The sequence below is a fragment of the Schistocerca piceifrons genome, chromosome 7 (genome assembly GCF_021461385.2).
Source record: "Schistocerca piceifrons isolate TAMUIC-IGC-003096 chromosome 7, iqSchPice1.1, whole genome shotgun sequence".
In the NCBI taxonomy this organism is placed as follows: domain Eukaryota; kingdom Metazoa; phylum Arthropoda; class Insecta; order Orthoptera; family Acrididae; genus Schistocerca; species Schistocerca piceifrons.
The window spans coordinates 91442291-91586469 of record NC_060144.1 but is presented as its reverse complement, the minus strand read 5'-3'; the positions used below and the strand labels follow the sequence as shown (position 1 = coordinate 91586469).

General features: G+C 40.9%; 1 protein-coding gene across 1 annotated transcript; it reads left to right on the top strand.

Moving 5' to 3' along the window:
• The first annotated feature begins 25591 nt into the window (after nt 1-25591).
• LOC124805460 (myogenesis-regulating glycosidase-like) lies at nt 25592-126538 on the top strand. Its single transcript, XM_047266024.1, has 7 exons — nt 25592-25670; nt 89874-89993; nt 105281-105635; nt 105721-106222; nt 119630-120064; nt 123140-123296; nt 126339-126538. Exons 1-7 carry the CDS (start codon nt 25592-25594, stop codon nt 126536-126538), a joined length of 1848 nt encoding a protein of 615 aa, XP_047121980.1.
• Nucleotides 126539-144179: the final 17641 nt, after the last annotated feature.

Genomic DNA, 144179 nt, shown 5'->3' with positions numbered 1-144179 from the left:
TTAATGAATATTGTTGGTTGTTCATGAAAAAATGACACTTCTCCTTATCAATGTCAATTTCTGCTTGGTGCCTCCTAAAGGTGTCCATGACTATAAGGCAGTTTACTGCTAGCATTTCAATCACAAGAAAAAGGTACTGTGAAGAGAAGCTGTCAATTTGAATAGCAATCCATTACTGCAATTTTGCGGCTTTAGTCTTACATACTACAGCTGTTTCGATTTTACAGTCTTGGACTGGAAGCGTTGGTATGTGACCTCGCTTTTGTGACTGATCAAACAAACCCTGTAAAACCATATTTATGGTAGCTCTAGTGTCCAGTAATGTGGGGACCCTTAAACCAAGTATTTGTGCATTGATTACTGCCTGAGTAATATCTTCTTGATACAGGTCTTCTTGAGATACCACAGCTGCCGTATCTAATAAAACTGCTTTTAACTCGTTCCATGCCCTAATCTCTATTACTGGTCATTGAATGGGGACCTATTGAGACCAGTTCGAGTTTTCCGAATTACTCTGAGAACTAACTTCCTCGTTAGGAATCTGGTTTTGCCAGTTAGTATCCTGCGCGGCCCTTGATTCGAAATTTCGTGGGTCCTGCCTGCTATTCGAAATGTAGTTTTGATTCCACTGGTAACAGTCAGGCGATAGTAGATTATTGGGTCGCCTTTGCTAGTGGCAGTTCGGGTCATTGTCCCCAATCAGCAGTGCACTGTACGCTTGCTGACTATAACCTCTCTGGCCATTAATCCTGACGGATTGAAATTCTGTCCTTAGTGATTTTTATATCCTCACTTCAATTTTTGTCCCTTTCCGTTACCCAGTTGGTTCCCATTGGTATTGTTGCGAGGGGGGGATTTCGCTGCCAACTGTAATGGTTGATATTGCCATTCCCGCTGTGTTGTTGATTAGTTCTTATGAGGTCTGCCTGCACGCTGTCATTTTGTGGTTGTGCAGGTTTGTCTTCGTAGATAAGATCAATGGACTAGACTGAAAGGAAATTCTCTAAATCGCACTCAGGAGTGTTGATTAATTTCTCATGTATGTTAGCTGGTAGTCAGCTTTTCAAAATTTTTACGACATCTACGTGGATTCTCCAGTGACAGGTTTTATTTCGATACATTTCGAAGTATCTTCTGAGTCTGCAGTGTTCGCTGCAGAATGGCGCGGATTAAACATTTTGCGCCTCAGTCTCTCTTGTACTGCGATGGACCTGAATTTGTCAAGGAATGCCGTTTCCAACTGTTCGTAGGCGTGACATTTTTCTGTCATGTCTGTGACCCACAGAAAGCCGTCACCCTGGGTATAACCTACCACATAGCCTATCTGCTGCACTTCAGTCCAGTTCCTTGGCAAAACGTTCCGGAAGGCTCTTACGAACACGACTTGGTTTGTTCCCTAACCTTCGAAACAAAAAAAACCGGAAACTGACTGTGTTCATATCTTGTGACAAATCAGTGAGCAATTGTGTTTTTAGACCTTTTCCCATACTTACAAGCTTATCCGATAACTCAATTCAAAGATCAGCACGCAAATCTTTTGCCAAGTCATTGAACTGGTGTATTATGTCAGTTTTGAAAGCATCAGAAGTTTGGTTTTGTTGTTCCAGAAATTCCTTTTGTATATCAATGCTTTGTTTGACTTTTAAATCAGGTTTGCATTAGTCGTAAGTGTGGCAAGCAAAAAATGACTTAATAAGACCGCGCTGTCGTGTTACATTTTCACCAAGGAAAAAGTACTCCCTGAAAAAAATTGTGACCCTTTCATCATCGTATAATTACGAATGATAATGTTACCATCATTTTTGCCCATGTCAACTGAAAAATGTAACTGATCGTCGTCACTGCGTCCGACAGTTTCAGTTTCGATTTCATTTGTTGCCACGTTCATGTCGGCGAAATCTCGTGCCTGGCTATCCGCCAATGGACTGGCAACAATGTTCCCAGCTTTTAAACCAAGGAAACTTTATAGTTTATATTTTAAGACAAATAATCATTTATAATGATGTTACGATGTAATTTAATTATAACGCACTTTTTAATCTACTTCTTGTGTTTACCTAATAATAGACGTCTTTCTGATTAGCTAGCAATGATGTCACACTCAGGATGGTGGGCGTGAACAAGCCTATTTAATAATCGTCCCTCCTTGTCCGATTAGCAGTTATTCCAGCGTCGAGGGTCGGCTCAACTTGCTTCTCGGAGTCCACCCACCGATCTGCGTATATTTATTTATTACTACATTTTGCTATATGTACTTACTATTATAACGATCCCTCTATCTGGTAATATGTTTTCTCAGAGTCTGAAGATGGTTCTTAAATAGAATCGAAACCGGTCATAGTAAAAAGTTGTGATCAAGACTGTTTTTAATTTTTAAATTTTAATTTTAAGATCGCTGATAATGTTTTTAAAACAAAATTATAAAATTTTACAATTTAGGTGAGGTTTGAACTCACGACCTTCCATGCAACAGTCTAGCATCATAACCGCAACACCACACTGACAATACCAATAATGTGAAGTATCTATTACAAAAAAAGAGTTTGATAATTGAATGTGATATTTAACTAACTGCCGTGATGGTATTGGATATAAGCGTCTCCAATGCTTTACGTTTAGACCACAATCGGCAAACGCAATTACCTTTCTGTAAGTGGCGTGCGTTAAGGAAGTAAATGGATTCATAAATGTTGATGAGCCTTTCATTATTTAGATAGCAAACCGAGTTTGGCGAAATAATAAAACTTTGATGCGATCTTCAAATGATATTTTCTGTGCTGAAAATCACGTATCGTGAGGGAACGTTGCGTCATAATTACTTTTAAATATCACATTTGTCAGATACTTCAAAACCTGAAGTTCTCCTATCTTAGTTTACTTCGTGATTGAGAGTGTCGGGATCAGATTAGCAAAAGTGCTTTAGCAGTTGCGTAAATCGGCCGTGCGTGTCTTTCTAGAAACTGAAATGAAGAGACGCTGAAACGAAGAGGCGCTTCCAAGCGGAACTTCTGCGAACATCAGTTGGAAACATGTCTGTTTTCACAGCCTCTTGCGCTTAATTATCTAGCACTGTCGCTCTGCAAGCCAATACAGGCTTTAAGTTGAAAATCTAACTGTAGATGTGGATAAAGTATGTTTATGAATGATTTTCATCCTTTAGTAACGTATTTATTGGACTAGTGCCTCATTACAAACATTTATGAGGACAGTATAGACACAAAACGTCTTCACATCAATCCACAGGAAACTCCGGTTGTGGACAAATTTCGTATTTCCAGTAACTGAAAACTGGTGCGGACATACCTTACGACCGTGGTTATGATGTCATGGCGGTTTCAGACGATTGCCTCCATTGCTTCCTATTAGACCACCAAAATACACAAGAAGACTATGAAACGGTTCTCATTTTTGGGAAATTAGTTTTTGGGTGTTTATTGTTTAACAGTGTTGGTTGGACACAGTTATGTTGTAGGCACATACTAAGCCCCTAAGGTCGAAGAAGTATGTGGTATATGCATACTTAGAATGGCTCACATGAAGGCTTAGACATTCAGCTAAAAGTGTTAATGAATGGATAAAAATAGTAAAACTTCATTTTAATCCAGTATCATGAACTTTTATTCACTACACATACAAATAAGAACAGTTTCAAATTTTTAATGGTTGCACCATGTCAGTTATAATAAGGCATTGACAAAAAAAGAGAAAAAAGGAAAAGGAGAGAGAGAGAGAGAGAGAGAGAGAGAGAGAGGGGGGGGTTGAGCATTGAGAATACAAGATCGAATGACACTGTAAACTCCGTATATGTATAGGCCCTTGGTGGGTTTGGAAATCGTTAGAGCTGCAATTCCGTGTGCAGAGTAGAACAGTAGCGTTTCTCGTCATAGTATTCCTACCATACCTGGTAGGGAAAATAAATGTCACATATTGAATGATCACCACAAAAGACATGGAGATGCCACATACTTGCTTGAGACAGTGTTATCACTATCTCAACGATTTTAAAAGGAGCCTCATTGTGCGTCTCCATTGGGCTCACTAGTCAAATGGTGAGCAGTAAGGTACGGGCGGCATGAGTGCAATTTTGATATCCTATTTATATTAAATTAATATGCAAATTAATTAGATTCAACAACTAATTACCCCCTGACCATGCCTATACCCACCCCCACGCCTGGATGACGTCATGTGTTTTCCTCAGCCTGCACTTGGGTCCCCATAATCTCACTCCCACAGCCCCTTTTCCTCCACCCCATCCCACACTTAACCTATGGATGAGAATTTCGCTTTTCGCTGGCAGTTTCGAATTTCTGCGGTAATTTGGAATTTTGATGTGAATTTCTTTTTCCCAGGGCTATGCTGACGTCACATCCCCCCAACCCTGGAATCAGTGGGAAATTAAAAATTGTGATGCCCTTTCTAGCGACGATGCCACGTCCTTATGTATGAAAAACCCTTGTTCACCCCCCCCCCAAAAACGTGGAAACTACCCATATGCAGGAGAGGAATGCAGGTTACTTTACTTTAGCTAATTTAGTGGGGAAGCTGAAGTAAAGATCCATCATCATTACTTAATTAATCATAAAAATCGACCCTAATTACGCATCTACAAGCACAGTACTGCACGAGCATTGCCTAATATCACAATAAAGCTCAAAAATTGACAGTACCATTCAACTGGGTTTCCCTGCTGGGAAGAAGTTTACAACACTACACAGAACTAGTGGCAGATGCACTGAAACTCTACCCTTCATCTACAAGCTGATGGGAAAAAATTCTGAAGTGGGAACTACTATCTTTATTAATGTGTTCAACTGACAAGATTCTGGTGCTGGATAGAGAGGAGTTTAGTAAGTTTAATAACATACAGCTGAGGACTCTCCATATCACTGTTTGCCAGATTTCGCTACAGACATCTCCTTAACAATCACCCTGCACTCCAAGTAATCAAAGACAATACACATTACCGCAAGTGATGGAAAATACTTCATTGCTCTAATTACACACTGAAATTATTGTGAAATAAAACAGGACTCATAATCAACACATCATAATGCAACACATGTACTGGGTACTGGGAAAACTCTTCATAATAACATAGCTACCGCAAAAACTGAAACCAGAAGATTGCAGCAAGGGAGCAGCTGAAGCTGTTTCCTTCTCAATGGGCAGTCACGAACTAACCAACTTGAAGGCAATCTTACCCTCCCACTCAGCCAACCCAGATTCCTCCCTCTCCTCACCGTAGGTACAGATAGGGGCCTGTTCTGTCTTGCAGCTGATGGTCCACAAAGAGTGACTGATATAATGTCTCCAGTTTACAAAAATCTGTCTCATACAGACAAAAGTCAAGAACAAGACACTAAATTGAGAGAACTCTACAGATTGCATTTTCAAACGTCTGCCTAAACAGCCTACTTATTTTACAAACTGTTTTTGGCAGTGGCCAATAATGATTTGATAAAAATTTTTTTGGCGAGCATGGGGGCTATGTAAGTAGGCTGTTTAGTTTTTTATGTTGGTAACACCACGTAGCGCTCTATGAAAATCACTGACTGTGCTGTGTGCAGTCTGTGGCTGGTTGGCATTGTTGGAATATTTGCTATTGTAGTGTTGGGCAGTTGGATGTGAACAGCGCGTAGCGTTGTGCAGTTGGAGGTGAGCCGCCAGCAGTGGTGTATGTGGAGAGAAAGATGGCAGAATTTTGAGAGCGGACGATCTGGACGTGTGTCTGCCAGAAAAAGGAAATTTGTAAGACTGGATGTCATGAATTGATGTATATATATATTATGACTTTTGACCATTATTAAGGTAAATACGTTGTTTATTCTCTATCAAAAGTCTTTCATTTGCTGACTATACCTATCAGTAGTTAGTGCCTTGCATAGTAAGAATCTTGTCGTTAGCTGGCAGTATTCGCGCTCGCTGTATTGCAGTAGTTCGAGTAACGAAGATTTTTGTGAGCTAAGTGATTCATGAATGGTATAAGTTATTGGCAGTCAGGGCCATTCTTTTATAGGGATGATTGAAAGATTGCGTTACGCTAAAAATATTGTGTGGCAGTTTATTGATGATCAGAATAAGTAAGGAGAGAAATGTCTGAGCACATTCAGTTTTGCTCAACTGTTTGAAAATCAGATAACGTAATAGGTTTACTAGCATTGTCAATCACAATTTTCCAAAGGGGACACTTCAAGTTTTATAAACAAAATCAGTAAAGTTTTTCATTCGACCGCAGGATGTCATTCACATCTCATTATTTTGCGACGTCCAACTAAGTGCATCGCAGTCGATAACAGATGACCAGACTGCAGAGACATGTCCACCCTGCATGAAATTGGGAGAAAAACTTCCACCAATTTGCTGCAAAAACTACCGAGCAACGCAGAATGTCATCATTATTTTTAACCCATTAGCAGAGTAAAGATAAAGCGATAATTAAAGCTCTGAAGAAGAAAATCTATGTTAGGCAGTGTCTCTCGAATTGAAATCAGTGTCTTTAAATAAAATGACAAGCACATGTGGGTTACAGACCTTTCTGACACATTAAATAACATTACAGAATAAAACATTTCATGCAATTTGCTCATATGTCGGGAAAAAGACAATCATTTTATATTCAACAATAACATGCTGTAAATCAAGAGGATGCTACTGTTTTCTACACTACGGCAGATCCCATTTTACCAATGCAGTGCTAAATCACTCTGGAGTTTACGAAACAAATTGTGAGAGCCTGTTTTGTAATAGCACCTCCCACAAAATTTTACTCCATGTCTCCTTCATTACATGGAAAACAGTTACCACCTGTGTGCTTACATTTCACATTTTTTATGCATAGCTCACCTCTACCGATGTGTATGTTTCTAACATAAAGCAGACGCTTGCACTCTAGTTGTGTAAGCAGTTTGAACATCACACCTTGTTTCACACCATCAACTCACATGTGGGGAAAAAACTCTATCATTTCTGGGTTCCACAATAAGCTATAATTCAAACAGTATCTACTTTATAATTATAGTTTATGAAGTGTCAAATAACACAGAACTTGTAGTAACTCCCTTTTTTAAAACATGCTTTCGTGAGGATAATAATAAAAAGTCATGATTCCATGAGAATAGATACAGCCAATTTCTATTAGTTTTATGAGCAAAATCGGTGTAGTTTTGAGAAACATATCTCCATACAAACTGTAACCAGTTCTACTAGTCTTTGTAATAGATCCTCCTATGAAATTTTACCAACACTCTCTCTTTTGATATCTCGAAAAACATGTTGCGATTGAGCATATCACATGTACACGTATCGCTCCAGCGGAGCATGTGGCTAGTGCTTGCCCAGATCCGTGTAATATTTTGACAACTGCACTGGAGGATGACCATATCCAGAAAACTATCAATCACAGGAGAGGTTTTCTTCATAAGCAGTTTGTTTTTTTTTTCAGCTGTAACACATCCAAGCACTGTACAGCTACATCTTTGTACATCTCCATACAGTTAGTTTTTCTACTATGATATTGAGGTCTGTGTCAGCTGCTAAAAAGCTGAATATCGCTAGGTGTAAATTCTGCAGCTCCCTCAACTCACAGGTTGGTAGAAGAAAACGCAGAGGCGATGTTTATTGACAAAAGTGTGTAGAACATGGCCACATATGGAAACTGGAAGAGTTTGTGGCAGACATCTTCCACGGCAATGTGGTAGCGAATATCTGTGTGTTCCATTTCGAAGAGAGTAGTTTAATTTTACAGTCATGTACATGACTACTGTTCCAGTATAGACCATCGGCAGAAGGTACCGAGATATTACAAATGAAAAGATGCACTGTTATCTTATTGGTGAAAAAAATAAAAATAAAAATATGTGGCTATCATCGCAGCATAAGGAACAAGGACAATTCTGCAGCACTGAGGAACGCTTCCAAACAGCTGTCTGAAGGTGAGGACCTCTACATTTAATCCCTTGCACCACAGTGACAGGTAGCAGATATCTAGCTTCCTACAAGGATCCCACCATCTCAACCAGGTGACGTCACTAAATCATTATGTGGTATCAACAGCATGCCAGTGGACGGACGGGATAAGAAAGACAGTGTTGATACGGGACGATGTACAGTAGAACACACTGCAATTGATAGTGCGATCAATTTATTCAATTTTACCAGATGTTCCGTAATTTCAACACCAGCCAATGTCACAGTAGATTGCTTCCCAATTTCTGCATCGTCTCTAAATCACGCCTCCACTACTCTGTAAGTATCATATACTAGATTCTGAATGCATATAAATGACTGCGCAATACGTGCATTCAGCCATATGTATCAGTCTACCAGTTGTTCTCTAATTTCAACACCAGCCAGTGACATATCAGAATGCTTACGAGGGAGTAAGCACTACGATCAGTAGCCAAAAGAGATGTAACAGTTTTATTGCTGTTTACAGTAGCATCACCACAGCTCTTGTAGCATACGCTTTGCACAAATAAATCCTGTCTGGTGTTAGGCGCTTTTCCTCATGTGTAGGATAATACAGCAATTTCGTACTAATACCATATCTCTCGAGTACACTCGCATCACACTATCAAAAGTGATATATGTGACATTGGTCCACTCTCCTACCGAACACTCTAGGGAATGGCTTAAGTCTGATAAACGCTTTCATTCTTCTCCTTAGTACTTAAGGATTAACACTGTTTGTGAGAACCAGCCATAATTCGGTAGTATCTGTATTCAGCTGCATATGTGACAACACAGTTATGGATTGGGATACATACGTTATGCCTGCTTTAATATAGCACCTCTGTGTAATACCTGCGTCGACCTTGTTGGAGTATGTGTTACGAAAACCCGTTTAGTTTACGGTGTACGGGGGAGTGTTAAAAGCGATTGCAGCCAGAACATAATTTTTAACTTTTCTCGGTCTTGAGTGTCCGGGTACTTCCAACCCACATCAGTTCCCCGTCTTTCGTGGTACTTTTTCTCTAATTTTATGTATTCTTAGTCGGTTTCAGTAACTCTGCAAGTTTCTCCGCGTTTCTACATCTTTTGTCGTATTGTCCTTATCTGACGTAATTAAACCAGCTTTTCCTCGATTTTTAGCGATTTTATGCTGCTTTTCATGTTTTTTTTTACGTTGTTTCGTATGTATATGGCCATATTGCCAATATATCAACACATTATTTAAACTTTTATGAGGATATTTGTGTGTCCTATACACCAGCCTTCTAAAAAGTCATAAGAATTCCCCTCTTCCTGATGATCTACATGCATGAGTTATGGATAGGAAGATCGTGAAAAGTATAGTAACTCTCGCCTCATACGTAGATGTCCCAGCAAGTGGTGTAGATTGGAAACTGGTATTAGGGAAACAAATGTGTGTAGCGCTATGGCACATCAGAGATATTAAACTTCCTGGCATATTAAAACTGTGTGCCCGACCGAGACTCGAACTCGGGACCTTTGCCTTTCGTGGGCAAGTGCTCTACCATCTGAGCTACCGAAGCACGACTCACGCCCGGTCCTCACAGCTTTACTTCTGCCAGTATCTCGTCTCCTCCCTTCCAAACTTTACAGAAGCTCTCCTGCGAACCTTGCAGAACGAGCACTCCTGAAAGTGAGGACTGGGTGTGAGTCGTGCTTCGGTAGCTCAGATGGCTCTGGCTCTGAGCACTATGGGACTTAACATCTGTGGTCATCAGAACTACTTAAACCTAACTAACCTAAGGACATCACACACATCCATGCCCGAGGCAGGATTCGAAGCTGCGACCGTAGCAGTCCCGCGGTTTCGGACTGAGCGCCTGAACCGCTAGCCCAACGCGGCCGGCTAGCTCAGATGGTAGAGCACTTGCCCGCGAAAGGCAAAGGTCCCGAGTTCGAGTCTCGGTCGGGCACACAGTTTTAATCTGCCAAGAAGTTTCATATCAGCGTACACTCCGCTGCAGAGTGAAAATCTTATTCTGGATCAGAGATATTGTCTGCAGACACATGTAGCGATGCACTTGATAGAAACTCAGAGTCCACCACAGTTATACACGTTCATCTGACTTCCACTCTACCATGTAGGGATATACAACGGGGAGTTGACATGGGTACAGAGTTGATTTCAGCTGCTGCTCTGATATTTTTTCCCATAAATATGTGCTCTTATTGCTTACCAGATGAGCTTCGCTATTTTTGTTTACACCTTACAACTCTGATACGTCACCATAACCATGTCACGACATCTACAAACTGTAGATTTCGGGTATTTTTTTTTACCCTTGTAATAGGTTATTCGTTAGTTGACACTGTGTGACTGCACGTACCATCATGAACCGTGAGATACCCCTCCCCGTACCTATACAGTGTGCACCCCCAGCAATGTAATATATAAATGAACAGTTACCAAGTCATGCATTCGAACTGCAACCGACAACCACTGAAAGCTCTACATATAGAGATGACACATGCATATTACCAGTCACGAAGTCTCAATTTCAATCACTTGTACATTATTTTCGACAGTGCTACAGCCCCGCAAATAGCGAAAAACTCGTCGCAAAATGATTCGGTAGGTAATGTGAGCATATTTAAATTCATCCTGCTAAAGGGCCTAATATCTTCGATGCAACTTATATTACCAATATTTCGTAGCAATATTGTCTAGTTTCTCCAGTAACAATAAAAAACCATACCATTTTCTGCGCCTATCACCCTCCTTTTATAATCTTACAGATACACATTGATGGCACATAATCTTTCCATTCCACTATTTTGTGTGCTAGATGTCCGTCAGGTGGAGGGCAACAATCCTACGTGAGTATTGTTCTGGTGTACAGACGGTATACTACTGTACTTGAATGCAGCCAGTCACTCACAGACAAATATTCCACTGATGCAATGCATTTGCTCTATTTTTTGTATGTCTATGTCGATGCAAGTGTCATGGATGGCTGTCATAGACCTCAACCACTATTTCTGATGGGTCCACAGTCCATTATATCTGGAACAGTGTTTAGAAGATGACCCACAACGCTGTACATCCAGGATAGGCTTCAAAGGTGGATCTTAACTGTTTGTTATAGCACCATAACACTCTCATGTCTACTATACACCAAGAAGAGTTGCTACCTCCATGCCATGCACACATCTGGCGAAATCTTGTGCTTTTGAATTGGTGCTGTGCGTAAGACTAGTGTTGCAGGGAGGATTGGAGAAGGACAATGTGGGAGAGATCTATCAATCTCCGACTTTATCCTACAAATGTGAGAATAATCTGTGACGCCCATCCACACATCGATAGATAGCCAGTCGTAATCGTAAATTCGGCGCTATGATCAATGGGCTGGAAGTATGTAAATATCCTAATTCCATTTGAATAGGACGCTGTCTGGTATACTTTGGTGTATATGGCCAAATGGTCATGCTGCAAGGTCATCTATCAGCCTTCGCAATTTAGTATATTGTACATGCAGGGTAGTGGAGGGGTGATTTAGCGATGATGCAGAAATTGGGAAGCAATCTGCTGTGTCATTGGCTGGCACTGAAATTACGGAACAACTGGTAAAATTGCATAAATTGAGCGCACTATCAACTGCAGTGTGTTATACTGTACATTGTCCTATATCAACAATGTCTTTCCCTTCCCATCCGCCCATTGGTATGTTGTTCATTACCATATAATGATTGGAAGACATCACTTGGTTGGTTGAGACAGTGGGACTCTTGGAAGAGCACTTGATGTCTGCTAAGTGTCACTCTGCAGCATGGGATTTAATGTAGAGTTCATAACTTCAGACAGCTGTTTGGAAGGATTCCTGAAAACTGCAGACTCGTCCTGTTTCCATATGCTATGATGCTCTCCACATGTTTTTTTTAACCAATAAGATAACAGTACCTCTTTTTTATTTCTACTACCTCGCACGTGTTGTGAACAGCACCTTCTGGCGATGGTCAACTCCAAAACAGTTATCATGTACATGACTGCAAAATGAGGAAACAATGCCTTTTCAAACAGAATACTGAGACATCAGCTCTTGCTGTTGTGGAATATGAGATTAATTGTATAGGAATCACCTTTGGATAGCTGTTGGGAACGCTCAAAAATGTTGCAAACTCTTCCAGTTCCCACATGTTGCTATTCTTTCACATTTTTGTCAATGAGAAACATCGCCCTTACATTTTATTACTACCAACTTGTGGGCTGCGGAGCTGAAAACCCTACACCATATGACGCTCAGCTTTCTGTGATAGTCAAAGGATCAAAATGTGTTTTTGTCGGTTTGTGGTAGCAGCTGAAACAAAATGTATGGCCGTGACACTGCTTGGATGTGTTACAGCCAAAGAAACAATGTCCTAAAGTGCTTATGGAGGACCAATACAGGAACGCTCTCTTGAGGTTGATAGACTGCTGGATATGGTCTTACTCCAGTACAGTCGGCAAAATATTATGCAGATCTGTGCAAGTGACTTCGAACACTGAGCATGTGCTCCAATAGAGCAATGCATATACATGTAATATGTTTGACGTCAACATGCAGATGCATATTTTTTCGATACGTCAAAAAGATGTGATAAAATCTTATAGGAGGTTTTATTAAAAGGAGTGATATAACTCATTAAAAGTTTGGGTGTTGATAGTTCTCTCAAAACTAAACCAACTTTTCTCATAAAGCTAACAGAGATCGACTGTATCTTTTCTCATAGAACCATACTGTTTTTATTAATATTGTCATGAATATGTGTTTAAAAAATCGGTGATACCTCAAGTTCTGTGTTATTTCATACCTCATAACCTATAATTATAAAGTAGACACCACATGTATTATAGCTCACTGTGGAACATAGAAATGATAGTGTTTCTTTCCGACATGTGATTAGGTTGTGTGAAACATGCTGTGACGACCAAACTGCTTACAAACTAGAACGCAAGTATCTGCTGTATGAAAGAAACTTTACAGACCTTTTAGACAAAAATCCAAAGCCAGGATAGCCCTCATTTTTCTCCGTTTTGTTCTGAAGGATGCTGGCATGTAGCTTTAGTCAGCGTTGATAACTCTGACCTCCCAGCTATGTGCTCATTGAGGACACATTGTACTGAGGATTGGTGGGAGGCTGCTCTGGTACCCATGGCTGCTTTAGGTGGAGGACTTCCTGTTTTCCGAGCAGCAGACAATTGAAAAAGCAGTCTGGTGAGTTCTCCCGAATTTATTTGTTGTAGTTCCAAGAGGGAGGGGGGGAGGGGGATCCCATCTTCCTGAGAAGTCGTTTAACAGATTGCATGAAGCATCTTCTTCTTGTCGTTTGTGTGTGTGTCACTGATTCTTGTAGACTGGAGACAGTATACCAATGCCACCAGAAGGATCTCTTCGTGGACCGTCAGCAGCAAGACAGAACAGGCCTCTGTCCCTATCAATGGTGAGGTGAGGGAGGGATAAGCATTGGTGGAGTGGTACGGTAAGACTGCCTCAAGTTGGTTAGCTAGTGATCGGCCATTGAGGAGGTCACAGCAGCAGCTAAAGCCCATCAACAATCTTCTGGGTCAGTTTTTGCGGTAGTTTTTTCCCAATCCCCAGCGTATTTGTTGCATTATGACCAATTGATTATGAGTACTGAATTTTTTTTCAAGACGGTTTTGATGTTTAATTAGAGCAGTGAAGCATGGTAGCACCTATTGGCTTTGATTACCTGGACTGCATGTGATTGTCGAGCAGGGGTTTGCAGCAAACTTTGATGTCAGACAGTGATAGATAGAGTCCTGAGCTGTATGCATGTAGGTAATACACTTATTAAACTCTTCTCTACCCAACACCAGAATCTCGTCAGTTGAACACATTTCTCACCAAAAAATAAATGAAAATAGATAGTGCCTCCCACTCCAATCTTCTTACCTGCGAGCTTGTAGGTGAGTGGTATAGTTTGAGTGCATCTGCCATTAGTTTCAAGTCGTATTGTGAAATTTTTTCCCAACAGGATGTCATCAGTTGTATGGTATAATCAATTTTTGAGCTGTATCACGGTTTTAAGCAATTCCTTCATAGCGCAATGCAAATAGGTATGTCACTACAGCCGATCTTTATAATTGATTATGTAATTTCCATCGATCTTTACTTCAGATTACTAGCCAAAATAAATAAGGTACATTAACTTAACCTTCCTCTACGGCATCTGGGTATTTTCCATGTGTTGGTGGGTGCACTTCTACTTTCTGTCCATAAGGACCAGGGTTCGAGTCCTAGAAAGTGCATCACCAGTTTTAATTGCCCACTAATTTCTTAGTAGGTGTAGGTGGGGGCGGGGGGGGGGGGGGTGGTACGTCGGCACAGCCCTGGGACAAAGAAATTCCCACCAGAATTCCAAATTCTCTCCAAAATTCGTAACTGCAGTCGAAATTCGAAATTCCCACCATTAGGGTAGGTGGGGGCAGGGGAGTGGTGGGGAGGTGGGAAGGTTTTGTAACCTACATGCAGGCTAAGGAAAACACATGACGTCGTGTGTAATTAATTAGTCAGTTTAATTAATTCATATATCAATTTGATATCAAAATTGGGATTGTGCTCGTGCCACCCTCACCCTACTACTATCGTGTAACATTCAGTTTTTTGGTGCTTCTGATGTGAAAGTTCCCCAGTGTTTAACAGCATGGAAACGTGAGGATAGGTATGCTATTCTCAAGGTTCTGAGTGGCTACAGCTGACCGCCACAGGGGAGGATCACTATTCTGTACACCAAGCACTCCAGATCTTAGCCTGCCATCCAAGAAGAGGTATTGAGCTCCCTGCAGTATTCATCCCACACCATTGGTCGGGACCTGTCAGCTGTCGGTTATTTCCACCCCCTACCTACTTTGTTGCTTACATCACAAGCAGCTGCTTGTGGGGTGGATCTGTGACCAGGACGTGTGGACTGCTGATGAACAGAATCACACTGGGTTCAGTGATGAATCATAGTTCTGCACTAACCTGAATGACCATCATCGTCTAGTTTAGCAGTGACTTGGGAAGATATTCCATTCTTCTAATGTTTTATAGAGACGCTACTTGTTACTGCTGGCGTCATTATGTGCGTGCCATGACTCCAGGCTGCGGCTGGTAGTGATGGAGGGAAATCTGACGACTCAACGGTACAGCAGCGGCATCTTGCATTCTCATGTGCAAAATTCCATGTGATAGTATTGTGGTGCCATTTTTCAACAGGACACGTGGCATGTGTCTCTATCAACTGTCTGCATGATCTTGAGTACTCCTGTGACCATCAAAATACCGAGGTCTGTCTGCAATAGAACATTCGGCACCAGTTGCGATGCAACTCCATCTCACTTCCAGTGTCCGGGATGTCAGGACCAGTTACAAAAGTAGTGCGCCAAATTACCCCAGGACAGGATTCAACAGCTTTGTAATACCTTTTGCAGCTGAATCACTGCATGCATCCAGGTCAGATGGGTTTTTAGTCATACTGAGAAATTGGCTCATATTGCCAGCTCGCTGGCCGAAGTGGCCGTGCGGTTAAAGGCGCTGCAGTCTGGAACCGCAAGACCGCTACGGTCGCGGGTTCGAATCCTGCTTCGGGCATGGATGTTTGTGATGTCCTTAGGTTAGTTAGGCTTAACTAGTTCTAAGTTCTAGGGGACTAATGACCTCAGCAGTTGAGTCCCATAGTGCTCAGAGCCATTTGAACCATTTTTTTGCCAGCTTCCTTGTGTTTGACTTGGTTTTTTAATCATTGAAATAAAATCACATACCCTCTCAACACGTGAAGTTTCATTTCCTCTCCTTTTTCCCGTCTACGTGCACCACTTTTTTTGTCAGTCAGTGTTGTTCGATACCTATCTCCTTCATCACCAAGAAAAATTTAAGGAGATTTATGGAGAGATTCTTAGATAGATATTAAGAACTTAGAACGTTTCTTTAATATCTTACCCCCTGCAATACCAACGCATTTTCAGTTACATATATTACTAGCAGGGGATACTTTATGCCTATGCAAAAAATTTTAAATATTGTTGCATTATTTTAACAACTTTTTTGTAACGAGGTAGTGATGTCTAACTAGGGTACATACACTCAGCACACTCTTCGCTAGACAAATGCACTTTTCATAACATGTACTACCAATAGATACACTTTAGGCCCACCAAAAATTATTTGAAAAAACATAAATTTAGTTAATTGTTGGTGTCTTTTAGTCACAACATGCTTTTTAAACAGGTATTGATGTATAAATATGGTCCTCAACCAGATAATATTCAAAATGACATTCTTTGTGAAACATTACATCTACAACTAAGACTTGCCTGAGTAAATTAGAATACCTTGACAAGGTGGACACAGGGTACTCGTTGCCCTTCCCGACCCCTCTGGTATAATAATATAAATCGGCTGTGTATTTATTACTGTGAAGCCGGCTGTTATAAATGTTAGGTCTTACACTATACCTGTCAGACAATCTTAGGTGTTGTAAGTTACAGCTTATTAAAAAAAATCGGATGGGACGAAAAAGATTTTCATACTCTGAAAGAATAGTGTGTTTTAAATCGAAAATTAAAAACAGGCATTTTATTTTTTTTTATTTTTTTAATTTTTGTCATCAGTCTTTTGACTGGTTTGATGTGGCCCGACACGAATTCCTCTCCAGTACCAACCTTGCAAAGGCACTCTCGCGTTCTCGTTCACTTCAATACGGTACCAGGACGTTTAAGTACTACCACTGTAATGACGGAAGATCCGCGATTCGGAATGTCAGAACTGTGTAGTAAGTAGCGGCAGGAACACCACCACAAAATTACGCAGCACTAACACTCCAAACCCTCGACTCTCGGAGATAAATTTTAACTGTGTTCAACCTCATGGTAAAGTATCGAACTATTTTTCTCCGAATCATTCAGTTTGTGGGGAAAGCAGTGAGAACAATTACTTTTGGAAACCTTTTATCACCGGCCAGAGTGGCCGAGCGGTTCTAGGCGCTATAGTCTGGAACCGTGTGACCGCTACGGTCGCAGGTTCGAATCCTGCCTCGGGAATGGATGTGTGTGATGTCCTTAGGTTAATTAGGTTTAAGTAGTTTAAGTTTTAGGGGACTGATGACCACAGCAGCCTTTTGAACCATTTATGAACCAAACCTTTTATCAGACGAAGCCTGTTATAACAATAAACTATTTCTCTTCATAAAACGGTCGCCATCCCAAATCGGGCACAGTGTCTGCACAAAACGATGAAGTCAATTTTCGACACTGAATAAATAACTACTTTCACTTAGCACGTAATTTAAACACAACCACTTAATTTCCATTTAGAACGGTCACTTGGCAGTAAGTACTATTAATCCCACTTTCTGTTACTTACGGAATTTATCACCACTTCAGTAATTATTTAAAGAAGATACACATATGTTTCAACAAGGATACAAAAAAATACTAAAGTTATAGCTATCATTCATATGATTAAAACTATTATTTAATACGGCTTAATTTCATTTCTTTAGGACTATTACTTGTAAGCGTTTTACTAACACCAATATTTGTCTGGCTTTCTTTGACATTGAGAAGCAACACGAACAGTAACTGTTAAGATTGTTGCAGTTAAACCATTATGTTACTTTACTTTCAGCAATGCTATTGAAAACTTATCCTCATGGTCAAGCAAAGTGGTGGCCCTTAAACTGATACCTGCAAACTTTAGTATTTAATAATGATTTTCAGAATTTACTACCAAAACAGAACTATTACCAGTAATTCACTATTATTCAAGCTTCAATAAACATCAGGATACTCGGAATAAATTCTTTTAGGTAAGGACCCTACTGAGGTGAATGAAACAGGAAAATTACAGTTAAACAGAAAGGTATAGTCGTGGACAAAACGAGCGAGACACCTCGCCTTTTCGTTATGCTGATCCGCACAGCTCTAATGTCTGCTACACAGCATAACAGGCAAGGAGACGAAGTGCTACCAACATACTATACACAGGCGTGAAATTGAAAAACTATCCGAACTATGTCAGACTGTTTTCAATCTTGTGTAACGCTGTATTAATGCTGATTAGTGTATTAAACACAACACGTAAATATAAGATATAAATGAAAGAAGAAACGCTAATTAGTATGAACTGTACTAATAAAAATGAATTTCAGCTTATCGAGATAACATAACCGTTTTAGTAATACAAAGTACACCAGATCGTTACGAATTAGCAAAATAATATGTGCATTCGGCCGCGAAACGGTCTGTGTCAACGTTCAGACAAGTCATACTCGATTACCGTTGCTGACTTACCATGAAAGTGTGCATATTTAGCAATGCGTGAAGAAGATTCATAACGAAATTCAGTTAAAAATCGTTCAGTGCCACACTTAAATCAGTTCATATTGCCGTACTGCGCCAATCATGTAGAACACGTCTGAGGCCAAAACCCAGTCTTGCAGGTGGAATCGGGGCCTCTAGTGCTTCCCCAACGTAATACGTGTTCACCACTTGTAGGGCAGCTACCGACTCTTTCTGAGCCACTTGCGCGCCAATTCTCACTAGCTCGCCACACCACCTTTTCCATTCCACCACAGAAAGGAGTTCCGTTCTATGTATGACCCCTACGCCTTTTCAATTTACACTTCTGCTTACAAAAATCCTAAGTATGAACCACCTACAAATGCGTGACAGCATATACCTACAAAATTGACACAATTAATTGTAGTTGTACTTGAAATATTACATAATTATTTACAAAATATGTTTTAATATATTTCTTCCTCCTACGTCAAAGAGGTTATTTTAAACTGATAAACTACTTACTCTCGTTATAGTATTTACTTAATTTTTCAAAATTATTACGGAACAAAAAATTTTTAAATATACAGATTAACGGCAGTATTATATTTACAATAGCATTACAACCTCTTCATCTCAGAGTAGCACTTGCAACCTACGTGCTCAGTTATTTGCTGTATGTATTCCAATATCTGTATTCCTCTACAGTTTTTGCCCTCTACTGTTCCCTCTAGTACCATGGAAGTCATTCCATCATGTGTTAACAGGTGTCCTATCATCCTGTCCCTTCTCCTTCTCAGTGTTTTCCACACATTCCTATCCTCTTCGATTCTGCGCAGAACCTCTTCATTCCTTACCTTATCGGCCCACCTAAGTTTCAACATTCGTCCGTAGCACCACATCTCAAATGCTTCGATTCTCTTCTGTTCTGGTTTTCCCACAGTCCATGTTTCACTACCATAGAATGCTATACTCCAGACGTACGTTCTCAGAAATTTCTTTCTCAAATTAAGGCCTATGTTTGATACTAGTAGACTTCCCTTAGCCAGGAATACCCTGTTTGCCATTGCTAGTTTGCTTTTTATGTCCTCTTTGCTCCATCTGTCATTGGTTATCTTACTTCCTAGGTAGCTGAATTATTTAACTTCATCTACTTCGTGACCATCAATCCTGATGTTCAGTTTCTTACTTTTCTCATTTCTGCTGCTTCTCATTACTTTTGTCTTTCTTCGATTTACTCTCAATCCATATTCGGTACTCATTATAATATTCACTCTATTTATCAGATCATGTAATTCTCCTTCACTTTCACTCAGGATAGCAACGTCATCAGCGAATCGTATCATTGATATCCTTTTACCTTGAATTTTAATTCTACTCCTGAACCTTTCTTTTATTTCCATCAATGCTTCTTCGATGTACGGATTGAAAGAAAAAGACTACATTCCTGTCTTACACCCTTTTTAATCCGAGTACTTCGTTTTTGGCAGTCCACTCTTATTATTCCCTCTTGGCTCTTGTACATATTGTATATTACCCGTCTCTCCCTATAGCTTACTCCTATTTTTCTCAGAATTTCAAACATCCTGCACCACTTTACATTGTCGAATGCTTTTTCCAGTTCGACAAATCCTATGAACGTGTCTGGATTTTTTTTAGTCTTGCTTCCATTATCAACCACAACGTCAGATTTTTCTCTCTCATGCCTTTATATTTTCTAAAGCCAAAATGATCGTCATCTGGCACATCCACCATTTTCTTTTCCATTCTTCTTTATATTATTCTTGCGAGCAACTTGGATGCATGAGCTGTTAAGCTGACTGTACAATAATTCTCGCCTCGTCAACTCTTGTTCCCTTTGGAATTGTGTGGATAGTTTTCCGAAAGTCAGATTGTATGTCGCTACATTCTACACACCAACGTGAATAGTCGTTTTGTTGCCACTTCCTCCAGTGATTTTAAAAATTCTGATGGAATGTTATCTGTCCCTTCTGCTCTATTTGCTCTTAACTTCAAAGCTCGTTTAAATTCTGATTCTAACTCTGGATCCCCTATCTCTTCTAAATCGACTCCTGTTTCCTTTTCTATCACATCATGCAAGTCTTCCCCCCCACAGAGGCTTTCTGTGTATTCTTTCCATCTATCCCCTCTCTCCTCTGTATTTATCAGTGGAATTCCCGTTGCACTCTTAATGCTACCACCCTTGCTTTTAATGTCACGGAAGGTTGTTTCACTTTCGGGTATGCTGAGTCTGTCCTGACAATCATTTCTTTTTGTATCTCTTCGCATTTTTCATGCAGCCATTTCCTATCAGCTTCCTTGCACTTCCTACTTATTTAATACCTCAGCGACTTTTATTTCTGTATTCCTGTGTTTCTGAAACACTTTTGTACCTTCTCCTTTCATCAGTCAAATGAAGTATATTTTCTGTTACCCATGGTTTCTTCACATTTACCTTCTTTGTACCTATGTTTTGCATCCCAAGTTCTGTGATGGCCCTTTTTAGAGATGTCCATTCCTCTTCAACTGTACTGCCTACTGAGCTTTTCCTTATTGCTGTATCTATAGCCTAAGAGAACTTCAAGCGTATCTCGTCATTCCTTGGTACTTCAGTATCCCTCTTCTTTGCGTATTGATTCTTCCTGACTAATGTCTTAAACTTCAGCCTACTCTTTACCACTACTGTATTGTGATCTGAGTCTATATCTGTTCCTGGATAAGCTTACAATCCAGTATCTGATTTCAGAATCTCTGTCTGACCATAATGTAATCTAACTGAAATCTTCCCGTATCACCCAGCCTTTCCCAAGTATACCTCATCCTCTTGTGTTTCTTGAACAGAGTATTCGCTATTACTAGCTGAAACTTGTTACAGAATTCAGTCTTTCTCCTCTCTCATTCCTTGTCCCAAGCCCATATTCTCCTGTAACCTTTTCTTCTAATCCTTCCCATACAACTGCATTTGATATCTGCTGTTGGAGATAGATTTCCTCTAGACTTAAGTTACTCTTGCTTTTCTTCTAATCTCACTCTTTCAGCTTCCATGGTATCGCCGCCTTGGTCTCTTCTTGTTCCTTGGAATCTAACAGCGTGTTGTCGTGGTCCATCTGCATATGTATTCGCTTGGCTGACTTTCATTTCCTTCACAGTCATTATTGTACATCGCACTCCACTACGTTCCTTAAGCCCTTTGTTACTTTTCTTACTAATTACGCGTTGAGAAACACCAAATTTTTTAATAATTTTCGTATCGAAAGTCCACGCCTCGTTGAAGACACTGTCCTACGCTATTTTTTGAATCCGTTTAGCCCAACACGAGCTTTCAAACGATATTTACAGTTCTATCAATTTTTTTGGAGCCCTCCAAAACGTTGTCTTCAGTTTCCCTGTATAAACTTATCATTGATTGTCACGACCATTATCGCAACTAAAGTATCTCGTGACTGGATACGTGAACAAAAATATCTGAAAAATGGCTATGAGACAGTAAGTCATTGTCTTCCTGAGTTATTTCAGCCGCGAATCCCCGTAAGCATCGCCGGGCAGGGTAGCCGTCCGGTCTAGGGGCGCATTGTCACGGTTCGCGCGGCTACCCCCGTCGGAGGTTCGAGTCCTCCGTCGGGAATGGGTCTGTGTGTTGTCCTTAGCGTAAGTTAGTTTAAGTAGTGCGTAAGCCAAGGGATCGATGACCTCAGCAGTTTGGTCCCATAGGAACTCACCACACATTTCCACTTTCCTCATAAGCATAAGATGAAGACAATATTTTAGGTTACGATATACGTAAAGTCTAAAAAGAAACACTTTCAGTCGCAAATATTTTTGCTTCACACAGCGCAATTTAGTGTCTGCGGGTCAGTCATCAGATGTCATTTACTTTTCATATCTTTCTTGCTGTTGAGTGAGAAAATAGCATAGAAAAATGCATTTTATTTTCTGTTAAATTTTGAAAATCATTTATCAACGAAAATAAAACAATAGAAAGAGTATGAGCATGTGTGAGAAAGCAAGGAACAATTGGGTGGAAATAACTTTCCTTGATGTTACATTCGTGTCCAGTACCGAGAACTGTAGTCCACAATGACACATCACTACACCGGAAACTTTACATATTTATTTGTCGATCAAAGCACTTTACAGATATCGAAAAAATTGTTTCCGTCTATGCCACGGGGCGCACACGGGTTCTACCTCAGCAGTGATAAAATATTAAATGTCTAAATAAGGGCCACAACGTAGCTTCCACTCGTGAGACAAGAATATTGCCAGCCCTATATAAAACAATCCTTGCCGAAACTCTGTAACTTCCAGAAGACTTTCAGATCCGGCCACTAGACTAAAAAACGATCACCGTAGACATGTGAGTTCAGCGTCCGTATAAATACCGGAACAGTCTGGAGTCAGAAAAGAGAAGTACACATACGAAACCACCAGGCTTTAACTTTCCACTGGAAGATACGACATTTATTGCCTTTAACTAATCCTCGTGAAGACCGCCTCCTTCGTCACACAACGTCCCGAGCTAGCGGTCGCTTCCTGCAGAACAGGTATACACCCGCTAAATTACAGCATTTGCCATGGAAGCTGACAGACGACAAAGCCAAGACCCACAACCAAGATGAACATGCAGCCTGTGGGTCACAGTACAGCGCATGTTAAAGAAGAAGCATTAAGAAAATTATTGAGGGAAGCATACTGTTGGGCCAATGCATATTAAAAGTTATCCACAACAGGAAGAAGACCCGTCGCTAAAGTAACTGCCGCCGTATTACGCACGACAGCAGCTTCATCTGGAGTAAGACTGTACTATCACGGACAATTACAGCTGTAAATGACTTGCCAGTGCAGCAGACTCATTCTTTGGACAATGTATACCGCTCGGGTGAAACTTTAATTGTAAGCCGATGTTAATTATAAGGAGCAGTCAAATGAAATCATGACACATGCAAAAAAAGTATGTAAACTGTTTATTATTCCAAAAGTAATTCGCCACATCTATCCCACAGTCAGCCAAGACTGTCAATGCCTTTATGGAAAAACGTTTGCAGTTGCCTACAAAAGCATGATTTTACCCACAGCACAACGACGCCCACAAATTGGCGAGATAGTTTAGAGTTCGCTATTGTAGTTTCTCTGGGAAGCTGTTACACTTCCTCCATACAGTCTCGATCTCTCTCGAGGTGGTTTCCATGTTTTGGTGTCGTGGAGAAAAACATTTGTGGCCGTCGATTTGCATTGATCGAAGAGATGCACGCCTGGGTACAATTATGATTCCATGAAGGCATTGTCCGCCTTGTCTCACAGTCGGGTAAATGTATTAAAAGTTATGGCGATTCATTTCCAAATAATAAACAGAGTACTCATTTTTTTCATTTGTCTCTTTCTCATTTAACAGCCCCTTATAATACCAAGAAGCGAATGAAATGTGAAACAGTGGTAAAGTCAGCAAGATAGGTGCCTTATGATACTAAAGTGCTTGTTACGAGTATTCTGGCAAAATGCATAGACTCTGTACAGGAGAGCACGTGCAAGTTCCTAGTGAGATCAGTTCCTTATTAAGTAGACGTGACAGCAATCATACAAAATTCAGCACTCCATTAGATTGCTATTGTTCATCTGAAAATGTAGCAGGTATGCTCAGGGAACTAACATGGAAATCTTTGGGTTAACAGCCACGTGTTTCTCGTGTAAACTTCATGGGTACGTTTAAGCACCTAGTCTTTCAAAGATGACTTTTACAATTGTGTGATAGTCCGCCCCCGGTAGCTGAGTGGTTAACAGTTGGCCTTTGGCTGTGCTGCGGTGAGGACGCGCTGTTTGTGTTCCTGCCGCGGAGCGAGCGCTCGTGTTGTTTACATCGTACTCGGCCGTTTCGCGCGTGCCGTACTCAGCATATAGATCACTATGGCGCACCAATACAGAAAATCTACGCTCAAATTTACGTTCCGCAACGAATTTGCACGGCCCAAAGCACTCGAAGTCGAACGATTTCTACGAGAAGAAGTTAAAATCCCGGCGACCGACATTCTCGGCATTACTTGTCCATTGTGAGTAGCATTGTATATGTCAAGATCATCAACGACGCAACATGTGAACGGATCCTTCGGGACACGAATCAGGGCCTCCGTTTCTGCCATGCTGACGGCAATGTGGGGACTGTGCACGTCGATTATTCTGGCATGGGACTTCGCACGATCAGAATTTTCGAACTTCCTTTCGAACTACCGGCGGAGGCCGTCGTGACATTTTTATTTATTTATTGCCAAATTATAGACCTGTTACCTGATGTTTAAAACAGATCGTACATCTTACAATTTTCGTTTTCATCTTTTTACATTTTTCTTTCCTTTTGTTTTATCTACAACATTTACAAAGAATGATTCAAAATAACAATAATTTGAGGTTGAAATATAAATAAAATTTTGTTGTTTTTAAGAATAATATAAAAAGAAGATAGGATAGATGAGAGATTTGTTCGTGTGACAGCACTGCGCCCCTACGGCACGGTGCACGATCATACTGCGGAAAAATGGACGCAATTCCAGACATATCCTGTGCTGAACGGAGTCCGCCAGGTCCGAATAGAACTTAAAACACATGTACCTCCATATCTGAATATTGGTGGACGCCGTGCCATCGTCATTTACGATGGGCAACCGAAGACCTGCTCTGGTTGTGGGAAGGAAGGACACCTCAGATCCGAATGTATCCAACGTCGCATCACTCAACTGCCACCGGCTGACGCGGACCCGCCATCGCAGCCGACGCTGCTTCCCGTGACTTACGCAGCAGCCCTCACGACAGCTACCACTTCACCACGACAGCCGACATCCACTGTTGGATCGCGGCTCCATCCTCCAATGCAGGGCGATGACGACACACCCGTTCCACAAGCTACGGATTCAACTCCGATGCCGCCGCCCCCGTCGACGGATAACAACATACATGACGATAGCATGGCCGTAGACTCGCTTATTGTGCCTACGGCTGCCTTTGTGCCGGAACGTCGTGAATCTTTGCCATCGTCTGACACAGAAGGACACACCAGGAAGCAACGCTCTCCGAAACGGCGGAAGCGGAGGCGTAGAGCAAATTCCGAACGGGATGCGACACAGCCTCCAGAGGACGACGACTCCGCCTTCAATGACGACGCTACCACAGAGGCAGGCGCCATTTTCTGCAGTTTGGCACCACCGAACGGAACTGAGGACAAACCACACATATCTACAGTGGCAAAATCGGATGCCGATATGCAGGACAGATGCTGCCCACCACCTTCTGGAATGCAAGCACCCATGCCGTGTCCTGAGGAAGCTAGGGAAGCCGATCTTGCTTTGAGTTCCCCGACGTGGGCGGATGACCATGACGACGACGGCACCATGCAAGTTACGCCAAAACAGGGCCCACGCCATTGGCGCCGGCTCTCCAGAAAGGAGTGCAGGTGAGGTTTGGGGGGGATGTGGAGGTGTCAATACAGTCATAAGCGTCATAGGTAATTCCAGTCTTAATGGATAACTTAACACCTGCGGTTCGGCAACATGCTTATCGTATCGCCACGCTTAACCTCAACACGATACGAACGGCAGTGAAGCTCCAGTTGCTGCGTGAGATGCTTCGTGCTTCGGATGTTGACATTGCCCTGTTGCAGGAAGTGTATATAGCGGCCCTCCCCGTTTTCGACGGTTATGTGACATATATGTCACCGGAAGACCAAAATGGCAGCGGTACGACAATACTAGTGCGCGACGGAATTGCCATCGAAGAAGTGACTTACCTTCCGTCAGGAACGGGGCTGGCGATCACAGCACTGGGCACGCGCATCATTAACATTTACGCTCCATCAGGCACTGACCAACGCCGCGAACGATCGCTGTTCTACTCGGAGGATATCGCCCCCCTCTTTATCAGCCGCGTCGATCAATACATCTTCGGCGGCACTTTAACTGTGTGCTCCACCCCAAAGACCAAGTCCCACATTTCTCGAGTTGTCAAGAACTTCGGCTCCTGGTTCGAGATCTGCTTCTCACCGACACGTTGGAGACAGTGCACGGTGACCGTCCCGGGCCGACATACTTTACTAGTCACTCAGTCAGTCGCCTAGACCGCATTTATGTCTCTCGAGCTCTAGCGCCGGGAGTATTGGACGCCGAACGTTGGCCGCTTGCCTTCTCCGATCATAGTGCTTTCATATGCACACTCACTCTACAGCAGCAGCGGATATGGCGCAGCCGAGGACCCAGGAAGCTGAATGTGGCACATCTCCAAGCCCCGGAATGCCGTCAGATTATCGCCAACACATGGATGGATTGCGAACGTCGTCTTTCCCGATACCCTTCGACTCTAGCATGGTGGGTGGAATGTGCAAAACCAGCGTTTCGGCGTGTGCTAACACAATTCGGAAAAGATATCGCAGCTTGGCATCGTCACACATTGGACATTTATTACACGATGCTCCGCGAATTCGCCAGCCGACCACCATCTCCAAATCGACAAATTGAAAGCCGCCGAATTAAAGGTAAAATATTATCTCTTACGAGGGAAAGTTTGGAGGGGGTCGTCGTGCGATCGCGACGTCAAGACCGAGCGGAAGGAGAAAACTCGTCTATGCATCACATCGTGAACGACAGCCGCCAACGGCAGCTGATCACGGACCTCGTCTTGCCAGGTGGTAGGGTCGTAATGACCCAAGCGGCGGTTACGGAAGCCTTTGCAGATCCCTATCGCAGGTTTTACGACGAGGTGAATACAGAGGAAGCGGACGATCACGACATATTGCTGCACGTGTCGCACACCCTCGACAATGCAGCAGCGGCGACGCTGTTACCCGGACTTACACGGGACGACATCGAGGACGCCCTTAACAAGGGAGCACTCAACAAATCTCCCGGGCCAGACGGACTGCCGCTCGAGTTTTATCGGACTTTCCGCGATCTAATGATGCCCCGATGGATCATCATGTACCAAGAACTGATGACCCCCGGTTCCCACGTGCCACCTGCATTCGTGGAAGGACTCCTTATACCGATACACAAGCCTTCCAGAGGTCGGACGGTCGAGGACTACAGGTCAATTACAATGCTAAACTCGGACTATAAAATCTTCGCCCGACTACTCGCCAGCCGCACAAAGAAGGTTCTGCCCCTACTCATCTCCATGGAGCAAACGACACAGGGCGGAGTGACCAACATGCAAATGGCAACCAGCGAATGCAGGGATTTAATAGCCATCGCGACATCCTGTCGCCTTCGAGCTGCTCTGATCTCCGTTGATTTCGACCACGCCTTCGACAGAGTTCACCACAAGTTCCTTCTGTCCGTTATGGCCCACATGGGCTTCCCGCCTGACTTTCTCGACATATTTCAGCGACTTTTCCGTGGAGCTGTATCCCGTGTATTGGTGAATGGACGGATTGCTGGTCCCTTTCCGATCTGACGGTCAGTTCGCCAAGGATGCCCACTCTCCATGATGCTTTACGCGATCGCACTCGAAACACTTGTCGGAGGGTTGAAAAACAGGCTCTCGGGCATGTCATTGAGGGATTACACCTTTCACTGCAGGATCTATGCTGATGACCTTCTATTACTTGTCCGATCTGGTGACGAGATACGCTCGGTGATACAATGGATCAATCGCTATGGATTGGCAGCGGGCAGCCTCATGAATGTGGCCAAGTCGGCAGCGATGCCCATTGGGAGAGGTCTACAGGAGGACGCTTTAGCCCCACTCCCACTAGTCAACAAGATCCGGTTCTTGGGCATAACATTTACACAGGATGTGCGCCGCACGGCTGCCATGAACTATACACGATTACTACAGGCAATACGCACAGAAGTTCGCCGGAACCTACTTCGACGGATGGACCTCCTCCAGCGTGTGGAATACCTCGACCTTCACGTGGCGACTACATCTACATCTACATCTACATCTACAATTATACTCCGCAAGCCACCCAACGGTGTGTGGCGGAGGGCACTTTACGTGCCACTGTCATTACCTCCCTTTCCTGTTCCAGTCGCGTATGGTTCGCGGGAAGAACGACTGTCTCAAAGCCTCCGTGCGCGCTCGAATCTCTCTAATTTTACATCGGTGACCTCCTCGGGAGGTATAAGTAGGGGGAAGCAATATATTCGATACCTCATCCAGAAACGCACCCTCTCGAAACCTGGCGAGCAAGCTACACCGCGATGCAGAGCGTCTCTCTTGCAGAGTCTGCCACTTGAGTTTGCTAAACATCTCCGTAACGCTATCACGGTTTCCAAATAACCCTGTGACGAAACGCGCCGCTCTTCTTTGCATCTTCTCTATCTCCTCCGTCAACCCGATCTGGTACGGATTCCACACTGATGAGCAACACTCAAGTATAGATCGAACGAGTGTTTTGTAAGCCACCTCCTTTGTTGATGGACTACATTTTCTAAGGACTCTCCCAATGAATCTCAACCTGGTACCCGCCTTACCAACAATTAATTTTATCTGATCATTCCACTTCAAATCGTTCCGTACGCATACTCACAGATATTTTACAGAAGTAACTGCTACCAGTGTTTGTTCCGCTATCATATAATCATACAATAAAGGATCCACGTGGCCCAGGTCCTACCACTATCGACAGCGATGGCCTACAGACTGCAAGCAGCGTTTGGATATTCAAAGTCCGCTACGAAACACTCACTCTCCCTCCGCGTGAGGGCGGACTGGGACTTACAAACGTACGAGCGAGAGCTACAGCGTTATACTTGTGCACCATGATGAAATTGTGGACCCACAAAGATGCTTCCCTTACGGGACGTCTGTTAGAGGAATTGCTGCCGGCGTCTCTTCTGCCACCTGTCACGGTCGCGCACATTACACCTTCACTCTCGCACCTCTCGGCATTTATTCTTGAGTATACTTACGTGCACCCAGACCTTCCCAACACTCGCACCCCCATGGCGAGAGAGGTTTACAGGCTGCTGCAAAGGGCCATCCCTCGCAATGTGATTGAGAGGAAGAGCCCTAAGACCCTATGGCCTGCAGTGTGGAGAGCGGTCCAGAAGCCGTTCCTCCCCACGCGGGTAGGAACCGCGTGGTACCAGGTGGTGAACGGGAAGGTTGTAACACGACAAAGGCTGCACGCTATTGCGATGACGGATTCCCCCCTTTGTCCACGTTGCCACCTCATCGATACTGACGAACACCGTTTAACATGTGGATCGGCGTTAGAGGTATGGCTGCTAGTGCAGAAGATCCTCGCCTGCTACCTACGTATCGCGCCTCGCACAATTGAGCCACGGCTCCTCCTTGTCCAGAGAATACTTATTTCCCACCTGCGAAGACTCACGCTCTCACATGGTTTAAAGGCATGTCCATATACTACCTCTTTCAAGAAAATGAGAAGATGGTACAGGATTATTGGCAATTTCTCCAAGACAGTCATAGCACACTTGAGTGTACACCCCGATACCGACAACTATTTGGGAACTATTTGCGCAATGTCTTCGATAACCCCCCTCCCAGTTGGGGAGTACCGAGCAGAGGATGACCGCCGCCATGGAGCTCCAAACGCTGCGAAATGTTGTACCACTTTGGAACATGGCATCTGTATGCCGATGGGCCATGCACATGGAATGGCGTGCGGGATTTGGTTACATTTCCTTTCTTTATTCACTGTCATCACACTATTAGTTTCAATTCTATTTCATTGAATAGGAGGAACTCTTTTTCTGTTGTTGCTACGGATGTACATTCTAATGTTGTTTGCCGTAACTGAAAGACGCCTTTTCCATATAAAACAGTCGGCAGAGAAAATAATTTACAATTTAAAAAAATAAAAAAAACAAATAAAAAAACACAAAAAGAGAAAAAAACAAAAAAGTTTAGAAGACAGCACAATCTCGTGGTGCTCCGAGGTTCCTTAAAATAAAAAAAATAAAAAATAAAAAAAAGTTTTTAGAGCACTTGCCCAAAAAAAAGTGGTCAGTGCGACAGAACGTCAATCATAAGAGCCCGGGTTCGATTCCCGGAAGGGTTGGATACTTTCTCCTCTCAGGGACTGGGTGTTGTGTTGTCCTAATCATCATCATTTCATCCCCAACGAGGCGCAAGTCGCCGAAGTGGCGACAGCTTGGAAGACTTGCACTCGGCGAACGGTCTATCCGACGGGAGGCACCAGTCACACGACATTTTTACTAACCGTGTGATTACTATTTTATGCCCCGCGAGGAGACCATTTCAATACAATATATGGCAAGGTTTATAGACCTTTTCCACGACATTATCCTTCTTATACACAAAACGCTGCAGTGACATTCACTCCCAACAGAGAACATTCCTTTCTGTCCTATTGAGACTCATAGAACCTACTTCTAAAATTTTTTTATCTATGGCAGAAAGATAGCTTATGAGTTCCCTCAGAACATGAGAGAACGCAGTCACATTTATATCTTAAAATATACTGTCTCAGTCTCATAGATACTGTGCCTTGCATGTTTATTTACTTTCACTGGGTGACCGTCATGTGCAGCCGTTTTTGATCAAGTTGAAATTGAAATACTCTTGTTCAGTACCAGGTGTTTCGTTGCTGTCTTAGTGTCGTGGACCTTGAAAACTGCTTTAAAACTCTACCGTATTCGGTTGTTTACCGTATTCAGTATCTCTCTACTTAAAATAGACGTCCATAATCTACTGAATGGCTGTCTTCTTCTTTTTCCTCAACTTTATCCGGCGTGTTTAAGCAGCCTGCATGTTAATTACCTGACTTGACAATGTCAGCAGTAGAGAGTGCTCAAAAGCCATTTCTGGTGCGAACGATTGCTAATTGTTTGCAGTTTTTTAAAGTAACGACGAAGGTTGCTATAAGACCAGTATTCACGCAGTCGATGTGGGAAACAGTCTAAGTACAACGTCAAAATGGTATTTTATAAACCTGTTACTCCACTGTGAAGTACTTCGACCTCTGCTATTAAGCGGTTGTGGTGAGGAGGAGCGAGTGACAAACAAATGGTACGTGCGAAAGTTTAAGAGCTGTACTTTCAGATGGTCATACTTGTATATTATCATAATTTTGGCCCCTATTTTCGACAGGATCGGCTTAAGGGGCTGATATCGAAATAGTATGCTTTTTTCTCCTTGAAACATGAGGTCAGGTCCAAATGAACTGAACACCGCATGCTGCACACTAGCTGCATAACAATTTACCAACCATACATAACCAACTACGAACAGCGCAAGATCAATAAAGCTACTTTGGTTCCTCGACTTTTGTTGTGTGAACAACCGTATCCAAAAACCTCCACCATCGTCAAAATCTTCTTAAGAATATACTTGCAGTTTTCCTGCTGAGCTGGCCGGAGTGGCCGATGTTCTAGGCGCTACAGTATGGAACCGCGCGACCGCTACAGTCGCAGGTTCGAATCCTCTCTGGGGTTTGGATGTGTGTGATGTTCTTAGGTTAGGTAGGTTTAAGTAGTTCTAAGTTCTAGGGGACTGATGACCTCAGAAGTTAAGCCCTTAGTGCTCAGAGCCATTTGAACCATTTTTCCCCCTGCTGAATAACAAAAAAAAAAAAAAAAAAATACAGTGTCTTTGGCTTTCTTAGCGTGTGGCTTTGCGATCCGAGACGTCAACGTGGTTTTTCTGACCACATATATCGCAGCCGTGGGATTTCCGACAGTCACAGGAATCTGTTGATTGATTTGTAACGAGAGCAAAACGTCCCATTTTTCCCAAGGTTACGACTAGCTGTGTACCTAGCACATACCTTTTTTCCTACAACATTACGGTAGCAAATGATTAAGCTTCTTGCCTCAGTTTGTGAATTTTAATTTATCAATTTTTTGAAAGGAACTCAGAGATTTCAAATATCACCTTAACACTCCTCCCCCCCCCCTCCCCGCTTCGTTATAAATTCTTCTAATACCTTTTCACCTTTGTCGAGATCTGTGTATTTTTTCCTTCTTTTTCGAAGAGACTGTCCAATGAAATCTTTTCCTGATTTCAGATATTGCATTTATTGCTTCGTCCTTGACCTTATTTATCGGAAAAGTACGCTCTCAGATGTTTTTGATTTGATGTGGAATTTAGTTTCCTATGTCAACTTTCGACGACACTCGTGGACCTGTGCCGCTGGTTAAAAACTTTCCAGATTTCAATTAGTATGACAGGATTTTGTATCCATTGATTGACCATATACTCTGCTGTTCTCACTACCTCTTCTCTACGGGGATTTTCCCGAATTATAACCATCGACGCTTCGTTAACACTGTCCAATAGAAGACGTGCCACTGCTGCAAGCATGTGGCCAAAAAAAATCGAACTTCTTCTCTATCCCTGTATTCTTCCGTTAATCCCAGTTCTTGTATTTACATTCACAGATATTGGATGAAGTCAAAATTGCACCCGGATACGGATGTTTCGTGGAACATTGTTTGTATAGCTTTAATTATAGCCATATCGAAGCCTACCACTGCGGTTTTCAACGACCACCCAAGTATTTATTTTTAATCCAGAAAAATGTCATTCATATGTATTTTGAATTTTCTGTGTGAGAAAGCAAATAGAAATAGGAAATACCTATGTCTATTTTTCTCTTCTTCCAATGTCAACGTGTACAACACTCAAGTGGCCCGTCTGTAATAACAATTCCATTTTCCACACAGAATTTTATCTTCTTCTTCACATCCGATCACCAGCATTCTTTCATCAGCAACGGACCCATCGTGAGTTTTCAAGAAAACCATTACCTTCAGCCAAACGTCTTTGCTCAATTGAATCTCCGAACTAATGCCCAGTGCTGACAGCTTTCTTTCTTGATTTGCAGAATGCAATCTTCGAGCGCTCTTAATCTTGCATATTTTAGACGAAATCTAAATCTTTACGCTTCAGATCTAGAAATGCGACTTTGAAAATCTGAAAAACAGGCACTGTCTTTTCTTTGTGATCTGTTTTCCTGCAATCATGCAATCGTTGCTTCATTTGCAAATCCGATCCGTCAGATGGGCATGACAGTTACTGTTAAGCTATGACCTGCTATTTGCAACTTACAAACGGCAGCCAGTTCCTACACTCAACTCATTTGCTGTGCTGTCAGGAGTGATGAATACCCTTGAGAAGACACAGTTCTCGTTCTGTCCATTACTCACAGTGTGTAGAAGCCAAGCCGCTTAGGCCTACGAAACTATAAGGAAGCAACGACTGTTGGCGAGGAGAGTGTGACACACCCGCTGCTGATGAACAACTGTCGTCGGAAAACCCATGCTGAAAAACTGCTTGGTCGGAAGTCCAACGGTACTTGCAGCACCTAAAAAAGTGCAGCGCCTACTCTTAATTGAAGTTAGTGAATTTGACCATGAGCTAAGTAATGTTGGCCGCTTACCTTAGGGGCAGAGGAAGAGGGATAAATATCCCGACCACTGTGGTTTTACGAGGTAGAGGACGTTAGTGGGGGAATATTTTATTTTATGTCTTCCTGTACTGACAACTCACAGGCGTGTGCACTGACATCTCACAGGTGTGTGCGACTTCTACCATACAGGTAGCTTAGGAGAAACTTCAGACGGAAGTAACACGAATTCGCAAAAGCACATTACAGAGATGGCCATTTTCAAATGCGGTCCATTTTTCTAGCAAGGAATTTGAAATTAATTAAGGTGTATATATTACAATGCAAAGAGCAGAATAAAAATAACATTTAAAAAAATTAGCAAACGTCTGTGGCCGTACGTCATATTGCATAATACTTTTAAAAATGAGTACAGTTATTATCATTAAACAACTAATCATCTGCTCACAAAGACGGCATAACAACTCTTCGTCATCCAGTTACAGTGTCGGCAGTCTGGGACCGCTCTACGGTGCCAGTAAACTGAAACACAGAATAGTCGACTCGAAGTCTTCCCAGTGGTGCCGACTTTTAACGGTCAGTTTTATGGGCCAGTGGCTAACTTATCGTGACCTTAGTCTACCAAGAGCACCAATTAATAATGAGATCGATACATATGCGAACCAAGGTGCCACTCCAATACACCAGCACGGCTCTTGAGGAAAAATATTTGAAGACACTGATGTAAAGAATATCTGTATTTCAGATAATAAATCTCGAAGACTTAAGTTTTTAGAAGTTTTAAATATTCCAAATGAACACGTTCAACAACTGCACTTTAATATCAATCCATTACAATCAAATGTTGCCATATAATTAACTTAAAAATACATGAAGCGGTATGGCAATCGCTAATCAAGTGTGCAAATACGTTTTCCCTCTCTGGTTATCATTACATTACTGAGCCTACTACTTTACAAATATTGATTCGCAGATTTATTATCAAAACAGTTACAGGGAAGAGTGATGCACCTTGTAACCCTTTTCGTGTGGTAACGATCTCTGCACTTTATAGTCAGCCCAGAAACAGAACAACAAACTTCGACGGACATGGTTGGCAAGGTTGCATCGATGATCAAATCTTACCAGTCGTTACTTGAATAATAACATTATCAGTACTGTCTGAAATGACGACAGGTGCGTACTGACGCCAAAGACGATGTCACCTTCTTCATATAATCACATTTAATGATAAGCGAAAATCCCTACCACGATTGAAACTATGTAATAAAACAATACCAACTGATAGGAAAACATAATGATATTCAATCTAGTCTGTGATTACCACGACTTGTAAAGAACCTTTAAAGCAGCCAAAGAAAGGAAGAAAGAATTCATTTCAAATGGCTTAAAATTTGTGAAAATTCAGCAAAACAACAAGTTTATATCCGATTAGAAAGAACAGGCAACGGAGAGCAGTAAAACTCATACATTCTTTGAGACTTGTTAGATTGAGGATTATTCGAAATCAGTATGATTTTTATTATGTGATACATAAACCAATTCAAAACGCAACGGATTCACACCTTTACAATACTCAAAACTTCATTTGTGTTTTTATATTGTCAAATTAATTAAATAAGACGAATGTAAGAAAATATACGTGTTGAGAACATACGCTAGTCAAACTGCACATACCACTTACAACAGAATTCTAAAAACATATCAGCACATTTAGGCACTGACACCATAAGAATTGATTTATGTACAAGATAAATTAATTTCTACGATAAGCTCTCCTTAACACTTGTGCCCGAGACTACTACTGTAAACAGTCAGTTGACTTTGAACTTATTTCAACGACCCAAGCTTTGCTGAAGTAAAACACACTTGAAAGTAAATGTTCCTGAGATCAGTTTCATGTATACTTTTCATAAAGCTTGTGCAAAGCTGTTGTGTGAAGAAATAGAATGATACCAATTATCGCCTAAAGTCATTGAAGTAGGAAGTGAGAATAAATGGACTGTTTCTTTTTTTTAAAAAAAAGAACCTGTGTATACAGTAGAATTCCCAGTGTGTCGGCCAGCAGTTGCTCGTCCGCCCCAGGTGAGTGCACCGCCAGTTGCGAGCCGCGACTCAGATTCAAAAACATCACACAACGTTGTGTGCCTCTCTGGGCATACCACTCACTTTAGCTATGGCGATAGTGCGGGAAGAAGTAGCAGAAACATGCGTAATGGGGTCAGACTCACAAGGAAGAAATACATGTTTCAAAATCGAGGGGAAAAACATGTGCATTGTGATGACTTGGGATTCAACAACAAGCATTTTACCATCATTCAGATTTTCCAGAACTATTGAGACAGTGGCAATACAATGCATTCAAAAAGTTGGCTTGCACATTATGATAGATCATTGCCACCCTCTTGGCCATTGGGATCCGAACCACCTTGGCCACTGGGATACAAACTGGAATTTATCAATGACCAAGAAAATGCGAGGTATTGCGACCACATGCAGATCGTACAAGGAATCAAGAGGAATCAGCTACTGGTCAACTGATCAAATAAGAGATTGTGGTGTGTAGGGATCTAGAATAAATGGGATTCAGGAGATATGGGAATCTCTTTGAATCGCTAGTCAAGAAGAATCAGTTCTTGGACAAGTCTTGCAGCGCAAATAAAATAATCCATTTCTGCTACATGAAGTTATAATTCAGCTATCAATAGGTACTTGCAAGGAGGTGCAGAGATAAATAGAGGCATTCAAAAGCATTCGCTGAAAGCTAGAGCTCGCATATGAAGTACACAACGCATGAGAAAAGAGAAGGAATGCTATGACTATGGACACTTCCACGAGACATTAAATAAAACCAATGATCGAAAGAATAACAATAGAAATGAATCAATATAAGAACACCGCTACAGCTGACCAGAAGCAGAAGTAACACCATATGAGAGAAGAAACAAAGGCAATGATTTTCACGTTCAACGACAATCGACATTTTGATCGAAACTGTCGAGAACAGGGTAGGATACATCAACAGCCGGAAACTCTAGAGATACCGCCTCCGAATCTGTCAAAGGAACATCGTTATAAAAATCCGTAACACAACTGACAGAACGTGGCTACTGACTCAAATAGGGTATTTTCTCTTTCTTGTCTAATAGTTTTTGTTAAACGAGAATTTATAGTCTTAGTATGTGGTCGAATTTAACTAGAAAAAGTGTGTCATCCTAGCATTAAAATGATTAATTAATTATCGTGTCAGTCAGTCAGAAAGAATCTGGGTGTGATGAATTATCTCTATACATGCTTACTGATACTATTGCGTTGATAAAGAAAGTGATATGATGTGTTGCAGAATCAGCAGAGAAATTTCTGTGATTGAGCTAAGTGACAAGGTAATTTGGAACAGTGCTCCTCACATTCTGTCGTTCTTATGATCTATTAGCTTCAGAAAAATTTTTCATCTCATCGTTTGTATCTGAGAAAAGGTAATCCATCCCTATGGAAGACATGAGTATATATTTGTCGAAGGTATGTGACCACAGGTGTATAATTATGATTTTTTATTTCTTATCAGCACAATGATGTGACAAGAATCACACTTAATCTATTCACTTAAGTTCAGTGTAAATTTGTAATTTGTTGTTGTTTGCATGTGTGAGAGAAGGTTCGAAAGTCGTGCAGCTGATACATCAGGCTCTGTATTGACTAGAGGTAACATTCGACTCCAGGGAGGTTTCAATGGTTTCATAGCGTACCTGGTTCAAGATATCGAAATTTTATGTTCCTGCGCGTCTCCTTTTATTTAGCGGAATGTTAGAATAAGCAAGATGTACATAAGTGGTGATGTTATAAGTTGCACTTAGTTCTTAAGAGATGGTGGTGAATACGTGGGGAGCTACTTTAGTTGCACATATACATGCTGCTGCCTGTTCGATAACAGGTTTCGATGGTTCATAATATGTCCACTAAACCACAAACACTCGTGCAAATTTCTCATTTTCCATACATGAGGTCAGACTTTGTACTTCTAGACCATTTTTTATCGATTGTAAGTAATTTATAAGCATCTGTATTCATGCAATTTTTTAATTTTTTATTAGGTCTTAGTGAATTCATTTTGGCAGTCTTATTCTTGCTTTTTCTAATGTAAAATGTTGCGTATAAAGTTTATTGTAAATTAGTTGTCCACCTGATTAGCTGAATCGTAACGTGCTTGCCTCTCATGCAGTGGGCCTAGGTTAGGTTTCCGGCTGGGTTGGAGATTTTCTCTGCTCTTGGGCTGGGTGTTGTGTTGTCCTCATCATCATTTTAGCACCACCGGCACCCGAGTCGCCCAATGTGACATCGACTGAAATAAGACTTCCACTCGGAAGCCGAACTTCCCCGGATGGGTCCTCCCGGCCAGCACTACCATACGATCATTTCATTTTTGTAAATTACTTGCCAATATGGCATGCATGAGGTCTTAGCAGACTTGCAGCCACTTCATTGCTTCACAGACATGTGACAGGCACATTTGGCCTGGTGGACATGGACAGGTATTTTGGCAACAGAGCTGGGGGTGCATGAGAACGCAGCTCATTACTGGCCATTGACACACATTTCAGGTAGCTTGCAGCAGCTTCCCCAGTAAGGGGGGACTCCGAGATGTGTGGCCTCGCTGCCTGAAATCAATGAGAGAGGGAGAATCTCATCGATGACAGACATTCCAGTGAGAGGATCCAGTGTTAACAAACAATCGAGGCAGCAACTGTGACACTAGCCTAATGCAATTCTGTGCTATGAAATAATCTCTAAAACACACCCGTTTTTCTCCTTGCTAGAATATCCCCCTTGTATCGAATTTGAAAATGGAACCAATCAGGACTAACTGATTACGCGTACACTTTGCTCATCATAGCGCCATGAATATTTTATTGTTTATCTCTTGAGCTAATCAAAAACGAGAAGGTCACTTACAGAAGTACATCATAAGCAAGTTGCTATCAGAAAGCGAATATGTTGAGCCAATGCGGCCGTTTCCCAAACTGTAATAATTGTAACTCCAGGACGTTGCATTGCAAGTCCTGGAGTCCACTGCATGCCCAGTCGGTCCACTGCATCTTCCATTAACAGGAAGGAAGGATGTCTATTACTGCCCACAACTGTCTCATACCCAAAGATACAACTGTGAGGAGATCCTTGTTGTGCTCACAAGTTCTGAACAATACATCTGCAATTCCAGATCCGCTTCGCTGGTCATTTAAGTGAAGGCGACTCCTAAAGTGAATTGAGGGAATTATTAGTGTGAAACGTGTGATGCTTTCATAGTGTTACAGTCGCGCTGAGCTTGAGGTTTTCAGTGTGCTCTTGCTATCCCTTACATGCTGTATCTATAAATTTTGCACTTTCAACTTGATAAAAATTTCAACAATATAGTTGTATTTTCCTGGTACATGTTCTTGTGTTTTGATGTTTGATGGAATTCACACCATTTTAGAACACTGTGATTTACAGCTAGTACATGTACTATCATGCGCAAAAGTATCCGAATGACCTGAATTGTGATCCGCCTGATTTGCGTGCAAGCAACATCACGTAGCTGTCTAGCGGGTCCTCTAATCACTTTGCGGTACAGTCGTTCGACTATACAAAATGGACACCACGAGAGACCACTAGAGAACATTGTTCTTTAAGGCAATCAGTTCAATGTAACATCACACCATGATACTGCAAAAACTAGAAAAACACGTAATTAGAGATGAGTTAGTCCCTAACGCTTGTACAGGTTACAATGATTTTCGAAAGCGTTACCATCTCTTTACAATCAAAACAACTAACTATGGTACATAAACTACGTAGCGATCCTTAAACAAAGTAAATGTTTGCATGAAAAAGATATTCTGAGACAATGTCTGGACTAATAAAAGTCTATGACAGTTCGAAGTATTTTTCCTCTGTATAAGGTTTTCCCGCATCTGCTAAATGTCCCAGTGACGATTGGTTTTTCCATAAACTGATCGTCAAAGGAAGTAGTTAAAGAAAACGCGATACACAGCGGTAAACGCTCTATACAAACCACAATATTATTGGAGAATAATCGGTAACGTCACTGTACTAATTATTCATGAATAATTGTTTGCCCAAATGTTTGAACTATAAATGGCATGACGAAATTTTTTGTTCTGGATCTGGACAGAAACCTTGCAGACGTAGCCACTATTAACTAAAATACACTTTCGAACCTGCCTGGGACTTGATCAATGCAACTACCGTCAATGCTGCTAGCTGCAAAGAGACGAGAAATATATAGATTTTCACCAGTATTAGTTAACACATCTGATCTTGAAACGAAATGGCGAAATTATTTCTACTGCATCAAAACCATTATCGCCCTGTTAACTAACCACGAAAGACTTTCAATATACTCTCCTTCACAAGTAACCAAGTATGCATGTGCTGAAAATTGGAATGCTATGATTTAAAATGTGGTGACGGGATTTTCTACCCATCACGTTATCGGATTGTTAACTAAATAAAATCAGATGTTAGACATCGAATTTATTTACCAGCAGCGAGCTGTATTAATATGAGATGAGGGTACAATTTGTTTTGCTTGCCCGGGAATCGAAACCTGTGCATACTGTCGTTGTTTCCCATCCATAAACAGACGTTAAGTATCAACTGCTTGCTCACCAGTAGTGATATGCTCCATGTTTCACTACAAATAACTGTACCCATCGTTACTGTTGAATATTCATGAACAGACATTAAATATGCAAATTTTTTCGGTGGTGGGCCAGTGTGCACATGCTAAGGCGTCAAATGAAATTATGAATAAGTTTGTGCTGGACTAGGATTGCAACCCAGATACGTTCCATTCCTAGAGATCCGAATTCGAATTCCAGTCGAGGACCAAAAATTGCAACGTCTCAAGTTAAAATTAAATATGAACACTGTAAACGAAATAACCGTTACTGAATTAAATGAAATAAACTTTTTAGTACTAGTTTACTGGCGACAGAGTTTGTGCCTTCGGTGGCTACCGCCTTTATTATGGCGCCATTTAAACCGGCTCTGCGCTGTTGGTAGTGAAGGAATATTGTGTTTAATGCGGAATTTGAACCACTGTGGGACCTAACATTCTGGACTTGGCGTTACCATAGGTGAATTAGATCTTTTCATGAATGTTAAAATTGGACTCCGTGAGTGAAAATCTAACCTATACCCCGCAAACATTAAACTACGATCAACCCAGCAGACCACTGCAACTCACAGTTGACAACGTCCTGATTGTGTTGATGTGTCCGACGATGCGCCTAGAAGCTGTGAAAAAATCCGGCTCTCTCGATTAACTGGTTAATTACCTGTTAGTTTCTAATGCGGGTATTATTCTAATCTCATGACTGCGTGTTATAAGGACCATTCTAGTCTTCATAGCACCGATTTGATGCTAATATGAAATTTTTTCTATGACAACTAACGTTTATTTCGAGAAACACATCTGCAGCGTGTGAGGTTATCACATAATTCGATGACTACTGTCATTATTGCTGTTATTATCTTCATTATGCTGATACTACACATGGGATTGAAGGAGAGGTATACGCTTTTTGATCATTTTTAGAACCATCTGCGCCGGCCGCTGTGCTCGAGCGGTTCTAGGCGCTTCAGTGTGGAACAGCGCTGCTGTTACGGTCGCAGGTTCGGTGGTGGTGGTGGTTAGTGTTTAACGTCCCGTCGACAACGAGGTCATTAGAGACGGAGCGCAAGCTCGGGTTAGGGAAGGATTGGGAAGGAAATCGCCCGTGCCCTTTCAAAGGAACCATCCCGGCATTTGCCTGAAACGATTTAGGGAAATCACGGAAAACCTAAATCAGGATGGCCGGAGACGAGATAGAACCGTCGTCCTCCCGAATGCGAGTCCAGTGTGCTAACCACTGCGTCACCTCGCTCGGTTCGCAGGTTCGAATCCTGCCTCGGGCATGGATGTGTGTGACGTCCTTAGGTTAGTTAGGTTTAAGTAGTTCTAAGTCCAGGGGAATGATGACCTCAGATGTTAAGTCCCATAGTGCTTAGAGCCATTTGAACCATTTTTGAGAACCATCTGCCCAAATGTATTAATTATGTAGTTCCTTCCATGTATTGTGAATACTTTTCGATTTAATGTCGAAAATCACCAATTCTGCGTTAATCACAATAAAAATAAATTAGTTGCAAAAACATTTATTTGTGAGCAGAAATCGTGTGCTTTTCTTTCTTTATTCGCGCTTAGCAACAATGCTTGTAAAATGCGAAATCTGGAGGTAAAACACTATTCAAAATGCAGGGATATTAATGTCTACAGTTAAATGTCAAGTGTATGCTTTACAGATGACTTGTTCAGACTGTTGTGAATCATATGGGAGTTACATTGCTGCTGATAAATATCTGTCTCAATTTTGTTGTCGTGTTTAATAAACTACCGAAAAGACCATATGCAGTATGCAATATATCAATAAAAATTGATTACAACGTATCATCATAACGGTAAAACAAGCCTGCCATCTTAAGGCAAAACAACCCAAATCATTACGAGTTAGCAAGAGAAAGCTAAAAAAATCATTCAGTGACAAACTTAAGTCAGTATTATTGACAGATGCAAAATAAAAGGGATTAACATGTGTCCAATTCTGTAAATGTTGTGTCTATACATCTAGGGACTATAGAATATTGGTACCGATATAATGGCGGAGAGGTTTTCATTCGATGTCTTTACTGATAGTTGATCTGCCTTCGAGATTCTATTTTACAGAGGAGGACAAAGCACTGTTGCCACCAGTATGTGAATCGACAGCATGCGCTGTTTGGAATTTGATGTCCAAACTCTTTACCCATACGCTAGCAGCCATCTGCAACAAACCTTACCTCCATGTTGCCTCAATTGAAGTTAAACAGCGACACAAATAGCGAAACCAGCTGCAGCTTCTGTTGAAACGAGCTTCCTGGAATCAAAATTATTCATTTGATACCGTCTATATCATCCTCTGAGGGAGAATCATTCAGGATATTTAATGAGAATCATAAGATATTAGTGAGTGAATTTAGAAGGAAACTTTTGCACCAGTCCAAGAAGTAATTCGAAGGCCACAGTGCTGTCAAATGTGTGCTGCAATGTCGCCAATTCTCCATTACACTGGTGACAGGCAGAAGACGCCTGCTAACGCGAAAAGTCTCTTCAGCTTGTAACCATAGGACAAGTTCGCGCAACACAGACGTGGCAATGCAAGCGTTGGCGCTAGCGCCGGTTGCTACCACTTCGATGGGCACCTGAATTAACAAACGTAAAGGCCAATGAGCTACCGCTTGCAACTTGAACATCAGATATAAATATCGGGGGAATAATTTACGGGGCCCTCCTTTTAAGTAGCTGTAGTAGCAATTTGTTATTATGTCTTATAAGAACTGCAAACTAAAAAAAAAAAAACTTCTCCATAAGCGACTAGGTTGAGTAGTATCACCTGACGCCGTTAACAGAATGAGTAAATAATATTCTTTTTGATATTAAGTACGTGAAAATAATTTTTATTACGTAGGATTTCTTTGGCACTACTGCTGACACACAATAAAGCAGATGAAACCACAACATGAGACTGATTAAAACATGCGAACATCAACAAAGACATTTCATGAACTGCGAATAACACATTATTTCATCTACATCTATATTTCACAAGCCACATCGAGGTGTGTGATACAGGGCACTATATATACCGCTATCAATTCCCCATTTGTCTACTCCAGGCGCGAATATTTCACAGGAAGAACGATTGCTAGTAAACCTCTGTGTGCGCAAGAATCTCTCTAATTTTATCCCCATGGTCTTTCCGCGTGGTGTTAGTAGGAGGAATCCATATATTAGCTGACTATTCATGTGTCGTAAGCTCTCGGTATTATACAGCTATGCATACCACCATCTGGGATCCCTGTCTGCAACTAAAAGTGACTAAGGATCTCTCTGAAGCTTTTAGTGCTTACTAAATAACTGTGTAACGAACGGTGTTGCTCTTATTTGGCTTTCAGAGTGATGAGTAGCTTTCAAGTACTTGTCAAACGATTGATTTGTAAGCCATCAGTTAGCGCACCTGAACTTGAAACTAAATGACGAAATTTTTTGTCCTAAATCAAGACCCTTATCTCCCTGTTAACTAACCACAAAAGATGTTTAATATACTTTCCTTCAGAAGTAGCCACGTAAGCATGTTTTGAAAATTGCAATGATGTGATCTAAAATTTCGTGACAGTGTTTTGTACCCAGCACGTTATCGGATGGGTAACTAAGTAAAATAAAATGTTAAATATCGAATGCACCAGCAGCGAGATTTATCAATGTGTAATAACGATACACTCATTTTCGGCCCAGGAAACAAACCCGGCACCTACTGTCGCCCTTATCCATCCATAAACAGATCTAAACTATTAACTGCTTGCTCACCAGTAGTAAGAGGCTCACATATTTGACTGGAAATAATGGCAGCTATCGTTATTGTATCTGTATATTGAGCAAGCAGTAAAAGAAACAAAAGAAAATTTCGGAGTAGGTATTAAAATCCATGGAGAAGAAATAAAAACTTTGAGATTCACCGATGACATTGTAATTCTGTGAGAGACAGCAAAGGACTTGGATGAGCAGTTGAATGGAATGGACAGTGTCTTGAAAGGAGGATATAAGATGAACATCAAGAAGAGCAAAAGGAGGATAATGGAATGTAATCGAATTAACTCTGGTTATGCTGAGAGAATGAGACACTTAAATTAGTAAAGGAGTTTTGCTATTTGGGGACAAAATAACTGATGATGGTCGAAATAGAGAGGATATAAAATGTAGACTGGCAATGGCAAGGAAAGAGTTTCTGAGGAAGAGAAATTTGTTAACATTGACTAAGATTTAAATGTCAGGAAGTCGTTTCTAAAAGTATTTGTATGGAGTCTAGACATGCATGGAAGTGAAACATGGACGAAAAATGGTTTGGACAAGAAGAGAATAGAAGCTTTCGAAATGTGGTGCTACAGAAGAATGCTGTGGATTAGGTGTGTAGATCACATAACTAATGAGGAGGTATTGAATAGAATTGGGGAGAAGAGGAGTTTGTGGCACAACTTGACTAGAAGAAGGGATCTGTTGGTAGGACATGTTCTGAGGCATCAAGGGATTACCAATTTAGTATTGGAGGGCAGCGTGGAAGGTAAAAATTGTAGAGGGAGGCCAAGAGATGAATACACTAAGCAGATTCAGAAGGATGTAGGTTGCAGTAGGTACAGGGAGATGAAAACGCTTGCATAGGATGGAGAGCTGCATCAAACCAGTCTCGGGACTGAAGAACACAACAACAACAACAACAACATCGTTATTCTTGACAATTCATGAAGGGACATTGAAAATGAAAAATTTTTTCGCTGTTCTTCGGTGTGCACATACTATGGCTTACAAGGATATTATAAATATTTGTGTACTGGACCAGGATTCCAACCCATATACGTTCCATTCATAGAGAACCGAATTCGAACTCTACTCCATCACCAACAATTTTCTATGCGTCAAATTTACGTTAAATATGAGCCCTGTGAACGTAATGCCCATTGTGTCATTAAATGAAAAAACATTTTTAGTGCATGCTTACCCGAACAGAATTTCTATCTTCTGTGACTACCGCCTTTCTTGTGGCGCAATTTAAACAGGCTCTGACCATGTTGCTGGCGAAGGGATATGGTTTTTATGCGGAATGTGAACTAAGGTGTAACATAATATTCTTCACTTGGCGTTACCAGAGATGCAGTAGATCCGTTAGTGAGTGTTAAAAATCAACGAACTAGGTGAGAATCGAAACCACACCACGCAATTATCAAACTAGGATCCACAACTATACCATAACAGTAATTTCGTGTGCAATGGATACATTCTGACTGCAGAATTTAAGAATGTAAGGCTCTGCATCAATTCCGGTTCAGGTAGTGCAACATCATACACCAGCAGTGTGCCCGTGATGCCAACGGCTATGTTCTTTTCACTTGATTCTGTAATCACTGAAATAAAATCGCATATCTCCCAACATGAGAGGTTTCATTTCGTTCCTCCATTCCTGCTGGGAGATTTGTTTCCTTATTGATCAGCTCTTTTCCTTCCTGCCAGTGAAATGTGACAAAATGTGGCCTGTAATAGATCCACAGCCAGATATTTTGATGTTCTTGCAGGTGAAGGAATTTAGTTTCCTCTTAAAACGTCTTAAGCAACAACGTTCTCTGATTTCCCAAAAATGAAATACTCGTTGTCGAGGTAGGAAGAGTTTTAAACCAAAGTCGCCAAAGTCTGGGACAGGTTCATCTCTTCGTCTGACGGCAATGTGTAAGCACGTATCCTAAGAGGCATTCGTATATCTGTAAAAATCATTAGTTGAAGCAGAGTCTAGCACTTGTAGATACGGTACTGCTAGAAATACAGAAGTATTCTATACTGAAAGCTGACTTCATCTTGAATCTGAAGGGTATTTATAATACGGAAGCTACTGGAGATTAAATGTTCTTGAGCCAGCCGTGGTGGCCGAGCGGTTCTAGGCGCTACAGTGTGCATCCGCGAGGCCGCTACGGTCGCAGGTTCGAATCCTGCCTCGGGCATGGATGTGTGTGATGTCCTTAAGTTAGTTAGGTTTAAGTAGTTGTAAGTTGTAGGGGACTGATGACCTCAGGAGTTAAGTCCCATAGTGCTCAGTGCCATTTGAACCATTTTAAATGTTCTTGATTTCCTCCACAGAGCATTCGAAGGCGTATACACACAATACTACAAATAATGTAAACGATAAAAGTAGCTTAGTCCATATAAACTAATAACTCGCTGTTTACATCAAATTAGAAAAATAATTGTAGTGGTAGGATTCGTACATCATTCTAAGAGTTTTCGAACCTAGCGCTTTAGCCATTACGCTAACCCGACAATAGCTCAAGATCTTGTTACAGACGTGTATGCCGTGCTTTAGCGAGAGCATCATGACCTGAATCACTATATGAATCTAAATGTTGCTTTAAATCTCTGAAAACGATTTCATTATTACTATGTATGAAGATTAGAGACAAAATAATTGTCATGATACTCAAAATAATACTTAAGAGGAACTTATTTATGAAATATAGGGTGATTCAAAAAGAATACCACAACTTTAAAAATGTGTATTTAATGAAAGAAACATAATATAACCTTCTGTTATACATCATTACAAAGAGTATTTAAAAAGGTTTTTTTTCACTCAAAAACAAGTTCAGAGATGTTCAATATGGCCCCCTCCAGACACTCGAGCAATATCAACCCAATACTCCAACTCGTTCCACACTCTCTGTAGCATATCAGGCATAACAGTTTGGATAGCTGCTGTTATTTCTCGTTTCAAATCATCTATGGTGGCTGGGAGAGGTGGAAGAAACACCATATCCTTAACATACCCCCATAAGAAAAAATCGCAGGGGGTAAGATCAGGGCTTCTTGGAGGCCAGTGATGAAGTGCTCTGTCACGGGCTGCCTGGCGTCCGATCCATCGCCTCGGGATAAGGTTTCATAACTAACCTTTTTCGTAGGACTCTCCATACAGTTGATTGTGGAATCTGCAGCTCTCTGCTAGCTCTGCGAGTCGATTTTCCTGGGCTGCGAACAAATGCTTGCTGGATGCGTGCTACATTTTCATCACTCGTTCTCGGCCGTCCAGAACTTTTCCCTTTGCACAAACACCCATTCTCTGTAAACTGTTTATACAAACGTTTAATACACCACCTATCAGGAGGTTTAACACCATACTTCGTTCGAAATGCACGCTGAACAACTGTCGTCTATTCACTTCTGCTGTACTCAATAACACAAAAAGCTTTCTGTTGAGCGGTCGCCATCTTAGCATGAACTGACGCTAACGCCTAGTCAACAGCGCCTCAAGCGAACAAATGTACAACTAAATGAAACTTTATAGCTCCCTTAATTCGCCGACAGATAGTGCTTAGCTCTGCCTTTTGTCGTTGCAGAGTTTTAAATTCCTAAAGTTGTGGTATTCTTTTTGAATCACCCTGTATTTTTCGTAGCAGGTAGACGGGAATGAATGTGACTTCTAAGGCGAAGAAAGTGCTGTCCCGCTTGTATGGCACTTCGTTTCCTCTTGCCTTGTCACTAGGTTCTTACGTGCAACGTCTCAGCTCACGAAATTCGATAGAGGTCGCATTCTTGGGCTTTATGAAGATGGATACTGTATCAGCGCCATTTCCCGTGCCATAGGATGTAGCAAATCTACGATTGGTCTCTGGATAGAGAGGATGCCGTTGAAGGCCACGTCAACCGCCGTCGTCGCCCTGGGCGTCCAAGGACTACCACGGAGTATCAAGACAATGGTATGCTCCAATGCAGTGATGACGACCCATTCAGGACCAGCACAGAAATAATGAACATCCTTCAGCTGAGCGTGAGCAGGTCGACCATGCGACGACGTCTCAACTAGAAGGGAAGGTATGGACGAAAATCTGCGGTCATGGAAATGTTGAAAGAGCAACATGGGACTGCCAGGTTGAACTTCGCTCTGGAGTACGGGAATAAGTCACTTTCATACTGGGAGCAAGTTATATTTACGGATGGGATGGTGTTTTCTACTGCGCCAAATAGTTCTGTCCTTGTATAACGTCCACGTGGAGCGAGATTTGACAGAATCTATGTTCATCAGAGGCAAAGGTGTGGCCGAACTTTTGTCACAGTTTGGGGATGGATATCAGCAGACGGTTGTAGCGCTTTGTGGGAACTGGACCGTCCGCTTGCTAGTCATTACTACTGCCAAATAATGGAGAACATAATGCTTCCTTCTGTTCGTCAGAGGTTTTCGGGAGGCAGTATAATATGCCAACATGACCGTTCCCCAGTCCATACAGCGAATTGTGTAAACAATGGTTACAAATGAATTGAGACATCGATCTCTTGGACTGGCCTCCAAAAAGGTGGTTCAAAGGCTCTGATCACTATGGGACTTAACATGTGAGGTCATCAGTCCCCTAGAACTTAGAACTACTTAAATGTAACTAACCTAAGGACATCACACACATCCCTGCCCGAGGCATGATTCCAACCTGCGGCCATAGCGGTCGCGCGGTTATAGACTGAAGCGCCTAGAACGGCTCGGCCACACCGGCCAGCCGATTGGCCTCCAAAAGGTACTGACCTCAAACCTGTAGAGCACGTATGGGCAGAGATGGAGAAAATTATTGGGTGTAGAAGATCTGCACCAGCAACCAAGGCATCGCTGTCCGAAGTAGTTCATGATTCATGGGAAGAGCTGTCGCAGAATAATACTTTCATCTGGAAACTTGTTGCCTCTGTTCCCCGGCGGCTAAATGGTTTTGTAGAGGAGAATGGAAACTGGACACGATACTGAATCCATTGTGTCATTAGGGAGGAAACTTTATGTCAAAAGAAAGTTTTGTTTACCATTCGATTACTCTTATTGAGCATTTACGTTACTATGAAAAAAAAGGAAAATGTGTTTGTCTTCTTTCAAATGAAGGTGTAATACAACTAAATCGAAAACGATTGATCATCACCAGCTCAGACATTTAATTGAAAGAAGAAAACCATAATACAAACATAACTCAATTATTTTATTTCACTCTTTTTCAGTCATTCGAAGGACTATTGATTTTAAATTATTTTGTGATCATTGATCAGGAAGATCAAGACGACTATGGGAGCAATATTTTTTTCACATGGCAAGCCATCAAAGTGAAAGAATTAATTTTGTTTGACGTCAATGAAAGGGCAGATTACTTTGGTTTATTTGTGCAGGCAGGTCTCCAGCACATACGGGAGCATAAAATAGTAACTATTTTTATTTAATACTGAGTGGAAAACACAATACCGAAAGCAAATAATCAGAAAAGTGCGAGTATGACTCGAACTATGTGAGTTCTGTACAAACACAATTACGTACTTAGATAACAGTAATTCCTTTTGCTTAATGCCCTGGTGCAAGTTTTTGTATCGGACACACCACTTCGATGACTTGTGTGTCGCTAAACTACTCCGGTCATCCAAGCTGGGAGAAGCTAAGTACAGTTAAATGGGTAAACCGAAACACGCGATGTTTCTGGCCAATCGTTACATCATTGAGAGGTGAACACTAGGTAAAAATGAAGACTGAAAAATCCATAGTACAAAGGAGATTCGATCCTGTGACTTTTCTAATTGCAGGCGCGCACTTTACCGCTAAATCAGCAGGCCCAATAATTCGGAGCCATATTCGTCAGTAGCTTTTATGGAGTACCTTTGCGATTATCAGAGCGTTTGACGTACCAGGCTGTATCTTTGGAGAGAAGTAACTTTGGAGCTTAAATTTCTTTACGCAGCCACGGGACTGTAGATCTTAGCACGTGGCACAAATATCTACTACATATCTTTACATGTCCTGAGAACAAGAGGTCTTAGCAACGGAAAGACAGGCAGATGGATAACATATGGTAAAGAAAACGTATTTTTCCGTGCCATATCATTACAATTCAACGATTTTCGGATCTATTCCGTCACTTGTACTTTATTACTTTAGGTATCTGCACACACTGCTAAATTCCAAACTTTTGTGGTAGTTCTGTGATGCTCCTGTATGAATGTGGACTGAACATAGACAATGAGCATTTCGCAGCCGAATTTACGTGATCTGTTGTTAATAATGAGCGTATGGCATTGCTGGCTGGGAGACCCTTCGCGGGGCTTTTCGGCCGCCGCTCCACAAGTCCTTTAACGCCACTACGGCGACTTGCGAGTGAATGAGGATGAAATGATGACGAAAGACACACAACACCCAGTCATCTAGAGGCAGAGAAAATCCGTGACCCCGCCGAGAATCGAACCCGGGACCCAGTGTGTGGGAGGCGAGAACGCTACCCAAAGACCACGAGCCGCGGACATCTTTTGATAATCCTTAACGACCTGGGGTACTTTGAATTAATCAGACAGACGTTTTTAGTACCTTTATCGTGATAAGTTATATTTCATTTTCCTGCGTACTAAATATGGACTTTGGACACTTCTGTAAACGAAACATAGTCCCCCCTATAACTCGTCGCATGAACGACAAAATAGATTTAGAACTACGTTACCACGGGATAGTAAAGCTACAGAAATCACTCAGCAGAAGAATGGGCAGTGCACCTGAAAGTAGACCAACTGGATTATACACAAAGTATGCGAAAGAACTTGCTCCTTTCCTAACATCATTTTACCGTAGAGGCGCTGATGAGCCATTGTAATGAATGTAAAAAAGCACAGGTTACTCTCATTTCCAGGAAGGGTCGTCGGAAGCGTGCACAGAACTGTAGGTCTACATTTCTGACGTCGGTCTGTTGTACAACTTCATAATATGTTTAATGCTCGCGCATTAAACAAGTTTGGAGTTCCAAAATCTACTCTGTAAGAGTCAACACGATTTCCATAAACAAGGATCGTATGCAACTCAGAACGCTCTGTCCGCCCACGAGATTCCAGAAAACAGTAGACACAGGTGACCAGGTAGACGCCATATTCCTTGACTTCTTACAGTCTTCATTTCTTACAATCGTTTGACCAATGCTTAAATACTGCTCATCATTCTGTGATCCGTACCAGGTAGGATAGCCAAAATAGAGAAGATCCAAGTAATCCTTTAGTTACTGGATTATTTAGTAAGCACAAAAGCGTCTGAGAGTTGCTCATTAATTCCAGGTGAAGACGCTGCAAATGAGGCGTTAGCAGGCGTCTTCTGCCTGTCACCAGTGTAATGGAGAATTGGCAACATTGCAGCACACATTTGACAGCAATGTGGCCTTCGAATTACTTCTTGGACTGGTGCAAAAGTTTCCTTCTAAATTCACTCACTAATATCTTATCATTCTCATTAAATATCCTGAATGATTTTCCCTCAGAGGATGATATGGAAGGTATCAAATGAGTAATTTTGATTCCAGGAAGCTCGTTTCAACAGAAACTGCATTTGGTTTCGCTATTTACGTCGCTGTTTAGTTGACGAATCTACGATTGGGGCGACAAGGAGGCAAGGTTTCTTGCAGATGGCTGCTAGCGTATGGGTTAGGTGTTTGGACATGAAATTGCACACTGTGCATGCTGTCGGTTGAAATACTGTTGGCAACAATACTTTTTCCTTCTCTGTAAAATAGAATCTTGAAGGCAGATCAACTATCAGTAAAGACATCGAATGAAAACCTCTCCGCCATTATATCGGTACCTCCATTCTCTAGTCCGTGGATGTATAGACACAACATTTACAGAATTGCACACATGTTAATCCCTTTTATTCCGTTTCTGTCAATAATATTGACTTAAGCGTGGCACTGTATGATTTTTTAAACTTTCTCTTGCTCATTCGTAATGATTTGGGGTATTTTGCCTTAAGAACGAAGACTTTTTTGTACCGTTATCATGATAAGTTGTAATCAATTTTTATTGCTATATTGCATAGTGCATATGATCTTTTCGGTAGTTTATTAAACACGACACACAAAAATGAGGGCGATATTAATCAGCAGAAATGTAACTCCCATATGCTTCACAACAGTCTGACCAAGTCATCTGTAAAGCATACACTTGAAATTTAACGGCAGACATTAGCATCCCAGCATTTTGAACAGTGTTTTACCTCCAGATTTCGCGGTTTACAAGCATCGTTGCTAAGCGCAAATAAATAAAGAATAGCAACACGATTTCTGCTCTCAAATTGATTTAATTTTAATGTCATTAACGAAGAATTGGAGATTTCCGACATTAAATCGAAAAGTATTCCCAATACATGGAAGCAACTACGTGATTAATATATTTGGGCAGATGGTTCTAAAAATGATCAAAGAACATATTCCTTACCTTCAATCACATGTGTAGTATCAGCATAATGAAGATAATAATACCAATCATGACAGTAATCATCGAAGTATGTGGTAACCTAACATGCTGCGGTTGTATTTCCCGAACTAAAAGATTAGTTGTCACAGAAAAAAATTTCATATTGGCATGAAATCGGAGCTATGAAGACTAGAATGGTCCTTATATCACGCACTCATGAGATTGGAATAATACCTGCATCAGAAACTAGCAGGTAATTATACGAGAATTAAATAATGTTATAAACCATCCAAAGATTGTTTTGCGAGCAGACCTGTGGAATACATGCACCACCGTCTCCATGATTATTATTCAATAACTCATCTTTCTCGAAGTTTTAAATGCGTCATATTATTTCGTTCGTTTGAGCTGTATTGTCTGTGGCAGCTGATGCTCTGACTACTTGTAGAGGTTACATGATTTCGTTGAGTTCATTGTAGTATATTTAGGGAAATATCGGATAAGATGACAAGGAATCTAAAATGACGAGTTCTGAATTCCTCCAATAATTCTACTGATGGTGCTACTTGCACTATGGTACTCCTTTGTCCTGCTCTACAGGCTTGTCTGTTCAAGTGGACTCGCTTGGTTATTTTATTTTGTTGAGAACAGTTGCCTGGAGGTAAAGGCTGTTCTTATAACAATTTTTCGTACAGTTTACGTAAGTCTCATGCAAGTAATACTTTTGTATTAATGAAAATTAACTCTTTTCTCTTAAGCCTTATAGACTTAATTATGCTTTATAAGCAGTTTAATGGAATTATTCTGTAAGACTTCATGCATGTTTAAGTGCGTATCCAAAATGTCGACAGCGGTTGAGATGACGAACTATGAAGAGGCTACAATTCTGAATTCGTTATCTTACTCGCCTCTCTCTGTTGCCATACCTCTCATTCCTTTGTTATTGTGCAGTCGTGTCATTTTCATTACTAGCTACGTAATAACCACGTGGAAAGTGTATATAAGGGAGACATAGAAATGCAGCAAGGAACCAAAGAAAAGAGACAATGGAGCATGTATGAAATGGAAATCCTGTTAATACCACCGCTGGTAACTTCAACCACCCTGAAGCTACTTTACGTCGCTATGTAAAAAAACCGGCGAACTAAACGCTGCTTTTATTTATATCTAAATACACTCCTGGAAATGGAAAAAAGAACACATTGACACCGGTGTGTCAGACCCACCATACTTGCTCCGGACACTGCGAGAGGGCTGTACAAGCAATGATCACACGCACGGCACAGCGGACACACCAGGAACCGCGGTGTTGGCCGTCGAATGGCGCTAGCTGCGCAGCATTTGTGCACCGCCGCCGTCAGTGTCAGCCAGTTTTCCGTGGCATACGGAGCTCCATCGCAGTCTTTAACACTGGTAGCTTGCCGCGACAGCGTGGACGTGAACCGTATGTGCACTTGACGGACTTTGAGCGAGGGCGTATAGTGGGCATGCGGGAGGCCGGGTGGACGTACCGCCGAATTGCTCAACACGTGGGGCGTGAGGTCTCCACAGTACATCGATGTTGTCGCCAGTGGTCGGCGGAAGGTGCACGTGCCCGTCGACCTGGGACCGGACCGCAGCGACGCACGGATGCACGCCAAGACCGTAGGATCCTACGCAGTGCCGTAGGGGACCGCACCGCCACTTCCCAGCAAATTAGGGACACTGTTGCTCCTGGGGTATCGGCGAGGACCATTCGCAACCGTCTCCATGAAGCTGGGCTACGGTCCCGCACACTGTTAGGCCGTCTTCCGCTCACGCCCCAACATCGTGCAGCCCGCCTCCAGTGGTGTCGCGACAGGCGTGAATGGAGGGACGAATGGAGACGTGTCGTCTTCAGCGATGAGAGTCGCTTCTGCCTTGGTGCCAATGATGGTCGTATGCGTATTTGGCGCCGTGCAGGTGAGCGCCACAATCAGGACTGCATACGACCGAGGCACACAGGGCCAACACCCGGCATCATGGTGTGGGGAGCGATCTCCTACACTGGCCGTACACCACTGGTGATCGTCGAGGGGACACTGAATAGTGCACGGTACATCCAAACCGTCATCGAACCCATCGTTCTACCATTCCTAGACCGGCAAGGGAACTTGCTGTTCCAACAGGACAATGCACGTCCGCATGTATCCCGTGCCACCCAATGTGCTCTAGAAGGTGTAAGTCAACTACCCTGGCCAGCAAGATCTCCGGATCTGTCCCCCATTGAGCATGTTTGGGACTGGATGAAGCGTCGTCTCACGCGGTCTGCACGTCCAGCACGAACGCTGGTCCAGCTGAGGCGCCAGGTGGAAATGGCATGGCAAGCCGTTCCACAGGGCTACATCCAGCATCTCTACGATCGTCTCCATGGGAGAATAGCAGGCTGCATTGCTGCGAAAGGTGGATATACACTGTACTAGTGCCGACATTGTGCATGCTCTGTTGCCTGTGTCTATGTGCCTGTGGTTCTGTCAGTGTGATCATGTGATGTATCTGACCCCAGGAATGTGTCAATAAAGTTTCCCCTTCCTGGGACAATGAATTCACGGTGTTCTTATTTCAATTTCCAGGAGTGTATATTTGAAAATCTCATTTCACATTAATATTTTATGTATTTGCTTTTCAGTAAAAAATTAGAATAAAATCTTTATCATTTAATTTTTTCGAAAAACTAACTGTTGATCTAGTAATTCACGTCGCTTTTGTTATATCAGGATTAACCACAAAGTGCAGGCAGGTTACAAATACTTTTAACATTGGTTAATTACAAGAATTGGAACAATATATCGTCGATTAGAATTTTGGACTGACAAGGTCTGGCTTCACTCGAATTGTATACGATTAAGCTACCTTTAAGAATATAGAGTACAGATTCAGCAAAGCTAAAAAGGTGGAAAGGAAAATTTTCAGTAAAATTTCATGACATCTTAAAGTTTTCTTTTTGTAAACCAGAAACTGGGTCAGCATCTAGTTTGGCTGTATTTAGTGACATAAATTTAGACAGATTCTTTAACGGATACAAGGAAATAAAAACAAAGTACAAATTTTTGACGCCATCTGATTTTTTATCTTGATGAAGTACGATGTTCAGCTGTCCCCATGAAGGTACCACCACTGCTGATCTCTAGTGGCAAAAGAAGGAAAATAAACGTTTCCTTCGTTGAGAGGGTAACAAATGTCAGCCTTACTTACTGTTGTTTGTGCCGCAGATTAGTTTAAACATCCATTTTTAATGTACGCGAAGGTTCAAATGCAACCACATATCATGCCGCTCGACCACGTCGATATCTTTCAGTTGGCCAAGAATCTGGCAGGACGAATTCTGAGAGCCTTGTAAAATGGCTGGAGCACTTCGTGACACAAGTAAGAGAGAAACCCAATCCATTTTTATGGTTATAATACTTCATATCTCACTTTGGAAGCCACTAACCTCTGCAGTGATAATTCCATAATTCTTCTAGGCTTCTAATCTCACATGCGTCACTGAATGCAAGAGTTGGATGTCTCACTTTACGGACCTCTGCAGACTGCCTACAGCAGAGCTTGTACTGACTACCTTGCTAATCATCCAGGCCAAGTGGTAGCAGTACAGGTCATTGCAAGGTCGTTAAACACTGCCTTAGCAAAGCTGCATCTTTAAATAACGCGGTCTTTATAGACACAGGAACTGAGCCATTAAATTCACAAATATCTCGTGACAAGACTTCGAGCCGTCACTAATAATGGACAATGTCACAAATGAAATTCTGTCCGAAACAGATGCTCTGCCTCGGATATTATCAAATCAAACTGCAGAATTTGATGAACTACCAGGGCCTTCATCTGACTCTATGACTACATCTGTTTTACCTCCATTATCGTAAGTGCAACCTTTACCTGAGCCTTCATGTGACACTACACGACTTGTCTTTCATCTTCATTACCCCACGTAGAACTTCATTTGTTATCAATGTCCTTGCCTGTCTCTAACTCCACACCTCCCTCTGCTTTATCTCCGTTACGTCAAGCTGCACCAAAAGGAGATCCAAGTAAACGAAGTAATAATTTGCCATCTCTACACGTAACCAACACACCGGGGAAAATAGATCCGGATGGAAAGAGTCAAAGAAAAGAAGACAATGAGATGACGAAACAAGAAAGATAAATAAAGAAAGATAAAAAATTAAAACATAATGCGATTTCTAAAGTAAAAAAAATAACAAAGGTCCTAAAAGTAAACTAGCGTCTTTGGAATGAAACAGAGATATGATTCTAGAACACTCTTCTGCGACTTATCTTCAAACTAATCCAACGAAACTAAGTACACCGACATTGATTGAGATTAAGCCGATGAAAGAGACCATGGTGAGGTTGGAAAGACAGGAATATGCAATCAATGCTGTCGATGCCAAGAGTGGGCTCACGCTTAGTGTACAGGCTTAAATCACAGGGAAACAAAATAGAACTGTCATATTTGTGACTTCTGTGACGAATGGATAACCATCAATGAAATGTCTTTGTATTATAAAGAAAACGTTCATTTCGTCTTCTTACCCTTAATTTACTATTCGTAAGTTGACGAATAGTACTGACAAAAGCAGTTCTGTATAAAAAATGTTTAGTTTTAAGAAATGGGTAAGAGTTTCAAATTTCAAATGGCTCTGTGCACTATGGGACTCAACTGCTGAGGTCATAAGTCCCCTAGAACTTAGAACTACTTAAACCTAACTAACCTATGGACATCACACACATCCATGCACGAGGCAGGATTCGAACCTGCGACCGTATCGGTCGCGCGGTTCCGGACAGTAGCGCCTAGAACCGCTTGGCCACTCCGGCCGGCTGTAAGAGTTTCAATCTAAAGGGCATACATGAAGTAATAATTTTTCCATAAATAAACCATTTGACTTCAGAGTAAAGCACAGAAAAATTATAATGTACCTTAATGTCATCAACTTACCTAGCTATCCCCTACTACAGAGGTAATGTCTTCAGGTTTCCATGCTAAATACCAATGCCTTCGCCTTCGCTATGCACACCGCTTAACGGTGGGCTAATGATGTTGCTGTATTTCCTACTGTTCCGGATTTTTGGTCGTCCTTTTGGAGCTATGTCTTAGCAGTGGGTGTTAGTCATGCGTAATTATTCATCATATGTTATCTTCTCTTTAGGCAAATACTTTTTGGCGTTCGATGCTTTTAGGAAAATTAGTTAAACTAAACTGGGTTTTCGCTCAGACTCCTTATCTCCAACATGTATGGTGTCCTGGGGTCATTTGTAAAAGTATAGGTAGAATTCCCAGCATCATGGTCGATCTCAGCTGATCTCATACATTGTATGTAACTCGCTAGTAATGTGTTTGATGAAGTCAGTGATATTATATTTATCTTCTTCTCCTTCTCCTCTTCTACTACCCCCATCTGCCACCGTTTGTGAGAGGTGTTTAACACTTTCTGTTAGCAGCTTACATGTTTCAGAGAAAGACTGCTCCTTCTCCAAATGCCCATATTTTTACAGCTGTAATTTTTGGCGAACAGCCTTGCGCACCTCAACGACCTTACGTTTTGTCGAGATGCTGCTGCATACTAACTGACTTGCAGATTGAATTCATCTTACATTATCTGTGATCAGGGGATGTTCTTTTTAACCCTTCTATCTTAGATTCATATCGATGGACTCCTTCATTAGATTCCCCGTCAGCGATTCACACGACTCGACTTTCGCGCCGTCCAATTCCATAAATCGCACATTGAGACTTGTGTTGACTGCTTCAGTTTTTCCCTATAGGCATGCCTCATCTCGCTAGATTCTGTCATTCAGCTGTTCCACCTTAAATTCATACGTCTCGCCGTTCATAGCTGCTACTTGATAATCTTAACCTTGTTTTGATTTCTTCGACGTATGTCTCACTTCGCTGCATTCTCTTGTTCATCTTTTTCACCTTAGACTGACCTTCAGGAGAAACTGCCTTGAAACCGCTATCCAATTTCGTTAATCTTGCGTTGATTGCCTCTATTTTCCTGTCGACATATGAACGAATGTTTGGCTTGTGCTTCATGCCATGAAAATGAATGCTCTGCACACGTGCGAATTTACCCATAGCCCGCATTATACTGAATCATTTGCGTAATGGTATATTATCTTGTATGCAGGATCTCCTGGAAGTTTTGGCTGTATCGGCTCTCATTCAATTTCCTCGTTTTATCAATAAACAGAAAGCTGTAGTGTGAGTTATTCCAGCAATCCCCACATAAGGTAACGAATTCGTTGAATGACATGTTTATTCCCAAATGCACTTGGTAAATATGTTATGAACTCATATTGCTCTGTACGAAAGCGATATTGAGGTTCGCATTATCCCCCACCAACTGCGTCAGAATCCTGGAGTATGTCTGGCTCAAATAAAAAACATCGACTTTTATATGGTGCCCGAAACAGGAATATTTCCGTATCTCAACCTGCCTTTTCTCTGCGATATCATCGAATACGAATATGATGTTGGCTTTACTTTTTCAGGCTGTAAAATATCGCTGAACGTCTGGTTCCTTCCTTCATTGACGCCATACAAAATTTCGTGCGAAAGCTGATATCTGGGGTGAAATAATGTGTTTGAAAATCAATACAAGTGCTTATAGCGTTTCCCATCATTGTGTACTAACACTGACAGAGAAACATGTCCGTCTGCATTCTAAATGCGCGACAAATACAGAACATACGTTATCAGGAAGTAATGCTACGTTGTTTTTTATCTTCTGCTTTCCACTGTCATAGGAGGACGAATCAGTTATTACGTACAGTGTCTGTTAACAGTCAAGTGTACTCATCTAAAATCGTATGAGTGTGCATGTTGTCTATATCCAAGCACTTTTAAACAGGTACCGGTGCATAAATTGCGCAATAGTACAACTATCATTATTTTGAAGATACTCTAGCGTGTGTCAGCCAATAAACAACATCCGTATATCATTAATGCCCAGTTTCTAGTCTTGTCTATGAGATAAAAAAAGTAAGTCATAGATACGTTTACTCAAACAAGGACTGACAATTTAAATAAAAGGAGCTCGGCAGAAGTACGCCTCACCATACATTTCAGAAATTGATCCTATTATAACAGTGACCCATCGTTGACATCTTATTGAAACGTGACTCCTCATAGAAATCTTACTTAGGTAGAAATAAGCCAAAAACCCTCAATAGCATTAATCATACAATGTTTATCGGTACACATGCGACAGCTTGCGTACCTAATATGTTGCAAAACGCCAAGTATAAAAATGGGTTCCGGTGCTCATAATTCGTTGTTCTATTGGGGATGAAAAGGTAGAGTCAAGTATTTTGGAGACCCGTTGGATTATGGGTCATTTGCATACCCAACAGAAAGATAGTCTTAGCGTCACTATCCTAATGTACAGGGTGAAAGGATGAATATTACACAAATCCTCCTGCTTCGGCAAGTGGAGCAAATCGATTAGTTCTTTTTTCATTTCATGAGATCCGTTGTGGGCTTGATAGAACTTATGGAGGCAGCATTAGTTTCTCGGAAAACAATAGGTTTTTTCCTATATTTTCGCTGTCACCGACTGACCAAAATCGAGCGGTAGATTACAATACGGTAGTGCAGGGCAAACTGTTGAAATTGTTACGATATCTTCCTAAGATCCCGATCTCGAAAAAACTTTTAAAAATTTTCTTGATATTTTTATCCATTGCCAAGTCACAGAGGTTCAAGTTATCCCACTTCTACACTTAAAATCCGGCGTGAGGTAAAATCTAAATAATAAATAACCACAGCAAATTGTCCAAATTTTAACGGTTTATTCCCTAAGCATTTACCTAGGAGAGCCATCTCCTCGTTTACAAACGTCTTTATCCGTTATCGAGAAGCAGCAGAAAACTTCTTTATGCATACCAAAACCGAGTTGTTGATTCCGAGAAGGCTACGTACGGCAAACGACTGTAATTTTTACGATGCATTCTTAAGATACCGATCTATAACAAGCTTTAAAATTTTCTTAGTGTTTTTGTCTGCTCACATTTACCCTACTTGCACACCGAAAGTACGTACGTAAAATCCGATGTGAAGCGAAAACGTAGCTTATAAAGTTACGTAGCATGGCGCAATATGCTGTAAAGTGTTTCCTTTGCCATCGGGGAACCCTATGCTGTACTACTGAAGCACATACAAAGGTTTTTTGTGTGTAAAATACGGCATGAGCGGTAGAATTACTTTTTCGCTATTCCAGTTTCACGTGAGTTAACTATGTAAACTTTACTGACCAGTACATTTCTTTTCAGAAGAGTTACTTAGAAAGGTGCGGCAGGGAAAATTAGGAAACCAGAAGAAAACCGTCCCATCTGAGCACAAAAAAGACAGATGAGTTCCTGTTTATTTAAAATTCCCTGACTGAAAAGTGGGGTACCAGCAGCCTCATTCTGTCTTCCTCAACACATTCACAATTTTTATCAAAAATTTTAGCGTGCTAACATATTTGCGCTTTTCTACGATGAGAGAGAAGATGACAATGGCGGTGGTAATGAGACGGAAAAGTAATAAATACTGGAAGGTATCAGACAGTGGCTGTATTACAGAACGTGCGCAGGAGACAATGACAGTTTGAGAGAACGAGAGGAACGCAGTGGTAGTGGAACATAGTTGAAAGTGACGGAACAATGCTATGAAAAGAGTGGAGACAGTGCTAGTGTAGAGGAGTAAAGAGTAAGGAGAAGTGGGAGAGAGTGAGAACCAGATATAATGAGAGACATATTGTATGACAGTAGGAACTAGGAAGTGAGAGATAGTAACGGTGAAAAGAGACAGCGGCAGTGCGATTGAAGAGCGATATTATGAACAATGAGAGATAGAAAAAGGGAGACAGTGGCAGAAAGAGGAGACTGTAGTAGTAGCATCGATCGAAGGGGACTGTGGCTGTCACCCAAGAAACAATAAGAGAGAGAGGCGCACAAAGAGATAATTGCAATCTTTAAAATAAACATGAAAATTTTTGTGCTCCGATAGTAGTATTTTTCTGCTGGTTTGTTATTACTTCAGAAATTGTTAGTCTGATTGAGGCAATGAAAATGAAATTTTGAAATAAATATCTGATTTGCTGGAACAATTTCCATGCCAAATCCTCACATAGATTAGTACAGCTCGAACCAGCTCCTATGCTTAATATAGTTAGAATCTGCTCGATTACTGAATCTGCAGCATAAACTGACAGAGAAATATTACCAATCTGATGGATGAATGAAACAACTGAAACGTCCCCTTAGTAAAATCAGTGAATTACTGTGCTGATAAACCCCTTACGTTATTTGATTTTCAAACAGCTGAGCAAAACTGAACGTACACAGACATTTCTCTCTTTACTTATTCTGGTCGTCACTAAACTGACACACTATATTTTTAGCGCAACGCAATCTGACTTTCAATAATCCCTACAAAAGAATGGCCCTGACTAACAATAAACTATGCCTTTCATGAATCACTTACCCCACAAAAATCTTCATTACTCGAACTACTGCAATACAGCGAGCGCCAATACTGCCAGCTAAATAAAAGATTCTAACTACTGAAGTCACTAACTACTGATAGGCATAGTTAGCAAATGAAAGATTTTGACAAAGAACAAACAATGTATTTACCTTAAGAGTGTTCAAAAGTCATTATATATATATATATATATATATATATATATATATATATATATATATATATATATATATATATATCAGTTCATGACATCCAGTCTTACAAATTTACTGTCTCTGATGGATGGACACACGTCCAGATCATCCGCTCTCAAAACACCGCCATCTCTCTCCCCACATCCACCACTGCTGGCGGCTCACCTCCAACTGCGCAACGTTACGCACTGTTCAAATCCAACTACCCAACACTAGAATATTCCAACAATGCTAACCAGCTACAGACTACACACAGCACAGTCAGTGATTTTCATACAGAGCGCTACGTGACGTCACCAACATAAAAACCTAAACAGTCTACTTACATGCAGTGGCTCTGCCCCCCACAAAAAGTTTTACAAGTTGATTTGGGCAGTGGCCAATACAGATTTGAAAAACAATTTTCATAATTACAATAACAAAGAAATCAAATGCTCACACTTAGCGATACAATGTCGGTCAAAAGCTAAAATTTTCTCACAGTCCATAAAGACAGTCCTGATCATTCATCACAGTAAAATTGCAGTCTTTCTTTTCTCAAAGTCTCAGCAGTAAAAGAAAATGCACACGGAAGTAGTGGCTTCCCATGCAGTCTTGAAGAAGTAGCGTTGTCCTTCCAACGGAAAGACAATGCTCACTCTTGACATGCAGACAGGTAATGGGCCACAACTGATCAAACCCACAGCAGAGTCAGTCGAAGTTTAGAAGAATATTGATAGGTAGGTCATCACAGAGCAGACCACTGTAGTACTGTTAGAGATTACTGTATTGGTGGGCCACCAGAGGTGCAGAGCCACTGCAGTCCTTGTAGAAGTAATGGTATTGGTGGGTCATCAAAGGTGCAGACCCACTGTAGTCCTTGTAAAGACAGCCAGCAGCCATCTGTTGGTGCAGTCTGTCATTTTCATACAGAGCGCTATGTGGCGTTACCAACATAAAAATCTAAATAGCCTACTTACACAACAATTTCCTACCTGCCGGACGTGAGTTAAGCTCGGAACGCCAACAAATCAGAATGTTGAGTATTGATCTGAGTCTAATTGTCACTATGTTGCACGGTCCATAAGAAAAACTGTGACTGACGCTCGAACAACAGGGACTTACATGCATCGAGAACAGAAAATAGTGCATTGAGAATGGCTAACCACTAGCCGAAATCTGGATTTGCGTAATAAAATCTACAAAAGGGACGACTGATTGCCGCACTCTATAATTTATAAGCCACATAACGGTCGCTGAGTGCACCCACTTTCCAAATGAAAGGTAACCTGATAAAAACTAATCATTTAATCATCATCATCATCATCATTATCATTTAAGACTGATTATGCCTTTCAGCGTTCAGTCTGGAGCATAGCCCCCTTATAAAATTCTTCCATGATCCCCTATTCAGTGCTAACATTGGTGCCTCTTCTGATGTTAAATCTATTACTTCAAAATCATTCTTAACCGAATCCAGGTACCTTCTCCTTGGTCTGCCGCGACTCCTCCTACCCTCTACTGCTGAACCCATGAGTCTCTTGGGTAATCTTGCTTCTGCCATGCGTGTAACATGACTACTACATCTATAGAGCTCATTCCCAGTTTTTTTTTATTTCTTCATTGTGGACACCCTCCTGCCATTGTTCCCATCTACTAGTTCCTGCAATCATCCTAGGTACTTTCATATCCTTAACCTCAACCATGATGATAAGGTAACCTGAATCCACCCAGCTTTCGCTCCCATACAACAAAGTTGGTCGAAAGATTGAACGGTCCACAGATAACTTGGTCTTGGTACTGACTTCCTTCTTGCAGAAGAGAGTAGATCGTAGCTGAGCGCTCACTGAATTAGCTTCGCTACACCTCGCTTCCAGCTCTTTCACTATGTTACCATCCTGTGAGAATATGCATCCTAAGTACTTGAAACCGTCCACCTGTTCTTACTTTGTTCCACCTATTTGGCACTCAATCCGTTTATATTTCTTTCCCACTGACATTACTTTCGTTTTGGAGATGCTAATCTTCATACCATAGGCCTTACATTTCTGATCTAGCTCTGAAATATTACTTTGCAAACTTTCAATCGAATCTGCCATCACAACTAAGTTATCCGCATATGCAAGACTGCTTATTTTGTGTTCACATATCTTAATCTCACCCAGCCAGTCTATGGTTTTCAACATATGATCCATAAATACACTCCTGGAAATTGAAATAAGAACACCGTGAATTCATTGTCCCAGGAAGGGGAAACTTTATTGACACATTCCTGAGGTGAGACACATCACATGATCACACTGACAGAACCACAGGCACATAGACACAGGCAACAGAGCATGCACAATGTCGGCACTAGTACAGTGTATATCCACCTTTCGCAGCAATGCAGGCTGCTATTCTCCCATGGAGACGATTGTAGAGATGCTGGATGTAGTCCTGTGGAACGGCTTGCCATGCCATTTCCAACTGGCGCCTCAGTTGGACCAGCGTTCGTGCTGGACGTGCAGACCGCGTGAGACGACGCTTCATCCAGTCCCAAACATGCTCAATGGGGGACAGATCCGGAGATCTTGCTGGCCAGGGTAGTTGACTTACACCTTCTAGAGCACGTTGGGTGGCACGGGATACATGCGGACGTGCATTGTCCTGTTGGAACAGCAAGTTCCCTTGCCGGTCTAGGAATGGTAGAACGATGGGTTCGATGACGGTTTGGATGTACCGTGCACTATTCAGTGTCCCCTCGACGATCACCAGTGGTGTACGGCCAGTGTAGGAGATCGCTCCCCACACCATGATGCCGGGTGTTGGCCCTGTGTGCCTCGGTCGTATGCAGTCCTGATTGTGGCGCTCACCTGCACGGCGCCAAACACGCATACGACCATCATTGGCACCAAGGCAGAAGCGACTCTCATCGCTGAAGACGACACGTCTCCATTCGTCCCTCCATTCACGCCTGTCGCGACACCACTGGAGGCGGGCTGCACGATGTTGGGGCGTGAGCGGAAGACGGCCTAACGGTGTGCGGGACCGTAGCCCAGCTTCATGGAGACGGTTGCGAATGGTCCTCGCCGATACCCCAGGAGCAACAGTGTCCCTAATTTGCTGGGAAGTGGCGGTGCGGTCCCCTACGGCACTGCGTAGGATCCTACGGTCTTGGCGTGCATCCGTGCGTCGCTGCAGTCCGGTCCCAGGTCGACGGGCACGTGCACCTTCCGCCGACCACTGGCGACAACATCGATGTACTGTGGAGACCTCACGCCCCACGTGTTGAGCAATTCGGCGGTACGTCCACCCGGCCTCCCGCATGCCCACTATACGCCCTCGCTCAAAGTCCGTCAACTGCACATACGGTTCACGTCCACGCTGTCGCGGCATGCTACCAGTGTTAAAGACTGCGATGGAGCTCCGTATGCCACGGCAAACTGGCTGACACTGACGGCGGCGGTGCACAAATGCTGCGCAGCTAGCGCCATTCGACGGCCAACACCGCGGTTCCTGGTGTGTCCGCTGTGCCGTGCGTGTGATCATTGCTTGTACAGCCCTCTCGCAGTGTCCGGAGCAAGTATGGTGGGTCTGACACACCGGTGTCAATGTGTTCTTTTTTCCATTTCCAGGAGTGTAATATGAACAACAGTGGAGACAGGTTGTAGCCTTATCTTACCCCTGAAACTACTCTGAACCATGAGCTCAATTTACCGTCAACTCTAACTGCTGCCTGACTATCCTTGTAAAGACCTTTAATTGCTTGCAAAAGTTTGCCTTCTATTCCATAATCTCGTAGAACAGACAACAACTTCCTCCTAGGAACCCGGTCATATGCCTTTTCTAGATCTATAAAGCATAGATACAATTCCCTGCTCCACTCATAACATTTCTCCATTATTTGCCGTAAGCTAAAGATCTGGTCCTGACAACCTCTAAGAGGCCTAAACCCACACTGATTTTCATGCAATTGGTCCTCAACTAATACTCGCACTTTCCTTTCAACAATACCTGACAAGATTTTACCAACAACGCTGATTAAAGAGATACCTCTGTAGTTGTTACAATCTTTTCTGTTTCCATGTTTAAAGATTGGTGTGATTACTGCTTTAGTCCAGTCTGATGGAACCTGTCCCGACTCCCAGGCCATTTCAATTGTCCTGTGTAGCCATTTAAGACCTGACGTTCCGCTGTATTTGATGAGTTCCGGCTTAATTTCATCAACTCCAGCTGCTTTATTGCACTGCAATCTATTGACCATTTTCTCCACTTCCCCAAATGTGATCCTATTTCCATCATCATTCCTATCCCATTCTACCTCGAAATATGAAACATAACTGATCGTATTTTCACCTACATTGAACAACTCTTCAAAATATTCCCTCCATCTGCCCAAGGCATCCACAGGATTCACCAGCAGTTTTCCTGACCTGTCCAAAATACTTGTCATTTCCTTCTTACCTCCGTTTCGAAGACTGCTAATTACACTCCAGAATGGTTTTCCAGCAGCTTGACTCATAGTCTCCAAGATTCTTGGATGCTGCAATTAATCCACCTCTACATAATAAGACAATCGCTGAGAAAACAATAATATCTTACCCCGCATCGGTGAGCAGAATAAAAATAGAGAAACGACATGTGCTTGTCGTCATCAGTTCTAAAAACATAGCACTATCTAAAATATAACAGCGTAGCCAATTTCAATACCAAAATAATGCACTCTTTCTCTTCAGCTGAGCGGCAGCAGAAATCATCATACAACAGCATGGCCTCTTCCAGATAGGCGCTGCCTATCCATACAAACTCACGTAAAACAATTCAGCGCCGACGCTCACAATAACATGCAGTACCACTTAGGACTTCCCACGTCTGACCACAGCAGACAGACGGACTGCGTAAAATTGCCTCTTCTTCTACCTTTCAAATTCTACGTGTTCACTTAGCACGACCCGCCCTGGACGTTCATAGACCCAATTACAGACCCCAAAGAACACACGTACCAGAGATACATATCAAAACAGGTAAACATGCGATCGTAAAATAAAGGCAAAGAGATCTCCTAGAACCAACGCGAAAAATTCAAATGAAGGGTGGTTGAAGAAACAGACACCTTACAGCTACAAGACCAATGTGATTGGGCTGTTTCGTCCACTCGGTCGTGACGACGACTACACAGTCACATTAGCATTCAGGGAACTTTGTACAAAACATATGTAGCTCTTAAACTTATGTTAATTTTTGAACATTTACATACAGCAGGGCATATGAGAAGACTTAAATAAGATCACAGTTCTGCGTCCATATCTGCCATACTGGGTTCATATATTTCTACATTCCACAATGTCTCATAGAATCAGTTGACCTGCAGTTGCCACCATAGTTGACACTCTGCTGCATGTAGTATTGCGTATCTTATACACATCAGATTTTTAAATGTCTGCTGTTGTTGATGTGACCATTCTCGGTAGTTAAATATTTTAATCGTTCCAGGCAAGCCTCCTACTGTGAATATATGACCTCCAAGTATTACCCAGAAGAGTCCACATTTCTATGGTACAAAGCAGAAATCATCTAGTCGAACCCACACAGTCGCGAGTAATATCACTCTGGCATCACTAAATAGCAAATTTTCTAAAACCACCAGATAGAACTTTCTGTCCAATATCATACCCACACTGAAGAGTTTCCAGCTGTCATTGTTGAAACTGTAGCTACCGTTAAACAACATAATTAACGTGTCATGCGACTTCATCTCACCTGCTATGCGCCTTGGCATCTTCCCCTTTGACGATTCTCTCATGACTGGATGAACTATTTATCGATTACTGCCAAAATATATATTATTTGCAACCGCTCTTACAACTTTTAAGAAGTATATTACCTTTTGTTTCGGTATAAAAGGGGTATACGCTGAGCTTTATTGGCAGGTCATCCGCAGAAATACATGAGGTTATGATCCTACGCAGAGAGGTGGTGCTATTTGTTAACACATCTGAGGGCAGTGGACGTGTATTTCAATATATGACCGCAGATGCATCTTTGAATACAGTTATTACATCGCTCTTAGGGAAAAACAGTGACAGCAAAACTTTTTGATGTACTCAAGAAATCGGCTTAACCAAGATGTTCTGGATATTCCCGAGTATGTTATGAAGCTTTAGCTGGAGAACTATGGTGTCTAAGCAAAATACAAAGATCATGCTACTGCCTGTTACCTGTTTAAATCGTTGAAAACAAAAAATATCTGTAAAGTGCTTTTGGAAATTTATAGGAAACGTACTGAAAGACATCGTGGTTTGAATGCTGTGGACTATTATGTATTTGTTCCATAGCTTATACCTTTCCTGAATGATACGGTCATTTTTGAAAGGGCCTTACTCCAAATTTTGACAAAACGAGTTAAGAACGGTACCAGATTCTGTACACACTGATACACCTTTCTGCATGAAAAGGACTTTTTTCCAGGTATTGTAAATGTGTTTTTGCGACTTCGGTACAGCGACGTCAGTTTTGAAACTGCTTTACTCCTTGAATAAACCCTTTCAATGGAGATCATCTAATCAAATGCCTAATGCACTATGCGTTACGTTTAGCTTTCGTTGTTCCACTTAATACTGCTAAACTGTGTGCATAGCATGAAAAATGATGAATCTGTAATGCACGTATACCATGAAGACATTGTGAAGAAAGGAGCAAATGAAATGTGCTTCTTCCGATTTGATCATGTGAAATAAATGTACCAGAAAATGACAAAGAACTGGGTTTGTTTTCTGACGGTTGCATTAGGCAAAATAAGAATCATTGTAAGATTTTAATACGTCCGTCTTTGGTAATCACTAAACATTTTGATAAAGTGGAACATTGTTTTCCCATTCGTCGACATTCGTATAACGTACAAGACACGAAATGTTCCCATGGTGAAATAGGTAGCCAGATGAGTTCATAGACTTTACATGGTGACGTAATACTGTAAAATCATTCCAAGTGCTTCCAAAGATCGTAAGCTCACTACAAAACTAGCAGAAACTAAACATACTCACAACTTCTCTAAATTGTAGCCAACGTACCCTAAAAACTGTTGTCGAAGAAACCAAACAAAGGCATGATCCAAACTGCCAGAAAGTCAGAGGTCAACGATGTTCCTTCATTATTTTGAACATAATACAAATAAGTTACAGCTAGGTATTGCGGCATAATTCGATCTTTTATTTCTGGAAATGTCTGTTGTTTTTCATTCTGAAAAGGCTTACACTGGACCAGTGGGTACAGTGGCTATTAACAGGTACAAAATGCACCATCTTCGACCTTTACTTTATTATAGTCAACATGTAACGATCTGTATGTAACATTGTTGCTGCTACTGCTGCAGATGATCATCAATGAAACCATTTTGTATGTACTTTGACTAAAGTTACAACACTATGAAATGGAATACATAACAAAGAAACAACTTAAAACACTACTAAAAAGGTAACTTGACCATACATCTGAATTACTTCCTCAAGCAAAGCATCTTATTCCAATACTTTTGGACTTCTTCAAACAGATTTCAAAACCTAGCAACTGCAGTAATGGCAAAATATCCATTTTATTCCGTTCCTTAAATACTGGAAAGCCCATACTATTACATTCCATACATTAACCCATAGAATGTTTTCCCTCGTTCCTGAAAACTTAAGATTTCGGTGTAAGATCCTTTTCGAAATGATTGTATCATATGCTATTTCCCACACATTTCCCTTAATGGCTCAATAGTTTGAACATGATGTGTTTCTTTCTACGTATGTGCCCCGCTATAAACAGTATGACGTTCCTGCACGATGCCTGTTTGATTAACCTCTTCCTGCCGGCCGCGGTGGTCTAGCGGTTCTAGGCGCTCAGTCCGGAACCGCGCGACTGCTACGGTCGCAGGTTCGAATCCTGCCTCGGGCATGGATGTGTGTGATGTCGTTAGGTTTAAGTAGTTCTAAGTTCTGGGGGACTGATGACCACAGATGTTAAGTCCCATAGTGCTCAGAGCCATTTGAACCATTAACCTCATCCTATTAAACCTCAATGTGCTGGTTGTGAAAAGGAAAATAAATTATTTTTCTTCTCAATGCATCTTTTTTAAACAATAATATGTGTAGACACCACACCCTAACAAGTACGTTCGGTTATAGTAATATTTAACGCGCTACTCACTAAACCACAGTGGCTTTGCCCTTTCACGAACTCATATGACACTTGACTACTACTGCTATCGAAAGGGCTGCAGCTGCAGTCACCAGGCGTTACATAGCTGGGTGGTTAATCGGCCTGCTGCTCAAACCTATGGCGAGGCCGTATCTCTAACACTGCTCCACTACAGATTTCGACGAGCGTGTGGGCAGAGACTGGAGATGTTGGTGGCGTGACAGGGGGTGGTGGTGGTGGTGGTAGCAGCAGGAGCGTACAAGTAATATGTTTTTACGACAGGGGAAGAAATAAGTACAGCTTTGTAGGATATATATTGCTTTGTTCATATTTCTTACAGTCACTGTGCAGCATAGTGTTTCACAAACAATTATCTTCTACAAGGCTTAAATTCCGAATGCATGGCATTAAGTCCAGCAGGCAGGAGAATGTACACAGGAAGATCGTCTGTGAATTCCGCCTCTACGAATTTTATAAGATCTACACTTATATAGCTGGCACTGAGGAAGTACAGGCGTTTATACAAATCCTGGTATGCCCCTAAAAAAGTGTGGATGCCAACAGCAAAGTCTGTCTTAAGGTACAATACTGGTCCTTCAGTCTTATAACACTGAATGTTTCGAATACATGTTCGTTTCCCATGAGGGCAATCAAACATTACCTATCCATATATATTAACTATGGTCCATATATATTAAGTATGGACCACTTTAATCCTACATTTGATCGGCAACATGAATGTGACATGAATCAGATTCGGACGTCTACTTCTATAACTACTTCAAAGACATTGTCAAGTGCTAGGCCACATACACACGTTTAGAATCAGTTGCTGGCCGGTGTGGCCGAGCGGTTCTAGGCGCTTCAGTCTGGAACTGCGCGACCGCTACGGGCGCAGGTTCGAATCCTGCCTCGGGCATGGATGTGTGTGATGTCCTTATGTTAGTTAGGTTTAAGTAGTTCTAAGTCTAGGGGACTGATGACCTGAGATGTTAAGTCCCATAGTGCTCATAGCCATTTGAACCATTTTAGAATCACTTTCAGTCACGTTGTCTGCGTTGGCACTGACAGTACTCCTGTGGAAAAGTAGTTAAGAGTTTGTGAGCTGTTGGATTTCCAATGGTGGCTGCTGCAGTTGCAGCGGTACTGGATAGTCGGAAGCCATGTGCGCAGCTGCTGCTGTGCCCGTGTGGGCAATAGTATATTGATCACTTGAGTTTCCTCATCCAGCAGTTCCGCTTCACAGAATCAGAGGTGCGCACTCTCCTGGAATAAAAAACGAATATAAGAATAAACGATTATATTTATAAGTGACAACATTAACAGTAATACTATTAATAGATATTTACTTTCAAATCTATCAGTCTTGTTCTTGTTATTACGCCTGATGGCACTGGCTGGCTTCTACTGATGTTTCATGGTAATCCTTCCACTATGACACACGAAATTCGAATAAGGGGGCTTGGGCAACTGGATTAATAATATGATAATGGAGAGTGCAACGGAGAACTCGATTCCCACTGTTACAGGGTTCCTAGCCTCCCAGAAGGATGCGTTGGGCAGAGGGGCGAATTGGCAGGACGAGAATAGCTCTGGGGGACCATGAATATAACTCGCACAGCTGCCATTGATTGCTTGGGGGAACAGGGGGAGGGGGCTGAGGAATGATCTTCAATATAAGTAGCCCAAGTTCGTTAAGTGACACCAGAAGTGACGCTGAGATATGATAGTTGGTGGCAAGAATACACCCTTGACAACTATTGAAGTTATCCACATATACGTGAAAAAGCGAGAAAAAGAAAGATCTGAGAATACCAATTATCTGGAATGTTCATAAGGAAAGAGTTTCGTTATTGAAGATGATATTTTAATTAACTGCTGTGATAATATCAGATATCAGCTTGTCAGTGCCTTACGTTTAGGCCACAACAATCAAATGCAATTACCTTTCTAAGTGACACGTGATAAGGAAGCATATGGATTAAGAGATGCTGAAGAGCTCATCATTGCTAAGATAGCAAACTGAGTTCGGCGAAATGATAAAACTTTAATGCGTTCTTCAAGAGATATTTCCTGTGCTGAAAATCCCCTTTCGTGATGGAATATTGCGTCACAAGTATTTTTAAATATTATCTTTGTCAGATACTACAGAATCTGATTTTCTCGTATCTTAGTTCACTTCGTTGTTCAGTGTACTACGATCAGATTAGCAAAACTCCTTAAACAGTCGAGTAAATCGGTCGTGCGTGCCTTTCTAGAAACTGAAAGACATTTGCAAGAAGAGGCCCTTGCCAAAAGGAACTTGTCCGAATATCAGTTGGAAACTTGGCTGTTTTTCCATCCTCTCGCATTTAATTATCTTTCATTGGCGCTCTGGAAAGCAGTAGAAGCTCGGAAACTGTAGCTCCTGACGTGGGTGGTGTATGTTCCTGAATGATTTTTCATCCTATAATAACGCATTTATTGTATTACTGACTCAGTACAGTGATTTGTAAGGACAGCACAGTTGCAAACTATCTTCACATCAATCAGTAGGAAATTCCGATTTAGGAGAAATTTCTTATTTCCACGTACTGGAAACTGTTGCGGACACACTTTGCCACTGTGTTTGTGGTCTCGTGTGAGATTCTGGTGATTTCCTCTGATGTTTCTTACTGGGCAATCCATATACCAAGGAGGACTCTTTAATGGTTCGTAATAAGACTATGAAACGATGCTCATTTTTGGAAACTTATTATTTAACTACATTGATAGTAAACGGTAAGTTAATAAGCATGTACTAAGCCCCATAGGGTCAAAGCAGTATAGTATCTGTATACCTATAATGGCTCAAATGCAGACCTACAGACAATCAGTTTCAACAATGGATAACAATAGTAGAGCTCCATTTTAATCTTCTTGCACGAACTTATATTCACTAAATATCTAAACAAGAATACACTGGCCAACAAAAAAAGTTGAACATAAACAACACATTGTCGGAAGCCAATGCAACTTTGTATATGTACAGGCCCTCGGTGGGTTTGTAAATCGTTAGAGATGCAGTTCTGTGTGTAGAGTAGAACATTCGCGTTTAGAATTTTTGCCATACCTGGTAGGAAAACAAAGTGGTGTGAACAGCGTAACATATTGAAACTTCCAGACAGATTACAACTGCGTGTCGGACCGAGGCTCGAACTCGGGCTCTTTTCCTTTCGCGGATGAGTGCTCTACCGACTGAGCTACCCAAGCATGGCTCACGACCCGTCCTCACAGCTTCAATTCTGCAGTACCTCGTCTCCTTCCAAAGCTGTGAGGACGGGCCGTGAGTCGTGCTTGGATAGCTCAGTCGGCAGAGCACTTACCCGCGAAAGGAAAAAACCCCTAGTTCGAGTCTAGGTTCGACGCAGAGTTTTAATCTTCCATGAAGTTTCATATCAGCGTACACTCCATGCAGAGTGAAAATCTCATTGTGGAAACTTCCCCCAGGCTGTGGCAAAACCATGTCTCCGCAATATCGTTTCTTCCAGGGGTGCTAGTTCTGCACGGTTCGAAGAACTTCTTTGAATTTTGGAAGGTAGGAGACGAGCACTAGAGGAATAGAAGCTGTGAGGACTAGTCGCGAGGCGTGCTTCGGTAGCTCAGTAGGTAGAGTAATTGCCGCGAAAGACAAAAAGGTCTCGACTTCGAGTCTCAGTCTGGCACACACTTTTAATCTGTCAGGAAGTTTCATGTCAGCGTACACTCCACTGCAAAGCGAAAATCTCATTAAGCGTAACATACTGAGTGACTACTATAAAGGAAACGGAGATGCCGCATACTCGTGTGCGACAGTGTTACCACTACCTGAACGATTTTGAAAAGAGCTTCATTGTGGGTCTCCATTTGGATCGCTAATCGAATCGTTTAGCATCCAGTTTTTTGGGCTTCTGATGTGACAGGCCCGATGCTTGACAGCATAGAAACGTGAGCGCAGGCATACTCTTTATCAAGGTTCAGATCGACTGCGTCTGACTCACATGGGAGGATCGCTATACTGTACACAAAGCGCATCGTAAACACTTCTTCTCTGCACCCGTGCCGGCCGCTAAGACCGAGCGGTTCTAGGCGCTACAGTCTGGAACAGCGCGACCGCTACGGTCGCAGGTTCGAATCCTGCCTCGGGCATGGATGTGTGTGATGTCTTTAGGTTAGTTAGGTTTAAGTAGTTCTAAGTTCTAGGGGACTGATGACCTCAGAAGTACCCATAGTGCTCAGAGCCATTTGACCCATTCTGCACCCGCCATCCAAGGACAGGAAATGAACTCCCTGCAACATTCTGTGTCATCCCACACCATTGGTAGTGGTCGAGCAGTTGTCAGATTAGGAAGTTACCGTCCCATACTTATGCTGCCGTTTACATCACAACACAAGCAGCTGAGTGTGGAGCGGTGCCGTGACCAGGACGAATGGGCTGCTGATGAATGGAGTCACACAGAGTTCAGCGATGAAATGCAGTTCCTCATTGCCTCGAATGACTACCGTCGTCCAGTATAGCGGTGAAATGGCAAGAGATCCTATTCTTCTAATGTTATACGGAGGAACAACTTGTTACTGCTGGCGTCATAGTCTGTGGGCCATGACTCCAGCTGACGGCTGGAAGTGACTGAGGAAAATGTGATGACTAAATTGTATGTCACAGGCATCTTGAATTTTCATGTGTTATCTCTCGTGGGACAGTATCGTGGTGCGAGGACACATGGCATGTGTCTCTATGAACTGTCTGCGTGATCTTGAATACTTTCGTGGACATAAAAATACCCAGATCTGTCCCCAATAGAACACCTGGGACGTCGAAACCATCCCACTTCCAGTGTCCAGGATATGAAGGAACACTTACAATAGTAGTGGGCCAGCCTGACACAGTATAGGATACATACGGTTTGTGACACCGTTCACTTCCGAATCACTGCTGTATCCTGGCCAGATGGGTTGCTATGCCATACTGAGAAGTGGGCACATATTGCCAACTTTTATAAATGTAATTTTATTGTGTAATCACTGCTAATACCACATATCCTCTGAACATGTGAAGTTTCATATCATCTCCTGGTTTCCTTCCGTGTGTTTCACTTCTTTTATCAGGCAGTGTGGTTTGGAAGCAATCTCCTTCATCACAAAGTAATTTAAGGTGATTTATTGATTTTCACACAGTTATTAACTGAAAACTCTTTTTCAATGTATTAACCCTTGAAATTCCAAGGCATTTTCAGTGACCTGTATTACCTATGCTCACCATGAAAATACAATTATTAAGTGTTGTTACCTTACATTAATAACGTACCTTTTACAGAGGTACTGGTGTGTAACTATGGTCCAGAACCTGAAAATATTTTTAAGGACACTCTTAAACATACCAATGTACTACTGTGAGGGTGGGGGAGGGAGAGGTGTATCTTATGACCAGCACAAAAAATATTTCCAAAAACGTAATTTCCTTACTGTGGGCGACCTTTACTCACAACATTCTCTCCAAAGAGATATTCATGTGTAAAGATAGTCATATGTAAATATGGTCCTGCAGGTGAAAATATTGAATACAACATCCTCATCACATTTACTACTAAAACTTACATTTCTCGGTTAAGATTATTCGAAAAATTTGGATCAGCTATGGAATCTGGTAGAAGACTTCATTAAAAATAATAACTATTTTTAATTACCGGACTAGATTACAATGTCTTCAGAAGGCGGGGATAGAGGATCCCTCCCCCCTGGTACTGAGAAGGTTAATATAAATCGGCTGTGACGCTAGCTGTTACAAATGTTAGGTCCTAGACTATATATGTTAGACAATTTTAGGTGTGATATGTGACAACATACAAGCAAAATTCGGATACGAAATTGGAAATTTTTGGCAAGGCCTTAAGCGGCCAGACTGCTGAGGTCATCGGTCCCTAAGCTTACACACTACTTAATCTAACTTAAACTAACTTACACTAAGGACGACACACACAACCATGCCCGAGGAGGGACTCGAACCTCCAACAGGGGCAGCTCCCCAGATCGGATATGAAAGAAACGATTGCCGTACTACGAAAAGAGTAAATTGTTTCACTTCTCAAATCACCAACAGGAATTTGCTATCTACTGCTTCCTCTAGACCTATGTTTCTCCTGCATTACTTCTAACCTGACACACTCAGCTTGCACGGCCTCATCGCCTTGGTCTCTTCTTGTTGCTTGGAAACCAGCAGAGTGTTGTCTTGGTCCATCCGCCTGTCTGTTCGCTTGGCTGAATTTCATTTCCGTTGCATTCATAATTACACCTCGCACTCTACTCTGTTCCCTAAACTTTTGTTGTTTTCGTCTCCCTCTGGGTAATCCAGAACATGCATCTCTAATTACTCGTTAGGGAACAGAAAATTTTAAAGGATTTTCGTATCTAAGGTCCACATCTCGTTCATGTAAGTTCAATCTAATGATACACGCTGCTTGTGACCTATGTTTTTCGGACTCCTCGGAATCTTTGTTTTGATTTTATGTAGCGCACCAAAGCCAAAGCCACATTTACATTAATTTCGTTTGGGCCCACCAAAACGTTATCTCCAATTTCTTGTTGAAAGTCACGACCATTAACACAACTAAAATTCTTCAACTCTGGATGGGTCAAGAAAAATTTCCTAACAGTGACTATGCAACGATAATTCATTGTCTCCCTCAATTATTTCAGCAGCGGCTTCTGGTAGCCATTTTAATATAAAAATAATGTTGTTAGTTAGGATATACGTAAAGTGTAAAATATAACACTTTAAATCGCAAACATTTGCCCTTCTCTATGTTACACTGCGCATTTTAGTCTCTGTGGATCAGTCATCACAGTTCATTTACATTTCATATCTACCTTACTGCTGAGTGAGATAACATCATAGAAAAATGCATTGTAGTTTCTGCCGAAGTTCTAAAAATCATGTATCGATAAAATGAAAGAACAGAAAGAAAAATGAGCATGTGTGAGAAACTGAACTAAAAAATTTAGAAGTAGCGTTCCTTGACGTTACGTTCATGCCCAGTACTGAGAAGTGCAGTCCATAATTGCATATAACTAAGTCGAAGTCGCACTTATTTATACGTCGATGAAAACACTTTGGAGATATTGAAAAATTCCTTCCGTCTGTGGCGCGGGGCGGACAGAGATTCGACCTCCGCACTGCTACAGTGTTAAATGTCTACATAAGGGTCGCACCGTCGCTTTGACCCGCGATCCATGGTTAAGAATATCACCACTCCTATATGAAGCCCAGATGCCCTGCAAAACCGAATTACTTTCATAAGACTCCAGACCACTAGACTACAAAACGAGCACCCAGTCAAGGCAGTACAAAGTCTCCAACTGTTATTTAGGAATCCCGCAAAATGCGGTAACGGCCTGAAGTCAGACAACAGTAGGACACACACAACAACACAATACTTCAATTTTCCACTGGAAGAACGGTACTTATTGCCTTCAGTTAGTCCTAGCAAGACCACCTCCTACATCAGACAACACTTTCAGACAGGGGCCGCTTCCTGCAGGCCACGTATACGCACGCTAAATTGCAGTACTTGCCTTGAAAGCTGGCATATAACAAAACCAGTATGCACAATCGTGCCCGGTAATAAACTTGACTAATATAATACGTTGAAACAGCTTTCTCGTAAGTGATTGAAAACTATTTTGCAAATGTTATAAGTCGATACGCTGAAAATATCAGGGATCTTGCACAGTATAAAAAGAAAGATGTAACGTGAGTGATGCAAAACCTGTGGAGTACCAGAGACCGCAGCTCAATTACATTTCTTTAGTGAATACCTGTTTTTGTTAAAACGAACATTTATTAGTTCACCGCTTTCACGGGGGTAAAAGACAAAATGACGATTCCTAAACACTACATGCGAAATATTTTGTTAAGCCTTTTAAAAACAATGAAATCCTTTTATATCCACAATGTCTGTTTTTACGCAAAGTAAGAATCCACATTTTATGATTGCGGCGTAATCCAAACAATATGTGTCGTAGTGTATTAGAAAACGTTGATTATAGAGAAAGCTCCTGTAGTTGGTTGGATATTAATATTCCGTCGTCTTAAAATCTTTATTCTTTTATCTAGTTTTACTTCTAAGCACTAACATTCAACCAAACTTTTAACTCACGGTAGTACTCTACAAGGACTGTGAAATAGTACACTTCTACAACTGAGATTTTCGTCGGTTTGCCTAATCTGTAGGCTGCAAAACAATACTCTTGAGTTATATGGAGTTCACTGCTTATGTTTCTACAAAATCTGATCTGAGACAAAATCTCGTGAAAAACGAGAACCTTTACGGATGTAGAATGAGTCACGATTTACATCAACAACAGATAAGGGAGCTGTAGACCTTAATCTGTTCCGGTATTAACATTTATCTACCTACCACTGTATAGATTAGTATTATTCGTGCCTACACTAGCTAAATTTAACTAAGAAAATCAAAAAGCAAGCTGCTACATCGAAAGAAGATGCTGCCTTCACAATTATACTAAACAGTTATACTAAACAGTTGTTGATTATCTCCTACTGATAGTTTGATATTTACTTGCTTATGCCTGTCATTATCAAACAAAATAGCTGATTCAATCTGTAAATTACTATTTGACATATAGCTTTACAAAGAACACTCTTGCCATGTGATAGAACTTTTTAACCCTTTTATCCAGATCTTCAGATAATTTATAAAAAGCTTGGCTGATTAAGTGATTTTTTTCGTTTACGTTGGTAGGAAGTCCCTATGCGTAACTCCACCCTGAACACAGCACGACAAGCCATAGTGTACATGAAGATTACTTTGTATCTCTTGTCTCGAGATTGTGTACATCACAGTTCACCTGAAGCTTGTTTTTGTTGGCTGCAAGAAAAACTATTAAGAAGTATATGTATTCGGGAGTATGTGAAGAGATCCAAGAGTTTTAAAAAGCATTCTCCTCAGTTTATGATTATCTGCTTTAGAGAATGATTTTGCAGTTCAATTTCGGAGAAAGAACACTTGATTCATTTTGAGTATCCTCCCTCATAGGATAATTCCTTATCATGTAAACAGCCTCAGTTTAACAGGACCATTGTCAGTTTCATAGAAATGCATTAACTTCTTTAGGATCTGCAGCAGGCTAGGTGGTATGTGTTAGAGAATAAAGAGTACTCTCTTTTCTAGTAAGATGTCAGGGACAATGGTTTCTGGTTACTGAAACTTTTACTGTTGCTGGCATTTTGAAAAAAAAAGTTCAATAGCTTCCTTAGGACAGCGATGAACACAACAGAGAAATGAAAGAACTATTGTTAATAATAGAAGCATTTAATTTATGAATATTGGTGTCATACAAAAACAGCATTTATGCAAAACTTATATCCTTGTACTGCGGAAATTTATTACTGTATCACTTAACACACATCTTTTAGAATCAATTTAATTAATTCAGTTTTTGCTGCAGTAGAAATATTGTATGAGGGGGAGAAGAAAAAAAATTGTTCAGTTATCTTAAAAATTATGATATAACACGGTTGCATACTGAAACAGATATAAGGCGTTAATTTCTCACTTGTCAGAAACAGAATTTAAGGAAAATAAAAAGAAAGTTTGCAAAATGGCACTCCATTTCATTAATTTATTTCACACAAACAAAAATAAAAACTACATTTCATTTGTAGGTGACTTGACTTCTGGACCTCTAGGTGCCACCACACATTTACGTAATTCTATTTTCAAAACACTCGCTAAATCACTGATCACTGAACATAACTATTTTTGTGTGGACACTTCTAATGAGGGCATGGTGTAGCTTCTTGCTGTGGAGTCTCACTGCATCATGTTACCTTATTTTGAAATGCTCAATGAGTACAGCTTTTTCTCAGTTGATGAATGCTGTTATCAAGAGGACGACTGTTTGAAATATGGTTATTCAGCAGAAGGAAAACATCATCCCTTATATCCTGTATAACTGAGGCAACAAAGTTCTTAAAAGGGTTTTTCACATTCAAAATGGACATTTGTTTAATAGTTTCTGGCCCATATTGCACAGATAAACATGATCATTGGATATAATAGGCAAGCCACCTCTGTTTTTCTTTTCAAGGTACCAGTACTAGAAACTTCAGAACATGGTGCAATTTGCTGAACGTGGCACTCCAGATTTTGTTCAGTTTCCTAGCTAAACACAAAGTGTTAGAACGTGGATGATATATAAATCGTAGTCGTTATTTATTACAATGGCAGATTAATTAGCACTAATAGTTGAACCAATCTGAAAGAGTATGGAAAATCTCTTGGAAGCAGCATCAGACTGTTGGACTGATATTCTGCTCCTCCAGGACTAATCACAGCATTGAAAGACGCTTGCAGCAGGTCTTGACTGAGTTTATATGCCAGCACTAAAGTCCTTCGCGGTGCAGATCTGCTTCTGATAGTGTCATACACAACTAAAGACAATTAGTTATACCTATACCACCTGTTCTTGGTGGGTGAACCATTATAGTTCCCTCAGCAGATCCTTTTAACGTAAACTGGCAGTCTCTTACTTGCTTCACATACCGCCATCATAAGCGGCAAAAGACGTAAAATATATATTTGCGTAAAAACCGGGCATTATGGTTATAAATGGATTTCATTTATTATAAAAGTATCACAAAACATTTCACACGTTTTGTTGAGGAATCGCTAGAAAAGTAATGTTGCCCGCCAAACTGATATTTTGTCTTCCACTCACAGTGCACTAAAAACAGGTATTCAGTGAAGAACTGTAATTCTGTTGCTTGCAGACGGAACTGTCAGTACGTTTCACATGACCACATGTAAAAACGATAGCCATCCCATTAATGTTAGGAATTTCAGACAAATCTGGCTGACTGCACTGTTACATGTGTAACAGTAACAAGGCAAACTATTTTATTGCAAAAACCACTGCGTCATTCCAGCTATAAAAGAAAAAACTTGAACTACCAACTACACTCCGCACAGTGCGTAATAACGGAAACTCGGCTTCCTGCCCTGAGTCACATGACTTACATGTTGGGTTCGGTGTAATGACGTCACGTGCAGTCAATATTATCTATGGTAGCGAAGTCTCTGGAGTTACATGTGAAAGAGGTTGAGCTCCATGTGACTGCGAGAAAAGCGCAAGTATATCAGTGTAGACGTCGATGGAATGTTGACTACGTAAGTAGCAAGGCTCTGTTGATGCAATTAGCCACTGTACAATGTACGTTAAAAGAAAAGATCTTTAAAGAAAATATTGTGGGAGGAGTACTATTGGGCCAAATCATATTAAAAGTTATCCACAATGAGAAAATGAAACTTTAGTCCTACTCCCGTGATAGTCACAAGGAACAGGCAAAAGAAAACGAGATAGATGGGAAAATAGCATGTAAACTGTTTATTATTTAAAAGTAATTCGACAAAAAAAGTTAAAACATTTATCCCGCTGTGAAACAAGACTGTCTATGCCTTCAGGCAAAAATGTTTGCGGTTGCCTACGAGACCGTGATTGTACACGCAGCAAATGGACGCCCACATATTGCCAAGGTTGTATCCAGTACATAACTGAAGTTTCCCTTGGAAGCTCTTACACATACTCCATACAGTCCCGGTCTCTCCTAACGCGATTTCCATATTTTGGTGCCCTGAAGAAAGACGATAGCTGTCGATATGCTTCGGACGAAGAGATGCACGCCTGGGTACCATCATGGTTCTGTAGGAAACCGCAAACATTTTTCCATGAAGGCATTGTCCGTTCTGTCTCACAGTGGGATAAGTGCATTAAAAGGTATGGCTAGTGCTTTTGAAGTAACAAACAGTTAACTCACATTTTTCCGTCTGTCTCGTTTTAGTTTGACTGTCCCTTATAATACCAAGAAGCATTATGATATGTGACACACGGGCAAAATCAGCAACAAAGGCTCCGCGTGGTAAGCACGTATTTATTATGATTATTCGCAAACGGAAGAGTGCGAAATCTTGGTGAGACCAGTTCCTTATCAAGTAGACACGACGGCAGTCATCGACAAGTTCAGATTGTACCAGATTGGTATTGTTCATATGAAAATGTAGTGGGAACTTAAATGGAAATCTATGCATGAAAGGTGATGCGTTTCTCGCGTAAACTTTATATGAAATCGTATGCACCTGGTTTACAAAAATGACTTTACGACAGTTATGTGGCTAATATTTTATGCCTAGCGTGGAGACAATGTAAATAAGAAAAATGCCGAGGATTTCGACCTTTTCCTTGACTTTATTTCTCTTAGACACAAAACGTTACAGAAACATTCGCTACCAACGGAGAACATTCCTTTCTGTCCTACGAGTACTCAGACACAACAGTCCCTATTTCTAAATTATTTTTTCCACAGCACAAAGACATTTGTGGTATAAGTTCCCTCAGAGCGTGAGAGAGCAGATTCTTATTTATATATTCAAAACTTTGCAAATGAATCTGTTTCTAACAAGGGAACCTCCCCATCGCACCCCCCTCAGGTTTAGTTATAAGTTGGCACATTGGATAGACCTTGAAAAACTGAACACAGATCAATCGAGAAAACAGGAAGAAGTTGTATGGAACTTTGAAAAAATTTAGTAAAATATACAAACTTAGTAGTCCATGCGAAGATAAATGAGATCAAGGACATTGGGAGACTAGGTGCGCCGTGGTCTCGTGGTTAGCGAGAGGTTCTAGGTTCAAGTCTTCCTTCGAGTGAAAATTTTAATTTTTTATTTTCAGTTTATGTGACAAACTCTTATGTTTTCATCACTATTTTGGGAGTGATTATCACATCTACAAGAAAACCTAAAACGGGCAAGGTAGAAGAATCTTTTTACCCATTCGCGAAGTGTACAAGTTAGGTGGGTCGACAACATATTCCTGTCTTGTGACGCACATGCCGTCACCAGTGTCGTATAGAATATATCAGACGTGTTTTCCCGTGGAGGAATCGGTCGACCTATGACCTTGCGATCAAATTTTTTCGGTTCCCAGTGGAGAGGCACGTCCTTGCGTCTACTAATCGCACGGTTTTGCGGTGCGGTCGCAAAACACAGACACTAAACTTATTGCAGTGAACAGAAACGTCAATGAACGAACGAACAGATCATAACTTTGCGAAAATACAGAAAGTAAAATTTTCAGTCGTGGGATGACTTGAACCAAGGACTTCTCGTTCTGTAGCTACTCACGCTAACCACGGGACCACGGCGCTGCTAAGTTTGTTTTTTCCTTGATGTTGCTTATCTTACATATGAACTACTCAGTTTGAATATTTTACTAATTTTTTTCACGGTTCCACAGAACTTCTTCCTGTTTTCTCGATTGATCTGTGTTCAGTTTTTCAAGGCCTATCCATTGTGCCAACTTATAACTAAATCTGAGGGGGATGCGATGGGGAGGTTCCCTTGTAAGCAACAGTGAACAACGAAAGAGGCCATATTACAAGTAAGTGTTTTACTTCCCTCTACCCACCCAAAAAATACTGTCTCAGTTCTCAAAGTTACGGAACCTCAGACGTTTATTTACTTTCACCGGGTGATTGTCGTGTGCAGCAGCTTTTGAACAAGTTAAGGGTGAATTAGACTTGTTGAGAACGGGAAGATTCCTTGCTGTGTCTTAGTATTCTGGACCTAGCAAACTGCTTTACAATTCTCCCATAATCGGTTTCTTACCGCATTCAGTATCTATTTAAAACACACTTCTTGTCCTCTTTCTTTTCCTGAACAATATCCGGCATTTTTACACGGTCTGCATGTTAATTACTGGATCTGACACTGTTAGTGGTAGAGGGTGGTCAAAAGCCGCTTCTGTCACCTCACATTCCCAACCGAACCAGAATTGGCGTATCCCACCTGTGTCCGTCTATTGATAGTGAAAGTGTGCGAACGATTGCCATATGTTTGCAGTGTGTGAAACTGAGAACGAAAGTGGCTACCAGCACAGCATCCACCCAGCTGAATGTGGGAAATAGCCTAAAACGTCATAGATGATATTTCATAAACCTGTTGCTCCACTGTGAAGAACACTATGTGACGGAAGCAAATGGACACCCCCAAAAACATACGTTTTCATATTAGGTGGTGTCACCGCCAGACACCACACTTGCTAGGTGGTAGCTTTAAATCGGCCGCGGTCCATTAGTACATGTCGGACCCGCGTGTCGCCACTGTCAGTGATAGCAGACCGAGCGTCACCACACGGCAGGTCTCGAGAGACTTACTAGCACTCGCCCCAGTTGTACGGACGACGTAGCTAGCGATACACACTGACGAAGCCTCGCTCATTTGCAGAGCAGATAGAATAGCCTTCAGCTAAGTCAAAGGCTACGACCTAGCAAGGTGCCATTAGCAGTATATTGTCTGAAACTATAGAGTCTCACTTGTATCGTATGAAGCATGTCTCACCAAGAACGATGTATACAAAGGATGGATTAAAGTTAAGTATTCCAGAAGCTACGTACTTTTCTTTATAGCATTCATTACGTATCCTGTTTCAGACCTCACTCCATCCTTCGTGAGTTAGCGCGTGCATCTTGGCCGCCTCTTTCAATTAGTGTGCGTAGTGTTGGCAAGTCTGCCAACACTACAGTCGGTACGCGATATTTCCACACCCCAAAACATCCCTAGGTCCATTGTTTCCGATGTGATAGTGCAGCGGAAACGTGAAGGGACACGTACAGCACTAAAGCGTACAGGCCGACCTCGTCTGTTGACACACAGACCGCCGACAGTTGTAGAGAGTCGTAATATTAATAGGCACACATCTATCGAGACCATTACACAGGAATTCCAAACTGCATCAGGATCCACTGCAAGTACTATGACAGGCGGGAGGTGACAAAACTTGGATTTCATGGTCGAGCGGCTCCTCAGGAGCCACACATCACGCCGGTAAGTGCCAAACGACGCCTCGCTTGGTGTAAGGAGCATAAACATTTGACGATTGGACAGTGGAAAAACGTTGCGTGGAGTGACGAATCACGGTATACAATGTGGCGATCCGATGGCAGGGTGTGGGTATGGCGAATGCCAGGTGAACGTAATCTGCCAGCGTGTGTAGTGCCAACAGTAAAATTCGGAGGCGGTCGTGTTGTAGTATGGTCGTGTTTTTCATGGAGGGGGCTTGCACCCCTCGTTGCTTTTGAGTGGCACTACCTCGGCACAGGCCTACGTTGATTTTTAAGCACCTTCTTGCTTCCCACTGTTGAAGAGCAATTCGGGGATGGCGACGTGGGTTCTGAACAGCATTCCAGGGAGCTTACCAGCAGTGGAAACTCATTGCCAGCGGTGTGTGGATTGTCAAGGCACCTATTATGAAGAATTTTAGTCCGCTGAAAGTATTCAATAAATTTTGTGTTCTGAGACCAGTCTTGAAACTTTATTTACACACTCTGCGTATGACATATGGACAGTTAAGTCATATTTCGTCCGTCGTGCACCTCGAAACAGACTAAGGTCTTTTAGCGCGGATACTTACAAATGAATTGAGTTTCTTTCGTGTTTTAACTCTTTTACATGTCTTTAAAGTGGAAATTTTACCTTGTTTTCAATAGCATCTATTTAAAAATGTATTTACGCTGTAACTGCATTTCGATAATACTCCTCCAGCTTAATTTGATTTCATTTAATGATTATTTACGTGCAGCAGAGCAGTAATATAAATGTAGTAGAGTAATAATGTGGCACCTTGAGTATTAAATGCAGTACTGACAACATTTTCTCGATTTCAATAAGTAAATTTCAATCTAATATTTGTTGATAGGGACATGACTGTGTTACATATGTTTCACACTTGAAAAACTCTTAATTTTCTGGAATAATTTGAGGAAAAGATTGCAACACATAAAAAGTGAATGCCATTATTTCAGAACAGAATAAGAAAATACTTTATACTTATATTACATGGCTGTCTAGTGGAGCATAACACAACTCTGTCCCTTACATCCATGCAGAGAGTGCCGAGCGGCGTAGCCGCGCGGTCTGCGGCGTCTTGTCCCGGTCCGCGAGGCTCCCCCCGTCGGAAGTTCGAGTCCTCCGTCGGGCATGGGTGTGTGTGTCGTCCTTAGCGTAAGTCAGTTTAAGTTAGATTAAGTAGTGTGTAAGCTTAGGAACCGATATCACCATCACACACAGAGGGTAAGCACTTCCTATAATTGTGAGGAACTCTACGTTTTGGCACTCGGTAATATTATTTCTTGATTCTGCTATTTGTTGTTCATGTAAACGTCAGTAGCTTCATAATATTTTTGTATAAATATGGTGCAACTTTTATTGAACTTATCTCTTTGTTGCGGTTTCAGTGCTGTCACATGACCTTCTGTAGCTAGTCTGGAAGCGATTCTAATGTTTCTAGTGAATATATGTAACTTTAGTTTTTTGATGAAGACAGAATCTCGCCATGTTAGTCAGCGTCCACAACCACGCGGAGGTTCAGCCCCACCCCTGGCCACCCCCACACACAGTTCGCTGCAGTCCCTCACAGTCTTCATAACATTCCTCTAAATTTATCCAACAGAGCTTTGACGGGACAACGTCTGCTTTTTTTATCATCTCTAACGCCCTTTAACTTACTACAAACCTAGTAATATCCCACCATAGAACCAAGCCTGTCATCCGACTTGCCTACTATTGAGCCTATGTGATTATTCCATTTTATATTCCTACAAATTTTACACCCACGTATTTGTGTGACTTGATAGATTTTAAATGTGAGTAATTTATATTTTAACTAGAGGAGACTACACCTCTTGGTTGTTTAAAGCACATAATTTAATATTTTGGTACCATGAAACCAAGATGATTTATTTGCATCACTTTGAGAACTTATCTCGATTTGGCTGAATATTTGTGAAGCTTTTCTCATACAGTAATTCAATACAACAACTGCATCATCTGTAAAAACTCTGAACTTATTGTCGGTACAGTCTGTTTAAAAAGACATGAATCTTCCCGTCAATCCAGAGGTGTTCTCAGAGGAGGACTTCATTCCAATGAATGAATCGCCTGTGGACGTATAGACTGCTGAAAGAAAAGACCGATCAAACCCAGATGATGAATCTGGTTGCAGCGGAGCGGTGGCCTCAATTTTACGCATTTCTCTAATATCTACGATGACAAGAAAACCATTAGAATCAAGCAAGGCCTAAACAACGTTCGGAAATTCTAACGTCAATTCTAAGGAAAATGATTTTGGAAAAAGCGAAAGTGAGGAATAACACTCGGAAACATTCTGCCAAAGCAGCAGAAAAGGGAGTTTTAAAGGGTAAGTAACAGAATAAGAACATATAACGATAGCATCGCGCCGAAAAATTCTGAGAGATCACATTATCAGTCGCGTTTATGACCTGAAGCGATTAACAGCAAAAAGAGAGATGTATTTTCATAGCAAGGAGAGTTAGGATAAAATTGACTAATTTCTTCAGCAGTTTGTGAGGTTATGTTCACCAACAAAATCACAAACAACGTTTATTTACGATAAATATTTAACTCTTGTGGAAAGAGGAAACTAAATGCAACACGATATGTTACTTACAATATGTGCTACGAAAACTATAAGTCAAATATGCCAGTTTACTTTGGAATATATTATGCACAATGCTCGCAACTTTTTAAACGAGGGTACTGATGCCAAACGTTCTCAAATGCACTAGTTAAGTTTCCAACTGACGATATAAAACGAATTTACTGTGGCGCTTCCAAATATTCGAAAATACGCAATATATCACAATACATACGAGTCTTGACACAATCATTGAAAGACTACATTAAAGTTGTACCGGCAATAAAATATTAGATTCTGTAATTGTTAATCGGACCCATCTGGCACTTGCAGTCTCGTTCAAAGGAAAAGTCGGAAGTCGGTTTACGAACGTAAATAAATGTCCGAAATGCGCAGATTTTTTTGCTTAGCTGAATTTGAGGCACCTTGCGCATTACAATGCCAAAGATGAACACTATATTCTTTCAATATTATTGTCTGAAATTATTTTCCTTCTTAAGCTCTTCGATACATTCCTTCCACCTATTAGCTTTCTCTTCTTTACCTAGTACTGGAGTGCCATATGTCCTCTTAATAATCACATCGATTCTACTATTTTCCACAAAAGTCTCTCTAACTGTCCCACAAGTGACATTTACGTTCCCCATAGCCCTGTGTGGTTCTATAGCTTTGGTTCTTCTCCTCGAGCTACTCATTCGTTTTCATTTTGCATTTTCTGTCCTCATTTTGTCGACGTGTGTGTTCGCTTTTGCTGCTTATCCATATCCCATTTTTTTAATTTCTTAACTTTTTAGCATTTTATTCAGGTTTTAACTGCAATTCCAACCAATAAACTATGTCCAAAGTCTAAATATGCCCACGGATATGTTTTTCAGTTTGAAATTCATATTCTGGATATGTGTCTTACCTTCTTAAAATACTGTTTTTCGGTGTCTGCAGCTCTTTTGCACGTGTACAGTCTTCTTTCACGATTCTCAATCCAAGTGTTAGCAATGATAAAATTATGCACTGTACGAAATTCTACCAAGTGGCTTCCTTCGTCCGTGTTTTTTCCAGCCTAGTCTCCTACTACTTTCCCCTCACTTCCTTTACTTTCTACCGAACTCTATTGCTCCAACACAATTATTTTTTCGTAACCACATAAATGCAGTATAGAGAAGAAGCTGTGTAGAAGATACGCATCAGTACAGAATGATTATTTAATAAATATTTGTTATTAATATCTTACGTCCACTGCGTTTTTTGTGTTTTTTACAGACAGATAGTCTGTCAATAATACTTACGACGTAATTTATTGTGTTGACCAATTCTAGAATATTATTTTACCAAATTGCATGCATTTACACGGCAACCAACGCTAATGTAAAAATGCATAGACTACTGGACTTCTAATCTCTCCGATGCTAATTGATGATGCTATTGTTCGCTAAGTTTTTTAAAATCAGGTGATACAGATAAGTTACCCACGTACAAAAAATGTGATGTCTTTCACGTGACTAGCTGATAGTAATTGTGAGTACCCCGGAGCTAAATACCTTTCAGCGTAAATACTGTAGACGTGTGACGATAAGAGCTGCCTACATAGGTGTATCCGAGTAAGGGGAATGCACATAAGTTGTACAGTGCACCTGAGGGAATGCGTAAAAGTGATTTGACGCTTTCTAGTAATAATTTCGCTTGGCCGGCCGGAGTGGCCGTGCGGTTGAAGACGCTACAGTCTGGAACCCAGCGACCGCTACGGTCGCAGGTGCGAATCCTGCCTCGGGCATGCATGTGTGTGATGTCCTTAGGTTAATTAGGTTTAATTAGTTCTAAGTTCTAGGCGACTGATGACCTCAGAAGTCGCGTAGTGCTCAGCGCCATTTGAACCACTTGAATAATTTCGCTTGGTCTTACAACTTACGTTGATTTTTTTTTGTTTCCTCTGACGTTCACAAGTTTGTGTGGTCAGACATACCGTCCTTGTTCTCCACTTTCTTCAGTGGACTACCAGTGTGGATGAGTGGTCACGTGTTTGTTTGCTTCATGTTGCTAGGATGACTAGTGCACTGTACTATGAACAAGCACGTTATGCAGTTGTAGACGTCAACTAACGGTCCCGCGTTTTTTTTTTTTTTTTTTTTTTTTTTTTTTTTTTTTTTTTTTTCCAGCTTCGTGTGTGACGTCACTGGTGCTGCTGGGGGCGCTGGTGGCCTACGCCGCTGCCACGGCCAGCCTCAGCACCCGCTACGACCAGACCAGCGGCCGCCTCGTCATCTTGCTGACAGGAGGTGAGCCGGCAGGCGGCTGGTCACCCTCCTGGTGCCGAGCTGATGTCGGATCGTTGTCATTCGCAATAATATTCGCACACACCTGCATACGTTCCCTATCGTGAGGTGATGGGACAAAATTGTTGAAGGTTTCCAGGAAGGTACGAAGATGAGGGTTTCACGTCCCATCAACACTTAGGTCATTCGAAGAAAGAACGGAAAATTAGAGGTTAACTTCCCGTCGACAACGAGGTCATTGGAGTAGAAGCTCGGACTGGTTAACAATGGGGAGGGAAACCGGCTGTGCTCTTTCAAAGGAATCATCCGGTCATTTACTTTAAGTCATTTAGGTCGTCAGAAGACGAAGCGCGAGGAAGGATAAATTCTTTGTGTTCGTTCTACAGTAACCGCTCCATTGTTTGCCTTGAGCTCTAGAAAAAGCATGGAAAACAAATCAGCGTGACCGGAGAGGTTTTCTAACCGCCATCCTCTAGTTTCTTTATCAAGCCCATTTGCTCGATGTAAGGGTTTCCAATGCACACCAAGCAAGAATGGTCTACCGTCACTGGCAACTTGCAGACGACATGGTTGTGATGGCAGAGAGTGTAACACACATGGAACAAATGTTAGAGAGTCTAAACACAAAATTAGAAGAATATGGAATGAAGATTAACAAGAAGAAAACGAAAAGCATGGTAATTGGAGGAAAGGGGAGAAAATGCCATATGAAAATAGGGGGAGAGGAAGTAGAGCAAGTGAATAACTTCAATTACTTGGGAAGTGTAACAATGGATGATACGTATTGCTCATCAGAAATTAGGAAAAGAATTGGAATGGCAAAAGAAGGATTCAAGAGGAAAGGTATTACTTTGTGGACCACTAAACAAAGATCTGAGGAAAAGACTTGCCAAATGTTACATCTGAAGCGTTGCACTATACGGTGCGGGAACCTGGACATTGACTAAGGAAGATGAAAGAAGATCGGAGGCAGTAGAGATGTGGATATGGAGAAGAATGGAAAAAGTGAAATGGGAAGACCGAGTAAGGAATGAAGAAGTATTAAGAAGAGTTGGAGAAGAAAGAAACATGCTGCAGGTCATCAGAATGAGAAAACGAAACTGGATTGGACATTGTTTGAGGAGGGACTGTTTATTGAAGGAAGGAATAGAACGAATGGTGGAGGGAAAAAGGGGAAGAGGAAAAAGAAGATATCAAATGCTGGACAATATCAAAGGAGGCAAATTTTCAGAAATGAAAAGACTGGCTATGGGCAGACAAAAGTGGAAGAGGCTTAACCCATGACAAGACCTGCCGTAAGGCGGAATACCATACTACTACTACTGGCAACTTTCAGTGTTTCCTCCACGGCTATAGGAAACAGTCATTGTACCAGAGTGTGGTTTGGTCGACTTAGTACCTAACATTAAGAGAGAAAAGGCTACAAAAATTATCTGCATGCAAACTACCTGACAACATATTGCGTATAACGATTCTACATCCGTTACCAGGTATCGTTGATGAACCTGCGTAAAAGACATCAGAAAAGGGCGATAACTAGTCGTCTGTCCCAGTGGTAGACATGTTAACGCTACTACTTTAGACTCGGAGTTTGGGAGCATTGGGATTTTCCATTCTTGATAGCTTCACTGGAGTGAATTTAGCATAGACTCGGAGTTTGGGAGCATTGGGATTTCCCATTCTTGATAGCTTCACTGGAGTGAATTAAGCATTTATTTGGAAAGACACGAGGAAAAAACTGATTTGGGAATACTCCTAAACATTCATCAGATACACTCTACTGTAAATTTTATCCTCACCAGAAATGTGGAGAGCGATTTAGGTAGAGTATTTTTATGAGGCGACATATCAAAACACTGAAGATTTGCATAGTCGTAAAAAGCCTGTTTGAAAGTTGTGCACCGATTTAAAAGAATGATATGCTACCTCTACATCCATTCTCCGGAAACAAGTGTGAAGTGCATGGTAGAGGTCACTTTTCTTTGTACCACTTACTAGCATATTAACCGAACCATCAAAGATTTTGCCCAGTGCAGTGATACTGGACAAGATTAAATATTCATTACATTTTCACTTTTGTGTCACAAAGGAACCAACACGTATTCAGGAAATATCGATCTAGTGAACGTAACTAGATCTTTTTTCTCACGGAGTTCTATCCACAGGGGCTCTAAAATTGATTCCATAGTTTTAGATTTCCAGAATCTGCTAAACCGTTCCTCACAAGCGACTTCTAATCAAACTGTGTGCATGTGGAGTATCGTCTCAGTTGTGCGAAAGGTTTTGTCATTTGCTGTCAGAATGGTCACAGTTGCTGGCATCTGACGGAGACTCAACGAGAAAAACTGAAATATTACTTGGCGTTCCCCAAGGAAGTTTTGCAGGCTCTCTGCTCTTCCTAATCGACGTTAATTATCTAGGGGACAATCTGAACAGCCACCTTAGACTGTTTTCAGATAATGCTGACAGTTACCTTACCTTAAAGTCATCAGATGATTACAACAAATTGCAAAATGGTTTAGGCAAGATATCTGCATGGTGTGAAAAGTGGCAGTGAACTCAAAATAATGGAGAAAATTTTGAAGTCATCCACATGAGTACTTAAAGGAATTTCGGTTGCACGATAAATCATAAATCTAAGGCTCTAAATTCAATTAAATACTTAGCGATTACAATTGCTAATAACTTAAATTGGAATGATCACATAGATAATGTTTTGAGAAGAGTGAACGAAAGACTGGGATTTATTGACAGAACATTTATAGAATGCATCAGATCTTCTAAAGAGACAGCGACACTACGCTTGTCCGCCCTCTTGTGGAATATTACTGAGCGATGTGGGATCTGCATTAGATACTACTGACAGAAGACAGCGAAAAAGTTCAAGGAATGGCAACTCATTTTCTATTATCGCGAAATATGGGAAAGAGTATAACTGAAATTACATGAAAATTGGGGTGGCCATCATTAACATAAAGGCGATCTTCTCGTGAAGCTTAATTCATCGACTTCCTCCTCAGAGTGTGAAAACATTTTGTTTGCGCCCACCTACCTAGGGAGCAATTGACATCACAATAAAATAAGAGAAATCGGAGGTCTGAAGAAAATATTTAAGTGCTCGTTTTTCCATATCGCTGTTAGGGACTGGAACGGTAGACAAATAAATTGAAGGTGGTTCGGTAAACCCTCTGCTAGGCAAATAATTAAGAACTGCAGAGAAATCATGTAGATGTAGATGCATCTGCTTTCAGTTTGCAATTAAAATGGCTTTGTCTAGAGAAAATGTCCTTTTCCAATCACTTACTAGAAAATAAAATATCTAAATGACAACATTCTTACCAAGTAGCATTTCCCATAACTCATGTAAAGCATTTGATCATGCTAGTCAGAAACTTTTTAAAGAAGAGAATGTGTTCTGGTATTAAGTATGCAGTGGAGAATTGGGTTCGCTTACGAACCCAACAGACTACAGAAGTGCTCATTTAGACACACACACACACACACACACACACAAAGAGAGCTTATGAAGCAGCTGTTTCAGAATTTGTCGAGTGAAGATAATCGATCGTATGTCGATCAGGCAAGGTTTCTGCATGGAGAGCAGTCATAGAAACTTTAAACATGAGAAGGTTGTGTACTTCCGCGAGTATTCCACTGAAGATGGCCAGAAGACTCCGCACCGAAATATCTAGGCACCGTGTTTCTGATATCAAGCAAATCACCAGAAATTTCATGGAACTATCTACACGCCAAAAGGTCACAACCCAGATACAGCTGAGTGCTTGGTCAGTGCACGATGCTAAAGAAGCACATTAAAAGTTAATAAAATTTTGACACTTTTTCTGCATCCTAACTCATCGTCGTTTAAATCAGCCAATAAAGTACTCTGAAAAGTAACGAACTGTAGGTATTCACGGGCAGAAAGTTTCAAACGAGGCTCTGAGATCGTATGTTGGCACTATAGAAGAGCGAGCATTAACCCTGTGTTACATACCCATTCTTATATCGATGGCACGTGTTCAATATCTGGGTGGTGTAGTGAACAGAAACTGAGAGGCATTATGTTTCCTATTCCGATGGTGAAATGACGCCCATGAAATTTTTACCGCCAAAAATTGAACCGAATAACTTTAAGTGGATCACAGCAGCATTTGTGCGATTTAGTAGCTTCAAGCAAGCACTAAAGGAATACTCGACGCGTTGTACTGCGCGATGTTGGAATTAGAGGATTGCAAGTGGAGCAAATACCTTTTAATGATCACAGACCTTAATTTCTTATTCTTTTCACGCGAGTGACTGTAGTAAAAAATGGGTCTAGATAACCTGTAGGTGTTGCGGCACCAACGGCTGACATCTAGTGTTTGGAACCTGTCATGTTTCAGCTCTCTTATTAATAACGAAAGTACCTCTCTCGTACCTTCCATTCGATGCAGGGCATTTGTATGATAGGGGAATGGGACTTTCGAAAAATAAGCAAGCTTCACGCTCAAGTGTGATGTGCAGTGTATCTCCCTTGTGACAGGACCACCTCTCTGCTTGTACTAGGAACTGAATATTGCCCTGTGTATGGCATCATTGGAGAATGACAGATTTACATAAAGGATGTATACAATGTCACTAACAAGTAAACATTACCCATTTAACGTCAAATTTTAAGGACAAGACGTACACTTGCAAGGTGTCAGCCCCAGAACTCGCTCCCACCAGAAAATTTGCATCATAATCCTGTCATCATGCAGTCATGACCTTTTGAAGGTAGAGCTTTTAAATATGAGCGTGCACATGTTCTTTGTGACTCGCGCCGCCCTGTTACAGGCGCTTTATGCCCGAGCGCGAAGTACTGCGCAACCGAGTAAGATGTTTGCGAGGTACTGTCTTGACATTGGCAACATTATTTTTTTACTGTGTCAAAATGCACGGTTTCTAACCTATAGCTGGTGTCAGAGATCTCTTTGGCTCTGACGTTTTTATGTTGCGATTCTCTAATGCAGTGTAAATTCATGAAACGAATGAGGGAGTCATTACAGAAGTAGCGTAGCGATATCCAATTATTTACATAACTGGTGTGTGTTATTTTTCTTCTATTTTAAAGCTGTCACACTTAAAATGAACTACCTTTGCAACAGGAACATTATCATTAAACGTAACTGGCATGGTTAAATTGTTAATTGAAACTCATTAACCACATTTCATAACAATTCTTAACTTCCTTAGGTTGACTTATTTTGCTTTTCACCGACTATCAATACGAGAATACTATTAAAATAATATTGGTTGTCTGTGTGCATCATATCACATTGACACGTTACATACGTCTATTGCCTATACGTTGCCTATTTCTCGCGCACTGATGTGACAAAAGTCACGCGATAGCGATACGTACATATAAAGATGGCGGCAGTATAAAGTAATGTATAAAGGCAGTATAAAGGGCCAGTGCATTAGTGGAGATGCCATTTATAATCAGCTGAGTGATAAGGCGCCCGACGTGGTTACGGCCATATGATGCGAATTGACAGATTGAATGCGGAATGGAAGCTGAAACTAGACGCGTGGGACATTCCATTTTGGAAATCGTCAGGAAATTCAATACTCCGAGGTTCAGTGTCAACAGTGTGTCGAGAATAACAAATTTCAGGTATCAGCTCTCCCCATGGACAACGAAGCGAGAGAAGCGTCGTTTGCGTAGTTGTAAGTGCTAACAGACAAGTAACACTGTGTGAAATAACCACAGAAATCAACGTGGAACGTATGACGAATGTATCCACTCGCTCAGTGCGGTGAAACCTCGCGTTACTGGTCTACGGCGGTAGACGACCAACGCGACTTCCGTAGTTAACAGCACGACATGGCTTGCAGCGCCTGTCCTGGTCTTCTGGCCGTATTGATTGGGCCATAGACGACTGAAAAACCGGAGCCTTAGATGATTCCCGATTTCAGATGGTAAGAACTGATGGTAGGGGTCGAGTGTGGCGCAGACCCCATGAAGTCATGGGCCGAAGTTGTCTACAAAGCACTGTGCAAACTGGCAATGGTTCCATAATAGATAGGCTGTGTTTAGAGGAAGTGGACTGGGTCTTCTGTTCCAACTTAACCAAACTAGAAGTGCTTATGTTCGGCTACTTGGAGGCCATATGTAGCCATTCATGCCCTTCATGTTACCAAACAATGATGGAATTTTTACAGAAGACAATGCACCATGTTACCGTACCACAACTGTTTGCGATTAGTTTGAAAAACATTCTGGACAAATCGAGCGAATGATTCGGCGACCCAGATTGCCCGACGTGAAACCTATCGACCATTAATGGGATATAACCTAGAGATCAGCTCATGCATAAAATGCTGCACAGGCAACACATTCGCAGTTATGAGCGGCTATAAAGGCAGCATGGCTCAATATTTCTGCAGCTGAGTTCCAATGGTTTTTTGAGTCCATGTCACGTCGAGTTGCTACACTATGTCAGGCAAAAGGAGATCCGCCATGGTATTAGGAGGTATTACTTTTCCCACCCCAGTGTCCATGTGTTCTGCAATAAGATTTCAAAACGTTTTAGACAAATTGAAACGTCCCCTTTGAACAATTTATATAGGACTGTGCTTAACCTGACACACAGTACTTTGTTAGCGCAACGCAATCTGACTTTCAAAATTCCCTACAAAAGAATGGCCCTGACTAACATTAAACTATACCTTTCACAAATCACTTACCTCACAAAAATCTTCGCTGCTCAAGCTACTGCAATACAGCAAGCGCCACTACTGCCAGCTAAATAAAAGATTCAAACTACTAAAGGCACTAACTACTGATAGGGATAGTTAGCAAATGAAAGATATTAATAGAGAACAAACAATGTATTAACCTTAATATCATCACAAGTCATAATATATATATCAGTTCATGACAAATTGCAAACCTCCGCCATCTCTCTCCCCACATCCACCACTGCTGGCGGCTCACCTCCAACTGCGCAACGCTACGCGCTGTTCACAGCCAGCTGCCGCTGCCCAACACTACAATGGCAGACAACAATGCAAACTAGCCACATACTGCACACAGCACAGCCAGTGATTTTCATATTGAGCGCTACGTAACGTTGCCAATAAGAAAACATAAACAGCCTACTTACATAGAGAAAACATAAACAGCCTACTTACATAGAGAAAACATAAACAGCCTACTTACATAGAGAAAACATAAACAGCCTACTTACATAGCCCCCATGCTCCCCACAAAAATTTTACAAAATATTTTTTGGGCAGTGGCCAATAATGATTTGATAAAATTTTTCATAATTAAAATAACAAACATGTCAAATGCACACACTTATTGATACAATGTTGGTCAAAAGCTAAAATTTTCTCACAGTCCATAAAGACAGTCCTAATCGTACATAACAGTAGAATAGCAGTGTTTTTTCTCAAAGTCTGAGCAGTAAAAGAAAATGCACACGGAAGTAGTGGATTTCCATGCAGTCTTGAAGAAGTAGTGTTGTTCTTCCAATGGAAAGACAGTGCTGACTCTTGATATGCATACAGGTAATGGGCCACAACAGAGCAAACCCACAGCAGAGTCAGTCGAAATTTTGAAGAGTATTGGTAGGTAGGTCATCACAGAGCAGACCCACTGTAGTCCTGGTAGAGATTACGGTATTGGTGGGCCACCAGAGGTGCAGACCCACTGCAGTCCTTGTAGAAATAATGGTATTGGTGGGTCATCATAGATGCAGACTCACTGTAGTCCTTGTAGAGATAGCCAGCAGCCATCTGTTGTGACTGTGCAGGTGCACAATCACCACTGAAGAGTCTTGCGGAGAATATAGCAAGTCCATAAACCACCGCTTGTGCACTCACAAAGTTTTTGGAATTGTCCTTAGAACCAGCAATGCTGTTATCCAGTCCCTTGCTGAATTATTAACACACTTGCAAACACTAACAGTCCCTACTTCTCACATATTGTCCATATACTATGACCAACAGAAACGTGTGCAGTGAAATGTAACTTACAAGTTAATAATGTCATGAACTGGTGACAATTACAATTTTATAACAGAAGAATACAATAACAAAGGTACAAAATACATCATTAAAGAACATAACAATACAGATAACATTTGTAGTAAAACAGGCGTTACAAAAGAATAGAAATAGACATATACGTCAGTGTTACAAAAATAGTGACATAAGTACATACATAAAATAATGAGAATAGTTTTCGAAACATTAATTTCACACATGAACATTGAAACAGAACAGAATTGTAAACAACTTTACAAAGAAAATAACATATTATTAATGCAACTTATATTTGAGGATAACAGTATTCCTCCTCATAGTGAATATAGCTTAGTATTAGAAGAGAAAAAAATTCTATGAAACAATACACAGAGACAGGATGAAAACAAATACTCAAGGGTACACAAACACATAGTGGGATAACACCAATAGGAAAGGACAGGGTTCGTTTTCAGTGTAACATTTGGTACTGCAGTCCAACCCAAAACTTCATATATCTTTCCTCTTATTTCATCCTTTGTTTCCACCAAAAAAAATTCTATCTAAGCATGCTTTCTGTATTTATATGTTCACACATTTCTTAGCTCAACATTTATTTCCAAGAAAATCCTACCTAAACCTGTTTTCTCAATGCATTTCTTCCAATTCATCGCAACTCATTCTCTTAGAGGCTACCCCCTCCTAAGCTAACTTAAATCTACTGAGCTCAGATGCTAAACTAAGGGACGAGGCAATGCAGCATCACATAACAAATCAACACAAACAGCAATGCAAAAAATGCAAATTGGCAAAGCTAGCAGCATAAATGAGCAAAAGTCAAATTCAATAACACTATGCCTGGCAAACAGCAGCAACTTATACCTAAACATGACATAGCGCAAGCAGAAAAAATATTACACTAAACAACAATGCAGATAAGGGAAATGTATATTCACATCTTAATGTCTATGTAATTAAAGTGGTGCACCACAAGAAGTTATTCTACCAAAAAGTTACCAATTACTTGAAAAGAAAATTATGAATGCAGTTACTAGTTCCTTCTTATTGTTCTTTCCTTTCCAAGTGCTCCTTTTTTAAAGAATGTGGATCATAAAATAATTATTTAATAGATCTGTTGACAGAAAGTGTTCACATTAGCAAATGCATTTTATTTTATAAAAGCAATGCTGCAACACAGCTGGAAAACAGATGTCAAATGAAATAAGCAACTATGAAAAGCAAAGCATAAAAATATCATTCAGTAGTCATGTGACATTTCGTAAGTTAGTAGAAATTCTCTCAACTCTCATAGAAAGACGCTTGTCATAATCAGGTGTGCAGATGTAAAAATATTTCTTGTCATTTTATTAGGCATTTCAGTAAATATCGTAAATTAAGAGCTAGTGTAATCATATGTTTTCAAGTTCGACCGTGTCGTTTTTGCGATGCTTTCTCTAAAGGAATGACAATGGCCAGGATAATGGCCTTCCCTTTCTTTTTTTTTCTTCCTGTGCTCTGAAGGGCACGCGCTAATGACTTTTTCTCCAGGCGTCTGACACAGCTGGGTGCCCGCGACGCATTACGTGCAGGTGGTCACTTAACTTTCGTACGGAAATATTTACGACAGCAATTTTCGCTAAAGTGACAGTCTCACATAAAAATACTTCACAGGTCAAGAATTAGCGTTGCAAATCTGTAGAAACAAAATCCTATGAATATAACAGTGTCCAAAAAATGTTCAGTGGCATTGTGATACATTCACACATGATTCACACATGTCATAACTCTTAAAGTACGATTCTTGGTTTCCAACATCCTTTTTCACAAGTCAAGAGTCCCTACCCACTATTCATTACTCCTTACCTCATTATACATATACATGTTCGTCGACACTTCTTCAATATTTCATCGTGAGAAATACGTAGCATAATAAACATTCCTCAACAACATAATACACATCGTCGTCGTAATAATATCATCATAACACTTCAGTCAAATCTCAAAATCGTCGTAACTTCCTCCAATAATTTCTAAGCCTAAAATAATTCTCTGCTCATGTCAAAAGTGTCAGCTGCCTCAAACGTACTTTAAAAATCATAATCCCTTTACCAAATACATCATTCAAAGCTCTCATAGTATCACAATGGTTCCGAAAAAATATGAACAGTTTACAATGCACAGACAAAATACAGTTTCATAAGTGTGAAGTTATCCAGCTGTGTAATTACGTAAACATCTGTCACTGACGTAGTAAAAAAATGTTTATCTCTCAGTTAAATGATCAGATAGCTGTGTAATTTGTGTGTTAGAGAAATATGGTACCGATGTGTAAAGTTGTATAAGCAAATACCATATTAGCTAGGGTTCCTTGTGGTTGCCACACACATGGTACACAAAGTAAGCGTGTACCCCCCTGAGGATTAATGTAATTATACCCTCAGGTGTTACAGATTACAGCAATGAAATGAAATGTATCACTGAAAACTTTCTTTGTAATTCAAAAATCTTTAAAAATAAATGTTTTAAGTACAAAATTAATCACTGAAATACATGTCCTGTAGCGCTAAATGTGCGTCTTGCTGTAAGATAATCTCTGGGAAGTGTCGTAGTTATTGTCCTCCGAAAGCTAAGTTCTGCAGAAGTCAATGTACTTACCTCATGATAAACAAAGTGAAATGCTTTGCGTATAGATATCATACTTATTACGCTTATTGCCGTGATGAAGAAAGTACTGTCCTGTAACGTATTGTTGTGCTACAGAAAAGGCTGTTTCCTTGTAGCTATACCACAATAGTCACCACTAAAACATGTCTCACTTTATAGAAGAATTCAGAAAAAACTGTGCAGATATAAAACAGATACACCGCAAAAGCAACATTGTAAATTGTCACGCATTAGCAGCGTCCTGATAAAATCGTGTAGCTGTCACATAAACTAACCACTGTGTCATCTGGCATTTCACAGAAAGCACCTCAAATCCAGGATCCACTCTCAAGCAAACCAAAATGTTGCATGAAAATTTCATTAGCAGTGCTGGTATGTTCTAAGTATGTGAGCCTTATAATCGTTACATAATCGTGCAACTAACAAGCAAGAATGTACAAATACAACACTGTGTCGTCAGTTCACTATAACAATGCTTTCGTAATTTCTGTTTAAATAAGTTCTCTTGGTTCTTGACTGGATATTTCACTTCAAACATTGTTACATGTTAACAGATTCTAAATCTGACAAGCATACTAGTAATGTAAAGTGAAAAGTTTTATGGCAATGAAAAAGTTAAAAAGCAGATTATCTTTCAATAAACGGTTTTACATGAGAAACGTGGTGCAGTCCTTTACTCTTCAAAGTACTCAGAATTTCAGCTTGAACGCAATTATCATGCAGTATACGTCGGTAAAGAATACTGAAATTTTTCACAAGGTTAGCGTCAATGTTATTTTTCTCTGAGCCAGCCGGCGCAGGTGGCTGCCTGCGGCGCGAGTCATTGTCTGCCTCTTTGTTGGCGCGCGTCGTTATTGGGATTAGGAGACCTAACTTCTACAAATTCGCCTTGCCGAGAGGGCCCAGCTCTGTTAGAATCCCGCCAGTTCTGATGAAATTCACGTCTATCGTTATGATTATATCGTCTGTCGTCATGTCGGTAGTTCCTGTAGTTTCTTTCTTGTCGGTCATGTGGTGGAGAATTTCTCCCTGAATCGTAACTGCGCGCTGAACCGTTGCGTCTGAAATTATTCTGTCTCCCTTGATAATAACAGTTCTGGTTACCATATTGTCTGTTTCTATGATTGTCTCTGTCATATTCATTACTACGGAAATGTGATCTTTCTTTGTAACTATTATTACTCTGCCAGTGGTTGTCATATGGGTGGTGTCTCTTTTGGTCACGATTTGCATTGTAAGAATAGACCAGTCGTGTCCGGTTGTTGTTTCTGTCGTCACGGAATTGTGACGGATGTGACCTGTAGTGATTGTTTTCCTGTTTTCGCATCCCGCGACGGTCTGTGTCAATTTCCAGTTCTTGTAACAGTCCCTGAAATGCTTCAATGTCGTCTTTGCAACGTCCTGCTAAAATAATGTGTCGTAAATGTTCAGGCAATTTGAGTAAGCAAATGCGGATGAGTTCTGAGGTGCTATATGGGTTTGACAGGTACTGATTCTTGTGCAACATGTCTTCAAAATATTTCACAAGACTGGAGAATTCAGATTGTTCGAAATGTTTCATCATTATGATACCATGTTTTACGCGGTCTTGTGTGGCTTGAGACCAATACGCTGAGAGGAAGGCATGGTAAAACTCTCCTTCACTGTGGCAATCGTGAATGACCGATCGCATTCTTACAGCTGGTTCATTCTCTAAGTAGCCACACATAAATTCTAATCTGTGTTCCAACGACCAGTTGGGAGGAAAACAATGAAAGAATTGATGGAGCCATGCTTGTGGATGAATGTCGTTGCCAGAATTCTTAAATGTTTTGAATTTACGTGTAGTAATGAACAGCTTATAGTCAAAATCGTCATGTCGGCGAGTCGCATATCGGTCATTGTTAGGTCGTGTCGGCCGTTCCATCTCAAAATTCGGTGCACATTGCCAATTTCTTTCATAACTTCCGAAATGCCCTGTGTTATTATTTTGTGTCTGTTCCGTATTTGTAAGTCCCTCTTCCCGTGTTGGAGCGCGAGTGTCCTCTGAAATACGTAATTCTTGTATTACCTGTGTCAGCTGATCTTGTACTTCCCGGATTTCTCTTTGGTGTTGTGTATTAATATGATTCTGATTTTGTTTGAATTTTCTGATTTGTTCATACTCTTCTGTGTCAGTGAAGGCTACGGGTCTTGTGTCATTCAGATCATCATCTACCTTTGTAGATAAGTTAGTGACCTGATCCGAAAGTTCGGCTACTTTCTCCGATAGTGTACTTATTTCTTCAGTGTGTTTTTCTGAACCAAGTTTCAGAATATCTACTGTGTCCTTAAAGTTTTCCTGAGTTTTTGCAAGTTGCGTAACCGAATCGGTAGATGCAACTGAGTCAATTTTAGCCCACAAGGTCTCATGATTTTCATGAACAATGGCTTGCAGTTCTTTTATGGCTGCTTCGTGATTCTGTAATGCATTTTCATGCCGCGAAAAAATAGGTTGAAAATGCTCACAAATTTGTGTTTTTACGTCATTACAGACTTTTTGACATTTCGATTCAATGTTATGTAACTCAGTAGTTAAATCCTCACGTGTTTGTTCAATAGTTTGCTCCAATGAGTCTAACTTTTGAAGATTTTGTTCCATTGTGTCTAACTTTTTGCAGCTTTTGCTGTGTTTGTCTCTGATTTTGTTCCATTTGATGCATTAGTTGTAATAACAATGCATTAGTGTCTGGAATCTGTTCCTCTACTCTTTTCGGCAGTGCATTTGCACCGGCAACATTCACATTTTGACAAGCAGAAAATGCGTCTTGACTTATTTGAGAAAACGGTGATAACCCAAAACCTGAATCTACAGTATTTGCGAAATTGTGTCCTGTCATTTCGGATTCCTGAGACGAGCTGTTGCCGACCGATCGATCGATAATGCTTCCCTCTTCACTAATTGTTTCACTGTCCGTGCCATTGTTTGCCGCCCGCTCCATTTCCCTATGCACGATTACCAGATTACTACTTTGAACATCAGTTAATTCATTACTCTGCGGCGCTAACACACTGCCTTCGTCTTCACTGTCATTTCTCAGTTTACTTTGGAGCCTAGTATTACGTTTTTCACACGCCATTATTGTCACAGTATTTCACACGACAACACAGAAAAACACAATTTGAAGAGCAAAATAAAATAACGTAGCAATGGAAATAATGTCTAGTTAATTGCAGCTGCGAAATACTTGGTGCAAATCTACATGCATGCCACAACTGTTTTACTCTACAACAATGAAAAACTACAACTACAAAGGAGATTCTCTCTACAATTACGCGCTAGCAATAAACAAAAGCTACACTAAATACACAAACTACAAGAAAAAATCAGAAGATTCCAGTGAGGTATCCTAGGCTAAGGGTCGACATATGAAACGTCCCCTTTGAACAATTTATATAGGACTGTGCTTAACCTGACACACAATACTTTGTTAGCGCAACGCAATCTGACTTTCAAAATTCCCTACAAAAGAATGGCCCTGACTAACATTAAACTATACCTTTCACAAATCACTTACCTCACAAAAATCTTCGCTGCTCAAGCTACTGCAATACAGCAAGCGCCACTACTGCCAGCTAAATAAAAGATTCAAACTACTAAAGGCACTAACTACTGATAGGGATAGTTAGCAAATGAAAGATATTAATAGAGAACAAACAATGTATTTACCTTAATATCATCACAAGTCATAATATATATATCGGTTCATGACAAATTGCAAACCTCCGCCATCTCTCTCCCCACATCCACCACTGCTGGCGGCTCACCTCCAACTGCGCAACGCTACGCGCTGTTCACAGCCAGCTGCCGCTGCCCAACACTACAATGGCAGACAACAATGCAAACTAGCCACAGACTGCACACAGCACAGCCAGTGATTTTCATATTGAGCGCTACGTAACGTTGCCAATAAGAAAACATAAACAGCCTACTTACATAGAGAAAACATAAACAGCCTACTTACATAGAGAAAACATAAACAGCCTACTTACATAGAGAAAACATAAACAGCCTACTTACAAAATGAGTCCGCCTCTCTCCTCCTGTTCCTTCATCTTCAACATCAAATGAATAAGAGGGCTCTGGTTGCGACTCCACTACACACTATTTTACGCTCAGGCTCAAAGCCGGTGCAGTGGGGTGGTCCGAATGACAAAGAACAGGTGGCGCGAATGTTTATTAAATCTATTCATTCGAAGGGTCATAACTCCCTACCATCAGAATTACTGCCGAAATATTCACGAGGGATCGATTGGTAGAACTGATATCTTGGAAGTGTAAGTTGTCCTCTTGAAAATGCTGGCTCAAGCTGGTGATGCTTCCTCGTAGGACTTTATGCTCTCAAGAAGTGGTCATTGCTTTGCAGATACCATCCCAATATTTTGTAGTGAACAACACCATGAGAATCGAAGTATGAAAGATTACCTTGACTATCAGGATCTGGAGTCCTTAGTAGCCAATACAGCGCCTTTATGTTTTAAAATGAAGCAGTATCCGATTTCTATTTCCCGGAATTAAGGTTAAGTGATGACGATATCAAAAAACTTGCACTCATCACATTTTTTATTGTAAACTTGAACTGAGCATATCGGTGGCGACACGCCTGTTCCAGACGGCGAGGAGGAGGAGGTGGGCTACGTCACGGCACCGAGCGACGGGTACGCCCCCACGGCGTGTGAGGATGGCCGCTCCGACGAGGACTGCCTGCAGTTCACCGACTCCAGCATGGCCGTCCGCCACAGGACTCTGGACGACCGCTGCCTCGACATCAAGGTGTCTGCCAAGTCTTCCACGAGGTCCATCAGAGGCTGCCTCAACCACCGCGGCGCCCACATCTACGGTGGAATCCAGAAGGCCCAGCAGACCTGGCCCGCAGAGTCCGACGTGTTCGACCACTTCTCCTACGTCCCCAAGAAGGACGGGAAAGTCGGCATCGCCGTCCGCTACTGGCTGTTCTCCGATGGCAGGTTCGTCCACGTCCCGCCGTACGTACCGCTTTTCGTAGAACAAAATACGAACGACTCGAAGGATGCGCTGTGTTTCATTGCGGAGAACGCCGATCCCTACCCCACACGAAGAACAGGCGCACGAATACGCAATCGAGAACTTCCTCGGCAAGCCGGAAGCAATCCCAGACGAGCGCATGGCCACGCACCCCGTCTGGTCGACGTGGGCGCGCCACAAGAAGGACATCGACGACGCGACGGTGAGGCAGATCGCCGCAGACATCATCGCCCACGGCTTCAACGAGAGCCAGCTGCAGGTGGACGACTACTGGGAGAGCTGCTACGGCAGTCTCACCTTCGACACAGACAAGTTCCCCGACGTGAAGACGATGGTCGACGACCTCCACAAGCTGGGCTACCGAGTCACCCTGTGGGTGCACCCGTTTGTGAACCAGGACTGCGAGCCCTACTACTCGCAGGCACTGGCCAGCGGATACTTCGTCACCAGCTCCAACGGCACGGTCGACACCCAGTGGTGGAGAGGTGTGGGCGGCGTCATCGACTTCACCAACTCCGAGGCAGCAGCCTGGTGGGCGTGCAGAGTCTGGGTGAGTACTTCAGCCTTGGAATATCTCTTCTCAGGGATATCTGCTCTAAAGCGGTGCTCTGTAGAGAATGTGAGCATTCTAAATAAGGATGTTTAACTTTTGAAAAATCTCAAAACGCCAAATAGAGTGACCAAATTGGAGTTTCGCCGATTAGACGATCCCTATCAAAGAAGGCAACAACGTGTCGTACACGAACGAGAACATCAAGAGAAATGCTTTTCACTTACCACTATGTTATCGATAAATGCATTGTGTAACTAGGCAAACACGTGGAATAGCTCCTCTTGTTTCTGAGACAGCTCTAGACTTCTAGCGAAATATTCACATCCCGAAACATTGATGTGCGCCAAGACGTAACAGGTCTCACATTCATGGTACTTTGAGAATGAAGCAGAAACTCCTTCAACAATCAAACGCCGTGACTTTTCTGAAATGTTTCGTTCTGATGAAAAGGAAAGAAATAAGACTGCTACACCTTGCACTGTGTCGATCAATTCGTTCTTCGTCATACAGGACACTTCATATAATTCCTATTCAAAATTAGAGAGAGAAATAAAAAAAATATCTTGTTTGACATTTACTACTTCAGTATGTCAATCAGTTGAGCTAGCATGCACCAAATTTTTGTCCTGCTGTAAAATAGGAGTATCTTGTTGCTTCTCCAAATTTATTATTTCATTATTTTGAATTTGAGACGCATTAAGCTGACTTAGTAAAAATATACAGTTTACAGTTTGTTCTTGTGGCTGAGATAAATCTTATATTGATGCGAAAGGATGGTGACAGCATTACAGTCTTAACTATAGAGAATTATTCTTCCTGTTTGGACACTCAAACTGTATTACTCGACGGAATTCGATCTAAGCCCCTGTCTTTCACGGGTAAAGACCTTACCAGATGAGCATCTAGGCATTCCCATCAGCCCCATCTGGATCATTTTGTTGATGCCAGCACTTTACACAAAGCCAAGGGTCCATGTTGGAGTCCAGCGCTGAGTAAATATTGTTCCGAGTACATCTCTTTGGCTTGCACCCTGTCAAAGGAATCGATTTTTTTTATCTTCCGACACAAGCACAATTATCTTTACAGATGAACCGTTTCACCACCTTCAGATCCTGTTGATGCACAGGTAGACCATATGAGTGACAACTTATGGTCCTCTTGTATAGCAGTTGGATCTCAAGATGACGATACCGGTCAGTCGGGAGGACAACAGTTCAATCCCGCATCCGGCCATCCTGATTTAGGTTTTCAGTGATTTCCCTAAATCGTTTCAGGCAAATGCCGGGATGGTTCCTTTGAAAGGGCGCGGCTGACTTCCTTCCCCATCCTTCCCTAATCCGATGAGACCGATGACCTCGCAGTTTGGTCTCCTCCCCCCAAATCAACCAACCAACCAACCAACCAAACCGGTCATCATAAAAGATAATTGTGATTGTACAAATTTTTTAAGGCTTCCATGCCCCCTTGTTGACGAATTTCCTGTTAGCTTCTGTGTCGGGTTCTTCGGCCAACGTCTGTTTGATGATTTCTGACTTTGCCCCAGAACGAGTAGCTGGCATTGTCAAACCCGACAAACAGTTTGTCAATTGTGATTATGTCTAAAAATTAAAAAAAAGAGCATTGTAACTGTTTTAGCAATCTCAGTCTTCTCCAGGAGATGTAAAAATGTCAGAATTTGTACAAAGAAAACCATTCAACGCTACTGGTGCATGAAACAGTGCACTGGATCACAGAAACTAAATATGTATACAAGCACTCATCTTGAGCTATAGCGCCATCCTGAAGATTAATTAATTGTCACTTCATCTCGCCTGTCGTATTATTTCTCTGGTGGGCTTCGTTTTACCGTAACACATTCAAAGGACCTGTGCGTAGTGGGAAGGGAACGCAAATGGTTGCGCTTTTTTTCTGAAAATTACGCCTCAAACTCATAGTCTAGTGGCTACTCTCGTGGCTTCTAGATCGCGGTGTTACGGGTTCGATTCTCGGCCGGGTCAGAGGTTTTCTTCGCTAGGTGACTGGGAGTCAGTTTTGGCTTATATATTTCATAACATCTTCACTAATGCGCAAGTCGTCGAAGTGATGTCAAAAAGAAGACTTGATCCAGGTGGCGACGAAATCATTTTTAATTTTAGTGCAAATTATGCCCAGTACCAGAGTAAGAACCTCATTTCAGTCAACAATAACACCGAATTGCATCCCATTTCTGGTACACTACTAGATCACAACACTGCAGCCACAAACACGTGAGAATAAGTTCGGAATCAACAGGCTCAATCACTCTCGATAAAAATATACTATTTTTTTTCTCTTGCTACTGCCCCGTGATATTTAGATAGATACAGAACTAAATTTTAGCGGTACTTTAACACGTCCTCGATGACAAATCATCTTGCACTAGTTTCATGGATCAAAGCTAGTTGACGTTAGCGATCATCTTCAGCTCACGAGAGCTGTTAGAAGAGAAAACGGCACATCTGCAGCATGCCTCAATACATGTCTGAGGCGGCGTGGAAACGAGGATCCTAGGCACGGTGATTCAGAGACTGTGCAGTATCGCAGCCGTGCTTCACGCTACTCTACCTTTGTGGTCACAAACAGGACCCTCTGAGGCCGGGTTAGTATTTATACATTCCGGCTTACCTTGACCGTTGAGTGAAGAGTTTTCCCATGTAATGCTCTTAATTCCGTATGATTCTGCTGAAGGCGAAAGCGGTACGGTCACTGTACAGATTTTTTTGTAGAAACATGCTGTAACCAAAGCACTACTCTTTGGCCTATGCTGCACTTCCTCTTTGGGCCGAGTCCATTTTCTTCGAAAAGTGTGTTCCCTTCACACTTTATATCATGCTCTCGTCTCCGAAGAAGCTACCACGCCATCGTTCCCCGTCACTGCAAACCACGCCGCGTCACGCCTCCATGAAACAAATTTTGTGCCACATTTCTGTAGTACTCGTAGTGACTAATCGAATCACCAGCTACAAACTCTGCCATTATGACGATACTCCTTCCTACGCCGTCATAGCTGGCTTTAATATAGGTCACATTTATGAAAACTGGCGGAATTGATCCTGACGACTATAATTATTCAACAGTTGGCATTCAAGATGAAACTGAGACTTATTGAAATTATTAATTACAGAGAAATTTGTTTACAGAGGATCGTTCTGAGGAGTATTGTTTATATTCATTCTCTACCAGTTTCTGTCTTGAACAAGTGATAATCCTTCAAGGTGAAAGGTTAATGTTTTGATGTTATTGATTTACTTATATGTAAAATCAGTGTAACGTGCGAACCATTAGGAATATATAATGGACAGTGGACAAAAAATTATACTCAATTTACTGCAAATTATAAGCGTAATGCTTAGCTTGTGGAGGCAGATAAGTGTTTCTGATTCCATTAAATCCACTGCACGTAGTCACTGGATCCACTGCTCGTCGACTTTGCTCATGGGGATGAAAATTACAAGTGCTCAAATTCTTAGTTATTCAGTTTCTAGCGCGAGACATCTGGGGTGAAAGTACAGTTAAAACTCATACAACATGCATAGCACTGCCTGTTTCAGGCTTACGAAAACATGATACAAGTAGTAAGCGAGAAAAATGGTAATAAATTTTTGGAAAGTAATTCACATTTGGACGCGATAGATCATCAATTCACTATATTTTCATGAAAAAGAAGGATGGCTATTGAATATAGTGTTCTGATAGTCGAAGATAAGGCTCAATAGAAAGTTTCATGTAAATGAATGAATGATGAAAGACCGGATGGATTCCTCGACCATGTGGGTAGAAAGCTCAAACCCACTCGCAAAACACTGAGTTCTGGTTCACATGAGTCATCAGTAAAATGAATGAGTATCTTCTTTGTCCTTGCCCTGACCGTGCGACTGCAAGGTCGGCAATTTCCTAACGATTAAAGCAATGTTAGTGACAGTATGTGGCTGGACACCTTTCCTGAAGCCATCCCTTCCCCCTGGGACGAATATCGTGTGGCCAGTCTGTCTGGGTCTAGGCTCCAAGCCAGCAAACAGAGTACAGCCCCGCCTGCTTCATACCCTCGTGAGTCTATCGGGACCGACAGACCATCTTGTCATCCCGTCATCCTTAGCCCAGGGCGTCATTGAATACGGTATGGAGGGGCTCGGGGTCAGCACACTGAACTCCCGGCCATCTCAATTGGCACCATGATGCTGGGTGCACATTGTACCTGTCCTGTCACCAACGAAAAAAATCCGTGGAAGTACTGGTCTAAAGCCCATGTTCAAGTGTGAGATCGTTTTCTAGATCGTTGCGAGTCTGGACATGGGAACCAGCTCGCTCTTAAACTAATGGGACGTGGGACACAATCTAGGAGCAACATCTACTTTTGCTGGCACCTATGTCGTTATTCTGCCAAGCAGCTGCGAACCATGCCTGGCGCGCCTCGCTGAATCACGGAAGCCACTTGTTAACGAGCTTGACTATCTAGGTAGGTTGTAAGTAGGCTGTTTAGGTTTTTTTATTGGTAACGCCACCTCTGTATAAAAATCAATGGCTGTGCTGTGTGAAGTCTGTGGCTAGTTTGCATTGTTGTCTGCCATTGTAGTGTTGGGCAGCGGCAGCTGGCTGTGAACAGCGCGTAGCGTTGCGCAGTTGGAGGTGAGCCGCCAGCAGTGGTGGATGTGGGGAGAGAGATGGCGGAGTTCTGTAATTTGTCATGAGCTGCTATATATATTATGACTATGAAGGTAAATACATTGTTTGTTCTCTATTAAAATCTTTCATTTGCTAACTATGCCTATCAGTAGTTAGTGCCTTCCGTAGTTTGAATCTTTTATTTAGCTGGCAGTTGTGGCGCTCGCTGTATTGCAGTAATTCGAGTAACCAAGAGTTTAGAGGTAAGCGATTTGTGAAATGCATAGGTTAATGTTAGTCAGGGCCATTCTTTTGTAGGGATTTCTGAAAGTCAGATTGCGTTGCGCTAAAAATATTGTGTGTCAGTTTAAGCATAGTCATGTACAATTGTTCAAAGGGGACGTTTCATATGTCGACCCTTAGCCGAGGATACCTCACTGGAATCTTCTGATTTTTTCTTGTAGTTTGTGTAATTAGTGTAGCTTTTGTTTATTGCTAGTGCGTAATTGTAGAGAGAATCTCCTTTGTAGTTGCAGTCTTTTATTGTTGTTGTGGCATGCATGTTAATTTGCACCAAGTATTTCGCAGCTGCGCTTGCAATTAACTAGATATTATTTTCAGTGCTATGTTAATGTGTTCTCTTATTTTTGCTCTTCAAATTGTGTTTTTCTGTGTTATCGTGTGAAATATTGTGACAATAATGGCGTGTGAAAAACGTAACACTAGGCTCCAAAGTAAACTGAGAAATAATAGTGACGACGAGTGTAGCTTGCCAGCACCACTGTGTAATGAATTAACAGACGTTCAAAGTAGTAATTTGGTAACTGTGCATAGGGAAATGGAGCGGGCTGCAAACAATGGCGTAGGCAGTGAAACAGGTAGTGAACAGGGAAGCATTATCGATCGATCGCTCGGCAACAACTCGCCTCAGGAATCCGAAAAGACAGGACACAATTTTGCAAATACTGTAGATTCAGGTTTTGCGTCCTCACCGTTTTCTCAAATGAGTCAAGACACATTTTCCACTTGTCAAAATGTGAATGTTGCCGGTGCAAATTCACTGCCGAAAAGCACTGAGGAACATGTTTCAGACACCAGTGCATTGTTATTACAATTAATGCAACAAATGGGACAAAAGCTTGAAAAGTTAGACACAATGGAACAAAATCAGAGACAAACACAGCAACAGTTAGACACAATGGAACAAAATCAGCGACAAACACAGCAAAAGCTTCAAAAGTTAGACACAATGAAACAAAATCAGAGACAAACACAGCAAAAGCTTCAAAAGTTAGACACAGTGGAACAAAATCTTAAAAAGTTAGACTCATTGGAACAAACTCTTGAACAAACACGTGAAGATTTAACTACTGAGTCACATAACATTGAATCGAAATGTCAAAAAGTCTGTAATGACGTAAAAACTCAAATTTGTGAACATTTTCAACCTATTTTTTCGCGGCATGAAAATGCATTACAGAATCACGAAGCAGCCATAAAAGAACTGCAAACTATTGTTCATGAAAATCATGAGACCTTGCAAGCTAAATTTGACTCAGTTGCATCTACCGATTCGGTTACGCAACTTGCAAAAACTCAGGAAAACTTAAAGGACACAGTAGATACTCTGAAACTTGGTTCAGGAAAACACACTGAGGAAATAAGTACACAATTGGAGAAAGTAGCCGAACTTTCGGATCAGTTCACTAATTTATCTACGAAGGTAGATGATAATCTGAATGACACAAAACCAGTAGTCTTTAATGACACAGAAGAGTGTGAACAAATTAGAAAATTCAAACAAAATCAAAATCAAATCAATATACAGTACAAAAGAGAAATCCGGGAAGTATAAGATCAGTTGGCACAAGTAATACAAAAATTACAAATTTCAGAGGACACTCGCGCTCCAACACGGGAAGAGGGACTTAGAAATACGGAAAAGACGCAAAATAATAACACAGGGCATTTCGGAAGTTATGAAAGAAACTGGCAATGTGCACCCAATTTTGAGATGGAACCACAGACACGACGTAACAATGACCGACATGCGACTCGCCGACATGATGATTTTGACTATAAGCTGTTCATTACTACACGTACATTCAAAACATTTAAGAATTCTGACAACGACATTCATCCACAAGCGTGGCTCCATCAATTCTCTCATTGTTTTCCCCCCAACTGGTCATTGGAGCACAGGTTAGAATTTATGTGTGGCTACTTGGAGAATGAACCAGCTGTGAGAATGCGATGGGTCATTCACGATTGTCACAGTGAAGGAGATTTTTATCATGCCTTCCTCTCTGCATATTGGTCTCAAACTACACAAGACCGAGTAAAACATAGCATCATAATGACGAAACATTTCGAACAATCTGAATTCTCCAGTCTTGTGAAATATTTTGAAGACATGTTGCACAAGAATCAGTACCTGTCAAACCCATACAGCCCCTCAGAACTCATCCGCATTTGCTTAATCAAATTACCTGAACATTTACGACATATTATTTTAGCAGGACGTTGCAAAGACGACACTGAAGCTTTTCAGGGACTCTTACAAGAATTAGAAATTGACACAGACAGTCGCGGGATGCGAAAACAGGAAAACAATCACTACAGGTCAAATCCGTCACAATTCCGTGACGACAGAAACAATAACTGGACACGACAAGTCTATTCTTACAACGAAAATCGTGACCAAAACAGACACCACCCATATGAAAACCACTGGCAGAGTAACAATAGTTACAGAGAAAGATCGCATTTCCGTAGTAATGAATATGACAGAGATTACAGAGATTACCTTAGAAACAGACAATATGGGAACCAAAACAATTATTATCAAGGGAGACAGAATAACTTCAGATGCAACAGTTCAGCGCGCAGTTACGATTCAGGATGAAATTCTCCACCACATGACCGACAAGAAAGAAATTATGAAATCTACCGACATGACGACAGACGAGATAATCATAACGACAGACCTAAATTTCATCAGAACTGGGGGGATTCAAACAGAGCAGGACACTTTCGACAACGTGAATTTGTAGAAGCTAGGTCTCCTAATACCAATAACGACGCGCGCCAACAAAGGGACAGACAATGACTCGCACCGCAGGCAGCCGCTTGCGCCGGCTGCCTCAGACAAAAATAACATTGACGCTAACCTTGAGAAAAATTTTAGCACTCCTCACCGACGTATACCGCATGATAATTCCGTTCAAGTTGAATCTCTGAGTACTAGGAAGAGTAAAGGACTGCACCACGTTTCTCATGTAAAACCGTTTATTGAAAGATAATCTGCTTTTTAACTTTGCCATAAAACTTTTCAATTGACGCTACTAGTATGCTTAGTCAGACTTAGAATCTGTTAACATGCAACAATGTTTGAAGTTAAATATCCAGTCAAGAACCAAGAGAACTTATTTAAACAGAAATTACGAATGCATTGTTATTGCGAACAGACGACACAGTGTTATTGTGTGTGTACATTCTTGCTTGTTAGTTGCACGATTACGTAATGACTATCAGGCTTACATACATAGAACATGTACTGGTACTGCTAATGAGATTTTAGTGCAACATTTTGGTTTACTTGAAAATACATTATGGATTCAAGGTGCTTTCTGAGAGATACCAGATGACACAGTGGTTAGTTTATTTGACAGCTACACGACTATATCATGACGCTACTAATGTGTGACACAATTTACCTTGTTGCTTTTGCGGTGTATCTGTTTTATATCTGCACAGTTTTTCTGAATTCTTCTGGAAAGTAAAACATATCTTAGTAGTAACTTTTGTGGTATAGCTACAAGGAGACAGCCTTTTCTGTAGCACAACAATACGTTACAGCACAGTACTTTCTTACGTTCTTCATCACGACAATAAGCGTAATAACTAAGATATCTATACTCAAAGCATTTCACTTTTGTTTATCATGAGGTAAGTACATTGACTTCTGCAGAACTTAGCTTTCAGAGGACGATAATTACGACACTTCCACAGAATTATCTTACAGCAAGACGCACATTTAGCGCTATAGGACACGTATTTGAGTGATTAATTTTGTACTTAAAACATTTATGTTTAAAGATATTTGAAGTACAATGATACGAAGTTTTTCCGTGATACATTTCATTCCATTGCAATAATCTGTAACACCTGAGGGTATAATTACATTAATCCTCAGGGGGGTACACGCTTACTTTGTGTACCATGTGTTTGGCAAGCACAAGGAGCCCTAGCTAATATGGTATTTGCTTATACAACTTTACACATCGGTACCATATTTCTCTAAGACAGAATTACACAGCTATCTGATCATTTACCTGAGAGAGACAAACATTTATTTTACTACATCAGTGACAGACGTTTACGTAATTACACCGTTGGATAACTTCACACTTACGAAATTGTATTTTGTTTGTACTTTGTGAACTGTTCATATTTTTTTGGAACCATTGTGATACTTTGAGAGCTTTGAATGATGTATTTGGTATGAGATCACAATTTTTAAAGTACGTTTGAGGCAGATGACACTTTTGACATGAGTAGAGAATTTTTTTTAGGTTTTGAAACTATTGGAGGAAGCTACGACGATTTTGAGATTTGGCTGAGGTTTTATTATGTTATTTTTACGATGACGATGTGTATTATGCTGTTACCATATGTTTATGATCAATAAGCTGATGCTATATGAGTTATTTGATTATGCTACGTATTTCTTATGATGAAATATTGAAGAAGTGTCGACGAATATTTATATGTATAGTAAGGTAAGGAATAATGAGTAGTGGTTAGGGACTCTGGTTTGTGAAAAAGGTTGTTGGAAACCAAGAATCGTACTTTAAGAGTTATGAAATGTGTGTAAATGCGTGAATGTATCACAATGCCGGCGAAAATTTTTTGGACACTGTTATATTCATAGGATTTTGTTTCTACGCATTTGTAACGCAAATTCTCGACCTGTGAAATTTTTTTTGGTGAGACTGTCACTGGGTCGTAAATATTTCAGTAAGAAAGTTAAGTGACCTTCACGTAATGTGTCGTGGACGCCCAGCTGTGCCACCTGCCTGGAGAAAAAGCCATTAGGCGGAGAAAAAAAGGGAGAGACCATTAACCTTGCTATTGACATTCCTTTGTAGAAAGCATCGCAAATACGACACGCTCATTACTTGGAAACATATCGTACTTTGTGCTACGTACTGAAATGCTTATGAATTGATGGGAAATATTCGTACATCTGCACACCTGATTATGACAAGTGTCTTTCTATGAGAATTGAGAGATTTTCTACTAACTTATGAAATGCTTCATGACTACTGAATGATATTTTTATTCTTTACTTTGTACATAGTTGCTTATTTTATTTGATATCTGTTTTCCAGGTGTGTTGCATCATTGGTTTTATAAAATAAAATTAAATGCATTTGCTAATGTGAACACTTGCTGTCAACAGATCTATTAAATAATTATTTTATGATCCACATTCTTCGAAAAAGGAGCTCTTGGAATGGAAAGAACAATAAGAAGGGGCTAATAACAGTAACTGCATATATAATTTTCTTTTCAAGTACTTGGTAATTTTTTGTAGAATTAGTTTTTGTGGTGCACCACTTTAATTACATAGACATTAAGATGCGATTATACATTACCTTTGTGTGCATTGTTGTCTTTAGTGTACTATTTTTTCTGCTTGAGCTTTGTCATGCTTAGGTATACGTTATAGCACTGCTGCTGCTGTTTGCCAGGCATAGTGCTACTAAATTTCGCTTTAAATTACTCTGTTAAGCCAGTTTTACTACGAATTTATTTTTCTTGTTTGCTGCACAGTGCCTTATATTAGTTGTAATATTGCAATTGCTTTGCCAGTTTGAATTTTTGTCATTGATGTTTATGTTACTTGTTTTGTGCTGCTGCATTGCCTCGTCCCTTAGTTTAGCATCTGAGCTCAGTAGATTAGCTTAAAATGGGGTAGGCTATATAAGAGAACGAGTTGTGATGAATTGGAAGAAATGCATTGAGAAGCTATAAGAAACAGATTTGGCAAAAATGAGTATTGTGCACTGAGAAATAATTATTTTGAAAGAAATATGAATAGAATACAGGAAGGAGGTATAGATAGGACTTTTTGGGAATAATGATGAATGAAGGGAGATCTCCAAGAAGTAAAGAAAGTTTTGTTTGCAAAATACTGCAGTAAAACAAACCCTGTCCTTTCCTTCTGTTATCCCACTATGTGTTTGTGTACCCTTGTGTATTTGTCATTTTTCTGTCTTTATGTGTCTAGCTAATACGATTTACGTTGTAGAATTCTCTGATAATATGCTATTTTCTTTGTAAAGATGCTTAGACATTATTTATTCTGTTCTGTTTTAATGTTCATGTGTGAAGTTGATGTTTCAAAAGTTGTTCTGATCTTTTATGTATGTACTTATGTCATAATTCCTGTAACACTGATGTATATGTTATTTCGATTCTTTTGTAAAGCCCGTATTACTACAAATGTTATCTGTACTATTATGTTCTTTAATGATGTATTTTTTACCTTTGTAATTGTATTTTCATGTTGTAAATTTATAATTGTATAGACACCAGTTCTTCAAATTAAGTTACATTTCACTGCACACGTTTCTGTTGGTCATAGTATATGGACAATATGTGAGAAGTAGGGACTGATAGTGTTTGCATGTGTGTTAATAATTCAGCAAGGGACTGGATAACAGCATTGCTGGTTCTAAGGACATTTCAAACAATTTTTTTTTGTGAGTGGACAAGTGGTGGTTTATGGACTTGCTATATTCTCCATAAGAATCTTCGATGGTGATTGTGCACCTGCACAATCGCAACGGATGGCTGCTAGCCATCTCTACAAGGACTACAGTGGGTCTGCATCTTTGATGGCCCACCAATACCATTATTTCTACAAGGACTACAGTGGGTCTGCACCTCTGGTGGCCCACCAATACCATAATCTCTACCAGCACTACTGTGGGTCTGCTCTGTGATGACCTACCTACCAATATTCTTCAAAACTTCGACTGACTCTGCTGTGGGTTTGCTCTGTTGTGACCCATTACCTGTCTGCATGTCGAGAGTCAGCACTATCTTTCCGTTGGAAGGACAACACTACTTCTTCAAGACTGCATCGAAATCCACTACTTCCGAGTGCATTTTCTTTTACTGCTCGGACTTTGAGAAAAACACTGCTATTTTACTGTGATAAACAATCAGGACTGTCTCTATGGACTGTGAGATAGTTTAGCTTTTGACCAACATTGTATCAATAAGTGTGTGCATTTGATATCTTTGTTATTGTAATTATGAAAAATGTTATCAAATAATTATTGGCCACTGCCCAAAACAATTTGTAAAATTTTTTGTGGGGAGCATGGGGGCTATGTAAGTAGGCTGTTTAGGTTTTTTTATTGGTAACGCCACCTCTGTATAAAAATCACTGGCTGTGCTGTGTGAAGTCTGTGGCTAGTTTGTATTGTTGTCTGCCATTGTAGTGTTGGGCAGCGGCAGCTGGCTGTGAACAGCGCGTAACGTTGCGCAGTTGGAGGTGAGCCACCGGCAGTGGTGGATGTGGGGAGAGAGATGGCGGAGTTCTGTAATTTGTCATGAACTGCTATATATATTATGGCTATGAAGGTAAATACATTGTTTGTTCTCTATTAAAATCTTTCATTTGCTAACTATGCCTATCAGTAGTTAGTGCCTTCCGTAGTTTGAATCTTTTATTTAGCTGGCAGTAGTGGCGCTCGCTGTATTGCAGTAGTTCGAGTAACCAAGATTTTTGTGAGGTAAGCGATTTGTGAAATGCATAGGTTAATGTTAGTCAGGGCCATTCTTTTGTAGGGATTTCTGAAAGTCAGATTGCGTTGCGCTAAAAATATTGTGTGTCAGTTTAAGCACAGTCATGTACAATTGTTCAAAGGGGACGTTTCAAGGTCAACAAAATGAATCAGTATACCATACATAATGAAAACAGAGTGAAATTAACGCATAATGTAGAAGAGAATCTCACCGATTTAAGCAGCATCTGACTCCATTTATATCTGCGTCCACTGGTCAGGTAAGGTTAACCATCACAATTTCTGGAGGAACTGCCCTTCCAAATTTTCGTAGGCCAAGAAGAGACTGTCCAGCGCTTGAAAGTACTTCACAAAACTTTACCGTGGCCCCGCAATGTGTCACACCACAGATAGTCGTGCAGGGTGTATATTCTATCGACAACTGTATGCGCCTTTTGAAGTCTCTGTGTACAAAATGGAAATGGGCGTTTGGCGTCATTGGCCGGGAGGATCCTTGTAGGGGAAGTGCGGCCGCCTTGGCGTAAGTCTTATTACATTCGACGCCACATTGGGCGACCTGCGCGCCGGATGGGGATGAAATGATGCTGAAGACAACACAACATCCAGTCCCTGAGCGGAGCCAGGAATCGAACCCGGACCCGTAGGTCGGCAATCTGTCACGCTAGCCACTCAGCTATCAGGGCGGACGTCTCTGTGTATATAAACTACGTTAATCAACAAAACGAGGCGAAACAGCCACCATGTTTCAAAGTTGAGGTCAGAAGATCTGCAGCATTTGGAAAACAGGATATGTGTATGTGTAGAATGGAAATTTATATCGGGCCTAGAGTCGTTTCTCGATTTCTCAGTGGCGAAAGTATCATCACCTTCCGTTCTTTTTTTCCGCCATCTGTTTCTGCTCGCGTTATATTTAACGCCTACTCGTCGACCAGTGACAACTGATACTGCCTTTTGTTTCCAGGCACTGCACAAGGCGACCGGTATCGACTCGTTCAAGTTCGACGCCGGAGAGACCAGCTGGCTGCCGTACGAGTCGACCATCGAGCCCCTCGAGCTGAACCCGGTGCGCTTCACCGACGACTACGTGAAGACGGTGTCCCAGTTCGGCCCCATGATCGAGGTGCGCTCCAGCGTGCGCAGCCAGCAGCAGCCCGTCTTCTTCCGCATGTTCGACAAGCACAGCAGCTGGAGCGCCCAGAACGGCCTGCGCACGCTGATCCCCTCGCTGCTGCACATGAACGTGGTCGGCCACCCGTTCGTTCTGCCCGACATGATAGGCGGCAACGTCAACAGCGGCAACGGGCCCGACAAGGAGCTCTACATCCGCTGGCTGGAGGCCACCGTCTTCATGCCGGCGCTGCAGATGTCCATCGCGCCGTGGGACTTTGACGACGAGGTGCGTCCAGTCCCAGCATCGTTCAACTATCAAACTTTCGAGGCGTTCAACGATTCGTTGGCCCTGTAATGACCAGAGATATAGTGGTCATGTTTGTCTTTTTCTACCAGTGATAACCTTCCATTATCTTCATTAAAATTTAAATCCGATGACGCATACTGTGAACCAAGCGTGGACCTGACCTATAGCAATCACAATTTAGAATGACTACCTAGTTCACGATGTAGCGTGCAACTCGAGCGATAGCTTAAGTTTTCCCACTGGAATGTACGAGAAACACTGCATGCTTTCGTCAATTATTATTTCCGAATACCTTTCACTGTGTAGCTACAGGACAGCCACCACTAATCACTCACGCTTTTACTGCGTATTTATTTGAATTCACACTGGTGAGATTAAGGTTTCTGGATTACGAAAATCTACCGTTAGTTAGTGCCAGTGGGTCCAGAATTAGGACAGTAACTCTCTTTTACTAACTTTGTAATGACTTAGAATTAAATTTTATTCAATTTACCTCTCTCGATGCTTTCGATAGATCTCTGGTAATCAATATTCTGAGATGGCAATAGTCGTTATTCACCCATCCATTCATTCCAAAGACAGCTACTGTCTTTATCGCCATGCACACGAACTATTCCGTGGATTCCTTCTCTTTCAAGCTTCTTCATAATCACTTGCCGCGCGGACTAAGACGCTGCAGTCATGGAGTGTGCGGCTGGTCCCGGCGGAGGTTCGAGTCCTCCCTCGGGAATGAGTGTGTGTGTGTGTGTGTGTGTGTGTGTTTGTCCTTAGGATAATTTAGGTTAAGCAGTGTGTAAGCATAGGGACTGATGACCTTAGCAGTTAAGATTTCACACAAATCGGAACATTTTTTCATAATCACTCCTACAGTTAATGTTTGTGATTTGATAAGACCAGAGAACCTTCACGCGTTTCTGGTATCATTACATAGTAGCAAATGAGTTACTTTAGCATTTGCTGTGCGAATTTAGCTATTGATAGCATACAAAAGAGCTTCTTATAGCTCAGATACAAGGCACCTAGACAGACTACAAATCTACGAAAATATGTTTTCGCATATCTTGCCTCTCTTGAACTATTTCTATAGATTTTGGTGCTACTTACGAGGGGTAGTAGGTGTCAGTAAGTCAAGTCTCGAAAATCGAAGCCAGAAACTAGATTATGTTGCAGTACGAATTAGCAGACCAATCCTTGCCTATTGCCGTTAGCTCTGGGAAGCGTCTCAGGTTTCAAAAATTGTCACGGAAAGCAGAAAGTTCAGTATCTTTACTTACTACTAGTCACTGTGTCGAGAGCAGGCCTTCAAAGCCTAAAGTGAGTAAACGAATTCAGCATGCAGTGACAACTACCCAACGCAATGTAGAAACGACAAAGAACAGAGATATTTGCTTTTCCATTCATACCAAAGTTACGGACAAACGTTCAGGGCGAGAAACGTAACTTATTATCAAAAGACAGCTACTGGCAAACATCAGAAAGCAAAATGTTTAACTTTACAATAGCAAAAATGTTGCTGTTTGTTTTAGGAACATGTTCCAGCTATCTCTTTAGACAAGTGCTACAACTTTTGCGGCTGTCTGCAATTGCCCTGCAGAAACCGCTAAACAATGAGAATTCTGCTGTGAGTTCAAACCGTACAACAGCTTTAACGGAAAACTTTCCCCAAGAACTGGCTTAAACTGAATAGTCCGATTCATTCCACAGTTAATCTTAAGTAAGCTTTCGCTTGATACTTTGAGATTGCCGATTCGCAAACAGTCGAAAAGCAAGTTCTGCGTTCGTACACAAGCATCGTCTCACTCAGTGTCTGAACGCAGCACAGATAGCCTATAGATGGAAAGTGTGTTAATGTGCTGCGCCTTCACCGCAATTGCCCTTTCTTTGTATGCGCAGATCCCTCATGCCGTAACTAACTCATCTCATGACCCACCAAACGTTGCTCCAAGTAGACCAGAGAAAATTCTATTCACACAGAATCACTCTGCAGAGGAGTGTGATATAATATACAATTTTCTGGCAGATGGGAACAGTGTGCCATACTGAGACAGGATCTTTGCTTTTCGTGGGCAAGTGCACTACCGACTGAGCTACGCAAGCAGGACTGGCAACATGTTCCCACAGATTTACTTCCTCCAGTACTTCATCACTTACCTTCCAATACCCCTTTTTCCAAGAGCGGCAGCCCTAAAAGTTTCGCAGGAGACCTTCTGTGAAGTGTAGAATGTAGATCAGGTGCTGACGGCATTAAAGCTGTGACGACGGGTCGTGACTCGTGCTTGGGTAGCTCACTCGGTGGGGCAGCTTCTCTGCATCTCATTTCTTGTGTGTGTAGTTGCGACTCTGAATAAGCTGTAGTATAAGACAAAATGAGAGCATTTGCTACTAAAGAATCTATTTCCCTTGAGTAGCTATCTTACATGTACGGGACATGACTTCACATCTGCATATTCACTAGCCCACTCTCTCCATCGATAACAGTTTTGAGAAAACGTGTGTGAAATGGGGGAAGGGTGTTACTTGTGATAAAGCTACGAGTTGGTTGTAAAGGAGAACTGCAGAAGTTTAATGATAAAGGATATTTTTCTTTCGAATATTATAACAACTACACTAGTTTTGAAGAAATTTAAGCCTGATAATCTAGAACTGCGAATATTGTTCTGTAGCAGAAAATTTAGGGTTTGCCCGCATCTCGTGGTCGTGCGGTAGCGTTCTCGCTTCCCACGCCCGGGTTCCCGGGTTCGATTCCCGGCGGGGTCAGGGATTTTCTCTGCCTCGTGATGGCTGGGTGTTGTGTGATGTCCTTAGGTTAGTTAGGTTTAAGTAGTTCTAAGTTCTAGGGGACTGATGACCATAGATGTTAAATCCCATAGTGCTCAGAGCCAGCCATTTAGGGTTTTATGGTTTAATTTTATCTTGTTCTTTGAACACTTGATGAATGTGTGGAGATATCCTCGACATACCATTGTCCCTGTCTACACTGAGGCATTTCCGTTTGCGTTTACTGCCCCCTTGTCGCTCCTGTAACTGATGTGTGCGTCCGTGTGTGTGCTGCAGACGGTTGAGATTGCCCGCAACATGACGTCGCTGCACGTGCAGTACGCGCCGCGCATCGTGGAGCTGATGAAGCGGACTGTGCAGGACGGCAGCCCCGTCAACCTGCCTATCTGGTGGCTCGACCCCACCGACGAAACGGCGCTCACCGTCGACTCAGGTACGGCCTACGCCTCTCTCTTTCTCATTCACTGGCTGAGGTTTCCGGCTCTCTTCTCCTTTCTTCCTTCATCTCGTTGTCTCTTTCTCTAAATATGATTTACTTTGCATTACCTGTCCGGTAATTGATGTTCTAAACCTGATACTGCCTCTGACGTTTGGAAGAGTACAACTTAGGCATTTCTGTCCGATAAAAATTGAACAGAAAGAAGACGTACACACAACTCATTGTAAAATGTCACATAAATAATTTGATATGTTATCTGTAACAAAGACGATAGCAAACAACGAATAGAACATAATTAACATGGATAATGAACACAAAAAATAAGTCTGTACTACTTCAATACTTACTTCAATTACCAATTTTACTGTGTCTCACATCCCAGTACTCCAGTCAATACGCCGCTCTTACGTACCACGTAAAGTGCCTCTCCAAATAAGAAGTGAAAGTGACTCACAATTCACAAAATTTGGGGGTTCTATCCAAGAAGAATTAATTATTTAATAGCTCTTGTAGATACTATACACAAATCAAAACCATCACTTTAGTACATACTGAGTGAATCGTAATTTGCTGCATAATATTCTTAGATGGTCTGGTTTCACAATAAATTCTAACTAGTGACGAGCCACCTGAGGAGGTTCTGTTACACGAAACTTAAAGGGCGGGAAAAACTGAGACAGGTACTCACTCCATTGGTACTACAGACGACTATCGCTCGTTCTCATCTAATGGATAATATTGTGTGATTAACGAAATACTTTAAACTAACTTGATTTTGAAGCTATCTAAAAGTCTTACCACTTTCCATGCCATGTTGTAGAAGAACAGGAGTGTCTGATGCGTGAATACTATTCATCTTCTATCTTCAACATAAATATTAAGCTGTGTACCACTTTGAGGCTTTAATTGCTGTCTGATATTTACAAATATATTTGTAGGAGTAAGAGTACCGTCTATTCCAACTACATAATCAAACAACTTTCTTCCATACAGCACTATAGCTTTTCTTGCACTTTATGTAGTTTAAGCATGTCTTTAACGTTGTCTTCTTCTTTATTCTGTTCTTCAAGTATGAACCTCTTTTACTATTGATGCCATTCACATTCATTCTGTTTCAATAGACCCTGTGCCTCACAATCACTTAGGGCCATAGGAATGCCCATGTTTTTTGAATTTTACTCATAATTTCACTTCTTAAATTATTTAATAAATTTCTGTAATCTGTACGATTAATCTAACTTATTCTTCATATTTTATTTGTAATTTTATCTGTTTTTGAAGATGCACAGTTGGTCCAATAGGAATGAATAAATTTTCCACTGTATCAGTTTCTTTCGAATACTATTTTACTCTTAATTGGTTCTGACCCTTTAAATATCAAGGTTTCAATTTTTTTCATCGAAATACTAAGACAGTCCTCTGACATTGCGACCAAATGGATTCCAAGAAAAGTACACTGTTCTTCATTGTCAGTAAAAATTAATTATATATTCAGCACAAGGGAAGTGGTAGGTGTAGTTATTGATATTTTGTGTTAATTACTATCATTCACTAAAAAAATAAAGTGCTGTCGTCGAAAAGTAACAGTTTTAAAATAACGCAAAAAATGAAGTTGACAAATCTCTGTAAATGTTTCTAATTAATTTTTCGCATTGTTGCCCAGAATGGACCACAATTTTTCAATGTGTAGCCTTGCCTCTAATAAATACAGAATTTCATTCTTGATCTAAATCTGTTCGTCCTTGCTTGATTTATGTATCTACATTTCGATTTTGACTATACTGTTCATTATTATTTGGCACAATTTATTGTTTGTTCTTCTTTGCAATTGAGTATCTGTTTCTTCGTTCAAGATTTTTTGTTCTGTTTCATACGTCTCTGACATCTACAAAAAGAACGAGTTGGTTTCACTCCAACACTTTTCATATTGTTCAACTTTTCATTAATGTTTTCTGCCCATTTTCATTATTCTCTCAAATGTATGATTTCTTTTCCTCCATCGCTATTTATTCACTGAGTTTTCTTTTAACAAGTAGACATTCTTTATATTTCTAAATGAGTTTTTCAGCGATTGTCCTTCAGTGTCTACATATTTCAGTACCAAGAAGTAATTTGAATTTACTTAAGCATGTTTGAAGACCCCTAGATCCTTAAAAAGATGTTGCCTGATTCTTTAATTATTTATAGGATGACAGCTATCTTCTGGTAGAGCACATACTCTTGTGGACCTGTTTGTTATTTTCATTAACTATCTTTTATGTGGTTACAGTGCAATTTTCCATCACTGTATTTCCAGTTACTACAGTCATGTCACCTCCAGCGTCATTTTTATTTTACAGTTTGTTGGTGCTTAGTAAACTATTACTAATATATTTATCATCATCCCATCATCATTCTTCTTTCGCATATAAATATACTGTCTTTAATTTATCTCACTATACTTTGAATTTCATTTATACAATGTTCCAAGATATTTTATTTCAATCATTAGGGGATCAACATATGATTTAATCACAGAAAGTATGTTATTATAATGCCATCCTACATCTAGACGAAAATACAAAGAGAATTGGCGAGTCAAATTTGCAGGATTCTGTTAAAATCATTTGGAACATTACACAGCAATTACGAATGTGAAAAATCTGGTCTGTTTGTGGACTTTTCATGCATTAACTTCATCGTTCAAGAGAGAACTGAATTTATTAATCATTTATACAGAACTGAAAAACTGCTGTGTCTCGAAAAGTGTCCTCATTATTAAGTAATGGTAGTAAACTAAACAGTGTAGCACTTGTTGATCTGCTACACCAATCACCTGTTCGCCAATTAAGGAGTTAAAAGGGATAATGAAACTTCATCTTCACATAATTTGTGTCTTCATTATGAATTACATGGACTGGTGCTACCACCACGTTTACTTACGGGCTACTAATTGGCTGTCATGAGCTGCTAACAACTTACATGTCTCGTTGCATCATTAGAGTCAGCATGGTAGGTTGCCTGATTTTTACCTGACTGTGTGCTCTCTGTGTGCAGAGTTCCTGCTGGGAGAGGATATCCTTGTGGCACCGGTGGTGACTCACAGCGCAACAACACGTGACATTTACCTGCCCAAGGGCAGCTGGAGGGATGAGGTGGACCCTGCACACCCTGTTACAGAGGGCCCCACCTGGCTTCGCAAATATCCTGCTCCACTCAACACTCTACCCTACTTCACCAGGGTCAGCTCTTCGTAAGGCTTGCTGAATGAAAGTGCTTACTGTACAGTCACGATACAAAGGAAATGAAATGATCTTTAAAATTTAAAAAATGTACATTTCAGAATATAAATAAAGCAATACAAATCACTTTTATGTCAGTTATGTCACTTAAATAGTCACATCACCTGTTAGCTGCAAAATAGGTGTATCTGAACCATACTGTATGCCCTACTTTTATCATACTGTCTTTGTTCTCCACTTTCAGTGTTTTATGTATGCCACAGATGTTAAATGAACTGTTTCACTCTAACGCTTTCTCCATTTCCATGATATTTTTTTTTTCAAGGAATGTGTTTCATATAGTGATAGCTACGTAAATGTTAAGCTTCCTATTTCCTTTTTTAAACTCAGATTGCATATAAATATGTATCCTTAAGCATGCCCTGAATGAAATGGACTCTTCTGTATAAACATAAAATGACATGATATGAAAACTTTTCCTGAATACAATTTCTTTAAGGAACAAAACTAGAGAGGAGTAGAGGAAGATTGCTTTGTCAAATGTATAATAATGGGCATATGTCAGCATGACTGAATTCCGCAAATGTAATAATCTACAGTAAGCTCATGGTCCGGGATCAATACTGTAAAAGCAATCAACCTTATATCCAAACTACGTGCAGTGAGCATGAGCTCAGCCTGTCAATTTACCTGTTCTACTTATAAATCTTAAATTTAAAGACGCAAAGGAGTTACGTCATACATAAAGCGATGAATTGGCAGCTCTCTGCATCTTCATCTGCTGACTTACCAGTAAAACAGGCAAAGGAATAGACAAAAAATGTTGGTTGATACAGTTTTGAGAAAAGTAATTACTGATTGTAGTAATGGCTCAGAAAAATTTGGTCTCGCTCCTATAAACAGAAGAACTACAACATTACATGTGACTGCATCATGTCAACTGGAAAGGGCATATGCATTTATAAAGATACTGAAATCTTAATGCAGTGACAAAGCATCACTAACAAACTCCAGAATTTTTGATTCGCAGAAATATATAGACTGTTAGCGGATAATTATGGCCGTTTTGATGCACTCAGCATCCATCAACCTTGTGGTACAATAAATCATCACAAATGATATATACAGAAAAACGTCCTTGTCTCTTAGAATGTACTGAAAAATTCTCACTAAACAACGTGAGATGAATTCAGCTATCCTAGTATTTGAATGGCCTATTGCACACAAACCTCAAAAACTGACCATCTCACCAAACACCGAACGTAGATTTGAACATAGGAAGTGATGGTTAAAGCTCTGGAAATGCTGGAAATACAACTGCACCATACCTTATAATACAGAACCGAAACTCGACAAACATTTTTAGCATGAGAATGAGCTTCAGAAAATTGATTTGAATCTTAATTACATTTCTCAGGCACAGCAATCTCTCTTTAGATCATGACATGCAGACAAGATCCCCAAAACATATGGCGTCATACTACCTGCAGGAGCAGTTTGTGAGTTTAAGCGCCGGCCTAGGTGGCCGAGCGGTTCTAGGTGTTACAGTCTGAAACCGCGCGACCGCTACGGTTGCAGGTTCGAATCCTGCCTCGGGCATGGATGTGTGTGGTGTCCTTAGGTTAGTTAGGTTTAATTAGTTCTAAGTTCTAGGGGACTGATGACCGAAGAAATTAAGTCCCGTAGTGCTCAGAGAGGAGGAACAAGACTTCTGGTCAGGTGACTACAGGGTTATAAACACAAAATCAAATAGGGGTAATGCAGGAGTAGGTTTAATAATGAATAGGAAAATAGGAATGCGGGTAAGCTACTACAAACAGCATAGTGAACGCATTATTGTGGCCAAGATAGATACGAAGCCCACGCCTACTACAGTAGTACAAGTTTATATGCCAACTAGCTCTGCAGATGACGAAGAAATTGAAGAAATGTATGATGAAATAAAAGAAATTATTCAGATTGTGAAGGGAGACGAAAATTTAATAGTCATGGATGACTGGAATTCGAGTGTAGGAAAAGGGAGAGAAGGAAACATAGTAGGTGAATATGGATTGGGGGACAGAATTGAAAGAGGAAGCCGCCTGGTCGAATTTTGCACAGAGCACAACATAATCATAACTAACACTTGGTTTAAGAATCATGAAAGAAGGTTGTATACATGGAAGAACCCTGGAGATACTAAAAGGTTTCAGATAGATTGTATAATGGTAAGACAGAGATTTAGGAACCAGGTTTTAAATTGTAAGACATTTCCAGGGGCAGATGTGGACTCTGACCACAATCTATTGGTTATGACCTGTAGATTAAAACTGAAGAAACTGCAAAAAGGTGGGAATTTAAGGAGATGGGACCTGGATAAACTAAAAGAACCAGAGGTTATACAGAGATTCAGGGAGAGCATAATGGAGCAATTGACAGGAATGGGGGAAATAAATACAGTAGATGAAGAATGGGTAGCTTTGAGGGATGAAGTAGTGAAGGCAGCAGAGGATCAAGTAGGTAAAAAGACGAGGGCTAGTAGAAATCCTTGGGTAACAGAAGAAATATTGAATTTAATTGATGAAAGGAGAAAATATAAAAATGCAGTAAGTGAAACAGGCAAAAAGGAATACAAACGTCTCAAAAATGAGATCGACAGGAAGTGCAAAATGGCTAAACAGGGATGGCTAGAGGACAAATGTAAGGATGTAGAGGCCTATCTCACTAGGGGTAAGATAGATACCGCCTACAGGAAAATTAAAGAGACCTTTGGAGATAAGAGAACAACTTGTATGAATATCAAGAGCTCAGATGGAAACCCAGTTCTAAGCAAAGAAGGGAAAGCAGAAAGGTGGAAGGAGTATATAGAGGGTCTATACAAGGGCGATGTACTTGAGGACAATATTATGGAAATGGAAGAGGATGTAGATGAAGATGAAATGGGAGATATGATACTGCGTGAAGAGTTTGACAGAGCACTGAAAGACCTGAGTCGAAACAAGGCCCCCGGAGTAGACAATATTCCATTGGAACTACTGACGGCCGTGGGAGAGCCAGTCCTGACAAAACTCTACCTTCTGGTGAGCAAGATGTATGAAACTGGCGAAATACCCTCAGACTTCAAGAAGAATATTATAATTCCAATCCCAAAGAAAGCAGGTGTTGACAGATGTGAAAATTACCGAACTATCAGCTTAATAAGTCACAGCTGCAAAATATTAACACGAATTCTTTACAGACGAATGGAAAAACTAGTAGAAGCCAACCTCGGGGAAGATCAGTTTGGATTCCGTAGAAACACTGGAACACGTGAGGCAATACTGACCTTACGACTTATCTTAGAAGAAAGATTAAGGAAAGGCAAACCTACGTTTCTAGCATTAGTAGACTTAGAGAAAGGTTTTGACAATGTTGACTGGAATACTCTCTTTCACATTTTAAAGGTGGCAGGGGTAAAATACAGGGAGCGAAAGGCTATTTACAATTTGTACAGAAACCAGATGGCAGTTATAAGAGTTGAGGGACATGAAAGGGAAGCAGTGGTTGGGAAGGGAGTAAGACAGGGTTGTAGCCTCTCCCCGATGTTGTTCAATCTGTATATTGAGCAAGCAGTAAAGGAAACAAAAGAAAAATTCGGAGTAGGTATTAAAATTCATGGAGAAGAAATAAAAACTTTGAGGTTCGCCGATGACATTGTAATTCTGTCAGAGACAGCAAAGGACTTGCAAGAGCAGTTGAATGGAATGGACAGTGTCTTGAAAGGAGGATATAAGATGAACATCAACAAAAGCAAAACAAGGATAATGGAATGTAGTCTAATTAAGTCGGGTGATGCTGAGGGAATTAGATTAGGAAATGAGGCACTTAAAGTAGTAAAGGAGTTTTGCTATTTGGGGAGCAAAATAACTGATGATGGTCGAAGTAGAGAGGATATAAAATGTAGGCTGGCAATGGCAAGGAAAGCGTTTCTGAAGAAGAGAAATTTGTTAACATCCAGTATTGATTTAAGTGTCAGGAAGTCATTTCTGAAAGTATTCGTATGGAGTGTAGCCATGTATGGAAGTGAAACATGGACGATAAATAGTTTGGACAAGAAGAGAATAGAAGCTTTCGAAATGTGGTGCTACAGAAGAATGCTGAAGATTAGATGGGTAGATCACATAACTAATGAGGAAGTATTGAATAGGATTGGGGAGAAGAGAAGTTTGTGGCACAACTTGACCAGAAGAAGGGATCGGTTGGTAGGACATGTTCTGAGGCATCAGGGGATCACCAATTTAGTATTGGAGGGCAGGGTGGAGGGTAAAAATCGTAGAGGGAGACCAAGAGATGAATACACTAAGCAGATTCAGAAGGATGTAGGTTGCAGTAGGTACTGGGAGATGAAAAAGCTTGCACAGGATAGAGTAGCATGGAGAGCTGCATCAAACCAGTCTCAGGACTGAAGACCACAACTACAACAACAGTGCTCAGAGCAATTTGAACCATTTTTTTGCGTTTAAGCAAAACATTCATAGCGGACCACATGACATGATAGCTACTGACTGGGCGCCATACCTGTTCGACAGAGAGTTTCGTCATGTACTCCTTTTGATTTTATCAAAGACAGTTACGCTATCAGAGAATGATACTTGATAAAGAGACTACACAGATAATTTTCATCATACTCCTCTCACATTTTCAAGCAGGTTTGGAATATCATTTGCTGGAAGTACAGCAGAAGACCTCAATAAATGATCATTCAGTTTTCCACGATCAGAGCTAAATTAAATAGGGCCTATAGTCTACTGCACAAATAGACACATTGTCGTCCTAATATAAATACATAAAACATAATACTAGTAACTCGTTATTATATAATGCTGGCACAAATGTATGACATGAAAATGTGAAAGAAATGTTTGCATGTATGTAATAGGGTACTCAAAATCAGTAAGGGCACAATGTTGACACAAAATATGCAAAAGAATCATATTGCAAGTAGAATATGATAATTAAAATCAGAAGACATAATGGTGGAACAAAATATGCATGAATAAATGATTGTGTAAACTGACTGAAGGAACAAATGATGTCAGCTGCATTGGGACTTTGTGCAGAACCAGCAGCGATGAGTGAAAATGTTTACCCAACAGGGGCTCAAAGCTGGGATCTCCTGCTTACTAGGCAACTGCGTTGACCACTGTGCCATCCAGCTAGTGTTTTTGTCGCAAATGCGTGGACTGCCTTGGTATGTTCCCCAGCCGACTCACATTTCCATCTACCACAACCAAGCTGCAGTCGACACCCTCCATACGCGTTGATTTTAGTTTACAGCTGGAAGTTTGGACATGTCAAAAAGAACAGACGCCAGGTGGGATCCGCAGTTATGATACGTATTATGTCAATATAATGGGGAAAGGGAGAAAGGAAAGGAAAGGGGAGGAACTAATGATTTCTCCTGCAGTGGAACATTGAGCGCAATCAATGGTGGCGAGTGAAAGTATATGACAGACGAGGACTGCAACCTCGTTTTTCCTGATTACTAGAAAGTTTCGTTAACCACTGGGCCAACCAGACACATTCATCACAAATGTGTGGACTATTTCGGCATGCTCTCTGGTAGTTTGATATTCCTACCTGGCACCACCCAGCTGCAGTCGCTGTACTGGTCCTCCATGCTCGCTACTTTGAGATACCTGCAGGGGGTGAAACATAAATGTCCATTGGCACTGAATGTCGAGGACTCATCGCCCATCAAGGCGAATCAGTTATATGAATCCATGGTTCTGTTCACTTTGACATATGTGATAGACACTCCATCCAGCTGGTGCACTCATTAACACATCTGCCTAGAAAGCAGGAGATCCTATATTCGAGCCCTGGTCTGCCACAAATCTTCATTCGTCGCCACTGATTCCGCATATAGACCCGATGCGCCTGATTTCACTAGTTCCTTTCCTTTCCCTTCTCCCCTCTTCCCTAGAACTTACATAGTATGTATCACTGCTGCAGATCCCGGGTGATGTCTGTGCTTTCGAGCATATCTGAAACAGTCTGCATGTATTTATATAATATTTTTTTCCTTACCTGAATGTGTGTTAGAAAGTCGTATATGTTAAATTACAGGTTCTGATACATCATTGATTAGACAATTATTGTTACTTTGCTGTTTTCCATTAAGAGAGGGGTGATTAATTAGTTTTGCCACATGATTAGCTTAACAGTTTCGTACAGCGCACACAAATGAGGCTTTAAAGAGATTTTTCGAATGACTTGCATCTCATACTTAAAGCACTAATTATGCCATATTGCAAAATGGATGGTACGATATAACTGCATTGTACTTGATTGTGAAAGCTTGACAGTATCAATGGTAGGCAGTAATGTGGCTTTTGTCTCAGCCTAATATGTCGTCTGCCATGGATATATAATATGCTTGCAGTAGATTAACCTCTTTGAGTCACCTCTCATTGCAGTCCACACAAATACGTGGCAGCTAGCAACTCACCCTGTCTGGAAGTTGCCTCCAGCATCAGTCTTAGATGAGTGCCATTCTACCAGATCATAGCATGTGACAAGTATTCCTCCAGATGAAAAACCTATGAACTGGTTTCGGTAAGTTGTCAGTTCACACTATGACCCATTCTCATATGCATCCTCATGCTAGCTGAAGGTTGAAAGACATCCACTCATGCCTTGAAATGAAATATTCCATAAAATAAATACAAAATTAACATAGTTGTGTCCAAGACAAAAATGTGGATAATCACATCAAAGATGGGACATTTCCTCTTAACGGTGGTGGGAGAAATTTTTTATCACATAGACAACAACATAAAATTTGCTTTAACACAACTTTCAACATTGATATGAGTCCATGAAAACATCTTACCATAAAAAACTGTACATATGCGCAATTAGTCATAAACGTCTATACATAACTTTTAATTTTTTAAGCAGAAGGATACAGGTCTGTAAGGAGGTGTCAAAACTGTTAATTTGTGTATCTCATACTTGAAAACTATCCTTTCGTTATGTATGACTTAGTTGTGGGCTACCTGTGACCATTCTTAACTGCAGTGTCGTCATTCTTCAATTATTATTTCTTAACCAAGTTTCGAATCTACTATTTTTTGTCAAAGTAAATGTAATTATAATTACTATATTTATTAGATGGGATGGATTCTATTTCATGGAATACAAAGCCACAGGGTTTTGCTCCATTGGTACAAATTTTCCTACATGAAGTTGTGAATGTTTGACTTGTAAATTTATCATAATCTATGGCACAATCTACATGTAAATAATTGCAACTAAAATGAACTGAACCCTGCAACGTCGCATTATTGTCAAGGGGCATGTGCGCATTCTGGTCGATCAGGTCGATCCCATGTTACAATGTTTTGTTCCCCAATGGTGTTCCTAGAGGACAGGGCCATCGTACACACAGTTCATATGGTCGAGGACGGATTTTGTCAGCATGAGGATGAATATTTTGCATTTCTCTGGCCACCACAGTGACAATATCTCAACTTCTTGAGTCTTTGTGGTCTAATACCGAGACAAGTATGCGTAATAACTATGCCACCTCCATCACTCTTACCAGAACTTGCCACTATCTTGCAGGAAGAATGGTATAAGATTCCCTTGAAAACAATACAGTGCCAGCAATTACTCACTGGGAGACGACTGGAAGCTATTTTGAAAGCCAATGCTTTTCCCACAACGTGTCAGACTTTGTAGGTGTTTTATTTGTAACATGAACTAGTTTTCCAACTACTGCAGGATCATCTTCAGATGGGGGTGTCGGAGAAAGATATTATCTAGAGCAAAATATTATCTAGAGTAAGTGTGGCGGTATCTGCAAAAATAACTAAAATTTCAGCGCAAGTTAATGAAATGTGTTCGAAGCGAAATGGAGTTCTTTCCGCCAACATACTCTTTAGGCAGATTATACAAAAACACATTCATATACACATTATGTAATGAATACTGAATGTAAATAAATGAGAGTGAGAATACTAATTATTACACTTTACCAAACCGCATTATTTCATGTGATGCATTAAAATACTTTGTGCATGTGTGTATGTGCTACCTAAAATGTATACTATCTGAATGGGTTCCTTATCGATACCAAGATGGTATGTGATGCAAATACCCAAAATATCTCTTCGTTTCGTACACGTTTCTTCAATTTACGCCTAAATTTCCGTTATTTCCGCCAGAACCACACCCCAAATGTCCAGAAAATAATATATCTGTAATACCTACAGATAATGATGAACCTTCTGTGGTTTCTGAAACCCTATTTACTACTATAAACAACATGCATGTCATACCTACATAAACCGGGAACATAAATTACAGATGCAGATCGTTAACGAAATGCGGTATAATTAAGTAGAATAACGTTGAATAAACGCATGGAAAAGTGAAACTTAAAGGCAACGATTGGATGGACAGGAAATGAAATAGATAACAGGAAAACTGGCCTGGAGAATATTAAATAATGTGAATGGAGAATGTTGAACTAGCTTTCATATTTCTCTGAGAAGGTTGGCTTACAGCCAGTGAATAATTTACGCCAGTGAGACAAGGCCTTTCTAAGCTGAAACCAATCATAAGCACCGAGTCGTTCAGTGAGTAATTGGGTGAGGACATTTAATAATCATCAGAAGAGGTAAGGAAACAAACCATTGTGTCAAGGAGCAGATTGGAGTGGGAGAAGTAATTACGATCGCATTGAGATTGATATGGAGGTGAACTTTAATTGTAGCCAGGCAGATGAGTGCTGCGTGGCCCCTCTGATGGATCCCAGACCTGGCACTGACATAATGTAGGGTCGGTAGATAACGTCATTATAATCGCAGGACCCGTTTGGGTACTTACGAGTAAAGAGTGATTCACGAAGATATGCAAATATTTTAACAAGTTACTCTACAAGTAAAACTAAAGAAAAAATCTCATATAAACATAGGTCAAAACATTCCAGGGTGTAATAAATTATTTTTGTCGTTTAATTATCTATTATACAGGGATATATCGTTGATCCTAGAGTCGATGGTTGTATTTATTTCTACTTTTATAGGAAACGAAGCAAGTTCCTTACAGTCCAATTTACTTCCCACTCCATCTGTACGACGCATGTCGTACATTTATGTCTTTAAGCAAATTGTGAATAATAATCTTACTATTGGCTTAAAATTAATTATACTTATTGAATATGTACCTGAAATATCAGTTACTGCATGTACAAGTTTGCTACGTGTTTCAGCAACTTAATTCCGCTGGGAAGCTTAACTTTGCTGATGTGACGATTGCTCGCCAATGTCGCAGTATCATATGTTTAGTTACATCCTTTCTCTTAGAACCTGTAATCTAAATTGTTTATTATTATTCTTACTGTGCACTGCAACATATTTTATCGCATTATGCTACAGTCAACAACCACCCAACTTATCGGTCTCCTACAGCAATCTCTGAACCTGGTTTCATCACAATGGGTAAAATAATAACAATCCACGTAGAATCATTACAGTGGGAATTTTTTCAAACCATATCTTAAATGAAAACTAAAATAGTTAGAACTCTGAGGCACAGTGCAGTCTAGCACTCCATCTTTATTTTGACTACACACACGTTTTCAAGGGAAATATCACACTGGCTCCCTCAAACAGATTCTTCTATAAACTATACATGTATCATATGTATATCAGATGTTATTGTATTATAGTAATCTTTCTGTCTTTTTTCATGTTTGAATTGTGAACAATCGGTATAGGAGAATACTGATAATAAGTATATCAAATAGATGCAGATTATAAATATGAATAGAGGCTCAATAGTGACAAATAAGTTTTATTGCATAAACAAGTAAAATTTCTGACAGATCTCAACACATAAAAACGAGGTAAGAACGACATCGTGTATTACAACAGCTTATGTGTAGAGTGGCTTCAATTGCAGTCAGTAATTATTCAATAGACTTGCTTATCACAGCAGAGTTAGTAATTTCGCAATCTAACAATACGAGTTAATCTTCCACACAAGTTGTCAGAATTCACTGTGGCAAAGTGCTGTTTCAGTTTAGTCAAATTCTACTGCAATAACATTCATGCTCAATAAAATTAAGTACTTGAATGTTGAGTTTAACTGAATTACGAGGCAATTCAGTCATATTGTATCATTATAATAAATATGGGAAAATGAGCCGGCAACACAACACAATAACAAATGTTTTTGCGAGGATCGATTGGATTATATAGTTGTAGGTGACATGAACACTTCAGAATCAGAAATTCATTTGCGAATGTAGTGCAAAGTTCTTAATCCTGCATCAAATCCTGTAATTAATACTATGGCTAAGCCAACCACTGGTGAAGTACAAGATTCGTATACCGGACTACTTCAGAGTTAATAGAGAACGTAAGAAATCAAATGCCAAAACAGTCAAATCCAACGTCATCTCAATTATCGTATCAAGTATCCACCTCACACAATGAAATGTTTACTAAAAAGCGAATGGCCATTTGCGTAATGAAATGACTACTAAGAGCTGGATGTCAACTACATTTGATTTTTTTTTTTGAGAGTGTTGTCGCTTGAAATTTCTACAAACCGCGATGAGTACAGTGGTGAAATTTGTGCTCAAATAAATTGTTATGCAAAAGTTAACATTACAGTGTAATATCCTCACAAGTGATGTAGCAAATTTGTGATTACAACATGCTAACATAAATTCTGCAGTCACTGCCCTAATGTCTGACGAGTAGACACTTATTGCAGTATGATACGCACATAAGGCATCAAATTAGATTTACAGCCAACCCCTTTTAGTGCAGCCTTCAGACACTGAATTTTTAATCCAGTGCGATATTGCGTAAAAGGTTATCGAGGGCAAAGTGGAACCACCAGCGAATACATTAAATGTGATTATACCAGATCCACATGTCCAAGTTACAATACAGATACATAATGTATACCAAGAACAATCTGAAGTAAAACAGACAGTACCAGATGTGTCCCTCTTTTTCTCACAGCTTGTAAAAATGTTTATTCTGCACTACACAGTGAAATTCTTACCATCAAACACATCTTTCACCCAAGTACCTAACATCTGTGTGATGATGACCCAATTCGGGTACATACAAACAGCATGAACTAAAACATAAGTAGCAGCAGTAATAGCAGCACGAAACATTTCTATCAGCAGCACATGAAATTGCATACTAAAAAAGAATAATGTCAATTCTGCAACACAGACGATTACGCAAACTCTACATTATATCTGGCACGTAGAATGTGGCCAATCAAATCTCATTTAATGGAACAGAGAGGGTGACACAAACCAGAAGAGTTATCCTCATACGTAGCTCAGACAATATCGTGAATATGACGCACGCTCTACTCTGAGATAAACAGAATCGATCTTTACGATATTTTTCATTAAACTGTTCTGTTAATAAGAACAAACGAGGGAGGCACGTCACGAAGTATTGCAAATACTAAATTAGGTGGGATCACTGACGATAAACTGGAGGGGCAACAAGGAGAATCCAGTAAACACGCTACTTTGTAACGATGATACCGATACCAGGGGAGAATTAATCACGAATCATTCAGAATGCAGTAATGAAACTAAAGAGATTGCACATACATGCAGTGGTAGAAGGTATACCAACTGACGCTCCAGTTGCTACAGGTTCCATGGTAAGTATTATGTCAACTAGTTTGTACGCTAAAATACACGGGGTTGCCAAGGTACCTGTATATGCTGCCTAGAGCTGTAGAGTCCTGCGCGCTATTAGGTTAAATAGCGGAATCTCTGAATTCAGGCATAGGAAGGAGAAAGTGGAGTGATAAAACATCCATTCTTAATCATAAACGGACTAACAGTCGAATGTATTTTTGGCCTCGACATTTTATGACACAAGAACGCACTGATAAGACTTCTCTACAGGTAAATGCTATCTGAATGTCAATACCCTAAGAATCATAATAGATCTGGTAAAGACATAAGTAGACTATTGTAAGTACTGCAAATGGCTGAAGGTAAAGTTAATTAAAATCTAAAAAGCACCCACCTGTAGCACATCTATACATAGTGATCAAGTTGAAGATACTGACGACAAATAATTATCAAAGTGAGTGTACGACAACTCGTAACAACGAACAGAATTGCAAAATACATTATTAAAGTACGTATAGGTATTTAGTAAAAACAACATGGTGTCATAAACATTAGTACCATATGGAAGTCTGCCCCTATGATATTTATTGCAACAATGCCTATTCCATCTCATGGTCTAAGAAAACAGTGATTAGTAGATAAATAAAACAGGTGCTCGAGTGTCATAAAATAGCTATCTATGTCACCCAAATGAAATCCGCTAAACAGCTGACGCAGTGCCAAAACCTGGCGGCAATGTCCGTTTGCCATACTGTATTAATGGTCAATCAACTATGTATAATGAATTTACTAGTGGCTGGCCTCCTCTTAAAATTATCTGTAACGTCCACTTAGCTTTGGATGTAAGGGCAGTTAACAGGGTGACACAGTAAAGAGATTTTGTTCCCGTCAGGATATGAAGAATTTCACAAGGATGTAATCATATTTTTGTACATGAAATATTTATCTTATGTGTACTTATTGAAGATGATGTGTAACTGGTTAACCTTACTATCTACGGGAGCCATGGATCAGATAGAAAAAAATACCTTAACGATAAAGCTACTACTAAGTCAAGGAGACTAACATTTAGGTACTCTAAAGGCGAATAGACCTAAGGACAAGTGTTCAGATGAGCATTGTTGCCACATTTCTGAATATTAAGCCAGAGTAGGAATAATTACCTAGGCACACTGTTGCCTCAACAGTTTGAATACTTACAAAATTATGTGTATATATGTAAATACCAGTTAGAAGGATTATCAACAATAATATCACTATTTTTGACTCAACAAAGAGAGGAGGTGCTAATTTACATATGCAAAATATTATAGGTGCTACTCGTAATATCAAAGTTATGCAGTTATTAGGATAAGACAGTAAGCAAGTTCTGAATGAGTACTACGTTGGTCATGCACTAAGTACTAGTAGTTATGTGGTACAACTGTTTATTGCACACGGTAAACGCTAAGCGGACTAACTTTGAGACGCTGGGTAAACTGAACACAGGTTTCCTGCCTAGTGTTCCAGCCGATGATCTTCAGTTAAGAGTCTGGATACCAGGATAGTTAATAACACAGCCGAATGACATCTCCTGTACCATTCCTTTTGCTCCAGCACTCCTGGTCATCATCTGCAGCATCATATGTCCAATCTTAAAATTCAACGCTTCACAAACTAGAACACTTATCGTCCGTATCACGAGAGAATATTAATCAGGTACACAGCGTAGCCACATTGTGTTAGGTCACTGTGACTTTAGATACTAAAAGCTATAAAAATAAGCATAGAATTTTTAATCGACAAAAAGTGATAGTAAGAACTTTTACCTGCGAAGGGCAGTGAACTACATTACTTCGTTGTTTATAAAGTGTTTTCAGCTTTGACAGTGATTCAAGTATTTTCCATATTTACTGTTGATAAAAGCTTTGTTTGAAAGACGTTCAAACCAAATTGTAATGAGTGTTTTCTCTAACTAACTGACTATGGTAGAGAATAAGATTGTGCGCTGCAATTACTTGAAATGGTAATACAAAAGTGGAATCTGAATAAAAAATAGTTGTTTGAACGAAAGAACTACCATAATTAACTGTACCTGTAATAATGTAACTAATTTGTAATCTTACTATGTCTCACGAAACAAGCCACTGACAGCGCTTTTGAATGGCTACTCCTAGTTGCGCGAAACCTTGTCATAGCCATTCAGGAGAATAATGTAATAAATGATGTTTTTCGTTTAATTACTATGCAGAGATATATGTATATCCTTGATCTTAGAGTCGGTGGATTAATCTCGTTCTTATTTTATATGAGACAGAGGAAGCTCCTTTCACCCAGACCTCCAGATCAGTACCAAACGCTGTGTGTCGACAGGGCATCAACCAAAACACTGATTAAGTTCGTGCTGTGTCGTCTAGTACAACGTGTGTACATGGTAATCAAAAGTAACACCACAGCTACGGTGTTTAGGAAAAGCGTGTCAGTGGGCAATGAATGCGAAGCTGTGTTGCAGGTAAGCTGGTAGAGTGTTATATCGTATTATAGGACCAAAATTCGAAACCCACTGATAGCAAACTGTTTACGCGTGAAATTGTTATATGGGAGAATTTTTTCCTGACATGTAAAAGGACTTTCCGAAGTTTGTAACAATTTTCTTTCGGCAGTCTGTTTTCGCCTCGTTAGTTACAAGTTCAAACCGGCAGCGTAGATGACACCACAGCTATCAATATTAATGTACTCTGCTGTTCGCTACTTTCTACTAACGAATCGAGAGCAGATTTCCAAAAGCACATTGCTACGAACTCCGAAACGTCCTTTACATGTCAATTCACGCGTAAACTATTGAGAAAGAATCGCCATCAGTGTGTTTCGAAGCCTGGACCTTTACGACAACGATGTAATGCTGTACCAGCTTACCTACCAGAGATGTTCACAAGCATACGGTTTCCCTATACTCCGTAGTTCTGGTGTTACTTTTAATTACCATTTGCGCATCTTCTACTGGACAACAGGACACAGCACGAACTGAATCAGTGCTTTGGTTGATACTCTATCGACACACAACGTTTGATACCGATCTGTCTGACATCTGGAGGTTTGGGTGTTACTTCCCATTCCTCCTTCTGTCTAGACCAGTGATCGTCAAACTGCGGCCAAGCATTCGCGCGGCCCGCGGTTCTCAGCCGTATTTTTTACAGTATGCTTCTGACAACTACCACCTACAACCCAAGAACATCAACTAACGTTAAGAGCTTGTTAAGAGTGCATTTTTCTTGCTCCGTAACAAACAAAAATGCTTACTGAGACAGTAATATTTTAGGACGTCCTTGATTTTAACCTACGTTGGCGAATTCGGCCGCGAGCTGAATGACGGCTGCCTCCTACCGCGGCCACTGTGGAGTTAAATGAAGTGGGAGGTGGTATGTTTTATTGTTTGCCTTACAGTATTAAGAACTCACGAACATGCGCAACTCGCACCTGTCAGCTGCTATGGTATAAATTTGCAAAAATAAATAAATCAATCAATCAACTGGAGTCATGAATATTTACTTTGGAGACGGGCATCTTCGAAAGTCGTACATGCTTGCAGCAAGCAACATGAAATAAAATTAAACCTGCTATAATACACCCTAAACCGCGCTGCTGCCTGCCGAGAAGTGGTCAGACAAGTTCTAGTGCACATAGCCGTTATGAAGCTTGTTCCGTTACTTCTTGGTAAAAACTTTGTTTCTGTGTCCTCTGATCTAAGGTCGTCTGATCTAGGACCCTTGTTACCAAACTTTTATGGAGAGTAATATTTTTTTACAGTATCAATCATTGTACAACGTCGTTTGGCCTGCAAATGCGGTTCCTTGTTATTTCTTTCAGTTCTTCTGTGGATCACTAATTCCGTCATTGCCTCAGATCGAGAAGAGTGACCACACTACTCGTCGGGAAAAGTGGCCGAGGTGCTTCCCACCATACGAATTAGTTACGTGCAAAAAACACGCATAATATAACAGATGAAACTGAGTTCTAAACCCGTTTATATACAGAATTATCATCCGCCATTCTATCCCTTCATGCAAATTTTGAAATAATAAAATAATATTACAAAGAACCGTCTCTTCTTTTATCTCGCCTAAAACAAAAGACTGATTAAAAGGGTCTCCTGCAGCCACTTGATATTCTTTCAGATGCCAGGGCGTATTGATGACCAGGATATATGTCTTGAAATATGAAAAACAATCGTGGGATCCTGCTACGATGGACTGGTCACATTAAGTACTTAGGTGCGGAAAATTGGTCACTACGCAAGTCTTCAGAAAAATGCATGTACGTAGTTCCTATACAGGGTGTTACAAATAGTACGGCCAAACTTTCAGGAAACATTCCTCACACAGAAAGGAAGAAAATATGTTATGTGGAAATGTGTCCGGAAACGCTTACTTTCAATGTTAGAGCTCATTTTATTACTTCTCTTCAAATCACATTAATCATGGAATGGAAACACACAGCAACAGAACGTGACTTCAAACACTTTGTTACAGGAAAGTCCAAAATGTCCTCCGTTAGCGAGGATACATGCATCCACCCTCCGTCTCATGGAATCCCTGATGCGCTGATGCAGCCCTGGAGAATGGCGTATTGTATCACAGCCGTCCACAATACGAGCACGAAGAGTCTCTACATTTGGTTTCGGGGTTGCGTAGACAAGAGCTTTCAAATGCCCCCATAAATGAAAATCAAGAGGGTTGAGGTCAGGAGAGTGTGGAGGCCATGTAATTGGTCCGCCTCTACCAATCCATCGGTCACCGAATCTGTTGTTGAGAAGCGTACGAACACTTCGACTGAAATGTGCAGGAGCTCCTTCGTGCATGAACCACATGTTGTGTCGTACTTGTAAAGGCACATGTTCTAGCAGCACAGGTAGAGTATCCCGTATGAAATCATGATAACGTGCTCCATTGAGCGTAGATGGAAGAAACTAAAAGCAGCTCTACCATGGAAATTAGGCGTTTCCGGACACATGTCCACATAACATCTTTTCTTTATTTGTGTGTGAGGAATGTTTCCTGAAAGTTTGGCCGTACCTTTTTGTAATCTCCCATTTCATCTTCCATTTCCGTAATATTGTCCTCAAGGACATCGCCCTTGTATAGACCCTCTATATTCTCCTTCCACCTTTCTGCTTTCTCTTCTTTGCTTAGAACTGGGTTTCCATCTGAGCTCCTGATATTCATACAAGTTTGTTCTCTTTTCTCCAAAGGTCTCTTTAATTTTCCTGTAGGCAGTATCTGTCTTACCCCTCGTGAGATAAGCCTCTACATCATTACATTTGTCCTCTAGCCATCCCTGCTTAGCCATTTTGCACTTCCTGTCGATCTCATTTTTGAGACGCTTGTATTCCTTTTTGCCTGCTTCATGTACTACATTTTTATATTTTCTCCTTTCATCAACTAAATTCAATATTTCTTCTGTTACCCAAGGATTTCTACTAGCCCTCGTCTTTTTACCTACTTGATCCTCTGCTGCCTTCACTATTTCATCCCTCAAAGCTACCCATTCTTCTTCTATTGTATTTCTTTCCCTCATTCCTGTCAATTGTTCCCTTATGCTCTCCCTGAAACTCTGTACAACCTCTGGTTTAGTCAGTTTATCCAGGTCCCATCTCCTTAAATTCCCACCCTTTTGCAGTTTCTTCAGTTTTAATCTACAGTTCATAACCGATAGATTGTGGTCAGAGTCCACATCGGCCCCTGGAAATGTTTTACAGCCGGCCGGCGTGGACGAGCGGTTCTAGGCGCTACAGTGTGGAACCGCGCGACCGCTACGGTCGCAGGTTCGAATCCTGTCTTGGGCGTGGATATGTGTGATGTCCTTAGTTAGGTTTAAGTAGTTCTAAGTTCTACGGGACTGATGACCTCAGAAGTTAAGTCCCATAGTGCTCAGAGCCAATGTTTTACAGTTTAAAACCTGGTTCCTAAATCTCTGTCTTACCATTATATAATCTGCTCTCATTCTCAAATGATGTGTTAATGAAGT

Coding starts and splice junctions, on each gene's coding strand:
- LOC124805460 (XM_047266024.1), top strand. CDS start 25,592: ATGACGACGACGGCACCATGCAAGTTACGCCAAAACAGGGCCCACGCC. Junction 25,671..89,873: donor CTCTCCAGAAAGGAGTGCAG/GTGAGGTTTGGG, acceptor TTTTTTTTCCAG/CTTCGTGTGTGACGTCACTG. Junction 89,994..105,280: donor CGTCATCTTGCTGACAGGAG/GTGAGCCGGCAG, acceptor CGCCTGTTCCAG/ACGGCGAGGAGGAGGAGGTG.